This window comes from Sus scrofa, chromosome 3 (genome assembly GCF_000003025.6).
Source record: "Sus scrofa isolate TJ Tabasco breed Duroc chromosome 3, Sscrofa11.1, whole genome shotgun sequence".
In the NCBI taxonomy this organism is placed as follows: domain Eukaryota; kingdom Metazoa; phylum Chordata; class Mammalia; order Artiodactyla; family Suidae; genus Sus; species Sus scrofa.
In genome coordinates, this window is record NC_010445.4 from 127,668,682 (window position 1) to 127,812,367 (window position 143,686).

General features: G+C 47.6%; 3 long non-coding RNA genes across 6 annotated transcripts in view; all 3 read left to right on the forward strand.

The window, feature by feature from the left end:
- LOC110260061 overlaps positions 1–1,920 on the forward strand; it is a 14,583-nt gene extending 12,663 nt beyond the window's left edge. The window contains exons 4-5 of one of the 3 annotated variants that reach the window (XR_002342873.1): positions 1–1,724; positions 1,828–1,920. The exon at positions 1–1,724 is cut by the window's left edge and continues 2,813 nt beyond it. This is a non-coding gene — a long non-coding RNA (uncharacterized LOC110260061). Of the gene's footprint in view, positions 1,725–1,827 lie in introns of those variants that run through there. The other 2 variants (XR_002342875.1, XR_002342874.1) reach the window with 2 other exon arrangements.
- LOC110260062 lies at positions 10,932–82,031 on the forward strand. Of its 2 annotated transcripts, none has more exons than XR_002342876.1 (4): positions 10,932–11,513; positions 75,752–75,966; positions 77,773–77,868; positions 79,511–82,031. It is a non-coding gene; the product is annotated as an uncharacterized LOC110260062 (long non-coding RNA). The 2 variants fall into 2 exon arrangements; XR_002342877.1 differs by having other exon boundaries at positions 75,772–75,966.
- On the forward strand, positions 117,688–122,196 carry LOC102161617. The gene is made up of 2 exons (XR_002342878.1): positions 117,688–118,966; positions 121,502–122,196. It is a non-coding gene; the product is annotated as an uncharacterized LOC102161617 (long non-coding RNA).

Sequence of the window (143,686 nt, forward strand, 5' to 3'; positions counted from 1 at the left end):
CCTGGAAAATGGGAAAAAACAGCATTAGGGAATTCACAAGAGAAGTTTTCTCAGGCTTTTGCTTAAGAGTGGGAACTAGCAGGTCTGGGCTGGCCCTAACCGGACACCAGGCTCCCAGCGTCCAGCACACAGCACATTTATAGAAAGTACCAGCTTGCCGTTTTCCTGATCAGCGGGGACTGCACAGTAGGATGGAAACGTGCCCTGGAGATGTGGGCGTTGGAGCTCCTGATAAAGGGGCTGGCGGTGGAGGAAGTGCTCAGAGGGTGCTGGGCGAGCAGGAAGTGGGAGCTGTTTCTAGCGCAGAGGATGTGGCTCAAGACAAGGTATGAGAAATGAAAGTCAAGGAGGAAGTAGAAGTGGGATCCGTAGGTGCCTTGAGGACAAGGAAGTGGCTTTGTTACCAAAGGTGGAAGGAGAAATAGTCTTGTAATGTCTGCAGGGGGAGGCGATGGGACCTGCAGGTCGCCCTTTGCCTTGTGGAGAGTCTCGGCCAGCCCAGTGCTCAGAGAAGACACCCTGAAGGAGAAATGTCCCTTCTTTTGTTTGTTTTAATCTTGCAAAATTTCTTCTTCTGCTTCATCTTCTTTTGTTTTAAGGTATAGTCGAGTTACAATGTTATGCTAGTTTCTGCTGCACAGCAAAGTGACCCAGTCATACAGGTATATACATCCTTCTCCCATTATCCTCCAGCACCTTCTGTCACAAGGGATTGGATAGAGGTCCCTGTGTTGCACAGTAGGAGGACCTCATGCGTATCCATTCTACATGGAAGAGTTTGCACCTACCACCCAGAAAACGCCCCGCCCATCCCATTCCCTCCCCCTCCCCCTTGGCAACCACAAGTCTGTTCTCCATGTCTGCAAGTCTGTAGGAACTTATCTATAGAACAGAAATGTCACTTCTGAAGGCAATGGGACATGGAGTTCAGATGGGTTGTGTTGGCTGCCTTGGGCTTGACTTTTAGTTCTCTGGCCGGGTGGGCGGTCCCCAGGGATGTGCCAGGTCCCTGGGAGCCACTCCAGGGAGGCAGCTCTGGTTTCCCTTGAGGCCAAGGTGGTTCATAAAAATCCACTACGCAGGGAGCACTAACCATGCCCTAGAGTTTACAGATATTAAACAATGTCATTCTCACATTAATTCCACGAAGTGGGCAAATGCTATTACTTATATTTTACAGAGATGAGGCAGCTGGGAGTCGCCATATCTAGGTCATACGTCCCAGAGTAGAGGTGTTCTGGCAAGTTGATTGCAACCAGATCTCTGTGGCCAGAATCAGGATTCTTTCTGCCAAGCTGCTTGTTCCCATAAAGGTCTCCCTTAGAAAAATTTCTCCCCTGCGTATCAACAAGGAGCATCATCAGAGGCCATTTTCGGGTTAAAGGTCCTTCTGAAAATCAGATGAAAGCTAGGACATAAGAGCACATATGCTCTTCAATTTGGGGGATTGAGGAGTCTCTGAAGTGTATCTATATGCATCTGAATGTCTACAGACCCATTTCAGAAACTCCTGAGATAAGGAAAAGGAAAGAAGCCAGAGAAGAAAGAAGCCTCAACGGAAACAGAATTAAAAGTTGAGTTGTCAGCACAATCTCAACCTTCTGAATGTGTTGCTTTGAGTACAACAAGCTTCAATACACAGGGTTGTGTTATCTCACTGTATAAATATTCTTCTTATTCATAACGTACATGTGACAATGACAACTCCTTTGATCATTCTACAGGTATATATTTTTCCTCCCATAAGACTCAAAACATAAAATAATTTATAATAATCTATAGAAAAGCTTAAACTAGGGCATCACTTCCTCTTCCTTTCCAACTCAGGTGTTTCACGGTCAAGGTCATCATCCATTCTTCTAAGCCATTCTTCCAGGATCATCCAGAATCATTTGGCAATATAGTTACATTAATCTTATGAGGACTTCCATCTCATTGGAATATGGTACTTTGCATATGTTTTACTAAACTTATTATTTCTTTGATACCACTTTCAATCGTACTTAAAATGCTCAGGCACAGAGAATCCTGGGCTGCTGGGGATGGAAACCACAGAAGATGGGGAAACAAAAGTAAGAAGGTTTGAGCTGGATGATTTCTGAGGCAAAGAGAGGTTAAACTGATAGTTTCAAGGCTACCTGTCAAATTGCTGGCAGAGCTGAGATGAGAACCCCAGTGTCCAGACTTCTTTCAGGATTCTGTTCATTGCAACATGTCTGGACATGCATTTGTTCAATGTGTGGCCGGATGGAGTTTTTTTCTAACCCCTTTCTCCTTCCTTTTGCATCCCTGGCAGGGAGGGGATCTTTGATTACATGGGGGAAGGCCCAGAGGCTTTGTTAGCAGAGACCCCTGACTCAAGATGAAGACCATGGCCATGGTCAGAGAAAGGTGCCCTGGTCTGGGATGTATCGGTAGAACCTACTTCTGTCTCTGGGGTTGGGGCCAGAAGTAATGGGCATCCCTACCCCAAGGACACTGGAGTGCAGCTCCAGGAAGGGGTGGCATCCCAGGGGTCCAGAGGGGTCCAGAGGCATGTGGGGGAGGGAGAGAGGCCAGCGGGCCATTAAGGAAAGGTGCTCTGTGAGGTAGACCCCGGGTAGATGGAAAGGTGGTCTCGTGAGCGACGGCTCTGTGTACATTTGGATCTGTTTGAAATGGAGTGGAGAGCTTGGCGGTCAGCGTATGATGAGCACACTGGGGACCAGGTCCTGTGCGAAGGTCTCCAGGAGCAGAAGTCAGGAGCTCCACTTTCAAGTTTCTAACCTCAGAGGTGGATGTGGCGAGGCACCAGATTTAGCCCCTTAACCTTCCATGCTTTGTATTTTCTGACTTTGCCCCCTTTCAATCGGCTTGACACCTGGCTCGAGATTCAGTTCACACAACCTTGAATAACTTTTTAGAGCCTTAGTTTCCTTGCTGGCCACCTCGAGCTTCTTCCTGTCTCTAAAAAATTAGAAATAACCCACTTGGAAAGTATAACTTGAATGAAAGGAGCTGAAGAACATGGCGTCAATCAGATCCCAGCATGACCTTATCCAAGGAAAGAGTGCATCTTTCAGAAGGAGAACCAGCCATACTGGAAGCAGAGGGAAAGGACCCAGGGAGCAGACACTGATGTCTAGTCTCTCTAGGGAGAGTCCCTCGCCAGGGACCGTCATCTCCAGCACTGACGATGCCCTGTTATGGGAACAAGAACACTTGACATCAGGATACATTCAAGCCAGGACACGTTCAATTCCCCCTGCTCTGGCTCTGGGCTCACCAAGCAAACTTCTGGTTATAATTTGGCTTCCCATGTAATTTGCCTGCAAGGAGCAGATGTTTGGCCAGAGGAAGTAAATGCTGGTGCCCTAGGCAGTCGCCTTTTATTTGAACAATAAATTAATACATTGGCACTCTGGCTTCTGTGCTTTGGTTTCCTGTGGGTTGGTGAGCCTGAGTCAGCACGGTTCTCATACACAGCCTCTGACCCCCAGCGTTGTGTCCTTCCACTAAATCCCACAGGGCTCTTTTTCCTCCCAGCTGCTGCCTCTGCCTCTCTCCACTGACCGCGCAAGGGCCCAGAGCCAATCTGAATTCCCAGGGGATGTCTCTGAGCCATCACGCAGCCCCAAAAGCTGCATCCCATTGGAGGTTTGGGGAGGGGCTGTGCCCACCACTGGAGCCACTGAAGGCCTGTTGGAACTCAGGATGCTAATGAAGTGAATGAATGACATAATGCCCGGACTTAAGTAGAAAGATAATAGAAGGCCAAGCTTTCTCATGAGGAGGGGGGGGTCCCTATTTGAAGTCAGTGGAAGGAGCATCGGCAGGGGAACTTGGGTTCTAACTTGGCTCTTCCTCTGATTCTCTGAGGGCTCGTGGGAATGGCGATGGGATTCTTTTTCTTCTTCTTCTTCTTTTTAAAGTATAATTGACTTACAATGTTGTGCCAATTTCTGCTGCAATCAATGGGGTTCTTACTTGTAAAATGATGCGGCTGGCGTTGGAACCTCGGTATCATGGATGGGGAGGTAGACTATCACCAAGCTGCAGTTAATATCCATGCATAGATTCAGTGCAGTTCATGGAACTTGCATAGAGAATCCTAGAGCTCACTTGCGAGAGTAAAGGACCAACCATAGACAAAAGTATTCTAATGAAAAAGAATAAGATAAGGGACTAGCTCTCTAAATATGAAGACTTATTAAAAAGCTTAAATTAAAAGAATGGAGGCAAGAATAGCAAGTGAAGCAACTGAACAGACCAGAAAACCAACACATTGATCCATATGGAAAGGCTGGTTTAGGACAGAAGTAGAATTACAAATTAGTGGGGAACGTATGGATTTGCTGTTTAGAGCATTTGGTTATTCATATGGAAAGAAATGTTAAATCTTTACCTTATCATGTTCAAGGAGGTCAATTCAGATAGATTAAAAATATACAGGAAATATGGAAATATAAGAGAATAGCATCTATCACCAGGATGGGAAAGCATATGAAATAAGATATGAGAAGTAAAGGGCATAAAGGAAAGATTCATAAATTTGATATTACATTAAAATTGCTGCACAATAAAGACAAAGACGACTATATATTGGGGGAAGGTATTTGGGATAAACATTACCAGTAAAGATATGTGTTAGAAGTATAGAAATAAACAGTATGGCATCTCCTAAAAAATTAAACATAGAATTACCATGTGATCCAGGAATTCCATTTAGGGGTGTATGTCCAAAATAATTGAAAGCAAGGGCTCAAATGTATATTTGTAAACTGGTGCTCACAGTAGCATAATATTTAAAAGGTGGAAGCAACCCGAACACCCATCAATGGATAAATAGGTAAGTACAATGTGATAGGTAGGTTCCAAGGACTATTATTTAGCCTTAAAAAGGAAGGAGATGCTGACCCACACTGCAGTATGGATCAACCTTGATGACATTATACTAAATGAATTAAATCAGCCACAAAAGGACAAATATTGCATGATTTCTCTTCTAGGGGATACCTGGCGTAGTCAACTTCATGGAGACAGAAAGGATAGTGGTTGCCAGGGGCTGAGGAAAGGGAGGTAGAGCTTGGGTTTAATGGGTACAGAGTTTGGGTTTAGGAAGATGAAAAAGTTTTGGAGATGAATGGTGGTGACGGTGGTATCGCCTTGTATTTAATGGCTCTGAACTGTATACTTAAAAATCCCTAAAATGGTAAATTTTATGTGTATTTTACCACTATACAAAATGAAGTACTGATTTATATCACAGCATGGAGGAATCTTGAAATTTGCTACGTGAGGGAAGCCAGTTACAAAAGAGCATATGTTGTATGATTCCATTTATATCAAGTGCCCAGAATAGGCAAATCTAGAGGGACAGAAAAAAGGTTAGTGTTTGTCTAGGGCTGGGGGACAGGGGGAGACGGAGGGATGATGGTTAAAGTGTACAGAATTGTTTTTTTGGCTAATGAAAAATTTCTAGAATTCTAGCAGCTGATTCTAAATCGATTGTGGTGATGGATGCACAACTCTGTGGATACACTAAGGTCAATGAATTGTGTTGTGAGTGAATTGTGTAGTAGGTGAACTGTATCTCCATAGAGATGTTACCAAGAAGGTAACAAATACGAATATACAAATAGCCCTTTCCAAATAGGAAAAAGCAAACAATAAAGAGACAAATGGATAAAGAACAGAATTAGAGGGGAGGGAGTGGGATGGACTGGGAGTTTCCAGTTAGTAGGTGAAAATTACTCCATCTAGAATGGATAAGCAATGAGATCCTGCTGTATAGCACAGGGAATTATGTTCAGTCTCTTGGGATAGACCATGATGGAAGATAATACAAGAAAGAGAATGTGTATATATATATATATATGCATATGGCTGGGTCACTTTGCTGTACTGCAGAAATTGGCACAATGTTGGAAATCAAGTAAAATAAAAAAAATTTAAAAGCAAAAAAAAAAAAAAAGAATATAATTAGATGATTGATGGAGAGGGGAACAAATTTGTGAGACGAAGCTCAACCCCAGGGAAATGAAAACCAGAGCCACAATGAGACTCTTGCACATGCATAAGACTGGCAAATATTCAGGTTTTTTAGTACCTAAAACTGAGGAAGATGCGAAGCTGCAAGATGGTCCCACAGGGCCGTGTAGAAATGCAGATGCATACAGATATTTGCAGAACCAGGTAATAACACTTGGCAAATGTGGAGAGGTGCCCACTTTGACTCAGCAGTTTTACTTCTGGGGACATAACCTAGGGAACCTCTCACGCCTGCGCCTGAGGAGTTATGTGCAAAAACAACAATGCAGCATTTTTTTTTTTTTTTGGTAATAGCAAAAACTTGGAAACATCCTAAATGTTTATCCCAGATTAAGGGATAAACAAATTGTTGTATATTCAAATGGTAGAATACTATACAGCAGTTAACATATACTGTAGGTGGACCTCATATTAATATGGATGAATTTTTTAAATAAAACATGAAATGAAGAAAGCTAGTTATTGAAAGATAAACACACACTCCGTATATAATGTTTATAAACAGGAAAAATAAAAAAAATGATTCATGTCATTTATAAAACAGGCTTTCAATTATATTCACATTTTTTTTCAAATTGCCTTTTCCTTTCTAAAGTGGAGGAAATTCATCAAAATATTCAGAATGATTAAATCTCAGGCATTTCTATGGGTTTTTTAAACAGTATTTATATAATTTTCTGCATGCTTGAATACTTCATAACTCGAAAAACATTTTAAAGACACACAAACTGTCATACAATTGAAGTCACGTATATTCATTTGGAAAGTATATGTTCTCTGCATTTCATGAAGGTAGCCCAACTAAGAAGCTGGCTTGGTGAGAGGGTAAGTAAGCTATCTCGAGAGTCTAGAAGCATCCTATACAATTAGTCACCAGCCTCACTTACATGAGAACATGAGGGCACATCCTGGGCCCTACTCAGAGTAGCTTTATTCCTCGTGCGTAACATAGCATGTGGTGTAAATGACGGATTATGGGTAAACTGTCACCAAAAAACACCCGCTAGCAAATGTTGACTATATACAGAAGAATCGACTGAGGTTTAGAGAAATGAAGGTGTCTTAAAAGTCAGTGGTGGACAATGTGAGAAAAAGAGTATATATACGCATACACACACACACATATATATATATACATATGCATATATGTGTGTGTCACTTTTCTGCAGAGCAGAAATTGACAGAACACTGTAAATCAACTATAATAAAAACATTTCAAACAAGTCAGTGGGCTCTGCCTGCTAGATCACAAAGCTTAGAAGATACCAGCCTCCACCCATTGTTCCAGGTTCAAGTGTACCCCCATGGGCAACAGGACCACCTCAGCAGGGTCACTTACTCTCCTGGAAGAAACATCTTTTACTTTTAATTTTTTTTTAAGAATGAAAATGGTAGGAGTTTCCTGGTGGCCCAGTGAGTTAAGGATCTGGCATCATCACTGAGGTGGTGCAGGTTCCCTCCCTGGCCTGGAAACGTCTGCATCCTGCGATGGCCACAAAAATAAAGACTGAATCTATTTAAGGAGCACTGGGTGAGGCTCTGGTACAGATGGACCATAACTACAGTCAAGCTAATTAATGTAGCTTCTTCCCATAGCTGCCATGTTTCGTGGTGAAATCCACTCTCTTAGCAGCATTACTAACTGCAGACGAGGTCTCTAGACACATTCATCCTGCAGAAAGGCAGCGTTGTTCTCTTTGATACTATCTCCCCACTTCTTCCACCTCCCTACCCCGGTAACCAAGGTTCAGCTCTCGGCTTCTCTGTATTGGATTTTTTTAAAAAATGAAGTATGGTTGATTTACAATATGATGCTGGTTTCAGGTGTATGGCAAGTGATTTGGATACACACACACACACACACACACACACACAAACTTTTTTAAAGGTTCTTTTTCATTTTAGGCTACGAACTAACCAATATTGAGTACAGGTCTCTGTGCTATATAGTAGGTCCTTATTCTTTAAGTATTTTATATGTATTACTGTGTATGTGTTAACCCCAAACTCCCAATTTACCCTTCCTCCCTTTCTCTTTAGTAACCATACCTTTGTTTCTGTGTCTGTGAGTCTATTTCTGTTTTGTAAATCAGTTCGTTTTTGTTATGTTTTAGATTCCACATGTAAGTGGTATCAGTATTTGATTTTTTAAGATTTCACATCTAAATGAGATTATGCAGTTTTTTTCTGCGTTTGGCTTCTTGTAGCATAACGTCCTCCAAGATCATCCATGTTGTCATGACTCACAGGTAAAGGTATATATATATATACACGGCTAATGTACTTGTTCTTGGAAGATACTTCTTAGCCGTGGGTGCAACCACAAACTCTCTGATGTGTGGCTGTTGATGATTGCAATAAAGTCATGTTCATCAAAATGCCATCGGTATCCCTTTCTTTAAAAAAAAACACACACACACAAACCCCCCCCCCCAAATCTTATTACTTGTAGGCAAGTTTTAAAAGTGGGCAGGAACGCGTGCCCCTGCTAGGCTGAGCTGAGACTCTGGGCTTGAACTGCAAGTGGCAGAAAGAAGAATGACGGCTTCTGTTTTGCTGATGCGATTCTTTTCCTGCGGTGGGCAGCGGATAGCTGATGGTTACAGAAATGAGAGATAAGCTAGTTTTCTAGGGAGAGTATGTTTGTGTGACACAAGTCAAGAGAGAACAATAGCTTCCTTCTTCAAACTAAGTTATTTGATTTTTTCCTGTGTGAGCAGAGCTCAAAGCCTGCTACACTGTTGATGAGACTTTCTAGTCTATCAGAACCTATCAGGCATGGTCTCAACTGAGTGCAGAAGCACCAGAAAAGCCTGTGGCCCTTTGATGAAAGCTCCCTACTTCTGTGCAGAGGGAAGAGTGGGACAATTACTATCTTAGCAGCTGAGATACAGGCAGAAGATTTGCAAGTGTGGACAGCTTCTGAAATGTGTCTGGCCTCCAAATAATGACTTAGAATACACTCAGTCTAATGCAGGAAATCTGAAAATAGTGCCCAATCAGTTCAGTGTGAAAGAGTGTGATAATATTTTAATAATATGGACTTTCTGCAAAAATGTGCTTTCATCTGAGTAATGAGGACTAGTGAAAGGCTGAATGTGTATTTATTGAGCACGTAGTAATAACAGGATGCGAGCTGAATAATAAGGCAACATGACTGCAGACTGCCTTTTTCTTTCACTTCACTGATAGCTGAGTCTTTTTTTCATAATGTTGTCTTGCTGAACAATAAAATTGGTTCTAAATTGAAATTTGAAGGTCTGAGTGTTCAGTTCAAGCGTATTAGAAAAATTACATTGGTAGAACATTTACTTTCTCTTGAAATGCTTTTGAGAAAATCGTTTCTTTAAATTGGCCTTGCAGAGTCTCTGAAAATACCCTCAGTCCTGCAAAAGCTTTATGCAAGAATGCCACACATCTCTTCCTAGCTTGCATTCTCATCTGTGGGAGAGTGATACATTGCAGAATATGAGTATAATTCCGTGTTTAATTTTAAAATACTTTGTGTAAAATATTTCTTTCATGACTGCTGACCTCCCATTTAAAAAATAACCTATTCCCGGGAGAAAGAGTTTAGTAGGATTTTGACTCTTGATTACGCCAAAGGACATTTTTCTCCGGGGATGTCACAGGGCAGGTAGCTGTCAGGCGGTAGGCGGGGATGGACAGAATAAACAGGGGCTGGCCTCTCAACTGGAGAGGTTCCCAGTGCAGCCAGGCTGGGGCAGGGAGCCAGCCAGCCAGTCCCCAGGCCCCAGGGCCAGCACACATTTGCGGGGCCGCTTTAAATGGCAGAGTCAATGTCAAATCCACAGAGAAGTCATAACGTGGGACCAGAATGAAAAATGGGGGTTGAAAATTCAGAGCCATGCCTTTAGTTCATCCTTTGACCTGAGCAGTTAACATTCATTTCTTTCCTAAGTAGGTGATTTGAATGCAGCGCGTTGGAAGACTTTGTTTTCAGTCTCTGTGGTTCCTTTCACACAGGTTTTTTGTTTGTTTGTTTTCTTTTTCCTTTTTTTTTTTCTCCCCACTAAGGGCTTCAAGAGGCACGGCTTTGAGAAAACAGTCCTCTCTCTGGGACTCATCTCAGCCGAAGTCATCAGGAATGGCCTCCGGGACGGGACGGCAGCAGGAATTCAGTGGTAGGTCAGAGGGGACGCTGGCAGGGCTGGGGGCAGAGCTGCTGTGTCCTGGTCTGACCTGTGGCCTGACTGCGGGGGGAGGGGGGGATCTGTGACACTGCACTGAGTTGGACCTGCCTGGAGGGCCCTACCTTTGCTCCGCCGCGTCCAAACTGACAGCGAGGTAGCCTGGACCTCGCTCCACCTCCCACGTGAGCCCCGCGCCTCCCCCCAACCCCACCAACTCCTGAGCTTGGGCCCTGCGTCCCAGCTTCTGAACTGCTCTCAGGGTCCCCGAAGACCTTCTTCTTGGTCCCTTCCCGTAGCTTACTTATTCTGGATATTTTTAGGGGCTCTTGGTTCTGGAAACTGCCTTCCGTGGATGCCGTGCTTCTCATCACTGCCCTCGCGGGGGCAGCTCACCTTGCGGGGGCCGGCGGCTCCTGCGCCTGCGCAGTCCTAAACACAGGCGTCCTGTTTGGCCCCGCCCTCCACGTTTGCTCGCACAAGGTTTGGTCCACGAGTCGGTGTTTCAGTTATTACGTCTACGCAATGCTCCTCTCTCCCTCTCCATTCAGATGCTCAGCCCCGCGTTTCTATGTCGCACTGGATTTTCCCATCTAGACACCCTGCGAGCGAACCCTGAATGTCGCTCCATCCTTCCCTTTATCACACCCTCCGCTGTCCAATGCCAACCCCTAGGGGTGTTCCCTTTTCACACACCCTCACATCTGTCCCTTTTTCTCCTCACAGCTGGTCCCCCACTTCCATTCTTGCCCTCCCATCTCTCCTGACTCCTGCAGCTCTCCTGGCGTCTCCCCCAAAGAGCAGCTCTCTTCCCTGCTTGACTTCTGGACATGTCAGGAGCTAAGGGAATTAAGAGGAAGGCCATGTCGCAGGATATGGCTTTGCGTGGGTGGGCTAAAGTGGCTTTCTGGCTTGACCTCAGTTAGGCCATCCTGTGCTTGCTGCACTCGCCTGGGGCAGGTGTATACGGATGTGGCGCTGGGGCAGGTAGGGTGGCCAGGGGGGCAGGTGTACCTTGATGCATGGAGTCAACCTCAGGTGTGACCTCCAGCCCACAGCAGCAGCGGCGGAGAACTCACGTTCTTCTCAGAGAAAGGAAAGAGGGGCAGAGCTGAATCAAGCCTGCCCAGTTGTGCTTCCGAGAAGCACCTGTGCCCAGGCAGTGAGTGAAACTCCTAGAAGGAAGCATCAGGGGAGGGGGGCAGCATTCTCTGTCTTAGGAGAACAGACTCGTAAAGTGTGAGAGGTAGTTGCCTTGCCGTCTTGCTCAGATGTCTTCAAGTCCTCACGTTTGCATCCCCAACTTTATTCTGCAGAAGAAAGCAGCCAATGGTAGGTTCCTGTTACTTATCTATTTTACACGGTAGTGGGTTTGTGTTGTTCCCATCCTCCTAATTTACCTCCCTTCTCCCATCGTTTCCCCTGTGGTAACCATAAGCTGGATTTCAAAATTTGTGTGTTTTTTCCTGCTTTATAAGTAAGTTCTTTTTAAAAATCATTTTTATTAGATTACACCTGAAATCAAAGCAACAGTGTAAGTCAACTATATGCCGATAAAATTAAAAAAAAATGTAGCCTATGAAACTGCTCTGTCTGGATTAGTCAAAGTTCAATACACTTGTCCTGAGGTTTTTCCTTCTTCACCTGTGTTAAGTTGGAGACACTGACATTTTTCAAAGATTTCAAGGGCAGGTTCAACGGCCCGAGCTGTCATGGCAGGGGCCACAACCACTGCCACAGTATCAGCATAGCCACTCTGTGTGACGCTTTGGACACGCTGCCTCATTCATTCTCATGTGTCAGGCAGTCTAACCCAAACTGACGTAAGCAAGCAGGGAATTTATTGAGTCAGGTTAGTAAATAGTTACTCAGACCCAGCTCCCTCCATCCAGGCTTGAGCATCACCAGCCAGAGTTGTCTTTTTGTTGCTCTCCTTACGTGGTTCATGGTCCGTTTTTGGTCCCCAGTAGTCATGAAAGGGTTCACAGGAGTATCAACCCCATAGCCTCTCTCCTCATCTTGAGGGAAAGGGTAAGTCAGCTTTCCACGTGATCAAACACCAGCCTGGCTTTATCTGATTGTCCCTGATTGGCCTGATCTGGTCCACATGCCTGGCCATGGACCAGCCACCGTGGCCTGGGAGATGGTAGGAACCATTTAGTTATTTATTTTCTTTTATGGCCGCACTGTGTCCATGCAGTGCCCCAGCCAGGGATCAGATCTGAGCTTCAGTTGTGACCTATGTGGCAGCAGCAGCAGTGTCAGATCCTTTGAACCCGCTGTGCCAGACCAGGGATCCAGCCTACGTCCCTGGCGCTGCAGAGATGTTGCAGACCCGGCTGTACATGGTGGGAACTCCTGGAATGCACTGATTAGTTCAGCCCCCGAGCCCCAGCCACTTGGTGAGTGATTTATGAGAGGAGTGTTCCTTCAAAATGATCTGGAGGCTCTCTGTGCCGTAGGAAGAAGCGGATCTAGGAGGCAGCGGTAACCATCACCTCATGCTCCAGGCTTCTCACACGCTTGCAAACATGTGCATCATCATTAAAATGCAGATTCTCATCCAGAGGCCTTGGGTGGAGCCCAAGAGTCAGAGTTTATCCCAAGCTCTCAGGTGTTGCCCAGGTCCCTGAGCACACCGTGAGCTGAAAAGCATTGCAGGGCCCAGGATCGTATGGTTAGCAGATGATAGAGCCATACTTGAGCCCTGATCTGATTGACCCCACAGGTGAGTGCCTTCCACTGCTGCCTTCCTCTCTGTCTACACTGCCTGGTCACTCTTGGTGAAAGGTCTCTTTTCCTTGGAGTCCCATCAGCAATGTCTACTTCTTTCATGGTACTTAAGCTCTGTATCTTATTCCAGTTGTTTGGACAGGTGGTACAATGCATTGCTCACTTCCGCCCCCACCCCCCGAACTTCTCACCTGGAATCCTGTGAAGAGAGTCAGTTGGCTGGAATGTGGTTTTAGTGAGGTCAGGGTAGAATCCCTTCCCTGGATCAGGACTCAGTGCTGATGGCAGATTACTTTCCAGTCACGGAGGGACTGCCACGGTGGAAAGATCTAGTCAACCAATCGGCAACGACATTTGAGCCCCTTCTGGTGTTCAGTCTACGCCTGCTCCTCTTGGGCAGGATCCAGAAAAAGTAACAGACATGAAGACAAGGGGCCCTGCCCACTGTGGTCTCCATCAGGGGACCAGAATAACCCCCTCGAATCCGTGGTGAACAAGACAAGACAGCCTTATAATTAAATGCTTATTTGAAGGACTGGACGTGATGCTGGATTCAGAGCGGGGAGAGGTTTGGAGGAACCAGAGTCCGTTAGGAAGACTTTGTGGGGAAGGTGGGACCTCAATTAAGTTTTGAAAGACAAACGGGAGGTAGAGAGGGCTGAGGGCATTTCAGGCCAGGGAAACAAATAAGTTAAAACACTCCCTTCTTTATGTCTAAGAGACAGGCCGTCGCTGTAGCTCTGTTTGTACTGGGCACTCTGACGTCATGGTAGGTAACTTCCTTGGCTGCCAAAAGTGACTTGATATTTATTCAGGCTTGAAAATAAATTGGCCTATTACATAAGGTCTAAGGAATCTCCTTTGGACAGTGACTAGATTTGAAGGATTTGTAGGGTCAAGTTCCTTGGCAACTTTAAAAAAAATTCTATTGCTAATTCCATGAATCAAAATTAGATTGAAAACTGAACATTAATTCACTGCTTTACTCCAGTGAAGTCTAAAAGCCTGAGAGGCAGGGGGGAAAGGACAGGAGGGAAGAGGGACCTAGAACAGATCCTTAATCCACTGATCGAGGCCAGGGATCAAACCCACATCCTCGTGGATACGAGTTGGATTCGTTTCCACTGAGCCACAGTGGAACCTCCCACAGTATTAATTTAATATGCGCTCCTGCAGACTTTTGAGGTGATTCGGGGGAACCTGTCCTCTGGGGTGGCCATGGAGGCTGGGCGCATGCTGGCTCAGAGGAAGCCCGGGCCTTGCCCTGTGGAACCCACCTGAGGGCCCCTCGATGCGGCTAGGGATGGGCTGTGTCTCAGGGGAGGGTTCCTGGGGAGAAAGGAGGAAAAAGGGGGTTGGAAGAGAAGCAGGAGCCCAAAGAATGTTGTTAGCTCTTGGGGACCCTTCAACTGATGAAGCCTAGGAAGGAGTAGCAGTAGGAGCTCTCCCAGGACCTGTGGGCCCAACGAGGAAGGTTTACCAGGCACCACACGTGGGCCAGAGGCAGTGCTGCCTACAGCCTAGGTTACTGAATAACGGTGCTCATTTCACCAACATAGGCAGTGCTTTCAAGACCACATGAAGGAGTTTCTGCCATGGCGCTGTGGGTTAAGAAGCCAAGTGCAGCAGCTTGGGTCGCTGCAGAGGCATGGGTTCCATTCTTGGCCCAGTGCAGTGGGTTAAAGGATTGGCCGTGGCCCCAGCTGTGGTTCAGATTCAGTCCCTGGCCTGAGAACTTCCATAGGCTATGGGTGCAGCCGTAAATAAATAAATACATACATACATACCACATGAAGTCACTAAGTGGTCCAGAGTCACACTACTTTCTGGTTGTTTCAGGGAATCAGTGGTTGAGAAGGACAGTTGAGTGAATTTGGAGTGTCGGATGCACACCTGTGCACGTGTGGAGAGCAGTGGAAAGAAACCTGCGTGACCAGAATGGAGGGGATAGGACCTTTTTTTTTTTCGTGTGTCTTTTTAGGGCCGCACCTGTGGCATATGGAGGTTCCCAGGCTACTTGGGGTCTAATCGGAGCTACAGCTGCTGGCCTACGCCACAGCCACAGGAACGCAGGCTCTGAGCCGAGTCTGCGACCCACACCACAGCTCATGGCAACACTGGATCCTTAACCCAGTTAGCGAGGCCAGGGATTGAATCTGAAGCCTCATGGATCCTAGACAGGTTCATTACGGCCGAGCCATGAAGGGAACTCTGGGATAGGACATTCCTATGGTGGAAGAGACCGATGCAACTGTGAGAGCCAAATAGAAGTTTGGGGATGCTCAACCCACTGAGCGAGGCCAGGGATTGAAACTGCATCCTCACAGAGACAAAGCCAGGTCCTTTACCTGCTGAGCCACAATGGGAACTCTGTGAGTTTTTAATTTTTTTTTTCATTTTAAAAAATTTTATTGACATTTAGTTGATTGACAATGTTGTGATAACTTCTGCTGTACAGCAAAGTGATTCAGAATATATATATTCTGAATATATATATTCTTTTTCATTTTTTCCCCCTATAGGTTATCACAGAGTTCCCTGTGCTATACAGCAGGTCCCCACCCACCATCCATTCGGTGTGTAATGGTGTACGCAGGCCACCCCAAACTCCTAATCCATCTCTTCCCGGAACTTTCCCCTGTGGTTACCACATGTTTGCTTTTGAAGCCTGTGATTTGTTTCTTTGTTGTAAATAAGTTCATTTGTATCATTATTTTAGTTTCTACATACAAGCGATAGCACATGATATTTGTCTATACTTCAATTAAAATGGTTTAAAAAAGATTTCTCAATCTATATAGGTGACTTTTATCTTATCTTTACAGCATGTATTTTCTGATTTTTTTCCTGTAATGACTACAGAGTACTTGTAAAATAACAATGAAAACAAATGCCAAAAAAAGAGAGTGCCACAATAAGTCCCCTTTACATCTTGGAAGTCTGGCTTTCCCCCCAGTTTTATTGAAAAATAATTGGCACACAGCACTGTATTAAATTTAAGGCATATGGCATGGTGGTTTGATTTCCATATACTGAGAAATGATTGCCACAAAAGATTCAGCTAATATCCACCTTCTCATACAGAGACACTTAAAAGGAAAGAAAGGAGAAAAGGCAAAAGGAAAAAGAAATTTCTCCTTGTGACGAACTCTCTTAGGATCTGCTCTCTTCATTTTTCCCGTGGGTCACACGGCAGGGTTAGCCACGGCCAGCGTGTTATCCATCACATCCCTAGAACTCATTTATCTTCTACCTGGAAGCTTGTGCCCTTTGATCACCTCCCTCCAATGCCCCCCCCTACTGGCTTTTGAAAATTCCACTTGCGGGGCTGATGCGGTTTGTGCTGCTGAGCCCAATGCAGTGTGACTCATCGCGAGATTCTGCCGGCTCACGTCCATGCGTTGCCGGACAGCTGTGGCTCGGGTGGGGATGTGGGTGGGATCTAAGACCCAAATCTTCAGTGCCTGGAGACCTGGGTTGGAATCCTGGCATCATTTCAGAGTCGGAACTCCATCATGCCAACGTGCGGGAGCAGGTGTGGTCACAGACCGGCCCTGGAGCAGGGGCTCAGGGGCCTGCGGGGTGTGGGGCCTGGGCTGCTCTGCTGTCTGCTTCCCGTGGGGCACTGGTGTGGAGGTGAGCAAAGAGTCACACCCTTTCTCCATCCACCATGTAAAGTTGGAATGGTGTGAGCAAGCTAACGATCCTCATTGCAATAGGAAATGTGTGTAAACACAGAACTAACAGGGGACCCCAGAGGAGCCGGCAGGGGGGGAGATGACAGGTGAGTCTCAGGCACAAAGTCTCAGGCACAACTGGGTACCCAGCTCCCACCTGGAGTGACGAATCCCTGAGAAGGAAACAACTCCTCGAGTCCTCTACTCCGACAATGTGCTTGCGTGTCACCGTGAAAATGCTTTCACTCTCTCCATTGGAAATTAGGATTTTCAAGCAAGACACTAAAAAGCAATAAGCAAATAAATATTGCAGCCCTGAGGCTGGGATCCCTGGGAAATTACACAGAGACCAGGCCGAAAATGCAAGGTATTTTCCTGTGGTGTAACCCAGCACTTAATTTTCAGGCTGATTATAAAATTATTACTCCATGTTATTTAACACCTGGAAAATTGACTTTCTCTAACTTGTTAACAGAGGGTAGACAGCGCAGTGGGGCTGGGGATGAGACTCAGGCACAGGTCTTAAATGGAATTAAAACTGCCTGCTTTGATCAACAAGGATGGCGACAAGGAAAACCAGCCAGCAGAAAAGGCCTAGGGAATCCAGCAAGACCCTAAATGCAGAACAGTGGGTAAAAAAGGACAGATATTTCCAGCAGGTACAAGCCAGGAGGATAAATTCCAGGTAGGCTGCACCTGTTTTTCTTATCTAACCTTGCAAGAATGCTATCACTGGTTTCCTGTTCAGCCACACCCCCAGATCAGGAGGGAGATTTGTTCCTGTGGGAAGATTCTGTTTGCAGCCCCTTCTCCACCTCCCCTACCAAGGCCCTGGCTTTTCGCTTTATTTCATGAGATGGATTTACACGCTCTGGGGGGGGAAGGACACTGAATCTGGATATGCCAGTGTGCTTGTTTTCAGTTGTTTATTTAATGCCCTTAAATACATAAGTGAGACCCTAGACCGTTTCCAACACCACTTGCTGCAAGGACTGTACATACACACGCGCGCGCACGCACACACGCACATGTACACATATTCCATAAAGGTAGGAAAGGAAGGCTCCAGAACTTTCGGCTGAGCACGGGGCTGTAAGGCGGGCTCAGGATCCCCCATCTCAGCCTACTCCCTGCCTCCGGGCTGGGAGTCCAGCTGCAACAGCAGCTCAGCTACAGGCTCCAGGCGATCAGCCCGGGTGGGAACAGCAGCTCGGCAGAGCCGGGCGCAGCGGGCGGGACCGCCGCGTTTTAGGGAGAATGGGGAGGGTAGAGAGAGGGGAGGACGCGCAGGTGCCTCGCAGATGCTGCAGGCACCGGGCGTGGGTGCAGCCGGCAGACCGGTGCCGCAGCCGCTCTGCCCCTCCCCGATCGCCCGCATACCCGGCATCCGCCGCTCAGGCCTCCGGCGCCCCCGCGCCCCCAACCCTGGGCCCCGGCGCGCGCCCCTCCCCCGCCGCCCCCTGGCAGGAGCGAGGCGGAGCGCCCCCGCCTGCCCGCAGGTGACTCCAGGGACAACCGGGGCTAAGCGTCCTACGGGTCCGGAGACCGCCCTAGACGGGCCCTGTGGGACTGAGTTCTCAGAAACATCGCCCGCCGCGGGGACTGATTCCCCTCTGGAGGGACCTGGGAGGCCAGCGTCTCCACGGTGGTGGTGGTGGTGGTGGGCGAGGCTGCGGCTGGGCCTGGCCCGGCGTCCTGCCACCCCTCCAGGTACCCAGCTGCCCAGATGCTCAGCGGCCGCAGCACGGGCGCGCCCTCTACCATAGTCGGTAGAGATTCTACTGAAGCCCGTGAAGCATCTCCTGTAATACAAGTTTTCAAGGGTCCGCATCGCCGCGCTCTCCCGCGCGGTCACCCTGCCCATCTCGACACGGGCAACGAAATAGCCCACGATCAAGGTTGCAGCCTCGGTTGACAGCGTTCAGCGGGTTTGCGAACTGCGCCGTTTAGACGTCCTGGGGGGAGCGGACGCCCCCTCCCCACCCCGGGCGCGCTAGAGGGCAGGTTCTGGAAGATCATAGAATCTCAAAGCTCTGCTACCTTAGCGACAAAACCAGCTTTCCCTGCAGGCCCCCTCCTCTTGCTTTTGTTGTGAGCGAGGATGCGGACCGGCGGGTGGCAGGTGGGCGCTGTGCCGGTGCCTGCGGAAAGCCTGGGGCGAGGTGGGGCGAGGGGAGACGGGGCTTTGCCTGAAGGCTACAGACTCGCCTGCCCTGGGAGCCTTTGAAGGGCTTTGGGGGAGCAGGGCGGTTGAGTTTCAGAAACCAGATTGCTTTCATTTTCTTGGTTGCCTTCATCAAGATACCTCATTCTTTGACATTTCCTGCCCAGAAGGCTTTGAACCATAGTCTTTTTTGCTGAGTGTCCGTGGTGCTCTGGGAAGGCATGCTTTTAAAGTCCCTTCTGTTGCCTAGTACTGTGCCATGGATGGAAAGGTGGAAAGGGTGGCCCTGGCTTACCCTTGGCCAGAGAGTCAGTGATACGGGGACGGGTGTCTCAGGTCTAGAGTGACATTTGATGTGTCACGATTCCATCCCTATGCCATGGTCCTGGGCAGGAAGAGCCTGGCCTAGTTATAAAGAACTCAGGGAAGCCGTCCCTGGGGGCCTCCTGGCCCCGCTTCCGTTGCCTGAATGCTTGTTAGTGAGTTGCCCTCTGACTTTCAGCTCTGAGCCCCATCTTGGTGACTAAGTGTCTCACCGCTGTGGCCTTGGTGGAGAGGGCCTTCCACCGGGCTCTGTTAATCATGCTGTATTTAGTATCTGGGTCAAGATGGAAAAACACTTTTCCTGTTGAAAGGTCTCTTATGCGTCATTTGTGAAGACATGCTTTTCAGTGTTCAGTGAGCATGATGAACTGGTGCTGATGCTGGGCAGATCTGGGGGAAGTTGTCAACCCTGCTCCATGACTTTCCAGGGACACATGTGCTCTGATTGGGTCATCCCCTCCAGGTCTGTCCTAGTCACCAGTCTTTGTGTATTTCCAACCCTGAGGGGTGGCAGGGCTGGGCTTGCTCCCTGCCTGGTGTCTTTCCCCAGGTCTGTGTGAATGTGCCTTCACTGAGGAGTTGGGTCCATGCTTTGCTCCCTCTGGGGATGGCTTCCAGCCTTGGAATGTGGTGGAGGCAAAGCAAATGCAGCCATGCCCAGGACCCAGCCGGTGGCTCCTTTTTCCTATGCTTTGGCCAGATGACAGGTGGCATCTGCTGGCAGGATGCCTGGGGCTGCTTCCAGAGGGACTTCTGTAAGGTGATGCTGGGCGTCTGGGGCCTCACTCCCAAATGGCTTTAAAAGTGACGTAAGAGCAGTTGACTTGCATGCTCTCCGTGAAGGAAGCAGCCTTTTCTCCCCTGCTCTAGCCCCCGATGCTCGATGCTCGCTATGAAGACTCATTACCATCCTGGACACCTTGAAGCTGAGCACTGCGGAGCGCCATATTGAATGGAGGAAAGATGGAATACACTTGGGTGTGACTGACTGATGTGTGGGGACGTTGGATGCTGCTGCCTTAGAAAGGGTTGAGGCTTTGGAGAGGTGGTTTGAATTTTGTGTAATGACTGTTACGCTCCCCCAAATCTTCTTCCTTTACTTTGAAACTCTTTTGCCTTCTGCTAGGCATCCAGTTTTATGGTTCCACTTTTTGAATATCTGTGTTCAAGAGTGTACACTCAGAAAAGAAAAGGGAGTTCTTACTTTGGTGTAGTGGGTTAAGATCCCATGTTGTTTCCACAGTGGCTTGGGTCGATGCATAGGCTCAGGTTTGATCCCTGACCCAGCCCAGCAGGTTAAGGATCTGGCGTTGCCGCAGTTGTGGTGTATGTCGAAGCTACGGCTTGGCTTTCATCCTTGGCCCAGGAACTTCCATGTGCCCTAGGTGTAGGCAAAAAAAAAAAAAAAAAAAAGTACACTCAAGAGCTAGACAGTCTGGGTTGGAATTCAGACCTTGCCAATTATGGGTTGTGTGACTTAACTGTCTTTGTCCTTTAGTTTCTTCATTTGTTAACTGGAGGTAATAGTATCAACTTCTTTGTAGGGTTGTTGTGAGGATTAAAGGAGTTAATGTAAGTGAAGCATTGGGAATGGAGTCTGGGAGACTGAACGCTACATTAGTGAGGGCTTAGCTGTTATTTCATGCTTGTGTTATTTGGCTGAGCCATTTCTCTTAATCCAGCTCTTGGTGTGTGACTTGGAATTTCCTTGTTTAAAGAGAGAGAGAGTATGAGAGAGGGAGAAATAAAATTGACCTATTTCCCTATTAGACCAAATGGAAATCATTAGCTAAGGTACCTTCCTGGGTTCTCAGCTACTTAGTGGATTCAGATTGAAACAACTGGGTTAACTTCTTGTGAGTTTCTAGGTCTTTAGACAATTTGGAATGGCGAGGCTTGAGTAAAGTTCTGGAGTGAACTGGATTTGAACATAAGTAACCCAAACTGCTAACTCTGGCCAGGGCTTCATAGACGGGGACCTCCTGCAGGAGGTGCTGGGATGGGCAGAATCAGTGCCAGTTCAAAGTTTACAGAAACTGCCGTTTCAGAAGATTATTGGTTAGAACACTCCTGGGTCTTAGAAGAATAAGAAGAATGAGAAAGTGTGGTGGTTATGTCAGTTGGGTGACTCAGTTCTAGTATCTGAAAGTAGCAAACCTTGTTGAAGAGAAATCTGTGGACTACCCAAATGGAGCCAAGGGCTGGGCCAAGGTTTGCTATCTGTTTATGACCAGCGTGAGTGCTGGGCAGCAAGTCAGACTGGGACACGTCTAGCAGCATGTGCCTGGGAGCCCCAGTGGCTGCACCTGTTCTCTCTCGGAATGCCCCTCCCTGGATGGGTGCATCCTGCTTGGAGCGCCATTCCTACCACTGTGCTCTGAAATCCTCTCTTCTCCGGGAAGCGCTTTCTGGCAATAATTCCAATTTAAGAACTCTGGGAAGTGGGCCTGGGAATCTGTGTTTGTAGTGCCCAGGAGAGCCTCGAAGGAGCAGTGCTGACTCAGGGCGTGTGATGGAAACTCCTGGTTTGCCCCTCATACACAATGAGCCGTAACTTAGAGCAGTTGTGCTACGGTCTCAGTCTTGGTAAGACAAAAGGTTTGAGTTGTTTTTTTTAGAAATGGAAACAGGCTTTTGCCCTTAGTCATTCATACCCTTGCCAAATTGCTTTCCTTAGCAATCATTCACATTTCCTAGAAAATCTTACACATGTGGGTGTCTCTCAAATACATCTTCCTCCATGGGGCCTGTGCAGCGACCAAATGATGACCTGGTGTGTCCTCACTAATGCCATGTCAGCTGGTAATCTCGGAAAGATGCCCGGTGGAAGTTTCACAGTCTTAAGAAGGGTATTAATTATGAAACAGAAGAGAAAGTTTTAAATAATGGCTGCTATTTCTTTTTTTCTTTTTTTCTTGGAGTTGATTTACAGTGTTGTGTTAATTTCAGGTGCACAGCAATATGGTTCAGTTATGCATATATTTATGCATGTATGTATATTCTTTTTCAGATTCTTTTCTATTACAGGTTATTACAAGATACTGAATAGTTTTATTCAAGATACTGAATACTTTTATTTTTATTTATTTATTTATTTTTGTCTCTTTCGTCTTTTTAGGGCTGTTCCCGCGGCACATGGAGATTCCCAGGCTAGGGGTCTAATCGGAGCTGTAGCCACCAACCTACACCAGAGCCACAGCAACGCCAGATCTGAGCCAGGTCTGTGACCTACACCACGGCTCACAGCAATGCTGGATCCTTAACCCACTGAGCGAGGCCAGGGATCGAACCCGCAACCTCATGGTTCCTAGTCGGATTCATTAACTACTGAGCCCCAACGGGACCTCCTGTTTAGCTCTTTTATATATAGTAGTGTGTATCTGTTAATGGCTCCTATTTATTGTGCAACAGCTACACACAGGCACTTGCTAAGGGCTGAACTCCCCTATCTGCAATCTTTATAGGTAGAGAGTCTACCTGCCTCAGATGGATAAGGACAACCAAGCTTAGAGAGGACGTGTTCACCCTGTGGTGGACTTGTGAGTAAGAGGAAACACGGCTGGCACAGCATTAGTGAACTACGCTCTCCCCTGGGCGGGGGGCGGGGGCAGGTGTGTACTGATTCTCTGGTGTCTCTCGTCGTCTTGAGTTCCTCTTTGTGGCTGGCGCTTTGAACCTGCCTGGTCTGGGGATGAGGGTGTGGCCGTGGGCCATGGGGGCACTCAAGCTGTCAGCATCTTGATTCTGGTGAGGTCAAGTGATATTTGCGTTTTCAGTTTCCGCGCGCATCTCCCACTTTGGAGCGCTCCGAGGAGGCGTCCGTGGCAGGGTAGGGAACCCAATTCTTGGCAGAACTTAGGGTATGAATGAGACATTAAGAAGAGTATAGCTCAGAGCCAGTTTTATTCTGTGCCACCCCGAGATTAAGTAAAGGTTCCAGAGGTTGGAGAAGGGCAGAGAGGATCTGAGAACGTGCCCAGGGCTCTGTCTTTACCCACATGTCCCTCTCCAGGGCTGAGTCCTCCATTGGAGGGGGCGGTGGGGGTTCCAGATGTGCTTGAGAACTCCCAGAGGAGAGAGTTGTCACCTTGTCACCCCTAAAGTCCCTTAGGTAGGGCCTGGGAAAGTATCTTAACCCAGAGTCTCCCTGGTCCCATCAGGTGAAACAGTTCTGTTGTGTGTTTAGGTGGACAGGCATGAAGCAGCCTCCTCACGGGCCCCCCCCCCTTGTGCCTGGAGGATGAACAATAGCCCAGAAAGGTGACTTTATGGCCAGAAAAGCCTGGGGGCCACTGCACCTGAAGAGGTGCTTACTTTTTATGCAGTCCTCTAAGCAGTCACTGAAGGTATGTGGGCAAGGTGACCTAGTCCCATTCTGTCCCGGGACTCATTGGAGACATTTCTTCTGGGTGGCTGCCTAGGAATTCTAGATATTTGCCTTGGTCCTTGGGTCTCCAGTATTCTTTGTTTGGTCTTAAAATAGGCACATGCTTTATCATGCGCTGACCGACTAATGTGAAGAAATCCCCCATGTCAATGATTAAAAAGGGAGCCCCGGAAAGATCACAGTTCGCTTGACCCCGGTGACAGCCATTAAGTCTGCAGCCTTCCTCATGGGACATCTGTCCTTGGAGATAAGTTCTGTGCTTTTAAAAGAACCATGGATCCGGTGAGATCAAAACAGAGAGTCTTGGGTACATATGTTATGCCCCAAACAAAGACTATCTAAATCGGAAAATGTATGACATCTAATATTTCATATTTTTACTAAAGATCTGACTATAGAATAATGTATTTAGCTCCAGTGAATGACTGAACAAAGAAGGAAAGAGAAATAGTTACGGCTGTATATGGAGGGCCTCCTTCGATGCCTGTCTTGCAGATGATAATCCATGGTTTAATGATACGGAAAGTGACTTTGCGGAAATCACGGAGCTTTTCCTCAGGATGGTGACAGCCGTCTGCTCTGCCCCCCCAGGCCGTGTTAGGAGCCCAGCTTCACGCTCCTTTGGTACCTTCAGCTTACCTCCCCCAAGGCATGTCCCGTCCTTTGCTGTGATTTCTGTTAACGTGTCCTCTTTCCACACAGGATGTCACCTCCTTTAAGAGCGCAGTTGTATCATTTATTATTTCATGCCAGTGCCTGATGGCTGTTGAATGGCAGGAAGGATGGATGGGTGGATGGGTGATGGGCGAGGATCAGAGATGATGAGCAGGGTTGGGTATCATGAATCGGGAGAGCAGGACGTTTCTCATTGATCAGGTAGAAAGACTCCGTAGAGCACAAGTGTGGCTCCCGGTGAGAACCCCAATTTCATGCAAGTTTTAGTGAAGAGGAAGCCCCTTCATCATGTACACCACTCACTTGTCCACGACGCCTAAGGCATATTTGTCGAGTGACGGATGTGATCAATGAAATGATTTAAGAAGTCAGGGTTGGTTGATATAAAAGAGACAATTGTCAGAAGGGTGTCTCGTTTGAAACTCTGTTAGGCTTGTTTCAAAAATCATCATGGTCAGTGTATTATATGTTATATAATGATTGTTTACAAGATTATATGCATTATGTATATTTCCCAATATATTATAGCAGGGGCTCTCAAACTTAGCTATACATTAAGATCACCTGGGAAGCTTGAAAAAAATCCTGATTCTCAGGCATTGTCTCGACTCCCTGGGGGTGGAGTCAGGCATCCAGCGCTTTCAAATCTCCCCAGCTGATTCCCTTCCCATGTGCATCATGCCCTCTTACTGAGTCTACAACACAGCCGGGAACACAAATCTATAAATTGCAAGAAGAAGATGGCCCCAGTAGAGCAAGAACTTTACAGCTTAAAAATGGATACTTTGAAAAGGTACCTTCAATGAATAGTCATTTAAAGACTCAAACACACCAAATATAGAGTGAAAATGCTTTACAGGTCAATGTTATCATTTCAAATTCATTGTTAATTAAAAACCCATTGTTTTATCCCCAGCGTAGTTGGATTGCATGCCCCCCATTGCACTTTCGCTGTGCTTGGAAGGGTGAAGGCGTTGCTGGCACAGTGTAGATGTGGGCGTGTGGGGACCTGAGGTTCCTGGCCCACCTGCCACTTGCTTTGGAAGCCACTGTCTCAAATGCCACAGGTGCTGCGGGCCAAATCTGTTAATACGACTCCCACCCCTGGGGATAAAATTCATTCCCAGCTAAAAGGGAGTCATAAATCCTGGCCCTACCTTCCAACCAGAGGTCTGATTTCGCCAGGGTGATAAATTGCTCCTATCAAAGCAGACACCCCGGCCCCCAGGGAAATAATGGGTTCCAGCAGTACCAAGTGGGACAAGCTAAGTACTTGCGAACAGGAGACTAGTGGTGAAAAATCAAGTCTTGGGAAATGAGTGACTCTGAGCGCGTGCGTGTGTGTGTGTGTGCGCGCGCGCGTGCGTCTACGCTGGAACTTCTTTCAGCCTCGCTTAAATTGTAAGAGGTACAGAGAGCAGATGAAAAGGATACTGTGGTGAACTTGAAAAAAAAAATCCATCGTAAAAATGTCTCCGGGGTCGCATTTGCTGGAGGGGGTGGAGTTGGGAGGGGGCTGGGCTGGGCTGGGCTGCTGGGCGGGAAGGTGCGTGGGGTTATCTTTCCGAGAGAGTCTCGCTGGCAGGATTCCCGGGTGGGGAAGCCGGCTGTCAGGGAGCGTGATTTACTGCAGGCTGAGATTCTCTTCCTGCCAGACCCGCCCTAATTCCTTGCAATTCTCACATTACTGGGGGTGAAGTCAGAGGCCCCTGGTGAAAATGCAAATGTTATCTAGACAGGAAGACTCATTAAACCTTTACCAGCTAGTAACCCATTATCTTAAATCATGTTCCCCAAATAGCCACCTGGCCTCTTCAGATGGCCTAGAAAGAAATGGAAAGATGGAATATTAAGTCACTTCTCTTTTCTTGATTTCCTAACACGTTGTCTTGTGCAGACCTTCAGCCTTTTCATACCAAGACAATAGCCTCTTCCCCAGTCAGCGTGTTTCCAGGTCCCAGGGCTATTTCTTGGATCTGGAGATCTGTCTCTGGGCTGCATCCTCCAGGCTCTGGCACAATGCCCTAGGAAGCCTTTCTGAATTCCCACCACCCCATCCAGGGGATTGACCGCTGCTTTCATAGCCCTTTGTCGTTGGTCTTCCAACGCTTATGGGAGCAGAGTATCATCTGGGAGCATGTGACTGGTTCATTCAGACATGTACTCGACAAGTATTTGTGGAGTTCCTGTTCTGTGCCAGATGCTATGCCATGTGCCGGGGGTCGAGGAAGAGACACCCCAGACGAGTCTGGTGCCCGGTGAGCCCCGATCAGTGTGCTTTGCGGCCGATTCCAATATGCTTTTCGAGGCTGCAGGGAAGCCTGGGTGGGGCTGGTTCCCTGTGCGGCGGCGGCGGGGGGGGGGGGGGGGGGGTGGGGGGTGGGGGGGGTGGGGAGAAAGAGCCAGCTCTCCATGCTCCGCCCTGCTTGCTTCATCAGTAGTGAGAGGGTGGCGGCAGCTCACACTTCAACGTTCTCCCAATTCGGGGGGTCTGTGAACTATCGAAATCGAACACAGGAATGCTTTTTCAAAATGTGATTCCTTCTGTCTCATAATTCCCAAAAATGCTTTCCTTGGAGAAAGTTTATCTGTACAGAGAATCAGAAAGAAAATAACGTTGCCATAATTCTGCCCCTTGGGGATGATAAGCTTAACATTGTCCTTTGCTGAGGAGGCTTTTACTCTGCATATATTCCTCTGACGAGGTCAAGAGCAGCTTCTATTTTGTTTCCCCGTGAATTCCCACCGGTGTGGTTTTTCCTATCAGTCTGTCTTCCCCTTGAACTTGATTTCTACGGTTACTATTACGCCTGCTGCCATCACGATTGTCTTCTCTTCTTACTAAGTAGCGCTGACACTAAGTATTTACAGCCTCTCGGACCCTGTGCTGATTGTGTTATGTACCCTAGGCGCTCTGAGGCCCAGTGACCGGATGAAGTAGGTACTGATATTTCCGTTTTACAGATGAGGAAGTTGAGGCTGCTAGTGCGTGTACCACATGCTGAAGACTGAGCCTGGTAAGTGGGCATCCTGACCGTAGGCCCCAGATGTCACAGGTTCCGGCTGACAGGTCACTGCTCCGTCTTTTCCGTGTCTGAGCACCAGGCGATCAGATCAATCCCCCATTTAGATGGTTTCCACTTTCCCAGTGTTACCAGCAAGACCCTGATAAAAATCCTTTTTGCTAAAAATTTGCACAGGATCTGCTTTTTCTTTTTTTCTTTTTTTTTGATGGCTGCATCCACAGCGTATGGAAGTCCCCAGGCCAGGAATTGAATCCAAGCCGCAGCTGGGACCTATGCCACAGCCATGGCAACACCAGATCCTTAACCCACTGTGACAGGTGGGGGATTGAACCTCCGCATCGACCCAAGCCACGGCAGCCAGGTTCTTAACCCATTGTGCCACAGTGGGAACTCCTGCTCTTACTTTCTTTAGATAGATCCTTAGCTGTAGAATTGCAAAGCGAAAGACCAGGCTAATTCTTGAATATATATGATGCCACGCTGCTGGTCTGTCCACAACTAGAGGTGTAACAATTCGCGCTCTGGCCAGGTTGTATGAAGTGCACCAAACCTTGGCCATGAGCAGACAGAGGGAGCTGATGGAATGCTGAAACAGAGGTGAAAAGATCAGACACATCTGCAGAGAGAGACACCTGAGTTTGGAGGGAAGCAACTTACCCAAACCAGCAGACTCCCAGTTTTCCTGGTACCAGGGACTTAACTTACAGCAGGTAAAAGGACCACCTTACAGGTTATGGGTTTTATCCAGCTGGACCATCTAAAGTCACTGATATTCAACAAATGCTGACTTTTCCTTTGCCTTGGATTAAAAAAAAGTGCTGCCTTCATTGTCTTTTTCTGCTCTATCCAAGGCTGTTGCTTATGCCAACTTTTCCCGCATAGAAATGCCGGATGAAAATCCCAGTGCCATCAAATGAGACCTTTATTCCCCCACCTGCGCATTATGACCCTAATAAACACGTTATCAGCTCATGAAAATGATGGCAAACAGGTGACTGAGGGATTTGATAAGTCAGCAGCAAAGATTAACAGTTCTTTTCAGAGAAAGCGGTGAGAGGTTCCCCTATTTAAAACAATTGTGGCATGTGAATTTACAGCACTTAAATCATTATCGGCAATTAGTTCTTGTCAAAAAGGTTGCAGCTGGCTTCAATTACAGGTAAGATTTTTTATAATTTGAATTTAGTAGTGCGTCTGATGAGTAGGACTTGGATGAACCTTCTCAGGGAGATTCAGGATTTAAGAAAAACGTCGAGGCATTTCAAAATTCAAAAATTCAGTGTTTTCAGCAACACTTTGTTTCGGACATCTATTATTAAGCTTTCAGAAGAAAATTCCATGGACGTCATCCTTCAGCTGCTTTCCTTCCTAACAGAAACATTATTGATTAAAAATTGCTTTTAGGAGTTCCCGTCGTGGCGCAGTGGTTAACGAATCCGACTAGGAACCATGAGGTCGCGGGTTCGGTCCCTGCCCTTGCTCAGTGGGTTAATGATCCGGCGTTGCCGTGAGCTGTGGTGTAGGTTGCAGACGCGGCTCGGATCCCGAGTTGCTGTGGCTCTGGCGTAGGCAGGTGGCTACAGCTCCGATTCAACCCCTAGCCTGGGAACCTCCATATGCCGTGGAAGAGGCCCGAGAGATAGCAACAACAACGACAAAAAGACAAAAAAAAAAAAAAAAAAAAAAAAAAAATTGCTTTTACATTACCAAGGCACTGCAAGTACATGATGGGAACAATTCTGAGCGACGCAAAGAATGCAAAATAAAACTAAGTATCTCCTCCTCCTCCATTCCCCTTGCCCCAGAGATGAGCACTTTTGCTTTTAATTCTTTTGGAAATGATCGCCATAACTTCATCGGCAATTATTCTTTCCCTTCATATCTTGATCAATCAACTTCGGAGAGTTGATGTTGACTCTTAACCCGGAAAGATACAGGATTTAATGCCTTTCTTTACATATTCCTTCATCTTTCACATCTTGACTTTTGTTGATTATGTATCTTTGAAGTTTTTCTGTAGCTTCAAGACTTTAATGTGCTAACCTATTTCTTGATCCATTAACTGCAGATTTTCACCTTTTTATTAGGTGGGTAGTGGTGTATCTCACTGTTGTTTTTGCATTTCCCTGATGACATATGATGTGTAGCATCTTTTCCTGTAGATGGACAGCTATTTCTGTCTGCATATTTTCTTTCATGAAGTGTCTGTTCAGGTCTTTTGCCTGATCTTTTCTTTTTTTTAATTGAGCAGTTTATTTTCTTATTGTTGAGTTTTAAGTGTTCTTTGTATATTTTGGGTAACAGTTCGTTCTCAGATGGGTCTTTTGCAAATATTTTCTCCCAGTCTGTGGTTTGTCTTCTCATTCTCTTGGCTGTGTCTTTCATAGAAGAGAAGTTTTTAATTTCAATGAAGTCCAACTTATTTTTTCTTTCATGGATGGTACCTTTGGTGTTGCACAGTCATCAACACCAGATGTTATCTGTTGATTCTTCATTAAGAAATGTGAAGAAAATAAATGCCTTTATAACTGCCAACTTTCTCTCCTTTTTTTTGTCCAGCTGTGTCAATATATTTTTATATTGTCTGAGTTGAACATATTTATATGTTTTACTGCTATAACTGTAATTAAGTTTTCTGTGCTTCTAAGAATCCATTCTAAAAATAAAAACAGCATTTATAGTATTATGATTATTTAATTTTGTTTTTAACTGCAAAACAAATTCAGGAAAAGTTATTTCCGTATTACTAAACTGGTGCTTTTTGAAGGATGATTTTCCAAGTGTCAAGATTCAATCTAATTTTCTTTTCCTTCACTCCAACTGTTCCTCAGAGTTAGGGCACCTGTAGGTTTGCTTCATATTTGGAGCATGCATGTTGTGTACAGCTATCTTCCTCTTTCTCTCACACCTCTGGTATTTCTTTTATTTGTCGTTGTTGATAGCAGGGGCATGTATCCATCATGTCTTTTAAACCTTTCAGGTCATCATATAATGTGTGTATCTGGATTTGTTTCTGTCTTGAAGCACGTTTTCACAAGCCATCTTATGTTCTCTTTTAATTGGTCCATTGCTTTCTAGACATACTGCACAGCTGTCAACACAACTCTGTCTTTCTTTCCTTTGGTCTCCTCCTTAGTTCACTGTGAGATAAATTTTATTGCATTTTTTTTCCTTGAGTTCCTCTTTTCATTTTGTCCGAGGGTAGCCTCTCTCTGCCCCCTTTTCTTCATCTATAAATGTGGGATGAAAATAATGTCACTGGGTCAATGTGAAGATTCAAGGAGTGAAATATGCAAAGTTCAAAAGAAGAGTACCTTGCAAGTATTTACTACTTTGTGATTTTTTTCTTTTTTCAGAAAGGGAAGTAAAACTCTCTGAGTCCTAAAACTCTTAAAATAGCTTTATTTTCAACCACCCCATTTGGTTAATAGTTTGGAATATAATTTTAGGTTCAAAATAACTTTCCCTTGAAATTTTCAATGTCTTGCTTCTTTGCCTCCAACTTGACATTCTATTGATAAGTCTAAGATCAATTTAGTTCTTGTCCTTTGTAGGTAATCTATTTTTTTAAATCCTTCTAGAGGCATCAAGTGTTCTTATTTTACCTGGATTCTGAAATGCTAACAAAGTATACTAGATATTTTTTTTAAGTTCTCTTTTGCTCCTCCTGCTTGGCACTTGGTGTGCCCTTCCTATTTGAAAATCAAATTTCTCTTTAGAGAATATTTTTCTGTTTTGTTTCTTTATTTTCTCTTCTCTGTTGTCTTTGGTATCTGCTTCTGGAAAGCTGTTTGCCGTTAGAATTAATTTTTTTTTTTCTCTTCCAATAATTCTCTGTTCACTGGAGTCAGTTGTCCGTTTCTTTCTCTTGAATATTTTATTTTGTCCTTCTCCAGTATCTGGTGATTTGGGGTTGAATCTTCATGAATGAAGGACTGTGTGGGTGAGCAAAAGGTAGTTGATGTGGTTTCCTTTGCAAATGCATTGGTCCGTAAAGCAGAACCACCTCCCTCTTGACCTGGAAAGCGGCCTGCAGGCTGTATGCACATGGGCAGCTCTAATGACAAGTAGGCTTCCTCTGAGGTATTAACGCAGAGAGCAAGCAGGCTTTGGGCTTTCCACAACTGGCACTTCCCTCCTTGGAGTTAAAAAAAAAATCAATAAAATAAGGGTGGTTATTTTGTGGTCTTATGGTGTAAAACTGTATATTAACTGCATTTTTGTCTTCTCTCATTGTGGAAGGGAAAAGGCACATTACCAGGGACGAACTTGTGAGAAAGGGTTAGATAGAGAATTTGTTGATCAGCACAAAGGTTTACAGAGTTGAAGCCTCATGGCGCCGTTCACGACCACCCATGGTTTATCCATCTTTTTGCTGTTGTTGACGCTGGTGGCACAAAGACCTCTCCCATGGGCCCCTCTGCTCATCCCTCCTCGCATCACTTACCGAATTCTCGTAGCTGAGTCAATGAATCTCTTCCTAGGGGGTCTCCACCTTTGGGGGTCTCCTTAGTATCCTGATACACCTGTAATCTCTCCCCATGTCGGCCCTCCCCTCTGTGCCGATAAAGCCCAGGTCTCTCTCTGCAGTTCCGCTTGGGGGTTCCCGGGATGCTCACACCCATGATTTCGAAGTTGAGGTGGGCATTCTTCCTGCTCTTTTCTTCCCAGATCTCCATTTCACTTAGTGGTCCCCTGTCTGTCTGGTCGCCCAAGATTGAAAGTGGGAACCATCATATGGGGGGGGGGCCTTTCTTTCATCTACATCTCGGTAATTACACAATCCTGTCTTTCTTAGCCGGCTTGGGCTGCTGCACCACAAATCATAGCCTGGGTGGCTTGAATGACAGAGGTTTATTTCTCACAGTTCTGAAGGATGGAAGTCTGAGCTTGGTTTGCCAATATGGTCAAGTGAAGGCCTTCTTGCTGTGTCCTCACATGGTGGAGAGAGATCATGTCTCATGTCCCTTGTTATAAAGGCACTAATTCCATGATGAGGGCTCCCCTCTCATGGCCCAATCACCTTCCAAAAGCCTCATCTCCTGATACCATCACTCTAGGGACTAGGCTTCGACACACAGGTTTTAGGGGGACGCAAACATTCAATCCCTAGCATTGTCCTGTAATCTCTAGCATCTCCCCCAGGCTGTGATGGAATTTTAAATTTTCTATCTTGATGTGTGTGTGTGTGTGTGTGTGTGTGTGTGTGTGTGTGTGTGTGTTTGGGGGGTACATTTCAGAAGCCTCCACTTAATTTTCCCCACTGCGATCACTCTTTCCTCCTATTCCATGAAACCAGCATAGTAGTTCTTTCACTCTCCAAGGGTTGTTTGAATTACACATCTGGGGGCTGGGAAAATAACCAGAGTTGTGTCTATGGACTCGGGGGAGGCTCTCTGACTCAGACCTTGACAGGTCTTCCTTTATAAATGGACCCACAAGCCTTTGTTTAGCAAAGGGGTTCAGGACTCTGCCTCAGGACCCCTGTTATCAGTGTCATCTGAGATGTGACACCCCACAGTCCTCAAAGTGTCTGGGCATTCCTGGCCCTCCAGGGTGTGGTTACCTGTGTGTGTGGTGTGGTTTCTTTGGGAAAGAACTGGGAGTCATTCATTTGTGCACCTGCTATGATGCTGTGGGTCCTTCTTCCCGGGGACGCACCTGTCCTTCAGTCAGTGGGTTCTGGACTTGAAAACTGGTTGGAGTCCAGACATCTGGTCCAGGCCTGAGATGTGGGTTTTTGGTGGGTAATTCCTTGATCATCTTTTCTTGATAAACATTTTTTGAGTATACAGATTGAGCAATACTCTTTTGGCCACTCATTTATCTCCCCCCCCGCCCCCCCCCCATGCTGTGTCTATCGCCACTCCAGCCATGGGCCCCATTATTATTGTGCCCACATTGCTGCTAATTAAATACCACGCTAGTTTCTGTTATTTCAAGATTCCGTTAGGGAGGCCAGGTCTGTAACAACAGGATGGCCACTTTTGAGCTGTTCAGCAATGCGTTTCTCTTATCGGCTGACAAACGGGGTATTTCCTGGGCTCTCTTGATGAGCACGGTTGGTTGGTTTTCCAACCTCATGTGTCATATCTGCCCCATATCTGGATATAGATATAGATATAAATATTGATAGAAGTATAAATATCAATAGAGGTTTATACATCTGCCTTGTCCTTGCCCAGCGGCCTCATCTGTGTGGAAATAACTTCTGAGCATTTGAGATTTCTCGTCTCTGTTCTGACAGATTCTCTCTCTGATGCATTTAGGTGTCTTTATGTGGCTTTCTTTATGGACACAGTGGATGCAATCATACTTTGCATCAATTTAGTGAGCACAGGTCATTATTTATAAAGTGTGCCGAACCCGCAAAGCATAAATGCACCAAATGTGAATTTAGATTCAAACACATTTTGCTCAATCTGAGGGCTATGTGCTAGTGTGCTGGTCCAGCCCTGCAAGTTGAACTTTTACCAACTGCATTTATTTCCTCCTGCTGAGAAAAAAATCTCATGAAGGAAAACACACACTTTAGATCCTTTACCCAGGAAATCTCAGAGAAGCAAGCAGGCATAGTCCTGTCTCTCTTTCGAATGCAAAAGCCAAGGCCTATAGCAATTAATCTTTTGTTTACTTGAAACTTTCACATTCAAATGTTTCTTGTTCACATCCAAACTCCCTGCTCTTTTGTGCATTGGGTTAAGGATCTGGCACTGCCATGAGCTGTGGCATAGGTCACAGATGTGGGCTCAGATCCCCCCTGCATTGCTGTGGCTCTGGCATAGGCCGGTGGCTACAGCTCCGATTGGATCCCTAACCTGGGAACCTCCATATGCCGCAGGTGTGGCCCTACAAAGACAAAAGACAAAATAAATAAATACATAAGTAAATCTCCCTCTGTCCCTTCCTCCATGCTGTCCTTCTCCCTCTGTTTTTTTGGATCAGGGCTCAGTAGCAGTGGGCTGTTAGCTCACACATGTTGAGCCATTGGCTTTATAGCTCCATCGAGACGTCTTTCCCCTCGGAGTTCCCTTGTCGTTCAGCAGAAATGAACCCTCCTGGTATCCTTGAGGATGTGGGTTCAATCCCTGGCCTTGCTCAGAGCTGCGGTATAGGATGCAGACATGGCTCGGATCTGGTGTTAACTATACTATTTCTGATGTGGCCTAATGCCAGCCTACTGTTTATCCTAATGCTCCATTCATCCCCCTATATTATTCTCGCAGCATCAATCTCCAGCTCACATCCTGGCTGAGCCGCCTGACCACAGGTCAAGGCCCTCTGCCGTCTGGCTTTCCCCATCATTTACACGTCCCAGCATTGATTCCTTTGTGCATTCATTCATTCACTCGTTCGCTTGATTGACAATCATTTATTGAGCAGCTGCTCTCATGCAAGGCCTTCCTCTAAATGCGGGACATCCTATTTTATTGAGGGAGGGACTGGGGAGGTTTAGATGAGCAATAAAATAAATCGCTGCGTAACTTATAAATAATCATGGTTTATCCTACGCGAAATTTAATTTTCTTGCCATAACTTCAGCAGAATAACTAACTATATTGTTGTCCTTAAGATTTCCACAAACTTGGGATTCTGTTATCAAGGAAGAGCTAAGTGGTTAAAATACAAATGCATTATTTTCCAAGTCTACACAATTTGAATATATTTTTGTTAAAGTATAAATTTAAAAGGCTTAAAATTCAAGATATTAAAGTTCATTTTTACATATGTTTTCTGAGTTGTTTTTCTTCCAAATTAGTTAAAATTATCTGTTCAAAAGCAAAGCCTAGATTATAATGAATAATTTCGACAACTGACATCAACATTATTTTCATATAACTGAAATCTTTCATTGCTTTTTGAAGAATAAATGAAAATCTCATGGTTTTTCATAGCAGTAAAAGTCTTCACAATTCCAGCATTCAATATTCATTTGGTTGCCTAATGTAGAGTCAGTATCCTGTTTTATAAATGTACTGTCTATATCTACATATATACAGCTTGAAGGGTATTATGAGTATTTTAATATTACAAAATATGCCTCAGTCACCAAGTACAATCATTGCAAGTACCCCACTGAGTGTGGAAACTTCTGGAACCGTGAATTGAAACCTGAGGAGAAACAACGAAGTTCTATTTGGATCTTTTGGGACCTGCGGTTGGCAGGCCTTTGAAAGGAAGGGTGAGGCAAGAACAGCCGTCCTTCTATTCTCTCCTCTATTTCTGCTGCTCCATCTTTTCCTTCACTTCAAAGCAATATCAGACCAGCCCTCAGACCTTCCTTTTATCTCAAAGACGTGGGGCCAGAGCGATGGGAAAGCATTGCTCTGGGGTCTGAACGGGGTTACCATGAGAACAGATGCTTAAGGATGCTGTCTGTGTGTACCTCCTATTGCTGCTGTAACACATTACCCCGCCTGGGGACTTACAGCCACAGAAATGTATTCTCGGTTCTGGGGGGCAGACGGCTGAAACCTGCATCACCGGGCTGAAGGTTCTGGGAGTGAATCTCTTTTCTTGTGTCTCCCAGGTTCTGGGCGCTGTTGGCATTTCTGGGCTTGTGGGACATGTCCTTCTAGCCTCTGTGTCCATGGTCACATGCTGTCCCCTCCTTCCATGTGTGTCCAATCTCACTCTGCCTCTCACGGGGACACTGATTGCATGAAAGACCCAGGCTGACAATCCAGGGTAATCCCCCCATCCCCTGACCTTCGCTGCATCACAGCTGTAAGATCCTATGTAGGGGAACAGGGCTGCAGGGATGTGGATTTGGGGGGGTCCTTATTCAGGGGACCATGGATGGGCTACACCATGTCCGTGCAGAGTGCCTGAACTTGAAGGACCTGGGGCTCTTGCGCTCTTTCTTAACCTAAATTTTCCTGGTATTGTGATGTGTTGGATTGTAGAGCCTGGGGCCTCAGCAGGGTCTCTCCCCACTTGCTGTCTTCCGTCTTTGGCACAGAGCCTGGTCATAGTGACAGCTGGGTCCGTGTTAGTTCTTCCGGTTGGTTTGGGACCACATCACGTCAGCTGGTCCGAGCTGTTGCTTAAGGGTCTTAGGGCCGGGGCTTTTCCAGATGTCTCTTTTTGAGCTGCCTCTTGGGCACACAGGTGACATGGCTCTGCCTCCTTGAATGCCTCTGCTAACCAGCAAAGGTCATGCACCACTTCCAGGAGTCTCTGCGGGCACGTGGCCAGGAGTGCGGGGAGGTGGTCGGGGGCCGGCTGCCCTGCCACACCCCACCTGGGGGCCACCAGGCGCTCGCCCGTTTCTTCTGCAGGCACCTGGAGTGTCTGCTTGTGGTGGTGTCTGCACACTCCCTCCCCCACGCCCCCCCACCCGCCCTCAGCCCCCGCCACTCCCTTCCCTCCTGACCAGGCAGGAGAAATTTTTGTCTTGTCCCAAACGACTTCTATGTCTACTCTACACTACGATCTCTTCCATAAAGTTCAAAAATGTATTTTCATTTTCAAAACTCAAGAATTAGCTCTTTTCTTTCCCTCTGCAACACGGAGGCAACATTCTCCCCGGAAGGCCGTGGCTGCGTCCACATCTGGCTGCTTCCTTGGGGGGAGGGTCCTGAGAAATATCAGAGAAAACCACTTCCGGGAAACTGGGGGATTGATGGAGAGAAGTTTGATGGAGAGAAGCTGTACCCTTCCCCCACTGTGTCCTTGAGCTTGGCTCCTGAGCCCAGGTGGCCTGGTCTCTCTCTTTCCAGGCTCAGAGCCCTCTTTCCACCCCTCCCACCCCTTTGCTCAAGTCAATCAAACCAGGGCATCTGGGCTGTGATCTGCTGTTGCTCCTGCCTGCGAGGCCCATCTTCTGTCTACCTGCTTCCCGTCCCCACAAAGAACCAGCTCTAACTTCTTTGTTTCTGGAAAAGAACGTTTAGTCGGGACTTCCCACTGGGGCTCAGCAGTCACGAACCCAACTAGGATCCATGAGGACGCAGGTTCAATCCCTGACTTTGCTCAGGAATTAGCTCTTTTCTTTCCCCTGGTGGGGGATCCAGAGTTGCCGTGAGCATAGGTCACAGATGCGGCTTGGATCCCCCCACGTTGCTGTGGCTGTGGCTAGAAGTTGTAGCTCCAATTCAACCCCTCACCTGGGAACTTCTTTATGCCATGTGGCCCTAAAAAGCAAAAAAAATAAAAATAAAAAAAAGATTTAGTCCTTCTTTCCTTTGAGGCACCACCATGCCTCAGCCCACCGTGGCGACCCCAAGCTGGAAATGCAACAGAAACACCCCTTGAGAAAAGTTGGGTTGTCCTCTTTCAGTAGGACTGGAATCCTGGCTTCTCTGGTCTCCATTCTGTTGGCTGCAACCTGTACCCTTCCAGCCTGGACAGTCCATTCCCTGGGGGGCAGGAGTTGCCATTGTCGCCCACACCTGCAGTACAGAAGCTTGGCTGTGGTGCCTGGAGGGGGGGACTTTCCCTGCTCTCAGCAGATGTCACATGCCCAATTTAACCAATTCCTATCCAAGCCCTACCTCACACCAGGTGCCCTGCAGGAAACAGAGGTTCAAAGATGCTAGAGCAGATCCCCACCCCCTGGAAGCTCCTGGGGTGTGTTTCTCAGACTCGAGAAGTACAGTGATTCCTTTTAAAGGACAAAAACCCCTCAGTCACCCGGTATTGTTCTGAACAAGTTCTGTTTGTACAAACACAACTGGGATGTGGCTGTTTGTGCTTGTAGCACCTGCATTTCTATAAAACAGTTTTTCAGATTAGGTGTGACCCAGACCGAAGTCTAGGGTCACTAAAGTTCAAGTGTGCCTGATGGTTCTTGGCTGTGACACACATGGGTCCTGATGCTGGAGGCCCGGCTGGGCCCTGGTGAGTCTGGCCACCATCCCTGCCCGGCGTGGGGGGACCTGCCCTTCTGCTGGAGGCCTTTGTTGGAATTGCTGTGAAATGTTGGCTCACACAGCGCTCGATGGTATCATTCGACGGTTCCCTCAGCTCAGCTCCATTACCTGCGTAGCACGTCGCCTCCCTTCTTCTCATCAGCCTGCATCCACCCATATGCAAGCGGGGCTCCAATCCAACCTCGCCGTAAACGCAGGGGCGGCACCCGGGGAGGCGGGACGGCCTGGTTAGTAGGAGATTCACCCGGTGACCCAGGCTAGGCAAAGAGCAGCAGCTTTTTCTTCTTTAAAAAAATTTTTTTTTTATTAGAGTTTACAGCTGGATCTCAATGTCGTGCCATTTTCTGCTGTACAGCAAAGGGACCCAGTCTTACATCTGTACCTTCCCTTTCTTATAGTATCCTCCTTCACGGTCTAGCCCAAGAGACTGGGTACAGCATCTGCTTTTAAGATGATGATCACAACGAACACAGAAACTTTAATTTTTTCAAGGGAAAGCCGCAGACTGTCGAGAATACATCCAGCATCAGAGTCTGTGAACTGTCCCTCTAGCAATCCCAGCTCACATTTTCCAGGTCGCCCCCTTTCAAAAGTGCTACTTCCTCGTCTGCCAGTCTGCTTCCCACACTTCTTTTGGTTTGAAGAACTATGGCCCCAGACTTAGGTTCTGGCCACCGAGCTCGAGCCGCCTGTCTTGGGCCTTCGCTTGCCGCCTCGCCTCCCGTCCTCCTGAAATGCTTCTGCCCCCTGATGCCCGTGGAGGTTTTCTCCTCCTTGGGGAGACCAGCTCAGGTTACACTTCTTGCAGGAGGCGCTCTCTGCTGTGGATCTGGTTCTTTTCCATCACGGCACTGACCTTGAATGGCTGGCCACCTGTGACCCCCCATCTCCTGCTCTGAATCCCGCCTTCACCCCACGGGAGCCGGCAGAGCGTCTGCACCTGCCAGCTACTCAGCGCACCTTTGGAAGTCAGCTGGAATTTGGGGTCACTCTTCAGGATCATGGATCAACCACGGAGCCGGTTATTGCTGCTGTGAGAACAGCTGCTGCTGCTGCTGTGTCCCTAGAGTGAGTTTCGTGTAACTCTGCAACATTGATGCGCTGAGGAAGACAAGGAAAGGTCCTGAAGAGACTCAGAGCTGGCGCAAGCTGTGTGTGTGTGTGTGTGTGTGTGTGAGCGTGTGTGAGGAGGAGGCACATCTTGAACCATGTCCTAGAGGTCAGCCTACCTGCAAGTGACAGTGAGGACCACGCGAGGCACGCTTTGCACTGAAAAAGGTACCCCCCCACCCCCCTTCCCCATTTTGTCTGGTGCTTCCTCCGAAGGATGAGTGGTGACCAAAAGGGCAGTGGGGGGCTCTTGAGGAGCCTTGCCATCTGGCAGTGCTGGAAATGGAGTGTATGAAATGGTTTCTGCCGAGAGTTCCTCGGGGATGTGGGCACCCCAACCACACCCTCAGGGCATCGCCAGCCCCGGGGTGCTTCTGAGCCACTCTATTCCCAAATGGTGCGATTATATCTCAGACTGTTCATAACCCTCCAGGGTTTTTTTTTTCTTTCTCTCTCTCTTTATTCTTTTTTCCCCTGGTACAAATAAATTATTTAATGCAATGGCTTTGATCATTAGCCGCTGCCAGTGTGCAGGGGCCACCTTGGCTGTTCTGGGGAAGCCCCAGCCCTTCTCAGTCGGCTGTGCAGCCCCGCCCTTCAGCAGGGACGTTTCATTTTTTACCATCATGCATCCTGCTGAGGACAGTAGGTCCCTGGGAGCCGCTCAGAACCCAGAGCTCTGCAGGCTGCGTGGAATTCCCACAGGAAGCCCTTCCTCTGAGAACGTGGCTCTGGTCTAGGCGGAGCAGACACACCAGAGCCTCTGAGATGCCCCGTCAAGGGGGGGCGCTGCCCGGGGAAGGGGGGCTGCTCCTGCCCGCCTGGGAATCTCTGAAACTATACTTACACTGTCGGGTGAAAGGAATTCGGGGGTCACTTGGGATCTGTACACATTAGTATTTATGTCATATTAATGAGGTGCTAATTGCTCTTGCAATCTTTATCATGCAAATGGATCCAGTCCTATTTGCTTGGTCCTGTACCCAGCGTAATACCTGCTAGCCTTTCCATTACGGTCAAAGCAATTATCAGCAAGCCTGGTCACAGGTAACGTCTTTCACATCAGCTCACCACAGCATACCAAGCGTCTTTTGGGGGGAGTAAGATGGTCCTGACACTGTGAGAGTCTTTTTAAAGCCGTCCTCTCTCTCGAGGAGGCGGGGCACTGCAAAGGATGCTGCAGGGACATCCACGCGGAGGATGTGCAAGGAGGGATGAGCCAGCCGGCCCTGCGCCAGCACCCCTGGTGGTCCCAGGAGGCTGGGAGCTCGCTAAGGCCATCGGAGCGTCTTCTCGAGGCTTTCTGTGTGGATGGAGTGCCCAGGGAGTGGCCACACTGGGGCCTGAGGCGAAAGTAAGAATAGATGCTGGCACATACTTAGTGAAACTTCCTGCCATGTTCTGAATCATGCAGAAAAAGTAAATAGAAGCTTGCCATAAAAAAACCGTGACCTCATAGAGTCCCCATTGCCCCATCTGTTTGCACCTCACTGCCAACCCTCTGGGAGCTGACCGAGGGGCACGCAGGCCATTGTAGAGGGGGATGGGGGCATGGGAACCGAGGCAGCTCAGAAATCACGCTCTTTCAGAAACCGTAGACGCTAGCAAACCAACCGTCTGTCTTTATGTACAGTTTTTGATATTTTGTTCATTATAGATTTTTCCATTAACTTTTATTTTTCTGTTTATTTATTTATTTTTTTGTCTTTTTGCCATTTCTTGGGCTGTTCCTGCAGCACATGGAGGTTCCCAGGCTAGGGGTTGAATCGGAGCTGTAGCCCCCACCGGCCTATGCCAGAGTCACAGCAACGGGGGACCCGAGCCGCGTTTGCAACCTACACCACAGCTCATGGCAACGCCAGATCCTTAACCCACTGAGCAAGGCCAGGGATTGAACCTGCAACCTCATGGTTCCTAGTCAGATTCGTTAACCACTGCACTACAACGGGAACTCCAACTTTTATTTTTTTGAATTATTGCATTTAAAATCATTTGTCTTGGAACTTCCTGTTGTGGCACAGCAGAAACAAAACTGATTAGTATCCATGAGGATGCGGGTTCGATCCCTGGCCTTGCTCAGTGGATGGGGGATCTGGCGTAGCTGTGAGCTGTGGTGTAGGTCACAGAAACAGCTCAGATCCTGTGTTGCTGTGGCTGTGCTGTAGGCCAGCAGCTGCAGCTTTGATTCGACCCCTAGCCTCGGAATTTCCATATGCGGCAGGTGCGGCCCTAAAAAGCAAAAAAAAAAAAATTACCTTGACGACCAAATTTGGGCTCCTCCTTACATGGTCCCTCGCTTGCCTCACCCCCATCCTGGCCCCGAGTTGAAAGGGCGTCAGTGCTGACACAGTGGCACCAATGACAGCCCGGGCCTTCCTAGAGGAGTTCAGGATTCTGGGTCTTTCTAGGACTTCCCAACTTCTTCTACGTTTGGGGAAAATCCCACCATATTTTTCCTCTCTCAGAAGCACAGGCAGGGCATTCAGCTGCATGTTTAGGGAGGGGTTTCAATTCCCGTTGATAGAGGTGGGGTGTTATGAGTAGTAAACATAATTCTCCAGGTAAAACTGAGTCCCCTGAACGTGTGCAGTGTTGAAGAGGAACTGGGGATTTGGATTGCGTTTGGGGTTTTCATTTGGCTCGTCTACTTTCTAGCTTTAGTCTTTGGGGCTCTGTTTTCTTATCAGTAAATGAAAATAATGCCCATGGATGGGGTGGTGGGGAGATTCAGTCAAGCAGCCTGGGCAAAGACTCTGGCACACACCACGCTCGGCAGATTTCTAGTTTCCCTCTTCATCCCAAAGAGAGACCCATGTCCGCAAATGAATTCTTCGTTTGTTTGTTTGTTTTGTTTTTTCATGGCTGCACCTGTGGCACATGGAAGTTCCCGCTGCCCCAGCAAATGGTTATTCGGTCTTGTATTTATTCAGCCACACAGTCAGGGGATTCTGGTGGCAGACATTCACTGGGATTTCATGCTTGGGCGGGACTTCTGCGCAGCGCCTCACCCTGGCAGTGCCCACGAGAACGCGGCGCTCCCTAGGGATGCAGGCCTGTGTCTGTTCTTTCCCACGTAGCATCTTCCTCTAGTCTCCTTTCCTGTTCAAGCTCCTTCGGGAGACCCGTGCTTGTCACAGAGCTTTTTCCAGGCTCCGTGATGGCTTGTAGGGGGGCCCAGTGCCCTGGGGGGAGGGGCATACATGTGAGAGAGGACCTGTCGCCCTGTCGGCTGGTCCTTGGTGTGCGCAGGTCGCTGTGTTCCTGGCAGTCCGGGGAAAGCTGTGTTAAGGTTTGGGGCCGTGGGTCTTGCTGCTTACTTTAAAACTGAATCCCGTGCTGTCGGATTCCGCTTGGGGGCAGACCACACAGGCTGGAGGTCCCAAGCCCCATGTGCCATCCCCTCTACCTCTGCCACCTTCCATCTAGGAGAGGCCCCCGGGCCCAGTGCCAGCCAAAGGGACGAAGGAAGCAGCATTTGCTTAGGGTTCCTGAAAACTTCTGCTGCAGGGTGACTTCCTTTTTCTTTCCGATGGAACAAACACAGATGTGACGGGTGGGGCCGTTCTCACCAGATGGAGACCATGACGGGGGCCACTCAACAGAAAAGTGAGCCCCTTATTTGTTTAAGCCGCTGTGGTTAGGATTTCTGTCACTTTCAGCCCAAATCCTCTCTTTCTGGTACACCCCCGACTCCTGCGATCCAGGGGGTACCCAGGAACGTCTGCAGGACTCATAAGGATCAGATCAGTCTAGGGCACAGCTGGTCACCCCTGTGACTGGATGAAGCCGTGTTCCTGGCCTTCTCTAGCCTTTGATGAGCCACCCTGGAGGTCGTCTGGAGTCCTGGACGGTCCACCTCACCTTTCAGCCAGACCTGCCCAGCCCTTTGCCTGGGCTCCGACTGGACCCCCTGCTCCTGGAAGTACACTGTGACCTCTCGTTTGGGCAAAGACACAGTTCCCAGAGAGTAACTACTTGAGAAGGAGGCGAGGTCAGCTTGGTGGACACCGCAGTTAAAGGCCAAAACATGGCCTTGTTTCAAGAAATTCTTAACCACCTATCACAATCCATTTCAAGTTTGTTGATGAGAGGATGAATGGTAACTTTAGTAAAACTGGCGGGAAAAGGCGTCGCTGAGACAGAAGTCATGCACTGTAGTTTTTGAGGAAGGTGCCTTCCTGATGGATTAAGGGCATCAGAGGGAAGGGATGTCTCATCCTGCCTACATTTCCCCCAGGGAGGCAGGGCAGGGGTCCTGGGTCTGCTCCTTCCGAGCCCCTTCCTCTTTGATTCCATGGCAGCACTGGACACCAGGGGCTCTCTGGCCTTCCTTGTCCCTCTTTCCAGCTGGGTCCTGCCCTTCACCACCTGTTGGCTACCACGCCGATCACTGAAGCTGCCACCAGATGCGTACAGAGCTGTCATGGGCTTGGTTCCCCAGACAGCCCTGTACGTTTAAACCCAAAGGCGGGAGTAGAATTCAGGTGCTGAACAGACTTGGATGGGCTGGGGCGCTGATGAGTGCTGGCGGGTGATGGAAGAGTGACATTTTTATCAGACAGTAAAATGCATAACCCTCTTCCAAAGTTCTGGTTATATATAAGGGTGACATATGTTTATCTGGAATAGCTCCTGATGAATCTGCTTTTTAAAAAGCTCCAGACAAAAACAGTCTTCTGTAGGTTGTGACAACTGTGGGGATGCTAATTTTGTAGTGAGAGCCATAAATTGATTGACAGGAGGCAAAGCAACCATGAGGTAGAAGATGATTGGCTCAAAGACTGATGTTGGCCACCAATAAGAGAAGACGTGGATGGCCAAGGTGCTGAGGGTGTTCCAAGCAGATACAAGGAAAACAAGCTTAGGGAAGGATTCCAACCTGAGGTCCTGTGGCTTCATCAAGGGCTCTGATGGGGCTTTGGGTGAGCAGAGGCTCAGGGAGCTGACCCAGCTGCACTGTCTAGGGGAGAGCCTTGTTGAAGGGATGCTGGGGAAGGAGGTGTTTCCTGAGTGGAGGCAGCGACACCTATATGTCTCAGGCACAAAGAACCATGATGCTGTGGCCTCCGGGGAGCGCAAACAAAACAGAACAGAACAAAACAAAACCAAAACCCCCCCCCAAAAAAAACCAAATCAACAACTAGGAGAAGGGCAGAACAAGAAGAGCTCAATCTACAGATTTTTCTTTTCTTTTTGGCTTTTTAGAGCCACATCTGTGGCATATGGAAGTTCCTAGGCTAGAGGATGAATTGGAGCTGCAGCTGCCAGCCTACACCACAGCACCAGCAATGCCAGATCCGAGTCACATCTGCAACCTACACCACTCATAGCTCACAGCAATGCCAGATCCTTAACCCACTGAGCGCGGCCAGGGATCGAACCCCTGTCCTCATGGATACTAGTTGGGTTCATTACTGCTGAGCCACTGTGGGAACTCTTGGATTGTTTTATTTCATCTTTATCCCTGGAGTTTGCCTGCCTTTCAGTAATTGGCTACTTAAACTCAACATGGAGACTCAACTGACTGCACCATTGGGGGTGGGGTCTTTTCTTTCTGCTTGTCTCCAGGTGAAGCCTGATGCTTCGCACTTGCTGGCCACCAGGGAGTGTTTGCTGCTTGAGTGGGAAAATTCACCCTGGTGGACTGGAATAAGAGGGTTGGGGTCCAAGAGGGGAGAAGCCCTTCTTCCCCTCTTGGGGGTGCTGGAGGCGCTGGCTTCTGGTTTGAGAAGTTTCTGCCTGCCCCAGCCCCACCACCCATAGACTCAACCTTCTTGTGTCAAACTGGTGGGAGTCAAGACATTTCTCTTTCTGGGCCAAACACATGCCTCTGGGGCAGCTGCCCTAATCAATGATTACAGCAATGAAGACACCGGGAAACCTTTTCTTCGTGTCCTTTATGAACTGTCTTGCTTAGGAAGATTTGGACAGCATTCCAAGTGTGGTCCTGAATAGACTTGAATTTTTATGTGATCTGCTTTTTTTTTTTTAACCACACCTTAAAAAAAATTTTTTTTTGGCCACGCCTGCTGTTCTGGGGCCAGGGATCAAACCCGAGCCGTGCCGCAGCAGTGACCTGAGTTGCAGCAGTGACAACACCAGGTCCTTAACCCACTAAACCACCAGGAACTCCTGCTTGGTCTCCTTTTTAAAATGGGCCTCATTTGTAAACTCAAATGGACAGTTCCCCACCTGCAGCCCCCACGGTGTAAGCCTCCATCACAGCGTCAATACACAGGATTCACTTAACTGTCCTTTTTACTTGGTGCCCCCACCCTCACCCCCCTAAGATGGGGACATCTTTTTGATGCCCACAGAGCACCTGGAGCAGTCAACACTTAGGCATTTTGCTGAAAATGACTCCAATGCTAAAGATTCCATCAAAGTATATCTTTTCATATCTGGTGTGAAGATGCTTCAGTTGCTCAGCTATTCCAAACAAATTCACCTTGGGAGTTCCCGTTGTGGCTCTGTGGTAACGAACCTGACCAGGATCCATGAGGATGCAGGTTCACTCCTTGGCCTTGCTCAGTGGGTTAAGGATCCGGTGTTGCCGTCAGCTGTGGTGTATGTCGCAGACGCAGCTTGGATCCTGCGTTCCTGTGGCTGCGGTGTAGGGTGGCAGCTGTAGCTCTGATTCAACCCCTGGCCCGGGAACATCCATATGCCTCAGGTGCATCCCTAAAAAGACAAAAAAAAAAAGGACAAAAAAATTCACCTTTTGTAGCCAATAAAAAAAGTTGCTATCAAAAAAAAAAAAAAAAGAAAGAAATTCATCTTGACTTCGACTGTCTCTGAGTTTAGGGTAAACTTCATTTTTGACCTGAAGTATATAGGAACCACCCTTTGCGTTCATGTTGCCCAAATAAGCAGGTATTGTTCTTTCCAGGTACAGTGTAGCTTGTGCATGATACTCTGTGAAGCACTCAGAAAGTTAGATGTGTGTATAATTATAATTCCACAGTTCACGTTGGCGGCCCGCACCCCCACCCCCACCACGTGTGCATGTGTGTGTGTGCGTGTGTGTGTGTGTTGCCTATAGACTACGCTGGCCTCATGGGGCATGACACGTATCACAGGGTGGCTCTCTGCCAAGGGGTCCCCAAGTCTCTCCTGCTGCTCTGGGTTGCCGATGTCGTAAGAAGTAAGATTATGTACAGGAATTTGCCAAATCCTGGAAGCCGGATACGGAAAGAGAAAAGAGAAGCCCGTATTTTTGTTGAGCAATGTCTTGAGGTAATTAAAATATTTTTAACATGATAGAAAGTTGGGTTGGAGTGTAAATTTAACAACATTAAACCCATTAGCACTTAGTGACCGCCTTCTCTGATGGATGAAAAGAAAAATCAGGAATTTTATCGGCTCCTCCAAATCTGATAAAGAAAAAAAACCTCACACAGACAGAGATATAGATAGATAAACAGAGAAATAGATAGGTTCAGTGTATGTTTAAAAAAACTTTTTTTTTCTTTTTAGGGCCGCGCCTACAGCATATGGAAGTTTCCAGGCTCTGGGTGGAATCAGAGCTGCCGCGGCTGGCCTTTGCACAGCCATAGCAGTGCCAGATCCAAGCTGCCTCTGTGACCTACACCACAGCTTGTGGCAACACTAGATTCTTAACCCACTGATCGTGGCTGGGATCGAACCCACCTCCTCATGAACACTATGTTGGGTTCTTTAACCCACCGAGCAAATAGGAACTCCCAATACAGTGTGTATTTAATTGCGTTTTATTGTGTGTCAGGCTCTGATGCCTTAATCAAAGCATCACAGTATCTTCATACCCCCCTGTGCAGTAGACACTAGTACCGTTGTTCTTTTACATCTAAGTACCCAGGCACCGGAAGGTGACAAAACCTGTGAAGGCACACAGTCTCCAGGAAAGCCAGAATCCAAGCCATGTTTGACGACCTGAAGTCAACGGTCCTCTCAGGCGCCACGTGGGCACCGTGTTGTTTGCACTTCTCGTCTCAGCTTCCCGTCTCTGCAGTGAGTCCAGGAGGATGTGCTCGGGGGAGAGGCGGGGACGTGGGTGAGGACAGACAGGCCCCCTCTCCCTGGTGGCAGCACCAGGAGGAGGTCCTGGCACTTGGCAGCAGAGCCAGGCGCGGGCTGCCCGCTTTCCTCAGCCTAGTGATTGAATGTGACCACATGTTGGCAGGGCAGGAGGTTTCAGAGGAGGTTTGAAAAACTGAAGCACAGGCTAGAATCATGTTTAATCAGGATATTGCAAGTTAGAACTTGGTCAAGGTTAAGGGGCCCTTCATACTTCCCATGAAGTTATGAAAGGTTACAGCCTGATTAGTTTTCAAGTAAAATAACATTTTGGAGTCAGGATACAGGGTCTTTGGCAACAGATACATCAGGGTGGGTAAAAGGAAAAAATTGAGGTCGGAAAGGAATTAAGACCAGCTGACTGCTTGTTTCAGATAACTGAAGAAGGCTGCTAGAAATCCTTTTCTTATGCAGCCACGCGTTGCTTGCTTTCACGGGCTAAATAATTCACGCTGTATTTGTGACCTAAACCCACCTTGAGAACAGCAGGACTTTGGTCTGCTGCTTGGTTTATTGACGAGATTGGATTTCCTCTTTCTGGAAGATTAACTCATTGTTTTGAGCAGGTAGTGTCACATAAGAAATGCTGTTGCCATGGAGGTGATTACAGATGCTTGAAGACAAGGTGGCAGTTGAAAGAGGCCAACCGAATGTGGGGCACAGCCTGGCGTGATGCGAAGATGCCTGTGAAATTGCAGATGTGGGTCATGGAAACCGGAAGCTCCCTTGTCCACTCATGAGGGACTTTCCACTCTGGGGGCATAATTTATAGCACCTTTACAGCTGCCTGGTAAAGCTGACATTTCAAAATGATGTCTGTGCTTCAACAGGGCAGCCAAAACTAAGGCAGGAGGGCTGCCGGGCAAAAATATGGTGGCCCTGATTTCCTGCTTACTTTTTGAAAAACTAGAAGTTTCCACAAAGAGGAATGACAGGGAAACAAACCTCCCTTCCTCCCTTCCTTCCTTCCTTCCTTCCTTCCTCGATTCATGGAAGCACTATTGAGAATTTAGTCTGTGCCTGGTTCCCGGCTAGGGATGCTCACACCCCCCTAAGGAAGAGGCTGGTAGTGGAGACAGATACCTGCGCATGTGGTGATTTGTCCAGGGCGGTGCAAATGGCAGGCACATGGATGGGGGCCCTAGAATAAAAGGACCAGGGCCCCCAGAGGGTCCCCCCGAGGAGTCGTTGAGCTGAGTTTTGCAGACCCCACAGTGACCGGACGGGTTGCAAGGGCTCTCCCAGGCCATGCCATGTCTCTGACTTGCGTATCTTCGGCTCAATCTCTTCCTTTTCTGAGATTTTCTTTCTTTTTCTTCTACTTTTCTAAGGGCTGCATTGGGGGCATATGGAAGTTCCGGGGCCAGGAATTGAATCTGAGCCGCAGCTGTGACCTACGCCACAATCTTGGCAACGCCAGATCCTTCAACCCACTGCACTGGGCCAAGGATTGAACCTGCACCTCCCCAGGGACCTGAGCCGCAGCAGGTGGATTCTTAACCACGGCAGGAACTCCACTTTTCTGAGATTTTCTGTTTTGCTTGGGCTCAGTCCCGTAGCGTTTGGGATGCAGTTATTCTCAAAAGTTCCCATTTTGCCTCCCCAGGTGGATTCACGGCCTTGGTAGGGCCCAGGGGCGGAGAGTGGGCAGAGACAGCGCTCAGGGACAGAGCCGCTGCACGTGTGAGGATCTTCACTTTTAACGATAAAGAGCAGCTCTGTCAGGACCACCTCCGCCAGGAGACGCGCGTCAAACACTGTAAAACTCAGTTGTTAGTGTTTATTAGACAGAGGACCCCTTTTGTTTCAGGTTCAACGAGGTGGCCCTTCCTTTGCAATGATTCAGGGAGAAAGCGGTCAGAATTATAGACGGAAAGAGTTACAGTAACACAACCAAGGTAGAAGGGGTGTCTTTCCGAGTCTTCAGGGAGCCGAAACACTATTTAACCACGGCTTATTTCTTTCCTGTAACAATTATTTGCAAGTGAGGGCCCGGGATGTGGTGAAATGATGTCTTCTCTGATGCCTTTCGATGCCCCCCCCAATGCTGTTTATACATTTCTTTCTTTTTTTTTTTTTTTTTTTTTTTTTTGTCTTTTTGCCATTTCTAGGGCCACTCCCGCGGCATATGGAGATTCCCAGGCTAGGGGTTGAATCGGAGCTGTAGCCACCGGCCTACGCCAGAGCCACAGCGACGCGGGATCCGAGCCGCGTCTGCAACCTACACCACAGCTCACGGCAACGCCGGATCATTAACCCACTGAGCAAGGGCAGGAACCGAACCCGCAACCTCATGGTTCCTAGTCGGATTCGTTAACCACTGCGCCACGACGGGAACTCCTGTTTATACATTTCAATTGCTCTGTGAAAGAAGAATAGGATTGCCGGGCGAAGTTTAACCTCAGCCCAGCGTGATGGATTTCTAATCGGCACATTCTGGGTTCATACAATTTTACCTTAGGTCACAGTAACAGGTTTTGCTCTGCAAAATGTGAAACCTGCTTGGGGAAGGGGAGGGGGTGGCGGCAACATTTCAGAGGATGGGTGAGGATGGTCAATAGAAAACAGAATGCAAGGAAGCTCCATTGCTTTTGCAGGGTACAGGCTGAGTACATGTATTAAATTGGGAGGCTCGGAGCATCTGAACGCTCAGCTGCCAGCTTTTTGCACTGTGTCTCCATCTAAGGAGTAGCTGAGTCAGAGCCTGGGCCCTGGGAGATGCAGGACTTTCTCGACACCCTTCAGTGGGTGTGCTGAGCCCAGAAGGGCGGGCTGCTCACTCTTGTTGGGTGCATCGTGCTGGCTGCCCGAAGCCAGCTGCCCTGGCTCACTGCTTGGTGATGGCTGTGCTGCGGAGGAGATACCCAACTCTCTCCCTCCCAGGAACGTCTCCAGGATGCTTTCCTCATTCACCTTACAAGGCTCTGCCACCATCACGAGACAACGGCACCGAGACGGGGGTGCGAGAGCTATAGACGGCTCTCGCCTTTAGCTTTGCATTGACCATGGGTCAGGAGGATTCGGGTCTTTTTCAATTAATTAGTGAACGAATCAATTAATTTTTTGATGTGAAGAACCAGGAGTAAAAAATGTACAAGTGAATAGAAGAGTATGTTGCCAGGCAGTCCTCCTCCTTCTAAAACAAACCATGGTTACCTTGATTTCAGATTTTTAGGCTGCTTTTATTGTGGGGGTGTCTGGCCTGGAAGAAAGATGTCTCAAACTACCTGACCTTGAAATCTCAGACAAGGACAATTCCCTGCCGGTTGGTTCTAAAGTTCTGAAGGAAGCCTTCAAGTCGCCAGCCCAAACGTTGCATATACCACTGTCACCTCTTTTTCAGCAGCACCTGTTTGCGGGTACAGATTATTTTTGCCGTGCAGAAATGCTTGGCCCCCTGCAGCCAGGCTTCACTTTTCTGGCTTATTTTTAAAGGGGAGAAACATGGACGTGCCCAGCGGGCAGTCACCTTGGGATCCTCTGGCTCCTCTCTCACTCGCGCGCCTCTTGCTAAATGCTTTCCTGTTTGCAGAAGCACGCTGGTGTGGCGAAAGAGTTTCATAAGAGCCCTGGCCTAGTTCTCTTACTGTTCTTCCCATATTTTATTGTCTGCTTTTGCAGATAAGAGATGCCTGGGTAATTTGGGCTGACACTACATCAGGAAGAGTCAAAGCACTAAGTCCAGAGAAAGGTTCTTTTTAGAAAGGTACATTTTGGCCTTTCTAATCTAGGCACATCTGGTCCTCTTTACCTGAGCGTTTAGTTCACAGGGACACCGTTCAGAGCCAGGGGACCGTGCTTGCTCATTTGCCTGGGCAGGACTGGTTCACACCGTCTCTGTTCTCAGGAATGTCCTGCTTTGGAAGTTCCCGTTGTGGCTCAGCAGGTTAAGAACCCGACGTAATGTCCATGAGGATGCGGGTTCGATTCCCTAGCCTTGCTCAGTGGGTTAAGAATCTGGCATTGCCTCAAGCTGCAGCACAGGCCGCAGATGCGGCTTGGATCTGACTTTGCTGCGAGTGTGGCGTAGGCTGGCAGTTGCAGCTTCGATTCAACCCCTAGCCCGGGAGCTTCCATATGCTGCAGGTGCAGCCGTAAAAATGAATGTTCTGCTTTGGACATAACCTGGGCACCACACTTAGTTTGTATACCCCGGTGCACCTCTGGTTCACGGATGTCTGAAACACTCTGGGTTTCTTCTGGTTTCTGAAGGGTGCTTTCACTCTGCCTCTTCCAAGATGCAGCTTTACAGCTCATCCTGTGTAGGAAAACAATCCTTTTGATTAAAAGTCAGTCATGGTATCACGCCCAAGGTTTTGTGGATCCCTGGCTCCTTTAGAAGAACAGACAAAATGTGTCAAATTGGACCTGATGCCCTTTGCCTGGTTTTCCAGGGCAAACTTAGAGTAGAAACATGTGCTTCCCCAATTTCTCAGGCTCCTGAAAGCTGATGCGGGGGTGGGGGCGGGGTGGGGTAAAAGCGACAGTCAGGCTGAGTGTGCACCCGACCAAAGGCTGCGTGGCACTTCCCTTGCCAAGAATGTTGCTGTGTGTCCCCCGCGCTCTGGTAGCACTGGTGCTCCAGCCTGCCGTCTGCTGCAGTTCTATAATGTCATTTCCCCAGATTCCTCCAGGAACGTTTCATCACAAAGGCCTGCTCTCGAAATGCCCCAGGGAGTTGTTCTGTCTCGATTTTCCCCTGCGCTTTTTATTGCTGGCGCTTAATGAACTTTTCTTGGCTGTTTCAACTGTCAGCGTTTAAAGTCCACTGGTGAATGCTGGTTGGCTTTCTCTGCGCTCAACTGGACTGTTCAGTGGCAATTATAGTTCTTAATCACCATGAGACATTTGAGGGAAAGGTGACCCTTCCAAAAGTCTGTCACTGAGGCAGCAGGAAGCGAGTTCTGGCAGAAGGGACCAGGGGGAGGAAAAGAAGGTTCGTCCCATTCTCCCAAGGCAGAACGCGGCACGCCCGGGACAGGCCTGGGGAAATAAAGCCAGAAGGAAAAAAAGAGAAGCCACACTGATTTCTCCCTTTGCTGGTGTTATTTATGCGACATAATTGGCATTTGATCCATTCACTCCTGGGTAAAGAAATCATTAATGGAATGCCTACTTCAGACCAGGCAGTGCCTAGGTTTTATGGCAGAGACATCCAGATAAGCATTGAATGATTCTAACTTCAAGGAACTCTGGGACTAGCGGGATGCGCAGCAGTCAAAGGACTTTTAGGGAAGAGTCTCTGAAAGGGGAGCTGGACCCAAAGGCCCGGAAGCTGGTGGTCCAGCAGGGAGCCAGCCAGACCGGGATGAGGGCCGGCAGAAGGTGCTCTTCCCGGGTGACATTCCAGGGACTCAGAAAGAGTTCAGAATGGCCAGAGGAACGTTCTGATGGGACCCTATGAAGGATCCATTCAGTCGCCCACTCATTCATTCATTCATTTATTCCAGTCGTTCATGGGGAGCCTGCTCCCTGCTAAGTATGTGGAGCCCATGTTTATGAAAATGAGAAAGTCAGGAGAGCCTAAGGGCCTCGTGTGCTGACAAAGTGCAGACATTACCCGGAGAGCCAGGGAGCGAGCGCCTTGGGGGCGCTGACCTGGCAGAAGGCTTTGATTAGCCGTGTGTGTTGGCTCTTGTGTGGGAGAAGTGGGAGGGGTGGGGAATCCAGGCTGAAGGCAGAGCGGATGGATGGGGGAGCAATAGTAAGTGAATGGTGGTGGGAGAGGGAAGGGAGTCCACCAGTGATGATGCTTTTATTGTCTATCAGGTCTGTTTCTCGGCTGGAAAGTGAAGGGCAAGTCTAGGATGACCATCCTGGGTAACTGCTGCCTGGGGGGGCCCTTTACCCGGCTCAGGGAGCTAAGAGAAAAGTTGCGGAAAGATGATGACTTCAGTTTTAGATGGGGCTGTCAAGTTTGTGGTGCTTGTCACTCTCGGAATGGGGAGAGGGTCAGAGGGGTGTCCACAAGCCCTTTGGCTGTACAGGGCCACCCATTAGGAAACAGATGAGCCTGGGAGACAGACTACGGGGTTATCAGCTTACAGATTATGATGAGGTCACAAGTGTGGGTGAAACCACATCGTAAGACAATAAAAACGAGTAATAACTAGAATTTACTATATAAAATAACTCACTCTGTGCTAAGTGTCCTGGGAAGCGCCAACCTATTTCATCTTCAGTAGAATCCTACAAGATACCATTTTTAACCATCCTCATTGACAGAGGAAGAATTTGAGGCAGAGAGCAGTTAAGTAGCTTGTGTAAGGTTGCACAGCATGTTAGTAAAATGTGGGGGACAGGTTGCAGTTTGGGGCAATTAGAGGAGAAACTTACATGCGAAGAGGTGCCCCCGGAAGGCTGAGGAGGAAGTGCAGGGGAGGAAGAAACACAGGGGGTTGTGCAAGCCTTTGGGGCAGGGTCACTCTCCCTTCACCCCGACTCTCTTGGCTTCCTGGTCTGCCGGCTGCCCCAGTAACTGCTGAAGGCTGATGCCCTCCTTGCGGGCATGGAGGCTAGAACTCCAAATACTCCCGTGTTAAGAGAGCACAGGATGTGCGTTCAGTGGTGTGCAGCCAGGCGGTGAAACTCCCTCCTCAGTCCCTCAGTAAAGGGAGGGAGCCCTGGACCTGGCTCTGTGAGCCGTCGAGGCTCCCAAGGCTTCAGCCCCAAATGACCTCCCATCCCGGCCCGTGGAAACCCCACTTCCCCCTTGCAGGCTCATTGCAGAGGGCAGCTTCTCCAGGAAGCCCTCCAGATTCTCCCAATCCAGGCTCCTCTGGCCTCCACACTCCCCTGGTGCTTTGCAGGAGCAAATAACTCCTCACAAATTCCTTTCCACCTTCGTTGGTGTTGCTGTCTTTTAAGTCCTGAAGGGCATAAACTATTCCTTCTTTATTTGTGTGTCTTGCATGTAGTAGGCATTTAATAAGTGCTGGTATTAGTAGGTGCTCAATAAATGGATCTGAATGGAGGGAGAAAAGGTCCTGGAAATTTTTTCTTAAAATCCTTCCTTAAAGCTCCCTTTTCTGGACGATTTTGCAACCAGGCTACCCTTGCAGAGCAACCTTCTGATGTCTCTTTGTTTCCTTTCTCTGTATTCCCAGGGTTCTTGGTTGTTTTCTCATTTGTACCTTCCCTGGCCTGAAATACATTAGAATTAGCTGTGTCTCTGTGTGTCTGGGACTGCCCCCAGCAGACGCCAAGTACTGGGGGCTGGGTTCTTATTCTCCTGAAAGTGCAAAGTCAGAGGCAGGCAGGTGCGGTGGAATTCCAGCCCCTCCGAAGCCCCCCTCCGGTCCTCCCTGGCCCATCTCCCCCACCGCACACCCCATCCCCGAGCCAATCAGCTGCACCCTCGCCTCCCCTCTTAATGGGGGGAGCAGGTGGCCCGGCCCTGTTCAGTGTCCCATCTGCGCTTCTTCTTGGTCTTCCCAGACCCAAGCTCACACATGATGTAATGACGATATGGGCTTCAGCTTTGATCAAAGCTGAACACTGCAGCTGAGACCTGAATTGGCTGAGAGCAAAGGCTTACTTCAGCCAGTTGGGCCAGAGTCTATAAATAGGCGGTGCCAAGAGCCTTCGCCACAGCTACAAGTCAGACCCTCTATGCCATTCCTCAAAGTGCGATACACCACGGTGGGGTGGGGAGTGGGGGGTGAGGAACAGGTGCATTGCAGAGGGAGGATGATGGCGAAGGGCTCCTGGTGGCCGAGAGGGAGCACTGGCGTTTGCCCTGGTGATTTTCTGCCAGGTCCCTCCCACTCTCTTGCTAAACTGTGCAGGATGAGGTGGGGAAGGAGCAAGCGCAAAGGAGAGCAGGAGCGTTGGATCACTTGTTTCCAATGTAAACATTACAAGCCAGCTTATTAGGGTAATATTTTCGGTGGAAATACGTATTTCCACTGGACACAATGCAAGAATTTTTTGCTCATGGAATTTTCACTCAACAATAGGAGAAAAAAATTGTTTTCATACAGGCAGTTTTGGCTCCAAATATGGATTTGACAAGTGTTTCCCCAAATGCCACCCGGACTGAAGTATGCAGCTGCTATGGAAATTTCAGAACTCTCCAAAGAACCCCGAATGCATTAAAAAAAAAACCCCACTAAATCACATATCTAAACTGTGCTTTCTATTGTTAATAACTGTTGAGTATGATAATTAGAGAAACCTCAGAGATCTCACGGAAGAAAACTTCAGCATTCATCTGGCTGCTGGGCTTTTCTGCACTTTCATTTAGCATCACGGCGAAATGAGGGCAGTCTCTCTGGTCAGTTTCACATCCTAGTCTTGGTCAGTTTTACTTTCTGGGCCGAAGACATTGGCGTTTGGGTTTTCAGAACAGAAGGGCGATCTTGAAGAGGAAACTCACGTATCTTTGTAGTATTTTTCATGTTGTCTCACCCCTGGCCCCTGAATCCTAGGGCAAAAGGCATCCAAGAATCTCTCCCTTGGTCTCATGTGATTCTGGTCAGTTTAATCTAGTTGCCACACAGCATGCCATCAGCATCAAAGACAGGCTGGAGTTCCCTGGTGGCTCAGTGGGTTAAGGATCTGGCATTGTCACTACCAAGGGGTTCCCTGGCCTGGGAAGTTCCGCAGGGCACTGGTGCAGACAGAAAAAAAAAAAAAAAAAAAAAAAAAAAAAATCAGGGAGTTCCCGTCGTGGCGCAGTGGTTAGCGAATCCGACTAGGAACCATGAGGTTGCGGGTTTGTTCCCTGCCCTTGCTCAGTGGGTTAAGGATCCGGCGTTGCCGTGAGCTGTGGTGTAGGTCGCAGACGCGGCTCGGATTCTGCGTTGCTGTGGCTCTGGCGTAGGCCGGTGGCTACAGCTCCGATTCGACCCCTAGCCTGAGAACCACCATATGCCGCGTGAGCGGCCCAAAGAAATGGCAAAAAGACAAAAAAAAAAAAAAAAAAAAAGAAAGGTCATGTCTTCTATTCCACATCTCAGCATCTTCAACTCAGCCCATGCTGGCCATGACCACAGGGCTGGATGTGATTGGTTGGCTCTGAGAAGAAGACATGGATGTGACTTCCTCTTACGCGCTTGCTGGGGACTTCTTTCCACGGGGCCTTGAAATTCTGTCAGAAATGACTCAGCTCTCTCATGCTTTTTTTTTCCCCACTCTGGCTTGATATTCGTTTTCTCTCTCAGTTCCTTTTGGTTGATCTTATTTTCTTCAAAATGTAAAACTGCCCTGCTCCACTTTGAATTCATTTACATGCTGAGGATTTTTGTGTGTGTGTATGTGTCTTTTTAGGGCTGCACCTGAAGTATTTGGAGGTTCCCAGGCTAGGGTGCAATCGGAGTTGCAGCCACCAGCCTCTGCCACAGCCACAGCAACGCAGGATCCGAGCTGAGTCTGTGATCTACACCTCGGCTCATGCAACGCTGGGTCCTTAACCCACTGAGTGAGGCCAGGGGTCAAACCTGCGTCCTCATGGATGCTAGTGCCACTGAGCCACGAGGGGAACTTCCATGCTGGGGATTCTTTTTCGGCCACTCTGTGATGATGGCATTCAGCAGGGAGAGCTCTGCCGAGTTCTTGGGGTCCCTTCTGAGGTGCATTGGCAAATTCAGTTCACACACATTAACAATCTCTATACAAAGCTCCTCAATATTCCCATTAACTGAAGAGTAGGACTCGGGGAAGGTGACGTGGGCATCACGTGGAAACACTTGCTTTCTGGGCTGTGGCTGTGTACGCCTCACAGACAGGTCCGTAGCAGGGTCGGGTCGCAGAGTGAGGATAATATTTCTTTATTGAATTTTACTAGCGTGTAGTTGATTTCTAATGTTGTGTCAGTTTCCGCTGTACAGAGCGACACGGTCACTCTTTTTCTCATATCATCTTCCATCATGTTCTTCCCCAAGAGACTGGATAGGGTTCCCTGTGTTGTACAGTAAGACCTCATTGCTTATCCATTGGAAGCAATGGACCTACCAGCCCCAAACTCCCAGTCCATCCTGCTCCCTCCCCTTCCCCCTTGGCAACCACACGTCTGTTCTCTGTGTCTGTGGGTCTTTTTCTGTTTTGTAGATAGGTTCATTTGTGCCATATTTCAGAGTCCACTTATTTTCATTGTAAAGGAACTTTTCTTTCTTGGTTTTCAGTGTTACACCTGTAGAATGTGGATTCAATTTCCCTTTTTTTCTGGTCACTGGAACTGGCCTCTTTTTTTTTTTTTTTTGAGCATTTAAAAAAAATTGTTACTTTGCCAATACAGTTTTTTTTTTCTGCTGTATAGCATGGTGACCCAGTTACAGTACATGTGTACATTCTTTTTTCTCACATTATCATGCTCCATCATAAGTGACGAGCCATAGCTCCCAGCGCTACACAGCAGGATCTCATTGCCTGTCCATTCCAAAGGCAATAGTTTGTATCCATTAACCCCAAGCTCCCCATCCACCCCACTCCCTCTCCCTCCCCCTTAGCAACCACAAGTCTATTCTCCAAGTCGATGGTTTTCTTTTCTGTGGAAAGGTTCATTTGTGCCGTATATTGGATTCTGGATATACGTGATATCATATGATATTTGTCTTTCTCTTTCTGACTTACTTCACTCAGGGTGAGAGTCTCTAGGAACTGGCATCTTTATTGGGATCTTCGTCGGGCAGAACTGCACAAACCAGACTCAGCTTTCTTTTGATGGTTGAAGTTAGTGGCTGGAAAGTTCACTTGGGTTGGGAGGAGAGGTGGCAAAATCTGCAGCTCAGAAAAAATGTTCTTGGAGTTCCCGTTGTGGCTCAGTGGGTTAAGAACCTGACATGGTCTCCTTGAGAAGGCAGGTTCCATCTCTGGCCTTGCTCAGTGGGGATCGAACCTGCATCCTCAGGGTTCCTAGTTGGAGTCATTACTGCTCAGCCACAACAGGATCTCCCAAGAATAATTTTTAAATAAAATATTTTCTAACTTGGAACAAGAAGTTTTTATCAGAAGTTAAGTAGATAACTAAGGGGTCTCACCGATAGGGCTTCAAGTGCTCCTTTTAGAGAAAATCCCTAATGACGTCCAGGCCAGACCACGTTTGAAGGGCTCCTGCTCTGCTTGGTCTCCAAGCTGTTTCGGATGGACAAGAAGCCTGGACGCCTGGAAAAAGCACCTTCCTAGGCAATGGATTCCTTTTTCTGCTTCCTGTTTCAGTGAGTTTGCACCTGCGTCTGCCTTAGTGAAGTGGAAAACCCGTTTAGCTTCTTCCTTTAGTGAAAGATCAGTAAACGTAATGAGTTATTCCTAAAGCTCTTTATTAAGTTGTGTAGTTGATGTTTTTCCTGTTATTGCTGAAATAATCATAGTCCCTTTAGCCTTTCTTCCTGGGTCTTAAACGCCTCTCTTCTAGTCACTTCCGTGGATGGAAATTACCCTGTGGGGAATGTCACAGCTCTGAGGTCTGCCCCCCTGAGCCAGGTCGGGGGCCTGTTTGTTTGGTTACCCTGAGGGACAAGGACGGTCACTCAGGAAGAGTGTGGAGTGGCAGAGAAGGTGGCTTTGATCCAACCATCCTTTCCTCTTGGATACGTTCGGTGAGCACTTCCTAAGTGCCTGGCACTGTAACGCAGCTTCAAGTCTCCTGGGCTGCCCGTGGTACACAAGCACACGTTGGGATTGTGGTTGGTCCAGGAGAATTACAGTGATAGCCCATTGAGAATTTAAATGTAACTTAATGAGAATTTAAATATCAGCATTTCATTAGAATTTAAATATAGCTAACAACAAGCATTATAGGTTTTTTTTTTTTTTTTTTTTAATGCTTTTTAGGGCCGCACCCGAGGCATATGGAGGTTCCCAGGCTAGGGGTCTAATCAGAGCTGTAACTGCCGGCCTATGCCAGAGCCACAGCAACGCCAGATCCGAGCCATGTCTTCAACCTACACCACAGCTCATGGCAATGCCATGATCCTTAACCCACTGAGCGAGGCCAGGGATGGAACCCGCAACCTCATGGTTCCTAGTGGGATTCGTTTCTGCTGCGCCACGACGGGAACTCCTGCATTATTGATTTTAAGGGCAATGAAGATGATGGCAGAGAATAATGGGCCTGGGATGTCCTTTCAAGCCCAGGTTCAATCTCACTCTTCCTGGCCTTTGTCCCTGACCCCTCCCATCTGGAGGCACTGGGGTGAGCATCACTCCTCTGACCTCTGATTGTAGCCCGTGTTCTTACTACGTCGGCATTTTACCCCCACTGCCTGGCCGTGGGCCCCTCGGCGAACCTAAGTTCTTTGAGGGTCGAGGCCACTTATCTCTCCATCTCCTCCCTCCCGGTGGCCACTGGGGCACAGTAAACTTGAGGAGCTGGAGGACCTGGAAACCAAGTCCCTAAGCTTGAGCTCAGGGGCCGCTGATTATTAGTGTGTGGTCCTGGTCAGGCGGCTCCAACACCTTGGGGTGTGATTCCCTCCTTCATGCCGTGGAGACGGTGGCCAATTCCTTCCCGTTGACCTTGTGGTGACCCAGCGAGGCCAGGGCCTTTGGCATTTCTCCAGCCCTGAACACCTGCCAGTGGTGTTTCCAGCGCACTTTAGGGGCCGATCAAGGAGGGCCTGTGTGCGGGGGGTGGCTGGTTGACCTGTGGTTCTTTCTTGTCGGTTTCAGACCACTAACAGCTGTGGGAAAGATGAGGCTGTCGGAAGAAGAGACAAGGCAGACGAAGGTGGATGAAGAGGAGGGTTGAGAGGCGTGGCGGCATGGTGCTGGCCAAAGGAAGTCCTGGCATGTGGCCCCACGGGGAGCCTAGAGCCTGTGGCCCCACTGGACACATCCTTGGGCTGGGGACAGGGAGCTGGCTGGCATGTCAGGGCCAGCAGGAGGGTGCGGGTAAAAGAGCCAGGACCCAGGAGGCTCTCCAGGACCACCCGCGGGCTGTGTGTGGTTCATGATGCTGGAAGGGTGGTGGACGGCCAGCCTGGCAGGACAGCTTCAGAGACGGGGGTCCTTCATAGCAAAGACTGGCTCAGACACAAGTTGGGGGCTCAAATCCACTCCAAATCAAAGACAGTATTTTGGGGAGCCCAAGGGCACAGGAACTTACTGGTCTCTGCTGCCTTTCCAGCTGACACTTCCCATCATGGAGAAGAGGGCTGGGATTAAAAGTGAAAGATGGAAACTCTCCAAAAAAGAAGAGGGGAGTAAGAGGAAATGGTCAAACAAGCACAATCAGACAGGGACAGTGGCCTCAGAACAATGGGTGATGAGTGGAGGGCGGCCTGAGGGCTTCTATTGTGGGGAATTCACTGAGAGGGGGTTTCCCTTTACTTCCTCCAGGCCGGCTTCAGACCTCATTGTCCAAACGGATTCCCGCACACTCCCCACCCCTCAACCCTTTCACCCACTTTAGGGCTGCACCTGCTGCTTATGGAAGTTCCCAGGCTAGGGGTCATATCAGAGCTGCAGCTGCTGGCCTACGTCACAGCCTCAGCAACAAGGGATCCGAGGCGCATCTTTGACCTAAGCCGCAGCTCAGGGTAGCGCCAGATTCTTAACCCATTGAGTGAGGCCAGGGATCAGGCCTGCATCCTCATGGATACTAGTTGGGTTCTTAACCCGCTGAGCCACGAAGGGAACTCCCAGACTGAGACTTAGTGCCCGGACCCCCCCACCCCCGCTCCGGGCACGCTGGGGGTGTGAAGAAGATGCTGTCCAGCCCTGAGACCAGCCTGAAGCCTCTATGTTGTTTCATCGAAAAGGGTCTTTGGGGTCATTTCTTTTTGAACTGTTAGGGCTTAGTTCCTTCTGGACCTCGCCCCAGGATTTTCCTTCTCCCTCTCAATCGCCGTCCCTGGGGCGGGGTGTTGGGGGTTAAGATGAGTGAGTAACCGAGCCAGGGCTGGTCCCCTTGGGAAGGAAGGACAGCAGATACCCGGGTCAACTCCACGGTCATCGGTCATCTTGTTTCTCTCCATCTCCTCCAAGTAGATGACTTCTGAGCCAAAAGACAGAGCAGCAGACCTGTTGGGAAGGAAGGGTGAGGTCAGCTGTCCAACCAAGAGGTATGTGACGGAAATCCTGCAAGTCCCTTTGCCATCGTGGAATTTTCTTAGCTGCCTCCTAAAGAGAGGCTGCCCATTCCCGAAGAGGCTGATTATCAAGGGACCTGCAGGCAGCAGGGCCTCTTACCTCCAGGGCAGGTGAGGAAAGAGACAGGGCGCTGGCAGGACGAAGGGCACTGGGTGAAACTATGATTTACAGCTGCTGGGTGGCACCCAACCGGGCACTGGGGTGGAGGGAACAGGAGAGGGCAGGCGTGCTTTAATGAGTTGTTGCTTTCTCTAAATGGTGCCCGAGAACCATGCTGAGCGTGGCAGATGAAGGGAGAAGCTTGTGTTTAGAGTGAATCCACCGTCATTAAAGGGAGAGCAGGCACCGCTGTGGGACTGAGGTTGCCTCTCTCTACAAAAGCCTTGCTGCTCAGGGTGCTGCCCACCTGGCCCACTGGCGCCGGGGGTCTTGGTGCTGAGCTTGGTGATGCTGTAGGTGGAGAGACATTTCCTCCTCTTTCTGTGCACACCTGGCCGGAGAGATGACTGTGGGGTTGGGATGAGGCGCCAAGTCTCTGAGTCCCCTCTGTGGACTGCTTTCCCCGAGTTGCGCCAAGGGCCCTGGTGGCGACGTGAGCCTGTATTCTTGCCTGGTGGCTGCTGCACGGGGAGCCCACGTCAGGAATGGGAGGGAGGGGGGCTCAGATACAGGGCGGGAGGGGGGGGCGCCCGGAATTCTCTGGGTCCAGATGCACAAATGCACCTGCTGAGCTTTTTGCTCGAAGGGCAGGCAAGAGGGCTTCGCTTTTAGGAGTCTTGACCCTTGCCCCCTGCATCCCGTGCCCCCACCTCTGCGTGGCCCCTTTCTACCCAAGTCCGAGTGAAGCTTCTCCTGGGTGCGCTGGCCTCAGAGCCCTTTCTGGGCCTAAATAAGTTCTTTCTCCAGGTGCACAGGACCTTGGCTGTCACTGTCTTCCAGCTCTGCTATGTGCAGGTTGGAGCTGCCCACCTTTTGCAGCCAGGACTTCAGGAAACCACCCAAGGGGCTTCCCTGAAGCTGGGGCCCCTGCCCCGTCCGCAGAAGAGGAACGAGAAGCTCAGGACTGGGGAACGACTTTCCCAAGAAACATAGGTGAAAACCCCTCTAGGGTCCACAGGAGCGTTAAATCCCTGTATTCAGAGCCCAAGGACTTTTGTGAGCTAGCCTGGAAATATTTTTTCCAATGGACATTATAGTCTTAAAAAAAATACGAACTAGCAAATGCACTTATATATTTATTTACGGGCATCCCTGTAATTTCCTGGGCCAGGGATTAGATCTGAGCCGCAGTGGTGGCAACATAGCTGGATCCAGGACCGGGATCGAACCTGCTTCCTAGAGCTGCAAAGGTCTCGTTGCACCACAGCAACTCCCAAATGCACTTTTAGAATGAGGCTTTCGCAAAAAAATGTTGTTGACCACTAAAAATTAAAAAAATTAATTTTGGACAGGGAAAGTGACACGACTGCGTTACAGACTCCTTTTCCACTTCTTAGCGCGTTTCCCCTCCGGGCATCCCTATTTTCCATCGTGGCCATCACAGCGCTGATTGAATTTCACCTATTGCTTTTTCCCCTGAGTTTTGAATTCCAGCTCAATTCCGCACTCCTGGGGATCATTGTGACTCAGTGAGGGTGGCTCCCCAAGAGCCTGCTCCTGAATGAATGGGCTGTGAGTCACCCAGGTCCCCAGGACAGGTCTGTGCGACGGCTGGAAGTGCCTCTCATGGGAAGTTTTATTTCTCGTGTCATGCGAAGGTCTAAAAAGGAAAAGGAAAAGTGAGATGTGAAGTCACAGGAAGGGGAAAAATCAAAGTGTCTTGGCAGCGTATCTTCACACATATGAGGCTACCGGCAGTTTAAGCATCACCTGCTGGAAAGGACGGTCGTACAAGAAGCTTGGGATCCTGGAGGGGATGGTCCCCTCTCATTGTCCCTCCCTCCTGCACAGCCCACCTGAGAGCTCCTGATTCTCTCTCCCCTTCTTCCTGTTCTGGCTTTTCTTCTTCATTCCCACACATGGGGACCCAGGCTATATCACAGGAGGACGAGTGAGCTGTGGATGCTGGGCTTACCCCGCCCCGGGTTCCATCCTCAGAAGTTAGGGTGACGCTTCATATGCCACGTTTGCCTGGATCTTTTCTCCTCTCACCCGAGATATGCATTATCTAGTCGCAGAAACATTGCCTTTTCAAAAATTATAGTTTGGGAGTTTCAGTTGTGGCTCAGTGGGTTAAGAACCTGATGTATCTGTGAGGGTTTGACTCCTGGCCTCGCTCAGTGGGTGAAAGGTCCGACATTGCCGTGAGCTGTGGTATAGTTGGCTGATGTGGCTCAGATCTGGCGTGGCTGTGGCTGTGGTGTAGGCCAGTAGCTGCAGCTCTGATTTGCCCTCTAGCCCAGGAACTTCCATATGCTACAGGTGTGGCCCTAAAAAACAAACAAAAAAAAGAGCCCTGGATGTGGAGCCCTGTGTGGGATTGCACACCCAGGTGGCGTTTCTGGAGCATCTCTCTCGACATTATTTTGAGATGAGCCTTATTTTCTTGGGGAGAAGAGCTGCTTCCTGACATGGGAAGAGCTGCTTCTGGTGGCTTCTACCTCTTCATCATTGAAGAGTGATGGATCCGGACCTGGCCGTGATTCTGGCCTTGTGGCGTTAACAGCTACGTCAGACCCCCAAGTACACAGAAGGTAAGAGGGGTCCCTGGTCACTTTGGGGGAACATGGGGAAGGAGGGGCCCAAGGAGAGCTTTCCTCTTAGGGAGGTGGCAGTTCAGCAACTGTCATGGGGCAAAGGGAAGTGACCAAAGGCAGTGGGTCATCTCCTTCGATCCCAGCAGCCTCAGGAGCCTGGCCCCCGGAGCCCATCCTGCCCATAAAAAGGTAGAGCTCGGATCTCTGCTCTCCAGCCCGTCCCTCTGTCATCAAAGGGTGGAGCTGAGCCTCCTCCTGGGTCTGGCTGAGTCTGTTGGAAAGGACTCTGGGGCCAGCTTCCTCCTGTGTGCCAAGCACGGGGCGGTGGGGGGAGGAGAGAGATCTGGGGGCAGGTGGTGTGAGTAAGGGCGTAACTGGCTTGTCTATTTTGAGACAGGCTGCTGATCGCCACCCTGCAGAGCCTGGGACTCTCACACGGAGCTGGTGCCCATGCAGATCCACCAGCCTCCTGGCGCCACACGCTTTCTGCTCTCTTCTCGAAACAGTTAAGCGGGATCCACGTGGGGTTCCAGAATCACCCACCGAACAGGTGTTGTAATCCGCGGGCTATGCGAAGTCTCCCTCGAATTTCGCAGCACAGAACAAAAAAGAATAAAGTGTAGAAGTTAATGAAGCTACTCTGACACCCATTTTAAGACCTTGAGCTGTAGGCTTCGATGAAGCTAAATTTAGAGATGGAAAGTTAGACCCAAACTACCTGTTTATGAAGTCACCGCTTCACGGTGAACTGTTGCTGCATTTTGGGTTAGTCTCTGGACTGTTGACACGGATCATTTTCCTGAGCAAAACCGTAAGGTTTCTATTTCATGGAGCGTCTTGCTTTGATGGACTTTTCTCCATGCTCTGTTTCAAAAGCTGTGTTTCCTTTCCTCCTAGTTCTTTACTAAATATATATTTCTGGGCTTTTGCACTTTTCCTTCATGGAAACCACTTGATCTTACCCTGGTTCTTTCTGCGTTTTCAGGTCTAGCAAAATTACTGGCTGCCAATTACTCTTTTATTAAAGGACACACTGAGGCTTATTTTAAAAGCATTTCTCCTCAACAATAGAGGCTCCGGGATGGTCAGACCTAAACAAGGAACCCGCCCGCTCTGAAGGCGAATGGCGTCCTTTTTTCCAAAGCATCACTAACCCTGGCGAAGAGGCAGGGATGCAGAAAACACTCATTAAATAGTGTGCCCTGAAAATGGCCACCCAGCTCTCGATCAGAAGGCAAGTCGTAAAAGTGGGTGTGTTTCTCTCTAGGGAGCCAATTGTTAAATTTTGAAACTTGTAACTGCAGCCCAAGTATCTGAGGAGGACAAACAGAGAGCCCATCATTCATTAATTTATTGGTTCTATTGAAAAGGTCTGTCTGTCATGGAGGTGCTATGTAGGTGAAACCGGAGATGGGATGCTTACACTGCTGTACCTGCAATTCCACGGCATCGCGGGACAGTCAGTCTTTAAGAGAGTCCTGTAGGGTCAGACAGCACCTGAATTTGCTCATTGGCCTTGGCTGAGTTATTCAGCTTTGAATGCCCTGCCCTCAGGCTGTTTATACCCAGCCGGAGATGCAGAGAACAGCCAATGATGCAAATGCAAGGTGCAAAGACACCCCGGGAGGTGATGGGCAGGGCTGAATGCTGCCCAGAGGTGAGATGAGATGGAAGGGGAACATTTTTGGTTGGATTTGGGGATAGTGAAGCCCTTGACCTTTTTTGATCACACTTGGATTTGGTAGAACACAAACTTTCAGGTCATATTTAGAAAAGAGTGTTTTGGATAGAAGCAGAATTAAATGAGATAATTTAAGCAAAGCTCTGATGCATTCAAAGCACGCACGTCCCAGGAACTACAGCTCTTATTTTCTGTAAGAAGGTGAGTTCTGGTTGATATATCAGATCTCATGCCCTTGGGACTCTTGACATTCTGGATGGGGGGATTCCTGGTTGTGGGGCTGTCATCTGCCTGGTAGGATGTCTAGAAGCCTCTCTGGCTTCTACCAGGTGCCGGCCTATCCTCCGCCCCCAGGAGGGACAGCAGAAACTGACATTATCAAATGTTGCCTGGAAGCAGAAGGCCAAACTGTCCCCGGTTTAAATAAAATATGTTTTGGAAATGAATCTGATAGGCTCATGTGTCTTCTTACTTTTATAAGCAAACAGCTGTAAGGGTTTGGCCTCCTAGAAATGGCTATGATGTCACAAGGAACAGTCTCAGGAAGGGGAAAAAAATCATCAACTTAGGATTCGAAGATCTTCACTGCCACCAAATATGCAGCGCCTGCGAGAGATAAAATGAAACCATGGAGAGGCTGAACCTAAATGTTTGCTAATTCCTTAGGAATCCGGAAAGCAGACAGTTTATGTCAGGAGGCAGAGACAAGCCTTGCTCCCTGGGAAAGTCACAATCGCCACCTCCGGGCAGAATCTGCCCGTTGACCCCTCCCCCAGCTCCACTTTGGGGCTTATGCTTTGCAACAAACTTTTGTGAATATGTATGAAGTGACTTAATGCCTTTTGGTGCTAAAAAAAAAAAAAAGAAAAAAAAGAAAAATCTAAATGAACATCACTTCTAGGGTGGCGCCCTATCTCCCGAAGCATATAATCTCCTCCTGGGGGTTGGCAAGGTTTGCAAAATCATCTCACCCAGAGCCACACACCACTGCAGTATTTATCTTTGACACCCTGTGCTATTGAAGTTCTTCATGCCTGAGCGCTGACTTCAGCAAACAAATTTAACAACCTAGTTAAAACCGAATAGTTTTATAGAGATGCTGTGACTTCTTTTTTTAAGTTCCAGCAGGGCAGATTTAGAGAGGCAGACAATGCAAGGCCTGTGGTTGCTCATCTCCTATATATCACTGCAGAACACGAGTGCATAACGCCGACCCCAGAGGCAGCCCAGGACGGCGGGGCTTCTGGAATCCAGAGCTCCTTTGGGCTCTGTGCGCCACTGCTCCTTGGGGCTGGAACAGAGGGCGTTTCCATTCCCCTCGAGATTGCAGCGTTGCAGGACGTGGGCTTAATGAATTTTTACCCTAAATGAACCATAACAGGGATTGTGCTAATCGGTTCTGATGATCCTGTGAGGAAAGGAAAAGCCTCCCAACAGGATGGGATGGATTTTGTTTTCCCAGAGAAGCCCTTCGAAGAGGCGTTTTAGGCTGCATTTGGGCGTCTTAGGCTGAACAAGACCTCCGAGTCCTTGGTTGAGGAATCCCAACCTTTGCCTTATCTTGAATTAGTTGGCTATTTTATTTTAATTTTATGTATGTATGTGTGTGCTTGTATGTATGTATTAGTTTATTACGAGGAATTGGCCCTGCAATTACAGAATCCGGGGATCTGCCCTCTGCAGGCTGGGTACCCTGGGAGCTGGTAGAGTAGTTCAATCTGAGTCTGAAGGTCTGCGAACTAGGAGTCCCAGGGGAGGAGAGCAAAGTCCCAGCACTGCAATGGGGCAGGAAGGGCTCACGTCTCAGGTCCTCCAGACCCTCACACGGTTGAACGAAGCTCCTGCCGACACTGGGGAGGGCAGGCTGCTTGACTGAGTCAGTTCAAATGCTGATTTCATCTGGAAGCACCCTCCCAGGCACACCCAGAGATAATCTTCAGCTAATATCTGGGCACCCGGCGAACCAGTCAAGTTGACACAAACGGAGCCATCACAATGGGTCTTTGGGGAAAGCTGTTCTCATTCTAGGATTGCTGGGATTTCCATCATGGAAGGATGAACGGAAACTTAGGGAGCCTCAAATGCAACTAGCTCGTGGGACAGAAGCGGAAACTGAGGCTCGGGGTGATGACGCGACTTAGAGGCTCACACTAAGTAGGGGCGGAGAGGGGCCAGGACCTCAGTCTGGGAACCCCAAGTTTGTACACACCACACTAGGCCCTTGGGTTGACCCCTGGGTCTTCCCTCACCCCCCCAAAAAAAGGTAAAATGCAAAATGGAGCAGGAGCGCTGGGCGGGCTAGCAGGCCGGGGGGGGGGGGCCCAGCCCAGCTGGTCAGGCCGTTTCAGTTGTGACCAATGGTCGGTAGTCCCCTGAGGCCTGTGACTGAGCTGTGAGGTGACAATGTTGCCTTCTTGGTGCCCCACTGAGCTACCCGTACCCCCCCCCACCCCTTTCTCCTTCAGTCTTTGCCTCCTGGTTTCCCAGGTTCATGTCTTAGGAATTAGGTGAGTTACCTCTCCCAGGGACGTTTGCTGGGAAACCCTTTCCTCCTTGGATTGCCTCCTCGACTTGAGCAGAAGCCTCCCGAGGGCCTGCAAAGCCCTGGAGCGTGGTTCTCTGCACCAAGGCCCTCTGCAAGGTCAAGGTCAAGGAGGCCTCAGACCCTGCAGACCTCACACACTTCCCCTGAACCTAATCCACCTGCTAGGAATGTGGGAAGGTCTGTGGCCAGAGCTCCTGGCCTCAGAGGGAGGGGGTCTTCCTGTTTCCAGATGGTTCTGGAAGACGGTGCCCCCTGGGAGCTTCTCAAATGACCCGGAAGCAGCTCCCTGTGCCCCAAACCAGGCATGCCCTCTAGGATCAGAAGCTCCGTGCTGCTTTTGCCTCAGCTTGGTGGTTGGAGGGCAAGTGCAGAAGATGCTGGCAACATCCCCAAGCACCGTGCCTTCGACTTTGAAGATAAACGTGTTTTTTCAGATAGAAGGTTTGTCGCAGACCTGCCCTGACCAAGTCTATGGGCACCATTTTTCCAACAGCGTTTGCTCTCTTCATGTCTCTGTGTCACATTTTGGTAATTCTCACAACGTTTCAAGCTTTTTGTCTTTTGTTTTGTTTTGATTTTGGCCGCACCCAGGGCATATGTAAGTTTCCAGGCCAGGGATCAAACCTGCGCCACAGCAGTGACCAGAGCCACAGCAGTGACAATGCTGGACCTTGAACCCACCGAGCCACCAGGGAAGTCCTTAAATGTTTTCATTACTGTCATGTTTTTAGGGTGATCTGGGATCAGGGATCTCTGATGTTACTGCTATGACTCGCTGGAGGTCGAGATGATGCACTTTTTAACAAGAATGTTTTTCTTCTTTGTTTAAAGTTTTATTGAATTGCAGTTGACTTACAATGTTGTGATAATACTGCTGTACAATGAAGAAATTCAGTTATACACATATCCATTTCTTTTCATGTTTTTAATTAAGGTATGCACTTTTTTTTTTCAGGCATAAAGCCATTGCACACTTAATAGACTACCTTAAAGTGTGAACATGACTTTTTTTCATAAGTTGTTTTATTTTTTCAATAGCTGTTTTCACAACGTATATCTCCTTCAGTCATCAAGCATATTAATTTTTTTTTTTGTCTTTTGTCTTTTTAGGGCCACACCTGCAGCACATGGAAGTTCCCAGCCTAGGGGTCTAATCGGAGCTACAGCTGCTGGCCTACACCACAACCACAGCAATGCCAGATCTGAGCTGAGTCTGAAACCTACACCACAGCTCACGGCAACACCGGATCCTTAACCCACTGAGTGAGGCCAGGGATTGAACCGGCAACCTAATGGTTCCTAGTCGGATTCCTTTCCACTGTGCCACGATAGGAACTCCATGAATATTAATATTTCTATCTCACTAGATAAGGTTCTGAGAAGGAATATAATTTTTTTATGCCCTGGGACACCCAACAATTCGTGTGACTCCCCTTTATTGCAATGTTCTCTTCATTGCCGTGGTCTGGAACGGAATCCCCTCCTGAGGTCTGCCTGTATAATGATGTTTCAAAGAGAGCATTAGTTGTGCATCTCCAGATTTAGGATTATTTCAAGGAAGAGCCCTCTGCCTTGCCAATGTGAATTTCTTGCACAGAGGTTTCCTGTTGGTCAGTTTCTTTCCTTCTGGGGCTATTCAATACTTTCAAGTAAATTTTTAAAAAACAGAAAAAAAATTACTGAGCATGGAATAGAGGCTACCTGTTGTGGAGATTCAAAGGAAGGTGTGACATTGTCCTGGCTTCTTGGGGCTTCTAATCTAAAAGGAAAGAAAAGCTGAAGCCTGGCTAAGTCAACTGTCAATTAAGAAGCCGCAATCTAAATAGTGACTTCCCCCAGAGGGGTCAAAGAGCCCGGGTGTAAAAGCGTTCTGAGTGGTTTGTGAGAACCGTGGCGTGGTGTCTGTCCAGGTTTCCAGGTCTTTGAATTGGCTGGTTAGTGGAATATCCTTATAGGTGGAATCTAAAATATGGCACCAGTAAAGCTCTCTACACAGTAGAAACAGACTCACAGACATGGAGAACAGACTCATGGTTGCCAAGGGGGAGGGGGAGGGAGTGGAATGGACGGGGAGTTTGGGGTTAGTAGCCGCAAACTATTACATTTAGCCTGGATAAGCCATGAGATCCTACTGCACAGCGCAGGGAACGAGATCCGGTCTCCTGGGATAGCCATGATGGAAAGGAATATAAAAAAGAATGTGCAAGTTTGTATAACTGAGTCACCTTGCTGTACTGCAGAAAGTGGCACAACACTGTAAATCAACTGTACTTTAATAGAAAATAAAAAGAAAGGAAGAGGTATTCTGCAGTTGTGCTTCCAGTGGAGGGAATGTGCTTTTCCTTATTTTTTTTTAATTTGTTCAGTATTGGTTTCCAACTTAGAATTTCAAACTGTTTTAACCTTCAACCAGTCTTGGCTAGTTGTGACACTTTACACCTGTGGCATGCGGAAGTTTCCGGGCCAGGAATCGAACCCACCCCACTGCAGTGACTATGCTAGACCCTTAACTGCTAAGCCTCTAGGGAACACCCAGATGTGTGCTTTTTTTTTTTTTTTTTTTTTTTAAATACTGAGGGCCCACAGTGGGTCACATTTCTTGTCCCTTTGGGTTGGGACCAAGGGCTTGATGAGGGGCTGACCTCTCAACTAAGAGAAGCTGCTCTAGGTCCAGGCTGCCTCTTCCTAGCTCTGCCTGACTCCCAGGCTGCAGAGACTACACTGCAGGTATCACGGGACCTCTGAGCAGGGCCTCTGAGCTTCCTCCACCTTGGGCTCTGAAGGGAATTGGAATATCGTCCCCTATTTGCAAGCCTGGAAGACAAAACCAAACATGTGCTGCATTTTCTAGAAAGAAAATCCAGCATTTTCCTGTGCTTTCACCTCTTCCAGATACCTGGAGGGAGAGAGCGATGACAGGTGCGTGCAGGCTACTGAGGGTCCAGGACCCCTCACCTCACCATCACCACCTGCATCCAGACAACCTTGCAGTAGATCCTATTTCCTGAACCTTCTGTGTACTCTTTGCTCATCCCATGCCTTTCCCTTGGAATTCACATTGGTTGAGCTGTCCCACCCCATCCAGCCCGTCCTCATTCATTAAACATCTTCTGTGCAGGCCTGGCTTCTCTGTCCACACCTGCCATTGACTAGCTGTGTGCCCCTGGGCTGCTACTTAACCTCTCACAGCCTCGGTTTTCCCACCTGCACAAAGGGAATTTACAAGTGATCCCCGAGGCAGGTGAGAAAGTGTCAGGCACCTAGGAAATGACAGCAACTGCTCTTTTGCTTGTTCACGGCCATGAACACAGCAGACAGAGCCTGGCCTCTCCGCCAAGTGGGACTCCAGCCCAGTGACCAGGTTCCAGGCCACATCCTCAAACCCCCAACCACATTCAGTTTCATGTTCTACCTGGCCCCCAGGAGAGAGAATTAAAAAAAAAAAATGAATTAGAAAAAAAATCTGAGTGAAGTACTATTTATAGCTTCTCAGCTGCTTCAACTGTTTCTGCCCCTTTTGAAGGGGCCGGGTTGGGGATGCTTGTCAGCTGACTCTGTGGCCGTTGTCACTGTCCACATAGTCACACAGCTGTTTGTACCATGCCTCTCTCTCCTCCTAGAGCGCCAGCTACTCACAGCAGAATAAAGGAAGGAAGGGAGGGAATAAATGAATAATTCTGTGTTTGTGATACGTGACCCAAGATTTCCAAAGTAATTAATACCCCCAGCTGTCCTCTCCTTTTCTAGTTAGGGTCGATAATTCTCTATTGGGCAGCTGTTTATTTCTTTTTGTTTAAACCTTCTCAGAACTGAAGCTGTTGTTCTAAGCTGTTGAGAGGAAGGTGCTGGGGTATGGATCCTGGCTGGAATTTGAGACCCTAAGGAGATCAACTTATGTCTTTTTCTGACGGCTCAGTTCCTATTTGCAGTGACTTCCCTTTCACTACCAGCCAGGATGGAATTGAAATGATGGACCAAGGAGGGAATAACTCATTTCTTTCTGCTGCTGTGTCTTACTTCCTTGTCCTCTGGTCTCCTATCCAGTTCCTATAATGAGCTTTCTTTTCAAAGACATTTCTCACAATTAGGTGCTTGTATCTGCCGCTCCCCATCATATCTGTTTGGATAGATGTAGGACAGATACAAATGCTAAAAATTGTCTGAATTCCCTTTAGACAGAAACCCAAGAAAGATGGTTAACTAATGACATTTGACTTGTTTCCATTATTGGACAGCTATCCAGTTTTGAGCTCTGTATTTCTCTAAAAGTCTAGATCTTTTGGATATTAAAGAAAACATGAGGAGTTCCTGTAGGGGTGTAGTGGGTTAAGAATTTGACTGCAGCAGCTCAGGTCGCTGTGGAGGTGGGGGTTCGATCCCTTGTCCTGAGCAGAGGGTTAAGGGTCCAGCGTTGAGCAGCTGTGATGTAGGTCACAGCGGTGGTGTAGATTGCAGCTGCAGCTTGAATTCAATCCCTGGACCAGGAACTTCCACACGCCCTGGGAGCAGCCATGAAATTAAAAAAGAAAAAAGAAAAGCTTGAGTGAACTAGCTCAACCAGTTCCACCCAATCCTTTTTTTTTTTTTTTTTTTTTTTTGGCCATTAGGAAAACACATAAACAATGAAACTAGAACACACCCTCACACCATGCATGAAAATAAACTCAAAAAGGCTTAAAGACTTAAATATAAGACAAGACACCATCAAACTCCTGGAAGAGAACATAGGCAAAACATTCTCTGACATCAACATCATGAAAATTTTCTCAAGTCAGTCTCCCAAAGCAACAGAAATAAAAGCAAAAATAAACCAATGGGACCTAATCAAACTGACAAGCTTTTGCACAGCAAAAGAAACCAAAAAGAAAACAAAAAGACAACTTACAGAATGGGAGAAAATAGTTTCAAATGATGCAGCTGACAAGGGCTTAATCTCTAGAATATACAAGCAACTTAAACAACTCAACAGCAAAAAAGCCAACAACCCAATGGAAAAATGGGCAAAAGACCTGAATAGACATTTCGCCAAGGAAGATATACAGATGGCCAACAAGCACATGAAAAAATTCCCAGCATCCCTGATTATTAGAGGAATGCAGATCGAAACGACCATGAGATACCACCTCACACCAGTCAGAATGGCCATCATTATTAAGTCCATAAGTAACAGGCGCTGGAGGGGTTGTGGAGAAAAGGGAACCCTCCTGCACTGTTGGTGGGAATGTAAGCTGGTACAGCCACTTTGGAGAACAGTATGGAGGTACCTTAGAAATCTATAGATAGAACTACCATATGATCCAGCAATCCCACTCCTGGGCATATAACCAGACAAAACTTTCCTTAAGAAAGACACACTCACCGCATGTTCATGGCAGCTATATTCACAATAGCCAAGATATGGAAACAACCCAAATGTCCATCAACAGATGATTGGATTAGGAAGAGGTGGTATATATACACAATGGAATACTACTCAGCCATAAAAAAGAACAACATAATGCCATTTGCAGCAACATGGATGGAACTAGAGACTCTCATACTGAGTGAAATAAGTCAGAAAGAGAAAGACAAATATCATATGATATCACTCATATCTGGTATCTAACATACAGCACAAGTGAACCTTTCCACAGAAAAGAGAATCATGGACTTGGAGAATAGACTTGCGGTTGCCCAGGTGGAGGGGGAGGGAGTGGAGAGATTGGGAGCTTGGTATTAACGGAAGCAAACTATTGCTCTTGGAATGGATTTACAATGAGATCCTGCTGTGTAGCACTGACAACTATGTCTAGATACTTTGCAGCATGACAATGGGAGAAAAAATTAGGTATAAATGTCTGTGTAACAAAGAGGACTTTGATCCCAACCTGGACCCTAAATCTGTATGAAATGGCTGATAGTGTGAATAAGAATTTCTTGCTTTAGGCCCTTCCTTCTGGTGAGGTCTGTACTCGAAGTTCCTCTGCTAATGTATGTTTGTAGGTGGGCAGAGCTGCTGGAGAGCCTTGACCAAGAGCCCTCCCACCTTGGGGCCCTTTCAATAACCACCAGGTCTATGGGGAAGTGCAACTCACGGGCTTGTAGAAGTGAAAACTGCAGTGGGAGCCCCTAACCCCAGGGTCTATTTTGGGGCTTCTGATTTTGGACACTCACCTGTCTGAAGGGCTGACTCCTAGTAGACTTACTCAAGACCTTCCTTTATGGAACTCAAGAACCTTGGTTTGTAGCCTCATTTAATTTGTCTGTGTAAGATCTCATCATCAGAAGCAAAGACAACTTCAACTATGCTTTTCCATAACTTGCATTTGGCCCCACGTTCTGTGGTCATTGGCAGAACCACTGGCTTTATTGCCAGCATGTTTCCTGGGTCTGAAGACCTGGGACCAGGAGTGTCTGCTTTGGTGAGGTTGGACCCCTGGCTCACATCTTACTTGTGTCACCAAAAAGATAAGTTGAAACACAATTACTACTGTCCTCTCTCCCTCATCCTCGAGAATGGGTAGAAGCTGAACCTGAAGCAGCTAAAAGGCTGTCAAAAGTATTTGACTTCTGTTTTTTTTCCATTCTGGTTTTTTGATGGTCCATTCTGAGGTTCGCTTAGAACACAGTATAGAATTTTATCAGGAAAAAAACAAAACAAAATAGTGCAACTCGTATAACCTCCTTCAATCCCTTCAGATACAATTTTAGAAATACCACTTTTATATTTCCAATTAATTTATTACAAGTACATATGCCCCTGTACTCCTTTCTTTTGAGGGTACCCTCCAAAATGTAGGTAAACGTGAGGATGGGGCATTACTTCGTCCAAAAAAGGTCAGTCAATTCTGCTTCTCAACGTCAGCCCTGGAAGGAACAGGAAGTTGCTCTTCTCCAGTATTGCAGCTGTTCCTGCCTTCCACTTGGTGTCACTGTTGCAGATCAGCCTTGTGCTGCCTTGTGGATGCTCGTCCACTACACATTGATATCGGATGTTCTCCATCACTGCACAGGCTGGGATGCTGTCCATGGGTGGCCCCCTAGGGCACAGCTCTTCTAGTTCACACAGACAGGCTTAGCCAGGTTTTCTCTGGAGCAGCATGCAGTGCCTGGGCACCCTGCTCTGAGAAGTTATCAGTAAAAGCTGTGGGAGTTCCCTCTGTGGCTCAGGGGCAACAAACTGGACTAGTACCCATGAGGATGTGGGTTCAATCCCTGGCCTTTCTCAGTGGGTTAAGGATCCAATGTTGCCATGAGCTGTGGTGTAGGTCGCAGATTGGCTTGGATCTGGTATTGCTGTGGCTGTGGTGTAGGCCTGCAGCTGCAGCTCCAATTCAATCCTTAGCCTGGAAACTTCCATATGCCTCATGTGTCGCCCTAAAAAAAAAAAAAGTGAAAGCTACGCTGGTCTGTACCCTCTGCCCCTCACCTCAACCTTTCAAGTCCTGTTTTGAGCCCAATCCAACAAAGAGACTCCCAGTGACTCTCTGCTGAATTTCTCTCTGGGACACTTGATATCTTTTCTTATTGACTTGGGATCAAGGACACTACTGTTTTTCTTGATAGGTCCTTGATTTTGAATGTCTGGCTCTGTGTTTTATTTTTTTCAACAGGCCCTGGGCTTCTTTTGCAGATATCTCAACCCCATCTTTAATGGCCAGTTCATCACACTAAGGGGAAGGAGATGTTTGATTTTGTCTGAATGCAAAAAGTTCAGTAGATCCTAGAGGAAGCCTCCAGAGACTTGTTACAGAGCAAAGAAGAGGTTCTAAGGTGGATGGGAATCTTCACCCCCACAGAGAAGGATGTGTGTCCATGAGGAAAGGTGGTGGGTAGAAATAATTTTTGACATTTATTTACAAAAAAGTTAAAACTGCATAAATAATATTTGAATATAACATTTCTAATGTGTGGGCTACAGACGCTTTAATCTCTCTACAAACTCTGGTCAATATCAGAAAGTCTCACGAGTGATTTGCTGGTAAATTGACCCTATCTCTCAAGTTTGCAAATTGGTTTCTAAAATTTAAGTAATTTTGGAGTTCCCATCTTGGTTCAGTGGTTAATGAACCTGACTAGAGTCCATGAGGATGTGGGTTCTATCCCTGGCTTCATTCAGTGGGTTAAGGATCCGACGACATTGCCGTGAGCTGTGGTGTAGGTTGCAGACTCAGCTCAGGTCCTGTGTTGCTGTGGCTGTGTCGTAGGCCAGCAGATGCAGCTCTGAGCCCTGATTGGACCCCTAGCCCAGGAACCTCAATATGCCACAGGTGTGGCCCAAAAAAAGACAGAAAGACCAAAAAAAAAAAAAAAAAAAAAAGAGGGCATATTCCTTTACAAATAACTTTTGGAATTTCTAGTATTACCTGTGTTAAAAAATAATTTTTTTTTCTTTTTTTTTTTTGCTATTTCTTTGGGCCGCTCCTGCGGCATATGGAGGTTCCCAGGCTAGGGGTCGAATCGGAGCTGTAGCTGCCAGCCTACGCCAGAGCGACAGCAATGCAGGATCCGAGCCGCGTCTGCAACCTACACCACAGCTCACGGCAATGCCGGATCGTTAACCCACTGAGCAAGGGCAGGGACTGAACCCGCAACCTCATGGTTCCTAGTCGGATTCGTTAACCACTGCGCCACGACGGGAACTCCAAGAATAATTTTTAAAAAATAGTTATAAAAGCCTGACTCTTAGACAAACACAAATGAATGTCTATCAGAGATTTTTATTTAACTTATTAATTGATGAAGGAACCAATAAGATGTCACAACCTATTCAAAAGGGAATTCAAGGTGCACACACACAGAGGCAACCAGGAAAACTGAAGTAAATTTACAAATTGATGCAAAATTGATCAAAATCTATAGAACAATAATCAATTGCCTCACCACTAAACACAATTTGAATTTCTATGGAAAAGAATCATTTGAAATTCTATCAGTTTCCTACAATTATTTCTATTTCTACACCTATTACAAAATAGCTTGAAGATTATAAAAGGTGCAGAGAAATTGAAAGGTGAACTAGGCACACAATAATATTCTTTTTTTTTTGGTATATTTCAAATAATAATTGGTTCCTAGTTGGATTCGTTAACCACTGCACCACTACGGGGACTCCCCCATTATTAATTTTAAAGATGATGATCAAATTATTCATATTTTTGTCTCAAAAATGCTCTTTGTCCCTTCAATCAAAATGAGTTGATTTTAGTGTTTATAGCTCTTAATGCATGTTTCTGTCACTGAAAAATAAAACAAGGACAACAGCAAAAGCTCTTCATTGCTCTTCTAGACACAGGCCTTATTTTTCAAGGAGAAAATTCTAGAACAGTCAATTTCTATTATTGGTGGGAAAATGCACTGAAGTGTTCTATGAAAATGGGCCACGACTAAGGTTCATGCGTTCTTGAACTTGGCCTATTTTCCTTCGCTAATCATTTCACTGACAGGCTGTTTTTAAGACAATTATTATTATATTTCTCCCCCAGGAAGATAAAAAGCCTTCCTATGATGCATGTTAATTATAGAATACTTAAAATCATTAGAAAAGTCAGGTGAGATAAATTTAGAAGTCATTAAAAATTTGTAGACTAGTTTGACTTTAGAGGACCTTCCTAATTAAAATCTTTCTTTTTAGCCTTAAAAATACTGGCCGAATCAAAGCAAACAAGTGAACTTGAAAATGGACCACAAAGAAAGATGAACACATTGCCCTGGATGAACACATCCTTCGGTGAGTTGATAAGATGTGCTCTTGCCTGAGGTCTCCACAGGATGCTACCCGTGGAGGAAAGTGATAGTCCTTCCTGAAGGGACCACTCAGCATCATCTTATATAACATGTGAACAGGGCTGTAATGCAGTGGAAGCTTATAAATGATCTTGCTGTATAAAGTAGCCTTGTTTGCCTGCACTGGACACTAAGCTATGCAGAGTTTGTGTTAGGAAAGCAGCCCTGACACCAAACATTTGATCTGTCAATTTAGTCTTGGATTTTGGGAATTTTCTCCACATCCACTTCACGAGAAAGGCCATTGCGTCACTACCAAGTGTTGAGTACATTTTGAAAGGCACTTGAACCTTACAAGTCTCCCCTCTGCAGATCTGTGCGTGAATGACACAAACTGGAGAGCCTAAGAAGGGTGAGCCAAGGCAGATGCTTTACAGTTGAACTTAAAAGGCAATTCTGAGGATCACTTAAAAAACCAAAACTAAATATAGAACAACCATATCACCCAGCAATCCCACTTCTGGGCATATATCTGGACAAAACTATAATTAATAGAGATCCATGCACCCTGATGTTCATTGCAGTACTATTCACAATAGCCAAGACACAGAAGCAACCAAAATGTCTATTGACAGATGAATGGATTAAGAAGATGTGGTACATGTATACAATGGAATACTACTCAGCCACAAAAAAGAACAAAATAATACCATTTGAAGCAACCTGGATGCATCTAGAGGTTCTAATACTAAATGATGTAAGTCAGAAAGAGAAGGACAAACACCATATGATATCATTTATATGTGGAATCTAAAATGTGGTTCAAACGAACCAATCTACAAAACAGAAACAGACTCATGGACACAGAGAACAGACTTGTGGTGGCCTAGGGAAAGTGGGAGGAAGTGGGATGGACTAGGAGTTTCGGTTAGTAGATGCAAACTCTTACATTTAGAACAGAGAAGCAATGCGGTCCTACTGTATAGCACAGGGAACTAAATCCAATTTCTTGGGATAACCATCATAGGAGATAATATAAGAAAAGGAATGTGTGTGTGTGTGTGTGTGTGTGTGTGTGTGTATGACTGGGACTCTTTGCTGTACAGCAGACATTGGCACAACATTGTAAATCAACTATACTTTAATAAAGAATAAAAATAAAAAATTTAGGAGTTCCTGTCATGGCTCAGCAGAAACAAATCTGACTAGCCTCCATGAGGACACAGGTTCGATCCCCAGCCTTTCTCAGTGGGTTGAGGATCTGGTGTTCTCATGAGCTGTGGCGTAGGTCTCAACAGATGCAGCTCAGTCTGGTGTTCCTGTGGCTATGGTGTAGGCCAGTGGCTGCAGCTCTGATTCAACCCCTCGTCTGGGAACTTCCGTCTGCTGCAGGAGTGGTACTAAAAAGACGAAATTTAAAAAAGAATTAAAAAAACTTTTCTTAGGAGTTCCCTAGTGGCCTAGCAGTTAAGAATTTGGCATTGTCACGGCTGTGGCTGGTGTTTGATCCCTGGCCCAGGAACTTCTGCATGCTGCAGGTGTGGCCCCCCATTTTTTCCCCCGGATTTTATTATAAAGGTTATTGTTACTATATTTGGACTTTATTGACTTATTGTTGTCTCCACCTGCATGTCTTTCTTCTCTAGGACCTGCTCACTCCACTGGGATGGTTTGAAGGCAGATTTGGCCTCCCTACTGGCCTGTGGGCTCTTGGAAGGGAGGGCATTTGTCTTGTTCGCAGGTGAGCAATTTGGAGCCTTGCTTGGGATCAGGCGTGGATGAACTTCCCAGTAACTCTGAGGCCAAAGGGAAATTTCGTGTTTCAGCACCAGATCAAGTTCAGTCTGCAACCTGAGAAGACATGCAGGCGTCATCCTCTCTCCCTGTGTTTTGGTGAAACATGCTAATAATATTGCTCCTATGTTTGGACAATGTCCCAAGTCACCAGTACGGCAAAGACACTGCCATCTGAGAATAGACCAAAGGGATAATGGAAGTTAAGAGCGAACAGGTGATGTCAAGAACAGAATTGCTGAACAGAACAGAGTGAAACCATTAAACACCGTTAGGATCCCAAGCCAGGCAGTCACCCTGACACGTGGACGAGATCCCTGATGTGCTGCCTGCAGCCAGCCATCTGTGCCCTCGGTCAGGCTCACTCCCTCAAGCCCGGAACCTGAAGGAATGACATACAGAGACACCTGGGATGTCCTGAAAAGATCATTTAGTTTGCAGTCCGAGCACTGCAGAACCAAACTTTCACCCTCCTAGTCATGCAAACTTGAACCCTTGCCAAACCAAATTTCCAATGAGAGGCATTCGAGCCCTCAGACCAGCCCTGGCAACCTGGATGACTCATAGCCCATTCACTGGGGAGCAGGCAATTCATGAGCTACCCTTGCTGTGCTCATTGCATCTCAGGTTTGGGCACAGGGACCTGCTGTCACCGCCCTGGGCAAGGAGAACACCTTTTCATGCTTTTCTCTCCCATCACAGTGTCCTCTGCCAGGAGGGTCTGGTCCTGCATCTGAGCTGCTTTCCCAGGCGTTGCAGCTGTCACCTTGTGTCCTTACTTCCTTGACACGCTTCCGCTCGGCTTCCTGGAGACCCCGCAGCTGCTGGATGGAAGCAGGAGGCACAGGAAATGACTGAGAATGTCTCTCACCCAAGTCCCAGTGGGACACCTCGTGGAAAACTTTTGTGGGTATCAAACAGCTTCCTTTTTTGAAGGAGAAAGCCGCCTGCCCCGTGCCCTCCAGTGCCTGCCAAGGCCAGACTCCTGTCCATCCACGTCCCAGGTAAGAGATCTGAAGGAGGTGTCATTGCCAGCAGGGACAAGTGACACCAGTGCATTTCTGTAGCTGGCAAAGTACAGGGGGACAAAGCCAAAGAGTTTAATTGGAATGGTCCTTAATTAAAAAAAAAAAATTAAAACGGAACATAACACAACTGTCATGTTTGCAAAAACTGGGTCTGAGGTCCCCGTGGGAATAATGAACAGAGGCAGGAAGGCAGGGAGGGGAGGCTGGGACAGCGTGTGGCGGCCTCACCATTGCAGGTCTCCTCGGTCATTTATAAAAGGCAAGTGCTGCCTTGCCCCCCGGGGGGGCCTAAGCACCAAGCTTCAGTTGTGATTTATGGGAAAGAGACTGGCTATAAATCAAACCCCTTTGTTTTGAGGAGTAGTTTCAGTGCAAGCAGATGCATTTACATGCAAAAGAGAATGAGGGCAAAATCACACTCTCTGGTAATCTACGAATATCAAACTTAAACAAAATTTCCCCTCTTTGACAAAGTGCCCTGCATGGAGAACTTTGGGGCCAAGGATCAGGTCACAGGGGGATGGCTTGATGAGCCCCAGGTATGGGGCTTCAGCACTGGAAAACAGGGCATCTGATCTTTCTTTCTGGGGCTGTCCTGACACCCAGGGCTCTTAGAGCATCCTCGTTAGGGACAGACCTTGGGCTGTCATTACTGTCACCACCATTGTGGCCCATTGTCATTGCTGCTCCGGGCACTCACTGCGTGTGGAAGCAGTGAAGGTCAAGGCTGTAGGCTGATTCTCATCAGCCCCATGTATTGGGGATGAGAAAGAGAATCTTCCTCAAGAAGACACAACTGGCTCTTGGCGTTTCGAGTATACTTTTGCTCTAGTGCGTGGGGACCTTTGATGCTGTCTCCTGTCTTCATGGTTCATAAGTATCTCACACCTCGTTTCCGGCCAGAGGTGCTCCCTGAGGGCAGGGCTCAGGCTTTGAGTCTCTTGCATTTCTCAAAAATGCCTCGTGTTAGGAAATCAGAGATGCTGGGGGTGCTCCTATTGGCTTGAGTCAAGTATCTATGGAAACGGGGGGAGAGCCATCGCATGACTCATCCAAACCCTGGGGTTGTCAAAGCCCCATTTCAGCTCCGAAATCAAGCTTTCTTTTCTCCTCAAGCCTTTTATAAATATCACTAGAGAAAAAAAAGGACAACTATGATATCACCTCTTTTTGATTCTCCTGTCCTCCTGCTGGTATTGAGATGATCAAGAGCACAGAAAAGTGGCCAAAAACAGGCAGAAGGAAAGAGACGCAAAGGACTAGGGGACCCACAGAGGAGACGCTGGCGCTGCCCCGACTGGCGCCTTCCAAGCACCTGCCCTGTTTCTTCCGAAACTGTCACTACGTCCACGTGTCACAGTGGCTTCTTTTTGGTGTGGTACTCGCTTCCCCCCCCGGGGGGGGGGCAAACTCCTTCGTCCCCATTTGCATATGTTTCACATTGAGGTTTCAGGTTGACTTTGAAGTTCATTCTTTCAAGGACAGTAGGGAATTCCTAATAGCTCAGTGCCAGTAAAGTTGATGACAAAGCACTTCAGCTGCACGCCAGGGCTCCCGATCTGGACCTTTTGGGACATTTTTAGCCTTTTGTCTAAAAGAAAAATCTTTTGATGGAGTACAATTACTCTGTTTTTCATACAATTTTGGAGCATCAAAGGCATCGCTTAGAGGGTGATCTGGCCCAAAGGTGACCTACCGAATATCAGTATTTTCTAGATTGTCATAATGGCTGGCCGGGAGAACCAGCCCATGTATTAGCAGTGAGTGGCCTCAGGGGATTCCAGCTAAGCCAGGGACCCTGAAGTTCCATCCCAGAGGGGAGCCGAGGCCGCATCGGGTAAAGGGGAAGCCAGAAACTTTCTGGAACTTCTTGTCTGTTCCTTCAGCAACCACTTACAGAGCGCACTGCACTTGCTGGGATACAGTGGTGAGGGCTTGAGCCTCTCAGGGAGGAGCCGTGGCTATGCACCCGTCCAGGGCCATGGACGGAGACAAAGGGCTGGAGGAAGCGGATGTGCCCTCAGGACACCTGCCCTACTTTTGAGGGATGCTCTCTAGGCCAAGGGTGTTTCAGCAGACTGATGCCAGGTTTCGTAAGGAGACTATCTGGGTAAGCTGAATATTCCAAAGCACAAATAGGATACAAGATTGAACCCTCTTAATCTTAAAACATTGGCTGTTGGCACATGAGAGGAGGTACGGGACTGTGAATTGCTCAAAAGCATAACCTCTGGCATCTTTTCTGCATACCTAACAATTAGTGCTGACTCCTGGATCAGAACAGGGGCTCCGTTTGTGTTTGTGGAAGAATTAGTTAGCTTCTTAAATGTTTATTCCTTCATCTTTTCACACGGAGCGATTAGGAGCAGCAGGAGAAGATGTGTTGTAACCACTAATTCAGTGGCATCTTGGAGATAAGGATGAGATTTTTTTTTTTCTTTCTAGGGATGCACCTGGGGCATATGGAAGTTCAGGCTAGGGGCTGAATTGGAGCTGCAGCTGCCGGCCTACTCCACAGCCACATAATGCCAGATCTGAGCTGTGTCTTTGACCTATACCACAGCTCACAGCAACGCTGGATCCTAAACCCACTGAGCGAGGCCAGGGATCGAACCTGCATCCTCATGGATACTAGCCGGGTTCTTAACCCACTGAGCCACAATGGGAACTCCAAGGATGAGATTTTTAATCTCTAAAAAGTGTCCTCTGCTTGTAACAGGCACTTTCTCTCTACATAAATCAGGATGGTTCTCAGGGGATGAATGCTTTTGTTATCTATTGCCTCCCTAACCCAGTGGAAGAAAGAGGGGGTTTTATGTCTGAGAGTGAGAATTTTTAAATAGGAGAAGTTTGTACGCTGTGGCTTCTCTTTGTGCCAAACTCAGATGTAGGCTTTTTGGCTTCTTACCTTCCCACATGGAGAAACCACAAGCAGGGAAATGAGGAATTAACCCTTCCTGGACAGGCACCCTGAGAAGGTGCTTGGCTCTCAAAAGAACTGAACTGAATCCCCACATCTGAAAAATAATCAGAGGTCCCTTCTAGACCTCTTACCGCGGGCTCATTGCTCTTAGCTTTCTACAAGCATGAACTCATGCCATCTTCCCCAAAGATTTAGCACGATAAAATCGTGATATCTTCATTTTTACAGATGGGGAATCTGAGCTATGAGAAGGTTACCAACTTGCTCAGGGTCACCGACTGGTACATGCCAGGGCTGGGCTTTGAGTCTTGGCAGTGTGGCTGCTGGATAACGTACAGACCATCCGCCTCTGATCTGGACGAGGCAAAATACTCGGAAATTCAGGAGCCTGGGAGTTCCCATTGTGGTGAAGAGCAAACAAATATGACTAGTATCCATGAGGATGCTGGTTCGATCCCTGGCCTTGCTCAGTGGGTTAAGGATCTGGCATTGTGGTGAGCTGTGGTGTAGGTCGCAGACACGGCTCAGATCCCACATTGCTGTGGCTGTGGTGCAGGCCGGCAGCCGTGGCTCTGATTCCACCCCTAGCCTGGGTACCTCCAAAGGCAGAGGGTGTGGCCCTAAAAAGAAAAAAAAAAAAAAAGAAAGGAGGAGCCATTACACTATAATGATGCTAATATGTTTTGTGCTCAAAAGCAACATAGAAATAGGTGCCGCTTTGTTTTTCAGTTTGAAACAACTTTCAATGTTGTTTTAAGAGAAATAGCAGAATACTTCCTGTTTTTTTTTCCCCCACAGTTACTGAGATAGGAGTTTTGAGACCCAGGATTTTTATGAGCATTTTAAAGCTCCAAAAATAAGAATCCTTAAGAACTAACCATGAAATGAAAAACATTGCCAGTAAGAATATGTTCCTTTCATATTGATTAGTATAGATGGTATTTATATTTTGGATAGCTCTTACAGGCATATGATACAACATGCAAAACTATAAATAAAATCCCATGAAAAGCAAGTCTCTCCTTTCTGATTCCCACTCACCAAATTCCCTTTCCCAGAAGCAACCACAGTTAGGGCTTGTGTGACCTTCTAGAGAGAAACTATGGGTATATAAGCCCATGCGTCTCCAGAGTTTATTTTTGGGAGGGAGTGGGACACAAATGGTAACTTACCATGTATAAATAGTTCAGTACTTTGCTATTTTTACTCGAGACTGTAAGCTGGAGTTCAGTATGCACTTGGTCCAAAGTGGTATGTTAAATTTCATCAAACTAGCCATTAATTATGAGTGCATTGATTTCCCTGCTTAAAGTCCGTATCTTTTTTTTTTTTTTAGTCTTTTTGGGACCTCGCCCACCACATATGGAGGTTCCCAGGCTAGGGGTCAAATCGGAGCTGTAGCTGCGGGCCACAGCAATGCCAGATCTAAGCCATATTTTCAGCCTACACCATAGCTCACCACCATGCCGGATCCCCAACCCACTGAATAAGGCCAGGGATTGAACCTGCAACCTCATGGTTTCTAGTTAGATTCGTTAACCACTGAGCCATGACGGGTACTCCTATTTGTGTCTTTTTCTTAACTGAATTGGAAGGTACTAGTTTTTCTCTATCACACATGTTGGTAACTTTTGGGTTGACACACATACAAACCGAGTTTACAGAAACTCATGCTTGGTTGACCTCCTTTTTATAGATGTTCCATCTCGGTAGCCTGTTGAGGAATCATCCACCTTTTCCTATATATTAGAATATTTATTAAAAATGGATGTTGAGGGAGTTCCTGTCATGGCACAGCAGAACCAAATCCGACTAGTATCCATGAGGATGCAGGTTCAACCCCCGGCTTCACTTGGTGGGTCAGGGATCCGGAGTTGCCCTGAGCTGTGGAGTCAGATGCATCTCAGATCCGGCGTTGCTGTGGCTGTGGCATAGGCCTGCAGCTGCAGCTCCCATTCGACCTCTAGCCTGGGGACCTCCATGTGTCCCAGGTGCAGTGCTAAAAAAGCAAAGAGAAAAAAAAAAGGCTGTTGACTATATAAAATGCTTTTTAAAATTAATCCTATATGGAGATGATCATTTGGTATTTTTTCTTTTGACATATTCCTTTGATGGCTTGTAATAATCAATAAACTTTGATCATTCTTGCATTTTGAAATTAGCATTGGTGGTTACATAGTGTTCTTTTAGCATTTTGTTAAATACTTTGCATTGATATTCATACATGAGATTTTTTTTTCAGTATCCTCTTTGTTGTTCTAAATCAATGTTATGCTAGCTTGAAGGAAAAAGAATGAGAGCCTCCTTCATTTTCCTGTGGTCTAGAATAGTTCGAAAGAACACTAGAGTTACCCTGTTTCCTGAGGGTTTGGTAAACTTCTATTATCAAGTCATCTAAGCTCACTGCTTTTGAGGGTGTTAGCACTTTAACAATTTTTTTTTTTTCTATTTCCTCTGGAGTATTTTATCTACTTAGAATTCTTAATTGTTTATGTGAATTTTAGTGATTTGTATTTCCTAGAAAATAGCATTTCAACTCAGATTCTTAGAGCCATAGTAGGAGCCACATACAAAAGTGGCTTTGTATGATTCCTAAATTCCCTCCCCCTTATCTTTTTTTTTTTTTTTTTTTTTGGTCTTTTTTCCTTTTCTAGGGCCGCTTCCCATGGCATATGGAGGTTCCCAGGCTAGGGGTCGAATCAGAGCTGTAGCCAACGGCCTACGCCAGAGCCACAGCAACGCGTGGGATCCGAGCTGTGTCTACAACCTACACCACAGCTCATGGCAATGCCAGATCCTTAATCCACTGAGCAAGGCTAGGGATCGAACCCGAAACTGCATGGTTCCTAGTCGGATTCGTTAACTACTGCTCCACGACAGGAACTCCCCCTTATCATTTCTTTCAGTGTTTACTTATATTTCCTTATTTATTAAAATCAGGCTAATTAACAGGTGTCATTTATTTTGGTAAGCTCTTGGACTTATCATTAATTTCAGTTTTCTATTTAATCAGTTTTACATTTTATGCTTACCAATTCCTTCTCTCTTTTATTCTTGGCTTAATCCATGTTCTATCATCTTTTATTGGATGATCTTTCAACATATTTTTGTCTTCTCTGTTTATTAAGGTATATAAAAATTCTATGCGTTTTCCTCTGAGTCCTGCTTTAGATGTAGACCAGAGGTTCTGCTTTATAGCTTTTAAAATTGTAGGTGTTTTCTAGTTATAATAAAATTCCAGTTTTGATTTCTTCTTTGACAATGAATTAAATGTGTTGAAGTTTCTAAGTGATAAGGATTTGGGTTTTTTTGCTGTGTTTAAGTTTCAGTGTTAATTTCTAGTTTGTTCATTATGATCAGATCATTTAGTTTCATTATTTCTACTTTGGGGAATTTCTTCATTTTTTTGTGTGGCCTAATTATTTGGGTATGTGCATACATATTTCTTTCAATAATTTCTGGAGTTTGCGTTTTTGTGCTAGTGTTCTTTATATTGCTTTATAGAATACACTTACTCCTCTATTTCTTTAATGTATCTATGACCTTGTCCATTTTTTCTTGGTCGTGCCTTTTCAGTCTGCATATTGAAACCCTTTATTTCTGGGACGATTTCTTAGCACATCTATTTACATATATGTATTTAACCCTGTTCCATCTTGGGGACACCAATTAGGCATATGTTGGATCTCTTGATTTCTCTCATTTATCTTTTGTTTTCTTCCTGTCCCTTCCAACTCTTTGGTTATTTCCATCTTATTTGGACTGTGCTTCTCAGGCTTTTGATTGCTATGTCTTGTGCTAGGTTTTTGGTAGCTTCTTTACTTTGCAGAGCTGCCGTCAATGTGGCTGTCATTTCTGAGACTTTGTCTCCCTTACATGTTTTCTGAGCTCTTTCAACTTGTTTTATCTCTTATTTTTGGAAAACCATGGATTCCCCAAACTCTTGTATCTGCTTTGAGACAATGTGTTTTTTTTTGTCTTTTTTTTTTTTTGTCAAGGTGGTTGCTTTTCAGATTTTTAAAATATATGTTGATATGCTATAGATCAAAAATTTAAGCTTCTCCTTAGTAACTTTTTTCTGATCAGTGTTGATTTTTTATTTGTTTTACTGAATCTTTACTTCCTTTTCATGCAGTATTTTTAAAAATGAATCTGGGTGCTGGACATTTTTTGGTCATTAGTTATGTTTGAGAGAGGCGAACTGTTTCTGGCCCAGCTAATTTCAAAGGGACACAATGGAGGGCAGGACCATGGACACTTAGCAGGAGTTCTTCCCAGGACCCAGGGCCTTGTGTTTAAGAGCATCCTTTCAAGCCTGTATTTTCAAAATCCTCTGACATGTTCAGAGGCAACCCTTCCCTGAATAATGCTGAGTTTCTCTTCTGCTTCCTGCCTCACTGACAGACTGCTTCCTGCAGATATGGTGGGCCTGACTGATTTCCCATCCAGCCCAGCACATCCTGCTTTCCTTTTGTACCAAACGCAGTCCATGGGAACGTCCTACTTCCCACCTCTGCCTGCTGTCCTCAAGAAAGGGGTCAATTTGACCCTGAGACTTGCCACTTTCTTTGGGACTTTTACTCTATCAGCCTCTTCTAAAATTTGTAGCCATGAAATCCTCTCTCCTGTTTGACCATCAGTGCCTCTCATTTCCATTCCTTAGGTAGCCTGGTTTGGGGTCACCTATGCCTCTGAGTTTCGTTAAAAGTTTCGAGTTGATTTTGCAAGAAGGTTGAAATATCTTCCTTACACTTCTGTATTAAAATGGGAGGTCTCCATAATGTTTTAAAAATATTTGTGTTTTAAATACAGAGAAATTCAAATTTTGGAAAGCATTTTGTACCGCAACAAGTGTATTATTTTAGGATTCCCTCTTGGCAGATATTTCCTAGCAATTCAAGAAAATTTTTAAATACACAGTGTTCTATGACTTGTAAATTTAATTTAGATGATCAAATAAATGTTTTGAAATGAAGAAGTAATGATGTGATTTCTGAATTCTTATACGCACATAGTTATAGTTTATGTTCTATAAGAATACAATTTTTCTGGAATTTACATGAAAATATCTTAAACTTTTTCAATTTCTAAAAAAAATGATGCCACAGGCTGAATCCTCAAAATGCTTTCTATTGTAAAACATATACATTTATATGAAAAAAAATCATAATTTTCCTCTGCGTGGTTCAAGTGTTAAGACCCGTTCTCATCACTCTTTTGTACCATCGAGTGGTGCTAAATCCATCACCTTCTTAATAATAAAATTCCCAGGAATATTCTCTATGTTTAGTTAATAAAGCTAGGTCTTTGGGTATATTGACATGATTATTACATCAAAATTAAAATCAGCATAATTAGCAAGTACAACAGTTTAACATAATTACATACACTGCAGGGCGAGGCTAAGGATCAGCAGCGGTTTAAGTATCAGCAGCATTGGTAATGCTTTGACAGGAATAGCATCCTATGTGGAAGTGAACTCATGCCCTTTTGTAACAAACGGCTTGGGAGCATCTTATCCTTGTCTAACAGAGAAGTTATGCAACCGTCCTTCAATGTCATTTCATCCTTTGTTCTTTGGTAAGTAAACGTTTGCTTAGTTTATTTACCTCACATCAGCATATCTGATTTCTCCACGTCATATTTGATTTGGGTTTACTGCATTAATCTCGGCCCTTGGATGAAAAATCGTTTCTATAATTTGTTTAGCTGTGGAACCTGGAGGAGGAAATTCACATCACATGAACCCAACACATTTGTTGTCTCTCACCTTTACACTTCCGCTCATTATGGAGGTAGAAACGTAATAGACCTTCCGGGGGAGCAGGTGACTTTTAGTGACTCTTGATTGAATTTCAGAGGCCAGACAGTATACCGAATCGTTTGCATTTAGAGCAACGTAATTGCCAAATTCCTTCAGCAAAGGGGAAAAAGAGAGAGAGAGAGAGGTCATATGTTACTGATTCCCAACTCCCTGGGGAGGGCTTACTGTTATTCAATGCTGTATTTTTTTAAAAACAGACTTTCTGCTTAAAAATAAATATTTACTTGTGTTTCAGAACTACGGTGTCACTATGAATGCAAATATTTGGTGACTCTCCATGATTTCATCTTTAGTAAGTGTTTTTTGTTTTTGTTTTTGTTTTTTTGGTCTTTTTAGGGCCACACTGGTGGCATATGGAAGTTCCCAGCCCAGGGGTTGAATCAGAACTGCAGGTCTTGGCCTACATCACAGCTACAGCAATGCGGGATGCTTAACCCACTGAGCGGGACCAGGGATTGAACTTGCCAGGTAAAAGCCATTTTAAGGGTGAGAGTAGGTATAAAAACAGAGAGGTCAGTCCTGCTTCTTATGCACAGGTGGCTCATACACAGAAAGGGGCGGGGGCTGAGACTCATCTTAGCTTTCTTTCTTTCTCCTTTCTTTCTTTCTTTGTTTTAAGCAGTGCCCCAGGCATGTGGAAGTTCCCCAAGCCAGGGATTGAACCTTCACCACAGCAGTGACAACTCAACTCTCTGCACCATGAGCGAGTTCCATGAGCCGCTCTTACAATCATGATTATCACAGTCACAACCAAGATCTAGGAGACTAGCATGCTAATTTTTTTTGTCTTTTGTCTTTTTAGGGCTGCACCCGAGGCATATGGAATTTCCCAGGGTAGGGGTCCAATCGGAGCTGAAGTGGCTGGTCTTCGCCACAGCCACAGCAACATAGGATCTGAGCCACATCTGTGACCCACACCACAGCTCATGGCAACACCAGATCCTTAACCCACTGAGTGAGGCCAGGGGTCGAACCCATGTTCTCATGAATGCTAGTTGGGTTAGTTAACTGCTGAGCCATGAAGGGAACTCCAGCACGCTATTATTAGTTAACTGCCTGGCACCTTCTCCATGATACCTTTTCTCCTAGATATTTTGGCTCTGTAATCCTTTGATTGCCTCTTTATATGACAAAAATTTTTTTTTAATTATTTTCGGTTGGGTGAGTAGAAAGGGAATCCAGTCTTTCCCCTGGCGTGGCTGAGAGATGCTTGGTTTGGAGTATTGGCTCTTCAGGGAGCTCTCTTTCAGCTGCGGGGTGCTGGGCAGTGACTACAGCTTGGGGTGGCTTCCCCAGAGCTGCTTCGTGGGACAACCTGGGAGAACGGCCGCCTTCACACCTCTAGCCTGGGTGAATACACTAGGACCTTAGCAGCTGGTCCAGCTCCACTGGGTCCTGGTCCCCAAGTTCGGGCTCATCGTTGGCACTCAGCTTGGCTGTGTTGGTGGTTTAGACTGGGTGGGATAGTCTCAAGCATGGAGCCGGGCCAGCAGGACAGACACTTGCCATTCAGGTCCTATCCAATGGTCAGACATGGGGCCTGGATGCACCGCTGGGGCCAGTGTGTTGCAGTGGGCTAGACTGTGTGGCCATGGGTTTGCAACCTGAAGCCCCTGTCCAGCCCCATGGCCATCCCCAGGGGGGAGAGGGGGACCTTGGGGCTGGGGCTGAGCTCATGCTTCCAGGATGGGCTGGAAGTCGTTTCCTCCCCACATCTGGAATGAGAGCACACGGGGCCTCAGAAGAGCACCTGTGTGATGGGCCTTCACGCTGAGGCTGCAAAAGCAGACGGCGTCAGCTTGGAGAGCCATCCTTGTCTGTCATGGCCCTCCCTGGAAGCGAAGATGGATGTGGGAGTTTTTTCTTTCCTGAGCACCTAACATGGAAGAGTTCTGAGATGTATAAACGTGTAGCTGAGTTTCGGTCTCATGGTAACTGCTCAGTGACTGGCAGCTATTATGGTTATTAGTAAATCACCATCTGCTTTAATGCTTTTCCCGAGAGTTTTATAGGACTTAGCTCCCTAGAGCCTGCTCGTGCTGGGGAGAACTCACCCGGCTGAGGACCAGCGCCAACCAGGGCTCTCCCGGCTGGGTCGTTGCAGCCCTTTGCTGGAACACCCTGAGCGGAGGTGTGGCTCCTGCCTGGTGAACGGCATGTGAATTAGCCCTCAGTGTCACGAGCTGCAGAGTGTTGACTGAGTGGGTCCTCTGGGGAGCACTGTGCCAGGTCCTGTGGAAGATACAGGACACAGGATCCTGCCCCCAGGTCATCCCAGATTCAAGTGAATATTCAGTGCATCATTAATGTAGATGTGTTGACTGCAAGACAGAGATTCTCTTCTGAAGCTTAAGCCAGGGAATTTATTGATTCATGCAATTGAAACGTTTTGGCTTGGACCACTTGGCTCATGTGAGTAGAACTGGAGAAATGGGTCAACAGAACCATTGGGATGTAGCATCTCCCAGTGTGTGGCTTTGTTCTCCATGCAGTGGGTCCAGGTGACTGGAGCCTTATGGCCCCAGATAGGACAAAGCAGAGAAAAAAACATTTCAGTGTCCTGGTCTTCCTCCATATCCTGGAGACGGATGTCCTGCTTCTCACCGGCCTGTATGGGGTCACATTGTCCCTCGACCCAGTTGCTGTGCCAGAGTGACAGAATGGCCTGATGGCCCCAGCCTGAGCGCTCTCTCCACTCTGGGACTCGGGCTGCTTGCCTGTCTAACCCTCGCCATCTGGCCTGGGAGTGGTTGTGTGTTTGTGTGGCAGGGGGACCTTAGAAGAAAGCCTGGTCCTTCCCCAAAGTGGAGGCTGGGGTGTTAAGAAGGCAAATACTGTAAATACACAACAAAGCAATGATGGATCTGCCAGTGTAGAGTTATAATACTCTGGCCGGCCCTGCAGCATTCTACGTAAATGCTGAATCTGGTTACAGTGCTTAGCAAGTGATCAATACATGCCTCCTGATTCGATCTGCTGCCAGATCCGAGTTCCGGGAACAAACACTGCTATAACATTATCACCAAGCAGACTGAAGAGCGCATACAGATGTTTCTTAAGTATGTGTTGGATGACTTTGCTGCAGGGTTTTGCACAGGGGAAATAGCACATCAAGACCGATTGCTTTAACTCAGCTAACTGGGGGCATGTGATTTGGGGGGGGGGGGTCAGAGCTATGTTCTTCTGAACATACAATGCTGTCATTTTCTCCTGCATTTATAAGTTTTCAAAAGCAATGTGAGTGGAGCCATGAGCTTGTGGCCCCCGTGACAAGCAGCCAACTCTACGAATGTTCCTCAAACGTATTTATTTGTGTTGTGATGGGAGGGCTTATTTTCCTTGAATTTTTAGACTTATCTCACATGGCAGTGCTTCCTTGGAGGCCATGACAGGTGGATTTCAACCTCTGTCCCCTGGAACAAACAATCTTTACATGTCGCTGCCTTACACACACCTTCACCCTCCCGCACCACATGGATGGGAGCCAAGAGGCAGATGGTCTGAAGTTGGTGCCAGCTTGGGGCTCCCATCCTGGTCCGCTGCCTTGATCTTTCTCACCTGTGGGGCATGTGTCTGTTATCTGGACTCTACCCATCCCCAGTGAGGCAGGAACCCTGTTACCCTGATGCTGGGTGGCCTGCACAGAGCTCCCGCATAGCAAGTGTTCGAGAAAATACGCATTCACGGAAAGAAGGAGTAGGGCTATCTTGAGGAATATTGCCTTTCAAAGGCAGGGGTGCATAGGAGTTGTCTTGGGAAAAATTCTATTGGAAAGAAGGCAGAACATGTAAGTTAATGCTACACTGGCTACACTGTAAACACAGAAATTCTTTTTTTTTTTTTTGGTCTTTTTTCTTTTAAGACCTCACTCGAGGCAGATGGAGGTTCCTAGGCTAGGGGTCCAATTGGAGCTGTAGCTGCCAGCCTACACCAGAGCCACAGCCACGCTGGATCCGAGCCGCGTCTGCAACCTACACCACAGCTCATGGCAACACTGGATCCTTAACCCACTGAGCGAGGCCAAGGATCGAACCCACAACCTCATGGTTCCTAGTAGGATTCGTTAACCACTGCGCCATGACGGGAACTCCACATAAAGTCCTCTTTATCAAGCGTTTATCACTTGGCGCCAAGCCAGGCTGTAGGAGGCACAGGGAGTGTAGAATTCGACATTTGCCTGGTTGAGGGGCTCAGGATATATTTGAGACAGCATTAGAGAAAAATGCAAAGCAGCACATCCTCCACCCACAGAAGTGACATGGGTGAGTCCTTTCTATCCTTTAAGGAGCAGGAGGTTTGTGGAGTCAGGGGCAGGACCTGAGGCTTGAAGGTGATCTGTCAGTCAGGGTTTTTCCAGGGCAATGACGGGATGTCTAATCAAAGCAGGCTTGGAACGAAAGAAAGGACAGGGAGAGGGCTTTAATAGCCCAAACGATGGAAATGACCTGGGGGTTCAAGCCTGGAGAGCCTGGGGCTGGCAAGGCGTCTGGAGACTCCTTTGCTTTGCATCCTGCTCTGGTTTCCTCTGAATCTTCTGCTTCAGGCCATCATAGCTCCATACTTATACCTGCACAGGTCTGGCTTAAAGTCAGGCCCTCTTTCCAGAAGGCTCCAGCAAACGTCCAGGTTTACTTCTCAGCCTCTCCCATCATCTCTGCACCAATTGAGGTGCTGTGTCTGAGGCTGGACCACATGCTTGCTTCTGGAGCTGGGCAGGTCAGAAATTCCACCTGTCAGCCACGCGCATGAGGTGACTACAGATGCAGGAGTAGATGAGTGGATGGGGAAATCCACGGCATAATCGATTATGGATTTGGGGAGAGCCAAGGACAGTGCACAGAGAGGAAGCTGTCTCTGGCTCCTGTGGTTGTGACCCCTCTTACCTGCAGCCCCAAAGGAAGCCCATACCTGAGCTCAGAGATGCAGAGATGCACTGCCCTGTGTGGTACCCACGTGCACAGTCTGGGCTGCTTATGACAGAACCAGATCCACTTTTATTACTGAGCAGGTGCAGCCTCCAATTAAAGCTGAGGCTTCTGGACCTTCCTTGCCCCTGAATACCTGAGGCCAGGAGTGGGCTCCGCCCATTAGAGGGGACAAGTGGGGCTATCAACAAACTGGGCTCTGTTTAAACTCTGAAGGGGACACAAAGCCTGGTCCTGGTCCTTCCCTACTTTGTTTGGATTGGCTTGTCCTTCCAAGTGTTTGAACCCCGGGCTCTGAGGTTGGGAGGATGAGGCTCAAGGGAGAGTTCAAAATGTGTGTTGCTTTGAGGGGCTCGTGGGCCCTTCACTGCCATCAGTTTTCTGGTCCCTGTTGCACAGTGTCACCTGTGACACCTGACACTTACCTTGAAGATCTGACTCTTCACAGCTGGGGCTCAGGATCTAAGCTGCGCTCTGCAGGTGGGATAACCCTGCCCTGTTCTTCAGGCTACTTCGAGGAGGCGGGCAGGATCAGCCCTTGGCAGGCCCTGGTCTTGTTGTGAACTTGTACAGCTGCCGCTGTTCGAGGTGCTGATCTCATAGACATGGGCTCACTTCATCTGTTACTGCAGTAACATCGTGAGAGAAAAGAAACGATATGGCAGTGGCTTGGAGGAGAGAGAGAGAGAGATAGAGAGAGAGAGTGTGTGTGTGTGTGGGGGGGTGTTGAGTGCTCTATTGTAACAGATTTCCTCCCGTGTTTTGAAACGTGTGATGGCTTTGATTTCACAAGTTCAATCATCTTAGCATACCCCGTCACAGGCTGGCAATCACATCCTTGGCAATTGGTATTCCCTAGGGATTAATGTTTGGTGCCAGCTTTAACATGAGAGCCATAATTAGAATATTCATTATGCTAATAACCTTACAGCACCCATCTTATGTATATTTATGTATGAGAAGATATGGTAATTCTATGTAACTTACTCTGGGAGCAGGTAGGCTCCTGCATCATGCAAAATATTCTTGGATCAACTGAGACTGGACAGGGAGGAAATGAACATCAGCCAACGACCTGCTCTGCCCGAAGACCTGTGTCAGCTCTTGTGAATCCCTGATTTGGCAGAACCCTCACAATCGTGTTCTGAAATACGCATTACTGTTCTCTCTATTTTAAGAGTGAAGAAAACAGAGGTTCGGAGCAGGAAGTGACTGACTCCGTGTCACCAGGGTTCATTGGTGCTTAAGCCAGAGGTAGAGCCCAAGGTGCCTCCAAGGAAACGTGAATCAAGACGCCACTTCCTTATCCAGCTAAGAGGAGCTGGGAAAAATCACGCTCTTTTCACCTTTCTTGTGAATATTTTCTTTCTTTTCTTTTTAGAGCCACACCTGTGGCATGTGGAAGTTCCCAGGCTAGTTCCCAGGCTAGTTCCCAAATCAGAGTTGCAGCCAAGCCCTATGCCACAGCCGTAGCAACACCAGATCCAAGTCACATCTGAGACCTATGCCGAAGCTTGGGGCAACACTGGATCTTAACCCACTGAGGGAGGCCAGGGATCGAACCAGCATTCTCAAAGAGACAGCACTGGGTCTTTAACCCACCGCGCCATGATGGCAACCTCTCAGCAGTGGTTTTTGCAGAGTAGTTGGAGAGATCTCACCAAGAGAGGGGGTGAGGCAGATGGAACTATTTAAATAAATGTCCTTTAATATGTCCTTTATTAAAGGAATGGGAATGTGTCAACTAGTACAAACCAGAAGCGGGGCTCAGAGGATGGCTACATTCTAGGTTTGGGACATTTTAAAGTGATTTCCAGGAGCCATGCAGTCTTCCAGTCCCTGTGACTCTAGGGCGAGTGGGGGCAGGGAAGAGATGGAGGGACTGGGAGGGGATGCATGGAGGCGTTGGTCACTCACCTTTCGGGTCCACCCTGAGCACAGGCCCTCAGTCACCTCTCAGTTCTATCAGGGGAGCTGGGGGTGGCCTGGAGCAGCAGAGGGCCCTAGGGAGCCCCTGGGGGTCCTGCAGTCTCCTGCTCTGACCTCGGGAGATTACTTGGCAGGTCTGGGCTTCTTTTCCCTGAAATGCGGATTATGTTGGAAGAACCCGCCGGCCAGCTGATGGTATTTATTGAGTGCCTGCCATGGGTTGGTGAGGGTCCTGGGGTGAGTGAAGGCTGGGTGGTTGAGTGGTTCTGGATCCCCCACTCACAGAACCCACTGCTCCTAGGTTCCTGGTTCCTCCTAAGCGACTGGTTGGTGGTGGTTGGTTGGTGGTTGGTGGTGGGGCCATGAAAGGCAAGAGAAGGCCTGATTCCGGTGACGGGCTTGTAGGGAAGAGGGCAGGCAGGAGGGTCGCTCAATAGGATTTTTGGACCACGTTATATTTGAGCTGCCTATTGGATGTCAGAGTCGGTTGTAACTAATGGGAAGCTGCTTAATTACAAGTGCATTTCCCCCCAAGATCTTACACTGTATCCCCTTGCCTTTCATGGCCCCACCACCAACCAGTCGCTTAGGAGGAACCTAGGAGCCTAGGAGTAGTGGGTTCTGTGAGTGGGGGATCCAGAACCACTCAGCCACCCAGCCTTCACTCACCCCAGGACCCTCACCAACCCATGGCAGGCACTCAATAAATACCATATATTTAAACAGCCTATTGGACGTCAGAGTCAGTTGTAACTAATGGGAAGCTGCTTAATTACAAGTGCGTTTCCCCCCAAGATCTTACACTGTATCCCACTTTGTTTATGGAAGTCTTAATTTTGTTGGACTTTTTGCCAGCTGAACGCTGCTTCACCCCCCCACCCCCCCTTTACCACCCTCCTCTTTTGATTTCCTTTCTTTCCTTTCTGTTGATTTTGAGGGAAAATAATAAACCCTATCTATTTCTACTGTCCTCAGATGTGGTATTTCTTTTTAATTTAATTTTTCTTTTTAGGGCTGCACCTGCAGCATATGGAAATTTCCAGGCTAGGGGTCGAATCAGAGCTGTAGCTGCCAGTCTACACCACAGCCACAGCAACACAGGATCCAAGCTGCATCTTAGACCTACATCTTGTGGCAATACCAGATCCTTAATCCACTGAGCAGGGCCAGGGATGGAACCTGCAGCTTCATAGATACCAGTTGGGTTCTTTGTTTTGTTTTGTTTTGTTTGTCTTTCTGCCTTTTCTAGGGCCACTCCCAAGGCATATAGAGGTTCCCAGGCTAGGGGTCTAATCAGAGCCGCAGCAACGCAGGATCCGAGCTGTGTCTGCAATCTACACCACAGCTCATGGCAACGCCAGATCCTTAACACACTGAGCAAGGCCAGGGATCGAACCCACAACCTCATGCCAGTTGGGTTCTTAACCTGCTGAGTCACAAAGGGAACTCCAGATATGGAATTTCTAGATGGTAAAAGCCTGCGATGCATGCATTTATCATAACTTTCCTGACCTCCACGCTCTGCACTGGGCCAGCAGGAGAGGCTGAAAGGGGTAAATACAGAGCATCCAGAAGGACTCGAGGGATGTGCTGGACAGGATGGCAAACAGGTCACTGAGATATTTGGTTGCAGATAAAGGATCTGAGCAACAGAAGTTGCAAAACATAAAGAGTGGAGAGTACCCAGGGCAGGGTCGGTATAGAGGGTGCTGGGAGAGTTGTACAAGTGTCTTTGAGGTGCTCTTTGAAGATTGGGGGTCCATGACACAGAGGGGAGAGGGGGCAGCTGGGGCTGGGATGGAAAACCTGCAGGTGCCTGGCTAAGGGATTTGGAGTTTGAGAGGCCGGAGCCGGTCCAAGTTTAACATGACCTAATGACACCCTCAGGTTGGAAGTTATCTTACCTGTTGAGTCCACAGTAGCCCTGTGTCTTGGATGAAATTAATTCACTGCTCTCCTCCTGTGTTCTGTGAGACAAAAATTTCCAGAACCATCTGCACCTGCAAACTGCTCCATCCTGGGGCCATGGTGCCCCAGCTGCTAACCCTTCACCATGGGAACAAGGATTGCTCTCTGGACCCCCCTCTATGCTGACACTCACTTTCAGCTCTAGAAGGAATGAAATGTAAAAACTACCATTGGGATAAAATTGTTCATGGCTTTCTGTGGCCCAAAAGTGGGGGTTCTGTCTGCCAGCATTTCAAAATAAATATTCTGTTTATTCCATTTTTCACAAGGTCAGACTCCACCCAGGTGGTGATATGCCAATGTTGGTGTTAAGGATGTATTTTAGGGCTGCCCCTGTGGCATATGGAGGTTCCGAGGCAAAGGGGAGGATTTGGAGCTGCAGCTGCCAGCCTACATCACGGCCACAGCAACGCCAGATCCAAGCCTCATCTGTGACCTACACCGCAGCTCGCCAGACCCTTAACCCACTGAGCGAGGCCAGGGGTCGAACTTGTGTCCTCACAGAGACTAGTCGGGTTTGTTTATCACTGAGCCACAACTGGACCTCCTAAGGATATTTTAAATCCGTGTTGTGGCATCTGTGAGTGCGTGCGAGTGTGAGTGTCTGTGTGTGTCAAGTTGACTACTCTGGCAGCCATAGCTTCCCTCCTCTGAAAGAACTCATGTCAAAGTCACGGTAAAATGCTTGTCAAGCCGATTCACAGGCAAAGAAAAAGACCACTTTTGCCATGAGAGTTTTTTCAGACAGTTTAAAACCAGAGGCTTCCAGACGTGGTTGAAAGCTATGCTGGGCAGGAAATATAAACCTTCCTCGCAAACCTCTTCTGAAGGGTATGTCAACCATAAATATTTAGCATTATTAAATGCAGGTATTTATTACAAACACGGGGCTTTATTTTAAAGGATTTCCAGACTTACTGCGCTTCATGTCAACAAATGTTAGCAGGTACGGCTTCACGTCTCGGAGAAAAGGTTTCGTGGCGGGCAGTCAGTGAGATCTGCACACCTACACGCTGCAGATGGTTTCGTTTTATAAGAGATGAAACTGCATTTGGTGGAACTGATTAAATATAAAAACACCGCCATCTGCCATTTATTCTAATATAAAATGGTTTGGGCAGATGCTGACATCTTTGGAGATGATTGACTCATCCCTGACAAGGGAAGATGCTAGAGGCTTCCAGCTGCCCTCTGCTCAGGCAATCCCAGTTCCCAGAGCAACTGCCAGGCCCGGCGCTTGCATGAGGATGTAGCAGGTGAGCAGCCAACGCTGTAATAACGAGAAGCCGGGAATTTCTAAGCACATCGGCAGTCCTTTCCCCGCTCCCTGCCTCCCTTGACTTCTGGCCCCTATTTATCCGGAAGAATATTCTAAACACACACCACATTCTATTTCGTGCCTGTTACCAGACTAGAAGAGTCTGTTCTCATTTTAGTGTTAAAACCTTTCAAATGCTTGCTGCATATGCCACTGCTGGGTATGGATTTATTTTCCCTAAGGAGACTGGAGGGTTTCATTAAAAAAAATATATTGTTTACAAAGAAACCACGACACATGTTCCAGACTGACTTAGAAACAGCCGCATCCATACTGAGAAACATCTATAGTGTTCTAACTGCCCTTCGCAAGGGGGTAACCAGTTTCATCTTGGTGTAGGAATATTTGCGTAACAATTTCTTTTACAGTCGAGATGTTTTTGGAAAGAAAACTTAGACATCAAGACGTTTGTTTGGTGCTATGTTTAGAAAATATCTTTCTATGTATGGAGCGATTGTTAGCTGTGAACTCATTTTTTTTTTTTTTTTTACATGATAGAAATAAATTCAAAGGTGAAGCTGGGTTTTCTCATCTTGGTTGTTACATTTTAATTTTTAAATTTTTTTTTTGTCTTTTCTAGGACTGCACCTGCGGCATAGGGAGGTTCTCAGGCTGGGGGTCCAATCAGAGCTGTAGCCGCCGGCCTACACCACAGCCACAGCAACTTGGGATCCGAGCCGCGTCTGCGACCCATACCACAGCTCACAGCAATGCTGGTTCCTTAACCCACTGAGTGAGGCCAGGGATCGAACCCACAATCTCACTGTTCCTAGTCGGATTCGTTAACCACTGAGCCACGACGGGAACTCCGGTTGTTACATTTAAAAATATTTGAATTCTTTGTGATGTGTTAGGCAAAGTGATTTAAGACTCTTCCCTCCCTCCCTTCTTCCTTCCTTCCTTCCCTTTGTCGCCTCACCTGCGGCACATGGAAGTTCATCCTTCAGTCAATACCTACTCTGATTTTCTTTCTTTTTATGGCTGCACTCATGCATGGCACATGGAAGTTCCTGGACCAGGGATCAAATCTGAGCCACATCTGACACTGACGCCACAGCTGCAGCGATGCTGGTCCTTAACCCACCGAACCACAGCGGGAGCTCCCATGAAAGATCATTTCTTGATATTAGTTTCAATTAAATGCAGCCCACCTATATCCCAATGCATTTGTGCTGGATCCCACTCACCCCCGTGTCTATATCATGCCTCTTGGTGCAGATACGTTTCTGTTTTGTGCTCACAGAAAATTCTATTTTGAATTAGGTGCTTGTCTGCTTAGTTACTATGTCCTGTTGTCTATTTCTTCTAACCGTGGTCTAGTTTGGATGTCAAAGTAATAGGAATTAAAGTTCATCCATTTCTCTGGCAGTATTTTAAGTGAGACATATCGTAAGTGTTCCTGGACACTTCACCTCTCGGTCACTTTCTCAGCATCTCTCCTCTGCTTCCTCTCTTCAAACTCCAGCCTTCCAACCCCTTCTCGCATCCTGCTGGCATCTTTCCTCTTCCCACTTTGACTGAAGGTCTTCTCCACATTGTTGATTGTCTTACGTCTTTCTTATTCCTCCGGAGGATGGGAATCCCAGGAGTCGCCTTTGCAGAGCCATGGGGAGCTCTGACCCGGTGGTTCTCTTTCTCTTTCACTAGAGCCATCTCTGCCCCTTTTTGTCACCTGCCCGCACACTCCTTCTTAAACTTTCTCCTTCTCTCTCCATATGACAATGCATCCTTTTCTTCCCTTTTTCTCCTTCTCCCGTCTTGCCCTCTCTGGCCTTGCTGGCCCCTCTCTCCCTTCCTAGAGGACCTACCTTATGAGAGCTAGAAACGCTGGGAAGAATAAGATGCTGTTATGGTTAGAATTGTGCTCCCTCATCCATGTGCTCAAGTCCTGACCTCCAGTACCTCCAACTCTGACCATCTAGGAGAGTCTTTACTGAGGGAATTAAGGTGACGTGAGGTCACTAGGGAAGACTGGTCCAGCCTGACTGGTGTCCTTATAAGAGACTCACCTGGAGGGAAGATGACCCCAGGAACAAAGGACCACCTACAAGCCAAGGAGAGAGGCAGGAACAACAGTCTTCTTCCCTCCCAGCCCTCAGAAGGAACCAACCCTGCCAACACCTTGACCTTGGACTGGCAGCCTCCAGAACGGAGCGACAATGCGGTCCTGTGTTTCTGCCCCCAGCTTGCGGTGTTCTGTGAGAGCAGCCCTGGTGAACTAACACAGAGACCTTCCCTGATCTCATGGTCCTGCTGGAGGGGACGGAAAGATGCAGTCACGGTGGTTCCCACTGGGGTGTCGTGGAAACGAATCTGACTAGTATCCATGAGGATGCGGGTTCAATCCCTGGCCTCCCTCACTGGGTCGGGATCTGGCATTGCCATGAGCTGTGGTGTAGGTCACAGACGTGGCTTCGATCCTGTTGCTGTGGCTGTGGTGTAGGCCGGCAGCTTTAGGTCTAATTTGACTCCTAGCCTGGGAACTTCCATATGCCACGAGTGTGGCCCTAAAAAAGAAAAAAAAAAAAAATGCAGTCACAAGAGGGTGACAGGTGCTGTAAAAAGGCAGTGGAAAGACAAAGTCAGCGTTTGGAGGAAAGGGATCTGAATGGGCTGGGAAGGCTTCTTGGAGGAGGGGGCATGCATGTTGCAACTTAAATGATGCGAAAGTTTTCAGCAGGTATTTAGCAGAAAGTATTCTGGGGAGGACTTGTGTAAACAAGAGGGTGCAGGGGACTGTGGTCCCCTTGGATTTGAAACAGGAGAGGAACATGGGTCCTGCTCTCTTACCGCCTCACTGAGAGGTTTAAAGCAAAAACATGATGTTTTTGTATAAACCTCACAGCTCTGTGCTTGGCTGAGTTCAGCTGGACAGCTCTCTCTGGTTCTCTCTGTTCTGCCAGCAGGTGGTGACCAGAACTGGAATTTGTCTGAACTCTTGACTGGGCGGGGGTCCCAGAGGGCTTCTCCCCTCATGTCTAACATCCAGCCCCGATGGCTGGGACATCTGCAGAAGCCTGGATCTTTCCTCGCTGCTTTTCCTCATGCTGGCATGGGCTTCCTCACAGCATGGTGGTCTCGGGTGCTCAGATGCTTCCACCACATTCTATTGGTGATTCCAGCCTGGGCAAGATTCAAAGCCAGAGGGGCTGTCAGAAGGTGTGCATATTGGAGGTGTGGTTAAGTATACTGGAGGTGTGGTTAATTGTATTGGAGGTGTGGTTAAGTATACTGGAGATGTGGTTAATTGTATTGGAGGTGTGGTTAAGTATACTGGAGGTGTGGTTAAGTATACTGGAGGTGTGGTTAATTGTATTGGAGGTGTGGTTAAGTATACTGGAGATGTGGTTAAGTATACTGGAGGTGTGGTTAATTGTACTGGAGGTGTGTTAATTATACTGGAGGTGTGGTTAATTGTATTGGAGGTGTGTTAATTGCTGAGTAGTTTCCATGAGCATTTCCCAGATCCAACTATTGCTTTGTGTTGAGCCCACCTGCCTTGTGGTTAGTGAGGTGACTCTATTAAGATCCATGTCAAGACCTTGAATTAGCAACTGGCACTGCAAAATGGATTTTGTTTACCTGACAAAACTGAACCAAAGGAGAGTCAAATTTGTAACTAGGTCCCCTTCGCTAGAACCATGGTGGCTGAGTGCAGATGTCACGGTCCAGAGCTCCACTGGACAGCCCACTGGGGCCAAGGTTGGCAGGCCACAGAGGTCAGAAACAGTTTTCTGGCTGGTTTGATAGCTACAAGGGGATTGGAGGAATTAAGGGCGTCTTTTGTAAAGCCGTGAAGCCTTCCTATGACGAATGAGGGCCCCTTAGCCTGACTATTCCTCCTTCTTATCGGGAGTACCTGGGCACTGTCTGACTCTGTGACCCACGAGTCAGGATGGGGAGGCATTCAGGGAAATCCCCTTTGAAGCCAAAGCAGCTAAAATATAAGTCAAGGTAAAAATTAAACCGGCTGCTAATTCCTTTTCTGTGAAGTATCTTTCAATCCTCGTTAAAAGGATTAATTCTTCAAAGCAAGGAGTCTTGTTTGCTAAATTCTTGCGAGAGGCATGAACAGAGACAGGACAGCTGGATTGTCAGTTGCAGGCAGAAGCCCAGCGTGGTCTGAACTCCCACTGGGCAGCATCATCCCTGGGGTGACCCCCACCCCCACCCCACCCCATGTGTGGCTCCCAGCTCTTCCTCCTCAGGCTGGCATCGCTGCGTCCCCAAACTCTCGAGTGACTTGGCCAAATTTGCACCATTTTGCTGTGATATCCGTCCTCTTTCTTTCTTTCCTTTCTCCTGTGAGCAGATTGTTCCTGCCATATGCTCATTTAATTCTAATTGTGGTGCATGAACATCTTGTACTGTAAGTGGCCGAGTCCCTGGAGGCTCTGTGAAGCTGAATGCCATGTGACCCGTGACGCCGTGTCAAAGTGACATTCATTGGGCAGGTCCCGAAAAACGTGGATCTCCCATTCCTGACTAAACAGAGCAGAGGTCTAGAAAATTTTTTGTCCTTTTGTTAGGAAGCCCATACTGTTCAATTTCTCCCAAACTGCTTACACATCTGTTAGGGGGGAAAAATCTCTCTGTAAAGTGTTTCTAGAGGCAGTTTTTCTGAGTACTGGACCCTAAAGTTTGAGCCTGCCAAATGAACACTAAAAGGAGTGTCCAGAAATAGGGGACGTAAAAATCAGGAGAGAACTGATGATAAGCTGATGATTCTCACTAGTAGGTCTTCTTGGGTAATTCCAAGGCATGCTTGCTTTCGGACATGCAGCTCCTCAACGGAAATCTCAGCTTCTCTCTGCTAGTGACACTCTACCTGGCATTGCGGGTGAAGGGAGAGGAAGGGGGGGCAATGATATCCTGCCCTGTGATGCTGAGGTCCTGCCTCAGAGCTGGACAGGGGAACAATTTCAGTTTGAGGTAGCATCGCTCTTCCTGCGAAACTGATGCCTCCTTGTTCGTGGTTTAGCCAGTGGTCAGTCAACCTTCTCCTCTCAGTGCCCATCCTTTTTAGGAATGACTCTTACTCATTTCTGAAAAAATTCTGCCAGCTAGATCTGAGTCACCCTCCTGTGGGTTGTGCGTATATGTACGTTTCTCCCACTGGCACGTAGAAGAGATCAACAAGGGTAGTTTTTTTTTTAACGTTCTCCCATTCTATGGACACTTTAATGCCTTTGTAGTTCTCAATCAGTTCACTCTTTAGTTGTCCAATTTTCAAACCCTGCGTTCACCTTGAAGTTCTTCTAATCCTTTGGATGATTTTTGTTGCCTTTCTTCTAGTTTTCTAACCTCTTTCTGTAGAGAGATTCACCAGATCAGTAGCAGGTATTTCAGGGGAAATTAATTCATTTCCCGTTTCACTAAGATTTAATCTGATCTTGTTTTTTTCCCCCAAACTATGTCACTGTATCAAGTTTGACAGGATATTTTTTTTGTCTACTTTATGATTATATTTTAGAGTTTGGTTTGCTCTTTAGGCAGGCAAAAGCATATTGAACTTTCAAAAGATCACCTACACTAACTCCTTGAAGTCTCTCTTGTTGTGAAGCACAGCTGTCCTTCAATCCAGCCACAGTGGGGGCATTTACACCGTGGTAATTGGCAGATGCTACAAATCATGGCTTTTTATTATGACAAGCCAGTTTGCCTTTGCATCACCTAGTTATGACAGCTAGTTTTGGTACCCATGGGCTCATAAGCTTATAGTTAATTCAGATAAGCTTATAGTTAATGAACGATTGGTGTTCTGTGCAATTACAATAAGTGTTCATACTGAAAGGGAATTTTGAACAATTATGGGATAAAAACAAAGATTTTTTTAAGCAAAAGTCTTACAGTCTTTAAAAATGGTAATGTGCATTGTGAATACTCAAGCGAGAGGGAGAAATTCAATGAGGCATTTCCCTGATTATTTAACCAAAGGACTCTCTCCTCTAGAATGCCAACCTGTTATGATGTCATTGGCCCCTGAGAGATCCTGGTTTAGATTCTTCTGAAAGTATTACAGTAGCATTATCTCTGTGGGTCTATGAAAGCCTGCCATAGATGGGGTTCCACCTGACCTTAGAAAGCTCTGAAACTTCATTATTCCTCACTCAGTCTGCATTCTTCTCTCCTTATCTTTGCTAGTTCTTATTCAGTGTCCCATTCCTAACACAGCATAGTCACTTAGTCATATATATACATACATTCTTTTTCTCATTCTTCCATCATGTTCTGTCCCGAGAGCCTGGATCAAGTTCCCTGTGCTGTACAGTAGAACCTCACTGCTCATGCACTCTAAAGGTCATAGTTTGCATCTACCAATCCCAAACTCCCTGTCCATCCCCAAAACATTCTTGTCCATGATGCCCAGTCCTTGGGATGCAAGGAAATTTCTTTTTCTAAAGCCTAAATGTTTGCTATGTATCTTCTTCCTCAAGTTCTGTCTTCTCTAAACTCATGATTAGTTAGATATTGCTGTAGGAACACACTCCCTCAATAATTGTCCTTACATGTTGGGTGACACCCCCCTTGATTGTCAGTTATGACTATGTGTGACGGGTACAGAAGTCCTCAGCTAAATACAACAAGATCATGTGGGCTTTGATCTTGCAATTGTGATTCAGTGCCTGCTAACTCTGCTTAAATTCCATCAAAGATTGATGGTCATATCAATGCTTTGTAAAGCAATTGTTCGTATGTTGTTAGGTTTGATTTTGTTGGTCCACAAAAAAATGATATGAATTGTGAGGGACGATTAACAAAAAGCAAGAAGAGATTTTAATATGGAATTAAGAATTAGAAGGCAATTGTTAACTTCCGAATAAATACACATATGTTTCTTTCTCAAGATGTTATTTTTACGTTTCCTGAGGTTGGTACCCTGACAATGGGCAGGTCTGTCTTACTGAGATTTTTTTTTTTTTTGTCTTTTTGCCTTTCCTAGGGCCGATCCCGCGGGATATGGAGGTTCCCAGGCTAGGGGTTGAATTGGAGCTGTAGCCACTGGCCTACGCCAGAGCCACAGCAACTTGGGATCTTAGCCGCGTCTGCAACCTACACCACAGCTCACGGCAACGCCGGATCCTTAACCCACTGAGCAAGGCCAGGGATCGAAACTGAAACCTCATGGTTCCTAGTCAGATTCGTTAACCACTGTGCCGTGACAGGAACTCCAGTCTTACTGAGATTTTTACTAAGGGGGTGGGGGCCTGAGACCCTTTGTGGATGGTCTAAACAAATCCCAAGTGATAGATGCCTATGAGGTCCAGAGCTGTCGAGAGGCAGGACCTCTCGAATAAATATTCATGGACGGCGTCACAGTTCAGTCTGGCAATAGATACCTTATTTTATTTTATTATTTAATTTAATTTATTTTATTTTGGGCCTCACATGGAGCATATGGTCGTTCCAAGGCTAGGAGTCATATCAGAGCTGCAGCTGCTGGCCTACGCCACAGCCATAGCAACTTGGGGTATGAACCTGTCTGCAGCCTATACCACAGCTCATGGCAATGCCAGAATCTTAACCCACTGAGTGGGTCCAGGGATTGAACCTGCATCCTCTGGATAATAGTCAGGTTTGTCACGGCTGAGCCACAACGGGGACTCCCATCTGGCAATAGATAACTGAAAATGGGCTTAGATCTGATGATTTTACTCTTAGGCGCTGAGGTTCAGGAAATAACACACAAGGATATTTCCTGCAGCACCATTTATAAATTTAAAACAGTGGGAAACTTTTGTGTCTATTTGTGGAGGATTTGTAAAGCCCATTATGATAGATGTATAAAATAAATGCTATACCACATGATGATGTTACTCTACATTTAGTGACACAGGAAATATGCCTTATATATTAAGTGAAAAAAACAGTTGCTCATGAAAGAGTGTGTTAGTAAACTCATTTTACTAACTCTTGGGACTAGTTATCTCATTTTGGTGGGTAAAATTTACATGTGTATATGTGCAAACTCAGAAATATACATGGATATGCATGCATAGAAAAATATAGTTTTTTAAAATTTAATTTATTTTATAAACCTAATTTTATTGGACTACAATTGATGTACAATATTGTCTTAGTTTCAGGTACGGCAAAGTGAATCAGTCATACCTATACATATGTTATCACACACTTTTGAATAGATTTTCCTGTGCTGCACAGGAAGTTCTTGCTAATCATTTATTTTATACAGTCGTGTGTATATATTATTTCCGCCTCCCAATTCTTCCCTCCCCCACAATGGTTTCACCTATGGTAACGCTATGATTAGTTTTGAAATCTGTGAGTTTGTTTCTATTTTTTAAATAACTTCTTTTGTATCAGTTTTTATTAGTATAGAAGTTTATGTATCCAGGTGATAATGATCAACTTTGAAGGAAAGAAATATGGGTGAACTTTCTTCCTTGGGTTTTCTGTGATCTGCTTTTTTTTTTTTTTAACACTATGAATTTCTTATTTTATTATAAAGTCTGTTGGATTTGTCTGTCAGGCCTGAGTGTACTTCCAAGGCCCTGAAGTCTCTCCCGCGATTGGGAGCCTCTTTTCTCACTGCTGGCCCAGTGTGTTCCTTTGTCTGTCTTGTCTCGAAGGAATTGATGGGTGACCTCAGAATCAATGTGTTTTTACAGGTAGGCTATGTCATATGTACGGTGATGTGCAGAACAGGTGAAATCAGGTAACTCGAAGGGCCAACACCAACCTGCAAATCATCGGGTGTGGAGTCTGGAAACTGGTGGTATCATCTCTAGTCAAACTGTTGGGAATCGGATTTCAGAGACTCCTTGGTTTTGAACTTTAGCTTGGAAAGCAGTCAGGGATGCTTTAGAAGAGTGGGGAGGTGGTCTTTTCCTGCCCAGGAGAAACGGGGGTCCTTTCTGTTCTCTTCTGCACCTTCACTTTGTCACTCTGTCCTTGTCACAGCGCCGTTGGGGCATCCTCTCTTTGTGCCAGGCAGCAGCTTTTACCTGTGGCTTTGCCCAGTGTCCTGATGAATAACACACGGTCTGCAGGTGTTCCGGGGATGCTGCTTTTTCTAAGCAACACCCCTGTGTTCCTTTCCACTCTTAAAGGCTTTGCCTCAGTAGGTAAATAATACACAACAGAGCTGGGTGTTTGGTCACATTGAATAAGTGGGCAGTGAAAACAAGCGTGAAATGCTATTGCCCTGGAGGAAAGACTCTTCTTGCCCTGGCCAAGACACTCTTCTGGCCAGAATCTGGCATGCAGATCACTTAACATCAGCCTCCCTGCCCCCATGTCTCTTCCTGGTCCTCCCCCTTCTAAAGCTCATTTTGTCCATCAATCCTATGTCTCCAGTGTCAAATAATTGATACAAACGCCTCTTCTCATTTAGAGGGCATTTGTGGCAAGGAAAATGATTTCTCTGAAGAAAATTAGGCCTTAACATTTTTGCCAAGGTATTAGCTACGGAAAAGACAAAGCAATTTTTGGCAATTGCAAATGTAGCTTATTGGTTTTATATCACTACGTGGTCTATTCCATTGCGTGGAGCTCCCTAAAGAAGTCTTATCCACAGATGATGGATAGATGCAGGGAGTGAAACTGAACCGCATGTAAACACCTAAGAAATTTGCGTTGCAGGTATAATGCCTTTTGCTGCCTGCTTGTCTGCACAAAGGCTAAGGCATCATGCATAGAAATTGGGAATAGATGTTAAAACAGACACAACAAGCCTCTGTCTCTATTTTTCCCACTCTCTCAACTCTGTGCCCTGCCGCAGGATGCTATCCAGGTCCCTGCCTTAGTTTCCTTGTCTGCATCTGCATCTTGTGACTGCTGAAAGGTTAAGGGAATTGCCATACACAGTGTGTAGGAGAGTACCCGACATGCAGTGAGCACACACTAATGTGTGCCAATCCGATCATTATTCTCATCCCATCAGCAGCCCAGATCCAAATTGGGTTCTATGCCCTAAGGTGATGCTCGGCCAAATGATGTTTGTGTCCCCATGGTGCTTCCGTCACCACCACCCGCCTCCAGGACAGGAGGGTGCAGGGTCTGGGAACCTGCAAATGCAACTGTGGGACAACATACCAATTGGACATTCAGGTTCTTGGAGTCTGCAAGCTATACAATCTGCCCTCAGCAGAGCCCACTCAGAGTTGTCCGGATAAACCCGAATCAGATGGTTTCTGACAATACACAGGGAGGGGGGCCCTGGCAGAAATTGTATGTATTTTGACCGTATTATACAAATCCTCCAAAATTTTAAGACTTTGACCTTTTATGTCAATCTCATTGTATACAGTGTCAGCTCAGTATTACACCGATCACAATGATGCATTTTGACAGTAGCATCTGTCACCCATTCCTTGACCTCTGTTTCTTTGATGTCACTGATGCTGTGAGATCCTGCTCCTTCATGTGCATTTCCCCAAACTCCACAGGTTCTCTGAGTAAATGGTACTTTAGATGGAGAAGACAGGACCTCTGGTCTCAGCTACAGCTTCTAATCACAGACCCACAGCCTATCTGCCAACTACGGGATGGCATTACCGTCATCAAAAACGTTTTGAGTGTCCCTCCGCCCTAAGTCCTTGGGAGGCAAAAATACACACGATTTATAATGAGACTTGGCGATGGTTTCAGTAAAGGTGAGAATTACAATAAAACCTGTAGCTGGAGCTCGTTTCTAAGAGAACATGAAGCTGCCTCTTTCAAACCACATTTACCCCAGTGTTGCTAACAGGTCCATCTAAGGATATGCGTTAGTTTCATTTGTAGTAAGATGATGCTTAGGGCCTTTCTTGTGCAACTAGGACCCGCAAGGAGAAAATAAAACAGGGTACGTGGTCCCACAGCCTAAGAGAGTGTCAGAAGTTGGGGTCAGACACCTCCACCACCCATCCCACAAGGCCACCCACCACCCTCATCCGAGGCTGTATGGGAAGGGGAGGGGAGAGCAGGGTGGGTCTGGTGGGTGGTCTTCCGGGGAGCTCAGAGTCTGGGGTGGTGGTGAGATCCTTTCCTCCTGCCCATGGTGGAGGGTGGGCTCTTTGTCCTTGGAGTCAAGGGCAAGTCTCCAAGGGAACCACCAGGTCCATGGAGGAGTCCATGGATGGGGAGCAGGCAGCTCATTCCTGGGCAGATCTTGCTGAGCTCTGTCTCTTTCCTTCATCCATCCCTCGGCCCATCCTGGTGCTGCTGTGAAAGAGGAATGGGATCCACATGGGTTCTCTGACATTAGAAGATGTGTTTGATCAATGAGACTGTTGCCTTGATGGATGCAGAGATTTCTGAGGGCAGGAGGCAGGCTGGGACCAGAGACTACGGTGCCTTGGAGAAAGATGGGATTGACTTCTGCCCATTCCGGCTTTCCAAGGCCATTAGCGGCCACAGACGAGAGGATGCCAGGGTTCTAGTGGTTTTCTATGGGGTGGGAGGTGGGGGGGCTGTGGAAGTTACTGGAACCCAGGGACCAGTGGTTCGGGGCCCTGAGAGGAAGCATGGGTTCCCTTCCTCAGGAGGCCAGAGTAGAGCTGACCAGCATCCTGACAAGACCACCCCAGCCAACCATGGGGCGGGTGTCCTCTGGCAGGGGGTGCGGCAGCAGACCGGAGACCTCCTCATGGTTGTACTTGTCCGAGTGCTGTGCCCGGGTCCCCCGGCCCCTGAGCTGCCCTTTGCCTGGATAGAACCTCCATGTGCATCCATTGCCAGTGCGCTGGCTTCGTTCAGGCTGCTGCTGACTCATCTCCTCATAGACACCTTCCTCGGCCACCTTATCTGTGTGACGCGGGGAGAGCTCCTAGCCCTCTCTGTTCCCTTGCTTGTTCCCTGGGGATGGACAAACCATCTAACAGGATTGAGAGGATTAAGTCCCATGATGCACAAGAAGGGAAAGAACCAATATTTGGATGTATGTGGAAAGAACAACCAAACAAGGAAGAAAAGCCAGGGAGCCAGTTTCTCCAGCCAGTGCCGCTCACAGCTTCACTCAGCGGATGCTGAGGAATCCTGGTGGAGCGGGTGTGTGTGTGTGTGTGTGTGTGTGTGTGTGTGTGTGTGTGTGCATGTGTGTGTGCCTGCGTGTCATTTTGGAGAAGACGGGAGGGGGTAGGTGTACATAATATACGAGCTGGAAAATCCTTTTGTGTATTTCAGCTCCTCAGTACAAGACAATCACCTGAAATGATAATCATTACAGCACTTAGATCTACTTGAGATTTTGCAAGGCCCTTTCAAAGACATAATACAGATACTTAAGAGCATAGAAGCAAAGCCCTGAAAAGATCATTCCGGGCAGTGCTCAGTCAGATGGAGACCTTCCAGAATAAAGTTGACTGTAAATGAATCTCTGCTTCCAAATGTAATTCTGCAGATGCACTTTGATTTCACAGCCATTGATCAATAATTCATTTGGCTTGTGACTGCCGATGACATGATTTAATATGTCCAGCTAAATTATGTTCCCATAGGAACACTCATGCATACCAAAGGAAAAAATTACAATTACCACAGTGCCGGCAACTGAAGCAAGGCAGCATGCATGCCTAGGCGTGCATTTTGAAATCAAAAAGGGTCTGGGGATTGAATCAACAGAGGACCTAAAGCAGACAGCTCTCCATGAGCCCAGGACTAGAGACCTCTGCCTGGGGCCAGCCCTGGTTTGGAGCACCCAGCCTTGATTTAGGAACATCCACCCCCAAGGTCAGAACCAGAGCAGCCAAGGTGAAGCACACCCAGGAAAATGAACCTGGCGTGGGAGTAATTCCAAGTACCTACTTGGACCTCCTAAGAAACTCGTGCCTCATCTTTATCGTTGGTGGGGCTCTGCCTACTTCTCCAGAATCGTCTTTTGGCCTCCCCTTGTTTCGCATGAGACACTTGGGGTGGACTGAGAGAAGGAGCAGAGCAGGTGGGTGATGGTGGGTGTGTTACTTGACAAAAAGATACTGCAAGGCTTAGTTTCTAACAGCGACAACAGAAGGGATACACAATCCAGGACGTTCTGTGTGAGACCAAATTAAACACTGAAAAGAGCCAGAATGATCACACCCCTGCTTTGTTCTCACTGGGGTTAAACATTTGGCACCGTCTCTGCTGCCTTTTCCCTCGTGTTGGGGTTTCCTTCTTTCCTTGTCTGCCGCCACTGTCTTTGCAGGTAGCAGGATCCATGGCATAAAACAAGCAGCCAAAAGGATCACTGGGCTTGGCCTTGGGTTGCCTGGGGTCACAGGGTAACTCATGGCTCACTGGCTGTGTGATCTTGACAAGCTACTTGACCTCTCTGTGCGTGCTTCAGTTTTCATGTCTATTAAATAGACGTAGGAGACACAATCATACCACTTTAATCCTATCGTGGTTGTGATGATTAAATACATTCTAATGCAGTTATAGTATTAGTGCAGTGCTTGCTCTGGGCTAATGATACGATAAATGGTAATAGTGCATAGTCTTTATTAGCAGCAGTATTACTATCATTACAAGCAGTTTCCTAATTGGTCAATTTACCTCCAACTTTTCTATCCCAAATACTGTTTATGCGGCTGCCAAAGTACAATTCTAGAAGACCTACTGATGGCAAAAAACCTAATTCCTCTGAAAGAAGGATCAGGATTTTTAGAATAACACACCGAATATCCATTACCTGACCCTGCTTCTCTTTATACTTCTCTCTAGCCGTGCTGGCCTGTTTCCAGTTTCTTAAAAGTTCTGCACGGGTCACCCTGTGGGTTCAGGTTCCCCCTTCCTTCTGCCCACCCACCCACGCACCTGTCCTCCTGCCCCATCGCCCACCCAACAAATATTTATTGGCTGTGTACTCTGTGTCAGGTGCTGTGCCGGCGTTGAGGCTGCAATGATGAACAAGTCAAGAAAGAGCTCAAGAAATACTTGGGATAATGACAACCATTCTGAAGAAAGGCAACAGCTCGGAAGGGGGCGGGGTTCCTTGACACAGAGGCGGTCAGGGAGCCCCTGTGGGTAAAGGCCTTTGACCTGAGAGCTGGGGAGGCCCCTATGGAGGCCCCTACCTGGAGCGAGAACGTTCCAGGCAGGGGTGACGACTCCTGCACAGGTTTTGCAGGAAGCCAACTGTGGCAACAAACAACCCTGGAAGCTCAGTGGCTTAACACGATGTGTGGATGTGTGGTGTCTTTCTCACTTCAGAACCCAGTGTGGGTGGGGGGCGTTGCACCACCCGGCCGCTCAGATGATGTCACCCCACAGCCTTCAGGGGGCTCAATACCTTGTGCCTCAGCTGTCAGATGGGGGAGGAGTGACAGCAGGATGACTGGGGTGGGGGGACAGTTATCTGGCGGTGAACGAACTGCAGGGCGGTTTCAAAGTGTAGCCTCTCTGTGCGACTGGGGAGAAAAAAAGTGGAGAAAAAGTCTGGGCGTGGAGATACAGTCTGGTCTCTGTCCCAGGCCTGAGGGCGGGAAGACCTTGGCCTGTTTGAGGCTGGGTCTGCCCGTTCAGCGTGGAGGAGGGGAGGGGGCAGGACCGGGGGCAGAGGGTGGGCTGGAGCGGGGCCTGCGGGCTCCTTTTAGGCATTTGGTTTCCCTTTTAATCTCAAATGGGAGCCTTTGGAGAGACTTTTGTGCTAGAGGTCCGACTTGAGCAAATTTAAAACCTGCAGAGAACTTGCGGATGCAGAGACAGAACTGAGGGAGAGTGATCAGTTCCTCCTGCTGCCTTTGGGGATCTACTGCTCCTGCTGCTGTTGCCAATCACTCCAGTTTCAAGGCTCACACCAGCACTCGCTCTGCTACAGCCTTGGAGGTCAGCTGCCCAGAATCTGTGTGTCAGCGGGGCTGCGCTCCCCAGAGAGGGGCTTCTGGGAGAATCCGTTTTGGGGGGTGGTGGAATCCGTTCAGGAGGGCGTGGAATCTGCTTCCGACTTTTCCAGCCTCAGAGGGCAGCTGCACCCTTGGCCTGGGCCCCTCCCTCCATCTTTAGAGAAGAGGGCTCCACCGTCTGGCTCCATCTCTGGGGCCAATCCAGCCGCCTCCTTCTTCTACAAACCCTTAGGAAGGGCTGGCTCCCCCAGGTTATCCCAGATAACCTTTCCGTCTTAGAAGCTTCACTTAATCACAGCGGCAAAGTCCCTTTGTCCATGCATGGAGCATACGCAGCGGTCCTAGGGATTAGGACTTGGACGTCTCAGGTGGCACCGTTCAAGCAGCTGCAGGTATGAGGATGGTGACAAAACAGCCAGTGGGAAGACTGAGGTCTTGGTCCTAGACTAAGAGAGGTGCGATGGGCTGCATGGATTTGAAGGCGGTTGGGGGGCAGGCTCCACAGGTGGTGAGGGCCTGGGAGATGAGGACAAGGCACAAAAGGGAGGCCCAAGTTTCTTGTGCCAGTGTAAGTGACAAAATAACGACCAGAATCATTCAAAGACTCTCTATTCAGTACCCAGTGATGAGTAAAAATTCTAAAATTGTCTGTCGTTTGTAAGGTTTATGACAAGGAAAGAACTCCTAATTATAAACTGGTTATCACTGGGTATTACACACTGATTTTGTCTGAATCATTAATTAGCAAATGAATCAACAGCTGCTGATAGCTCATAAACAAGCTATTCTCATTTATTTTTTTAAAAGCATCATGCAGGCAAAGGCAGACCCAGAGAGGTGAAGACAGAGAAATATTCTTTGAAATGATTTTTATGCTTCAGGACCTATTTTAAAAATGATGTTTGTGAACCATTGACTTTCACGCAATAAACTAAAGCAAAGGTTGAGCTCTGATATGTTAAACACTTTAATTTAAAAATCGATGTGGAATAAACAGTCCCACAGTTGCCAACGTCTCAGAGACACTAGAGATTTTCATTGCTCTTCAGTGACCATGGGCCTCAGCTTGGACTTGGTTTCCCCCTTCTCTCCTTTTCGCTTCTGTGCTGCTGCTCTGTTGCTGCGTGATGGGCCAGCCCACCGGGCAGTGACTAAAGATGATATCCATCTTATTACGGCTTGTGACCACATGGGCCGGGATTTCCGGCCAAGCCGCTGAGGACTCTGCTTATTTCAGTGTAGACTGGGATGGCTCAGGGGCGTTGCCTCTGGGGGCTGGTCTGGCTGGACCCTTCCAGTTGGCTTCACTCGCATGTTTGGCGCCTTGGCAGGGAGGGGTGCATGGCTGGTCTCAAGAGGCACCCCCTCCATGTCCTCCAATCGGTTCCCTAGCCGACTAGTTCAGGCTTGTTCCATGGCTGCTCAGGGCAACAAGGGGACAAGACAGGGGATTCCGGTTTGTTCAAAGGCTAGTCTTGAAATGGGGTGGGGTTGCTAGATTTAGCAAATAGAAAGGTAAGATGCCCAGTACATTCGGAATTTCACAGGAACAATAGTAATTGTTGAGATGGTAGGTCTCAAATATTGCCTGGGGCATATTTATCCCCAAATAACTGTTGTTTATCCAAAATTTGAGCTGAACTGGGAGTTCTGCCCTTTTCCTAACAGCCCTAGCCTGGAATCACTTCCACTGTCCCCTATTTGTCAAAGCAGTCACAGGCCAGGCCAGACCGGGGTGGGGGCCGACGGGACCTCTCCGTCTGTGAGAAACCTGGCAATGCGCGTGTGTCCTTCCATTTGTCATCTCCAGCACTGAGGTCCTCCTGGGCTTGGCTCGTCCTTTGGGACCTAGGAATCACGAGCATAGACTCTCCAGGCCTTTCTCAAATGGGCCAAGGAGTTGGTGACATCATCTGCCTGAAATCCCAACCACCTTGGCCCAGCAGGCGGCAGGGCGCACGGGGGAGGGATTAGAGGGTCCTGGGTGAGGATCCGGTGTGCCTGAGGCAAGGGCCTGTCCCCAGGGTCACGTGGTCGAAGTCAGGACCAATGAGATGACGGATCGACATGACACAAAACACCGGAAGACGGGATGAGTCCTCCTCCACCAGTAGAGCTCCTGCTTCTCTGATTTCAGCCAGGAGAAGAGACACGAAACAGGGAGACAACGTAGTGGCTGTGAACTCCGTGAGTTGGGCCAAAGGCTTGATGACTTAATTGGCTTTCCCCGTAGGATTTCATGTCCATGAAGTTCTGGCTCCTTTCAGTGCAGAAAACGGTGTCTTCTAGTCAGTTCAGCACCAGCGTGAACGCTGGATCCTTAACCTGCTGAGTGAGGCCAGGGATGGAACCTGCATCCTCATGGATACTAGTTGGATTCGTAACCCGCTGAGCCACAACGGGACCTCCATCCCCACCCCAAACTTCTTCACGTGTCCTAAATTGCCATCAACATTGCAGCTTGTTAACATTTCAAGGGATGTTCATCCAGCACTAAGTGAGAATAGTAAAGACCATTTCTGTGCACGAAAGTGCATTTCCACGCGGCGGCTTTGGTCCCAACTGCAAGCTCACGTAGCCACCCCAGCCTGAACTCTGCTCACTCCTGCCCTTCCCAGAGCTCAGTTCTTTGCATTCGCAAGTGGAAACGTGGGGAGGGGACGGTCAGACCTGTTGGTCATCTGAACAAGTGCTGAGTTCAATACAGGCAAAACGTTTGACAAAATGCACTTTGAAAAATAAAAACAAATTTTAAGGCTTGTTACAGCGGATGCATTCACTTCCATGAAAGGCCCTTTGTGTAATAACAGTGTCCCTTTTAAGAAATGAAATGGTTTTGTTGTTGGTAATCAGAATTAATAGAATTTTTAAAAGGAGTGTGAGCTCAAATGAAGCTGATGAATCACAGTGGCCTTTCACATTTGCAATATTCCTGAGATAATTATTAATTAACACACCAGGAACGATTTTAATGTAACATGATGGTACAGATTTAAACACCCAAATGGAAAACGTTCTTATTAAGGTTTCTCATCCTTTCTCAAAATTAAAATGCTAAACTAATTAAAACCAAAGGTACTTTCAAAACAGTTTGCCTCCAAACAGATTTCTAATATATGCCACGCCAAGTATGAGCCTAGAGCTATTTTTCTGGGGTAGAATAAGAAATCTATTAAAAATGGAATTTCTTGGAGTTCCCTGGTGGCTCAGCAGGTTGAGGATTCAGCCTTGCCACTGGTGTTGCTTGGGTCACTGCCATGGCTTGGGTTCAGTCCCTGGCCCAGGAATTCCTGCATGCTGTGGGCGCAGCCCCCCCCCCCGCCCAAAATGGAATTTCTAGTAGATGAAATTCCTTGCTCTGACCTAGAAAGCTCTACAAGATCTGGCCTCCACCTATATTTTCTCGTTCATCTCATATTTAGTTGTTTTTATTTGTACCTCAGCCATTTTCGCCCTTTTCTTTTTTTTGAACATGCCAAGCTTGTTTTTGCCCCAAAGATTTTGTATTTTCAGTTCTTTCCCCAAATCCGCTCACAGCGCGTTCCTTCTCGCCATTCTGGTTCGAACAGTGCTATCGGATATGACTCTAGTCTAGCCCGTTACGCTGTGTTATCTGTTAGGGGACATGTCTCACCCTCTACAGTCACTGAATGTTTATTTCCTTCTTGAGCATCTGTCTCTCTCAACTGGAGCTCAAGCTCCATGAAAGCCGGGCCCTCTTCTGCCTTGTTCAAATCCAAATCCTCGGACAAAGCGTGATCCACCCCTGTGGACTGCAGGCAGACACTGGTGCCGTCCATACATGACAACAGGAAGTGACTCTCGGACCGCTGGCTAGGAAGAGGGCATTGGTTTTTAAAGAAGTTGCCCTTGTCTCATTGTGAGACCTTGAAGAAACTGAGATAACAGTGTGTGGGCAGGAAGTGGGAAACATATGTATTAATATGCTCAGCTAATCTCTGAATCAAAGAGAAAGAAGAAACGACCATGACATTGACCTGAAAAGGCTGAGAGCAGTCAGGGCACCTGAGTATCCATGTTAAGAAATGGAGGCTGTTGTTTTTTGATGCTTTTTTTTTTTTTTTTCTTTTCCGATCTGCCTCTCTCTTCTTTTTTAAAGGCTTGATTTTTTTTTTTTCTTTCTTTCTAGGTTTGGGGGCGTTCACGTAGTGCTTCGCAGATGTTTATTTGGGAGTCTCCATGTCTCCTTTTCTTCTTCTTCCTCAGAGCTCGTGTTGATGCATCTTCATCTTTCAATTGTGAATAAATGACTTCACTGCCATAGGACAAGACTGGGCTCTGCTGCCCTGTCTCTCCCGTCTTTGGTATAAACCTCACTCCAGCCTTTTCCGTCACCTCCACGCTGTCTCACGTTCTGACTTGGCAGCATCTGGTACCCAGGAATTTATCTGAACACGTGTTAATGTATATTACTCCGTGGAAACTTGCTGATGTTCTGGAGGGACGTTCTTCAGGAAAACTCTTGTCTTACAGGTTTTGGTGGAATGAGCATCTTTGGCCATATTATGGGATTATGGGAGTGCCTGTTATCTTTTCTTTCTAACCTACTCTCCCTTACATATTCCAAAGCTGTCCCTTTGCAAGGCCTGGACCAGCAAGCCTCGGAGGTGAGCATCACCACGTTAGAAATGGACCTGACCTATTTTTTTTTTCTAATTTTTTTTTGTCTTTTTGCCTTTTCTAGGGCTGCTCCCACGGCATATGGAGGTTCCCAGGCTAGGGGTCGAATCAGAGCTATTGCTGCCAGCCTACACCAGAGCCACAGCAACACGGGATCTGAGCCGCATCTGCGAGCTACACTACAGCTCACGGCAACGCCGGATCCTTGACCCATTGAGCAAGGCCAGGGATCGAACCTGCAACTTCATGGTTCCTAGTCAGATTCATTAACCACTGCGCCACGATGGGAACTCCTGGACCCAACCTGTGGAAAGGATCACTAGGGTACCTGGTAAGAATGAGTATAAATAAAACAGCTACAGGAGAAGGAAAACCTCTCATAGCACTTACTCCCTTCTCATCGGTCTATAAGATTAAGAGTGAGAATTCTCGTCTTCCTTTAGTATGGCTTTAAAGCAATTTAAATGCATTTAAATCAAAGACAATCTGGAGTTCCCATCGTGGTGCGAACAAATCCAACTAGGATCCATGAGGATGCGGGTTTGACCCCTGACCTCAGTCAGTGGGTTAAGGATCCGGCATTGCCGTGAGCTGTGGTGTAGGCGGCAGCTACAGCTCCGATTGGACCCCTAGCCTGGGAACCTCTATATGCCATGGGTGCGGCGCTAAAAAGCAAAAAGCAAAAAAAAAAAAAAAAAAAAAAGTCAAAGACAATCTATGTATCTGTCTTTGTGCATATCCTATGGGTAATAATGCCAGAAACAGGCAATTTGACACACATGTAGTGACTCTCTCCTTGTGCCAGGCCTTGGCATTGATCCCAGCCCCAGGGGACGTCCCTCTGGTCAGGAACACGTTTGTCACTTCATTATTCCTGAAATGTTATTTATTTATTTAATCTTTTTAGCTGCCCCTGTGGCATGTGGAAATTCCCAGGCCAGGGATCGAACCTGCACCACAGCAGTGACAATGCCTGCTCCTTAATCTGCTGAGCCACCAGGGAACTCCTTTGAGATGGGTTTTAAGCTTAGTTGGGGATTCTTTCCACTCCCTCATTTACTGAGTTATTTAGCAGAGCTAACCGGAAGTCGACGTTGTGCAGATTCTTTAGCTACACTCGGGGGGCCGAGCAACGTCTTTAGGAGGCTGATGTGAGCTGATGTGAACTGGCCTCTGTCTGTTGGGAGCCTGACAGCTAACGTTGCTGCTTTACGTTGCAGGATGCTCTTCGGCTCACAGAGCAGGCCGACCACCCCTCTGTCTTTCCGGAGAGCGGGCATGGCCGTTGAGGTGGCAACGTGGGTGATACATGTAGGGATAACTGCTGTTTCTGCTTTTTTACTTGTGGGGCTCTTTCGTGGTGGCCCTGGGTAACAGCCCTGCGACACTGACCACTGACCACACTCCCGACAGATAACCATCTCCAGGCCGCTCTGCCTGGAGCTAAAACGGTGAGCGCTGAACTCATTTGGGTTCTGCGGTCTTAGGTGGGTAACTGCTTCTGTACACTCTGCTCCTCTTTGAAACAGTCTTCCCCTGTTGGGACTGCAAATTAATTACCTCCCGAGACGGAGTTCTGCTCCTTTGACAAACCACTTAGGGTTCGAGAGGCTGTCAGAAAACTTCTCTTTTTACCCCTGGCTTGTTTGTAACCTCTTTCACTCTCGTGTTGAATGCATGACCCAGTTTTCTTTCCTTTAAATTGGTAGCAAAGGGGAATAGGAACAAAAGAGCATTTTGAATCATTTTCGGAGGAAATTCAGGACTGCTTGAAACTTCCTGTTGGTTTAGCCCATGGGAACTTTCGTCTTCTGGTGGTTTACACTGGATTTTCCAAATAACTTCCAGGGCTTTAATATTTACTTCCTTATTCAGTAAGTGACATCACTTTACCCAAAATAGTTGTATGAAAGGACAGCACACAGAAACGGGTATGTGTTCTGTTACCAGTAAAGCATCCTTTCTCAGGGAGAATCCTTGTCTGATAAATATATTTTTTTGTGGGGGAGGGAGAGGCCCAGGTGTGGCATATGGAAGTTTCCAGGCTAGGGGTCGAATCGGAGCTGAAGATGCTGGTCTATACCACAGCCACAGCATCTCGGGATCTGAGCCACGGCTGTGACCTACAGCATGGCTCATGGCAATGCCAGATCCTTAGCCCACTCAGCGAGGCCAGGGATTGAACCCACATCCTCATGGATACAAGTTGGGTTCATTTCCTCTGAGCCACAGCAGGAACTCCAAATACATTATTCTATTATAGTAATTCATATATCCCTTCCCATTCTCAACAGTAACAACAACAACAACAACAATAATAATAACTACATTAAGGGTTTAGCAGTTTGCATTTATGTCTTAGACACTTTTAGTTTCTTTTTATTTTGAAGCAAGTACCCAAAATACAGCAAACCACATAGCGCCTCCTCCAGGCCAGCCTGGCTTAGAGCACTTTACTGCCATTAGTTCCTCAATCCTCTCGAAACCGTGTGAAGTAGAGTTTATTCCCTCCCATTGGACAGGTGAGCAAACTGAGGCTGGAGAGCTTAAATGACTTGCCCAAGTCACAGGGCTGGTGCAGCGCTGGAACAAGATGTCACTCCTCTGTCTACACTGCAAGCCCGTGAGAGTAACCAGAGAGCTCTTCGAAGGATCCCCTGTGGATTGTCTATCACCTAATGATCTCTGAGCACCTAGCTGACGGCGGATCCCCTCGAGAACCGTGGAGCGTCTGCGCAGCGCAGGCAGGGTCTGGAGGCAGAGGCTGGAGAGTCCACTGGGGGCCCGCAGCATGCAGGCCAGGGTATCTACGTGTGTTCAAGATCTCTCCCCCGTACGGGTACTGGGCTCGGCCCTCCTCATTTATGAGACTAGAATTAATGGGGCAGTGAGGGTTCCCCCACCATGAGCTGGGGGGTGTGTGCAGAAGAGGAAATGTCCCCTGGGAAAGAACGCTGGGCAAGGGTCTCCCCACTCCCTGAACGGTATCCTCTAAACATCAGGCTCTGCTGATCACTGATTCTGGAAGAACCATCCCCCCGCCCTCCCGCTGCCGCCTCCAGAGCTCTGCCAGGACCCCAGGTGCCAGGTCCTGAGCTGGGTGCAGGGGACGCGCCCTAACCAGGGGAAGGGCTTGGTTTTAAGGGCTGGAGATGGGATTTTCCTTTCCTTTCTAACCGCCCCTCCCCAAACACTAGAATAAGGCCTTACCACTGGGGAATGTATAACGTTTCTATTCTGTAAAACATTATGAATTTAAAGGTCACAGTGGATGTCCTTGGCTGTGTAAACCACAGCAATGGCCTTGGGACAGACCTGTTTGGGGTGCACCATTGGGCGGCCCTGGTGACAGCAAGGTGGTGGTGGGGGGGGGCACCTGCGCAGCTGGGCCGCCTTCTCTGGGGAAGGCCTTCTGTTTGCACAAATGTTCCCGGTCTGAGGTTCAGGGTCTGTGGCTCGCTCTGCTCTTGCTGCTTCATTTACGGACCAGCCGGATCCCAGGATACCTGACGGCCCGCCCGTCTGCTAACCAAGAGCCTCAGCTGTCTGGGGCACTATGACCACTGTGTGGCCGTGACCAAGAGGCTTTGCCCTGTCGCTTGGCGTGACCTCCTCTGGCTCCCCCTTTGTTTACTTGGGGGCCTTGTACCCACCTCCTTTGGAGCAGGGGCCCATGGTCCAGTGCAGAATGGCCGTTCCTGGCTTTTCTGCATCCCCTGCTGGAACAAGGGGAGCCACTGCAACCATCCCGGGCGGTGAGTACCTGCGTCACGCGCTTTACCTAATGATTTCATGGAATCCCTCGACAGCCCTGAGGAATACAGAACTATCCTCATTGTTCCAAAGGGGAAATCAGGGTTGAGAGAGGTTAAGTCACCAAGATCAGATCACACAGCCAGTAGTTAGGTGACGGGGTGAGGGGTCACAGAAGCCCACACCTGGCAACGGCACAGGACACCATCCTGGTCCCTTTGTGGGCTCTCCCAGGGCCACCCCCTGTGGTTGGCGGCCAGAGCCAGGACCGGCACACTCCAGACGGCCTCCAGCACCCTGGGGAGCAGGTGCATGCAAATGAGCTCTGGGACATTGCAGATCGCTTTTTGGGATTGAAGGCAAGCTCCAGGGGGGCGGAAGTACACTTCTCTACCTGGCAGCTCTGGGGTTCTCTCGTAACTCTGTGCCTGAGTTCTTGGCTGGCCAGTGTGGGACAGCAGAGCCACCAGCAGCAGTCCCAGGGCTGTAGTAGGTGCTCAGGAAACACCTCTTCCACAAACGAGTTAATGAAGAGCAAAACTGGTGGCTGCTGGCTTCTCTCCCAGGCCCAGTGAAAGCCCTGGTAATGTGGAGGTGGCCAGGGAGGGGTCCCTGCTGGGAGTACAGCCAAAGAGGACACCGCCTCTGGCCACTGGACACAGCCGCTCCTGGCTCCCTGTCACCTCGCTCACCTGCCGGTGTGACCAGTGTTTAGCCCAAGCATCTATTTTCAAAACAAGGAGCCCTTGAGGAAATGATGCAGAGAGAAGGGACAGAGTGTCAGCAGTGGGGACACGGGGGTGTATTTCGTCCTTAAAGGCCAGTCCCTGAATGGGAAGAACGGCCGAGGTCTGGTCCACCTTCAACAAACAGGTGCTTTGTTCCCTTGGGTGCTGCAGAGGTGACCCGCAGGGGTAGCTTTATGCTGTCAGAGATGCTGGTGACAGCCGCGGGAGCGCTCTCTCTGGGAGTAGAGTCCGCCCACACAATGTCAGGAGCCCGGTGGACCCCCGGACCCGTCTGTCTTTAGAAACTCGGTGTTGGAGAGCAGACATGAGGGCTCCGCTGGAAGCTGCGTGAAAATAACAACGGTGGAACAGCCACGACTGCCATTGTCATCTTTGTAAGTTTTCATCATTTAGTGACATGATGGTCTCCAGCCTGAAAAATGATCACAGGACTTTCTACCATCTCTTTTTATCCCTTAGACCGAACTTAAGTTTCTTGGAAAAAAAAAATTCTACACCCTGAACCAGAACATCCGTGAGATTCCCCCAGAGGTCTCGTCTGTGGGAGGAGGGGACAAGCGAGGCGGGGACGGGTCCCCTCCCTCACTTCCCATGAGGGTCCGCGAAGAGCTGCATGTCTTACCTGGATTTCTTCAAGCTCTTCCACAAACCTGCGTGGGACCCCTGCTAAAATGGTCACAGGACACGGCCATCCCTGCTCCTGCTGCCTCCGAGACGTGGAAGATGTAGATTCTTAGCAAGGATGAGACCTGGGCTCAGAGATGCTGACTGCCCCCACCCCCAGCTGGCCACGGAGCCAGGCCAGGACTCAGACATGGGACTTCCCAGAGCTCCACCCCACAGCCATGTCTGTGCTTGTCCTCATGAGGTCGTTAGCCCTCTGCAACAAGAAGCAATGGCACAGCAGAGCCCCTGACCCTGGCTGTTGTCTGGGCGCTGGTCTGTGGATAGATCAGAAGTGGCTGGGCTGGGGGCCGGGGCCGGGGGTGCTTGCAGGTGGGAGCAGGGCCGTGACCCTTGCAGGGATGTTTGCTGTCCCCTTGGCCTGACTCCTCGCCTGGAGTCTCTCTGTGGTCAGCTGGGGTCCTGAGATCTGGCCAGTGCCCGGGCTTGTGGGAAGGGTGGGGAGAACAGCTAGACTGTGTGACACACCTGAGTTTTCCTCCCAGCTGTTGGCGTCACCACAGGGCTGCTGTTAGCAACTGCGAAACACGCTCACACCGCTTGCCCGCCCACGCCACCACGGCTCTATGCTATGTGTTGCTGCTCACTGTCGGGGTTGAGCCACTCAGTTGTATTTATTTTTATTTAAAAAAGGACACCAGCATTCTTTATATCTGGGACTCAACCAACCTGGCCCAGTGTTGAGTGCCGAAATATTCCATCTCCCTTCGGTGCCCAGAATTATTTTTGTTTTCTTCGATACACAACCTAGATACAGCTACAACAAGGAAATCAGTTGATTTTAGAAACCCAAACTCCTTTCCTGTTTATCAGTGTCGATAAAAAAAAAAAAAAATTCCACTGTTGATGATCACGGCACCAGTTAATCTCTGTGGGTGGCGTTTGATTCATTTTCTCTTTCATCTGCTGCGTGCTCCTAACATTTACCAAAGGACACAGTCAGCCTATCTTCAAGCCAAGATTAGCCAATGAATGTTATTAGGATTTATTAGGATCGATGCTAATCCCTGACATAGGAGGGAGCTGGCAGTGGAAGGCACGTGAACTTGGCGTCTGCTCTGCTGGTCACTTAGGAGCTAATGGCCATGCATGGAGCACCTGCTGGAGCTCCCCGAGCCCCGCCGGCTTCACCGTGAAGAAGGGAGTGAAGGCAGGATGCTCGGTGGTGGAGAGGACATGCTGAGGTCTAGGAGAATTCTGTACCTGTCTGCCCTCTGCCTCCTGTCCAACCAGGGGGCTTTGCTGCTGCAAAGGGCAGTTGGAAGGAGCTGGAAAGAGGTTGAATACAAGGGGAATATGCCCTGAACCTTTGTAGGCACCCAGGGCAAACGTACAATCCAGGGCCCATCTAAGAGAGACCTTCCTGTGTAAATGATACATTTAGCCCGCAGATTGTTGGCTGAAATAATTTCTCTCCTCCTCCCTTGGATGACAAGGTTCAAGTCTGCCAGATGTTTTTTTTTTTCTTTTTAGGGCCGCACTTGTGGCATATGGAAGTTTCCCGGCTAGGGTTTGAATTGGAGCTGCAGCTGCTGGCCTGTGCCACAGCCAGAGCAACGCCAGAACCAAGCTGCATATGCGACTTACACTGCAACTAGTGGCAATGCTGGATCCTTAATCCACTGAACATGGCCAGGGACCGAACCTGCATCCACAGGGGTACTAGTCAGGTTCTTAATCCACGGAACCCACACTGGGAACTCCGGGTTCAAGTTTGGAATTCTGACCCCGTGAGGCTCCATGGGAAAGTACCTTCTAGCCCCTGCCCCCTCCTCTCAGCATGCGTCCCCTCCAGTGGCATCTCCCTGGACCTCACGCTGTCCCCTCCTTGCCTCCCAGGAGTGTGGACTCTGCAGCCCATGCATCCCAGCTCCTCTGTCACCATCCACAGGGCGGACCTTGGTTTCCCTGGACTCAGGGATGGACGTCCTGCAGCAGGTTTCCCTGGGGAAGACCTTAGCATCCTGGTCTGGAAACTGGGGATAATGACAACATTTACACCAGAGGACTGCTGAACAGATTAAATGAAATAAAGTCAACTTCATGATAAGCACACAGTGAATGTCAGATGTCATTTTGAGTGACTCAAAAGCAACCCACCCCCTGTGTTCTGAGAGTTCTTAAAATATTTGGTAACTGTTACCATGTATGGAGTGTCTTCCAAACCTCCAGATGCTCCCTGACTTAACGCTTTGGCTTTTTACAGGGGGGCCTGGGGCTCTGGGGCAACCAGGGGGAAGAGGTTTTGAGCTGGAAGTCATGCCCAGGTCAGCCGGATGTCCAAGCCCACGTTCTTTCCCCTCCGTGGGTTTGAAGAACGTTTTCATCCTTCCCTTTCTCCCAGGAACACCGCCCCTTCTTTCCATCACAGAGCTTCTAGAGCTGACCTTTGACATGCAAAGAGGAAAAGACAGATGTTTGCCACAGTGAGTGGGTTCCACCAGGTAAGAGCAGAGGCTGGATGCAGCCAACAAGCCAGGTTCTGGCAGGTGTTACCATGCAGCAGCCTTTCCCAGGTGGGAGAGGCAAGAAGGGAAACCTGACAAACAGAATCTGGCTTTGTTTGAAGGTGTGAAGAGGATGGCTCAGCTCTGGGAGATGTTTCCTCAAGTGCAGGACTGGGCAGGGGCTTGGGAGAGAAGGTGCGTAGCTTTCCTGATGCAGGAGGATGCAGACGTGTCTTCCCTCTGAGATCACAGGTCCTGGCGTGTTGGATGGTCCCTGGCACGTGTGAGTGGCGGTGAGAAAGGGGGCCTCGTGGGAGCCCGACTGACATCCTCCGGCTGGCGTGGTTGAGGCCCAGCATCCGCGCCCCACTGTGTGTCCTGCTGCTAATCAGTGGAAGCACAACATTGTCGCCGCTTTTTCTCTTTGAGTTGATGCGAAAATGACGCCGTGCACCGCCTTGGATGTGTGGTCATCTTGAGCGAGGTTGTGGGTTCCTTTAGGGAGTCCCTGCTGGGTCCATCCACTGCTCAGAGGTGGCAGCCACTGAGGGGAACGTCAGGACCCTGGGGACAGTTGTTGGCAGTATGATGCTCCTTTATAACTACGGTCTGGGCTGGGCTGGGCTGAGCTTGGCCATGGTCTTCAAAAGGTAGAAGGCACCTCCCCTACCTCTTTTCTCAGCCTCAAGGAACTTGCTTGGCTGGCGGCTGTAATAATATCTGGTCCTTCACCTTTCTTTTTTTTTTTTTAAACTTCATCAGGATTGTTTGTTTAAATCACCTATTCAGTAGCTTACAGTGATTTATGCTCTTACTAAACTGAGATAACCAACAGATACTTTCTAGGCAGCTGGGGATGGGGCTTCCAGGGCTGGGAGATAGGACAACAGAATCTGGGGCGATTTTCAGGTATTGCTTTTCAGAGGAGGTGTGGAAGGTCGTTAGCAGAGTAGGCAGCACTGCAGAGCCCAGTGAAATGCAGAGGAAATTCCTTGTTTCCATTCTCAAACTTCCCTTTGGTTTTTGTGGATTTTAGCTGTGGGAACAGCTGGGTTCATCTCCAGAAAATTCCTTGTAAATGCTGATCTTTTGTCAAGAAGTGCACTTAAAAAAAATTAAAAATATGTTCTTTGGTATAGAAGGGAAATATTTTGAGAACAGATCTGGACTGGGACTTCCTGTTGTGGCTCGGTGGAAACGAATCTGACTAGTATCCATGAGGATGCAGGTTTGCTCTCTGGCCCTGCTCAGTGGGTTAAGGATCCAGTGTTGCCATGAGCTGCAGTGCTCGGATCCCATATTGCTGTGGCTGTGGTGTAGGCCGGCAGCTACAGCTCTGATTTGACTCCTAGCCTGGGAACTTCCATATGCCGCTGGTACAGCTCTTAAAAGCAAGAAAAAACAAACAAACAAACAAAAAAACCCAAACAGATTTGGATTTGAATTTTCGTCTGGAACTTAAGTGACGGTGGGACCCTGGATAAGTGAATTTCTGGGCTTCAATTTCCTCACCTATAAAAGGCGGAGGGTATTACTAAAGGACCCCTCAAGGGGTTATAAGGATCAGAGGTAATACACATGGAGAAAAGCAGTGAGGGCAGTTTCAAGTATTTTAACTTCTTTGAGTCAGGGCCACTGGTGGGTCAGTGGAGAGTGAAGATAGTCGCAAGACAGTGAAAGCCCAGGCTCTCCCCCAGTGCCAGCTTATTTTTATTATTATTATTTTTGGCTGCACCCCAGGCACATGGAAGTTCCCAGGCCGGGGATCAAACCCATGCCACCACAGTGACCTGAGCCACAGCAGTGACAAGGACGGGTTCCTAACCCTCTGAGCCACCAGGGACCTCTATGTTTTTACTTTAGAAGGAAGAATGAAGGGCGAGTTTGTCAGCTGATGGGTCAGATCATCTCCCAATGGCAAGACACAAGACAGAAGCCCTGCAGGGCCCTGCACTGGGGGCTGGGTCTTGGTTCAAAGGGGGATGAGCCTGAGGACTCTGAAGTGGACCGTGTCTCAGGGACGAGCTTGCCTGCTGAGTGGGTTTGATCACTTAGAAGCTCAGGAGGATAAATTCATGTCTCCTTCCTGCATTTTCCACCTCACCCCGGGGAATCACAGGTAAAACACACCTGCTTGTTCTAAGCTGCTTGCTTCACCGCAGGCGCATCCTGTGCAGTGAGACCGTGGGGCTGGGGGCACAGCGCTGTGGATGATATTCTTGGCTCTTCCCAAAGCATTGCGTCCGCCTCTGGGTTTGCGTCTCCTCACCTGTGGGTGAGAGTGTGGAAGGGGCACTGCCTCAGTTCCCTCCTACTCCAAGGTTTACTGCCTTCTACCCCAGACCAACTCCCCCTTCCCTGACACCCAGCTGTGAAGTCTTGCTGCCAAAATGCATCCATTCTATTCCTTGTTACTAAGGAGCTGCTAAAGTAAAGGAAATTAGCATCACTACACATACATTTGAAAAACATATGTAAATCAGAGGGAATTGGGAGGGAAAAATTCATTAATCTTTCCTGATAATAAAGGGTGCCTGGCTTCCAAGGGCAAGGTTTGATGGATGTGAAATTTCTGGTTACCTGTAGGCTGAAAATAAGGACACTGGCTTTAGAGTTGGAGGTAAGGCTCTTATCGTGAGAAAGCCTGTGGACCTTGAAATAGTTAGTTGAGATTTTTAACAAGTGAAATTCCAAGTAAGATTCCCTCGTGTCTGCTCTTGGCTTTCAGGGCTTTCCTAGCACGTTCAAGTACACTAACTTATTGCATTCCTCTGACCTCATGGGGCTGGTAGACTGGGGGTCTTCTGCCCACTTTACAGAAGGCGGTTCCCTTGAGTTAAAAAGTCTTTCCTATTTCCCTCCGCACTTGTCTTCCGTGGTTGACACGGTGTCCAGAATACGCAAAGAACTTCTAAAATGCATGTTAGTGAGGGAGAGAATGACTTAATGATGAGACGAATGAATGAGAGACTGAAACACACGCACAATTAAGCGACGTAGCCAAGAGGCTTTGGTGTCAGTGCCAAGATTTTCACGAAAGGGACAAACATTTTGTCCTCTTCAGGAATCAAACCTCAGAATGGCCCATGGTCTTATAGAAACAATGAATAGTTAAACAGAACAGTTACATTGCTTTGTCATGGTATTATTTCATTTTTGCCCTAATCATGCTGTAACAAAATAGTTTTAAAATCTCAGTGGCTTGTCACAAACACTGATGTTTGCAGCCATGGTCTGTGGGTTGGCTGAGGTTCTGCTGATCTTATTAGCTTGGCCGGGCCTGGTCCCAGGCTCAAGTCAGGCTCAGGCTTGCTCCATGGATCTTACTCTGGGGTGCAGGTTAAAGGGCAAGGGGTTACCTGAGCTGTGTTCCTCTCATGCTGCATCACTGGAGCAAAAACCAACTAAGCACAGACATCTAAAACCTTTGCTCCCATTGTGTTTGCACATGTCCCAAGGGCAGAACAAGTAGCTGGCCAATCCTATGGTCAGTAAGGCTGGAAAGGGTGCTCTATGCCAAGAAGAAAGGGGAGTGACTCTTGTCTAAATCATGATTCGATGTATAACCGCCCATCCGAAGGTAAGGAATTTAATTATAGCTCCTCTCTATCAGCTTTGTAGATCTCCAGTTCTTGCATCAAACATTCAGGGGATCTTGGTCCTTCACAAGGGGAAACTCTAGTGTACCCTGATCAGAATTCAAGGCCAAGCAGAGGCCGTGATTTGAGCTGTAGATTTAGCTGTTTGGTATTCGCACATCCCTAAAGATCTTGGAAAGTAGAATGTTTTCTAACAGTAAAGACAAGAGATGCTAACACGATCAACTGTACATAACATCCATGAAATTGCACTGAATAATGTAATGTGTTATGCTGTCATTAACATATTGTGAACACCTAATTTGAAAGGTTAATGAAATTGACAAACACGTGAATGCTACTAATATCATCAATACGACTTAGTGGCAAATCTCATCTTCATTTCTGGAATCATCTAAAACTACTTTCCCCCTAAATTAAAGAGTCTGCCTCATATGTTTTGTTTTGAGTGCAGGTTATAAAGTATTTCATACTGCATGTCTCTGTATAAACAATGTGTGATATAATAAGATACCCATTATTTGAAATTGCCATTTTGAAGTTTTTCTGAGAAGAGTTACCCTTGCTGCAGGTGGATATTTTTTACTTGGACAGATGAAAGAGAGCATCAGGACCAAGGACAACTGCCATGGGGAAAAATTCCTCAACAGCAGATTGTGTTCCTGCAGAAGGACCCTCCCATCTGGGCTAAAGGTTTTCGTCTTAAAACTGGGGAGAATGCTATGAAGAGACTATTTCCTTTCTCTCCAGGTTTCTGAGTAAGCTTTCAGCTGAACCGATTGGTTTTAACAGTTGCATATCAATAGGCTTATGAATGTCCATAAGACTTGCACGCAGATGGGGCCCAGTTTATTTTCATTTCCTATATGACAGCCTTTGAAGAATGGATATCATCTGTATTAAGATTTTCAAAAGGAAGAAATTTAAAATATATTCTGTTCCTGAGTGTCCAGGTTACCTCTACATCAGTGATACAAATACAAATATGAATACCGATACTTTAAGATCAACGAGAGTAATCAGTAGCAATGATTGTACTTATAAAGTCCTTTACATTACGCCAAGGACTTCATGTACACAATCAGGTTGGTCCTTTGAGAAACCCAGTGGCATTATTGACAAAACATTGTCACTGGAGAGGTTTTATATGATTTGGCCCAAGTATAATGGTCAAAAAGTGACAAGACTGTGACTTGATAATTCTGTGGTTTTTTTCGTTGAGCTTCACAGGTTTAAGTGGTCATTGTAACACATTTGAAAATATGGAGACTTAAGGAAAAAATAATGACCACTCTTCTGGAATCCAACCAATCAAAAATAACACGTTATCTCTTTTCTCTCTCCCTCTCTCTCTCTCTCTCTCTCTCTGTGTGTGTGTGTGTGTGTGTGTGTGTGTGTACTCTCTTTGTCCTAGGTTTGTCAAATGGTTGGATTGAAAACTGACCCCAATCCTGAGCCTCATGGAGTCACAGAGTCTGGAGATCAAGGAGACAAGATGTAGGAATTGTCTTTGCAAACTGCCAGGAAAATGATCTTCCAACTTCTGTTTGAAATCCTCAGGCGATGTGACTTACTGCCAGTGTTCAGGCTGTCCCTCTGATGGTCCCCAGGTGGCTCTGAAGAGGCACTGCGGGTGGGGAGGGTATTGTGGGGGGGGGGGAAGGTTCTGTGAAGGTGAATATTCCCTACCTATTCCTCAGGCTCGCAAAGTCCACTTCACAACCAGATTTCAAGTCATGAGCCCCTTCTGAGCCTCTGCTTCTTCATCTAGCATGTGGTCGCACGAACACTAGATTAATGAACATGTGGACAGGACCTTGAAAGGGACGCGGCCACAGTGCCTCCTCAGTAAGTGCTGGTTGTTTAGGTTGTGGGTCTCAAGGTCAGTATCATTGTCACGATCCCCTTTCACCCCCTGCCCGGCTCCTCTGCTGTGGGCCCGGTTCACTGGTTCTCGCTGGTCGACAAACGGACTCACACATCTTATCCCAGTTCCCGCGTTTTTCTCCGCAGAGGAAGCCCCTTCTTCCCCGGCTGTGACCCACATTTACCCCCCTGCCCTCGCCAAGAACTCTCATCACTTGCAGAAACTCAGCTCCAACCCATGTTGGTTTAAGATAATAATATTTGGGAATTCCCTTCATGGCTCAGCAGTTAACAAATGTGATGAGTATCCGTGAGGACATGGGTTCGATCCCTGGCCTTGCTCAGTGGGTTAAGGATCTGGTGTTGCTGTGAGCTGTGGTGTAGGTTGCAGATGCAGCTTGGATCCCCAGCTGTGGCTGCGGTGTAGGCCGGCAACTGCAGCTCCAAATCAACCCCTAGCCTGGGAAATTCCATATGCCATGGGTGTGGCCCTAAAAAGCAAAATAAATAAATAAATAAATAAAATTTATCTGAATATCAAAATAATAAGTGGCCACTGTAGAAAATTTGAAAATATGGAGAGTTAAGGAAAAAATAATAGCTGGGAGCCCCATGATGGGGATGCGAGTATGGGTCCAGCCTCTTAGAACTCTGTGCTTTAGGAATATTTACTTAAGCTCTGTGTGCCTCGGGTTCTGGAAAGTCTGTTTTGAACACGTGATAAGACCAGATACGGCAATTGCATGGGGGGTGACAGGCAGGCGTGTTCAGGACGCTGGGCATCACCTTCTTTGGACACATCTCCCCACCTGGACCTCACTGCAGCCTGGGAGGCAGGGATCATCAGAGGTGAAAACACAGGGCTTTGGGGGGAAAGCGACAGGCTCAAGGCTACCCAGCTACTTAGGGACTGAGGTCAACTTTGAATCTAGGACTTCAGACTTTCAATCCCATGTGTTATTCACTGTAAATTTGTGAAAGTATTGCTGCCTTACCTAGCAGGCTCTCAGACATCCCCAAAGTAAGTCCATTAAATAAAATGAAAGAGGAGCTCCCGTCGTGGCGCAGTGGCTAATGAATCCGACTAGGAACCAGGAGGTTTCGGGTTTGATCCCTGGCCTTGCTCAGTGGGTTAAGGATCTGGCGTTGCCGTGAGCTGTGGTGTAGGTTGCAGACGTGGCTCAGATCCCGCGTTGCTGTGGCTCTGGTGTAGGCCGGCGGCTACAGCTCCAACTCGACCCCTAGCCTGGGAACCGCCATATGCTGTAGGAGCAGCCCTAAAGAGACAAAAGACAAAAATCTATGAATCAATCAAGAGAATGTGGGAGATCCCCCTGCGGTGCAGCAGAAACAAATCCAACCAGTATTCATGAAGATATGGGTCTGATCCCTAGCCCCACTCAGTGGGTCAGGGATCTGGCATTGCCATGAGCTGTGCTGTAGGTCGAAGACATGGTTCGCAGATGCAGCTCTAGATGGACCCCTAGCCTGGGAACTTCCATATGCAATGGGTATGGCCCTAAAAAGCAAAACAAACAAAAAACCTGATAGAATGATTTTTATTAATTTATTTAGTTTAATATATTCTGGTCTTTATTTGTATCATATGTTGTGTTTTGGCGGTAAGGTGGTCTGGAAACATCAGTACTTTTACTACAAAGGGAAAAGATAGGTGGAGAGCGAGAAGTTGCTTTCTCAGTATGGGGCACCGAAGGAAACTTGGAAGTTGTTTGTTTTGGGGACCCTTGAGACCCCAGGTGTTTTGCACAGGCGTTCAGAAACCTAAAAGGCAGAGTTGCCTCTTCTGCCATGTTAATGCTGTTTCAGGATGCTAGAATCTGTGCACGAAGAAAGTGCAATGCATACGTGTGGAGAAGTGCTTTACTCTGTACCAGGTGTTTCTGCAGCCCTATGTATTAGCTGATGTAAGACGTGTGTGTGTGTGTGTGTGTGTGTGTGTGTGTGTGTGTGGCTTTCCGACTCCAGCCAACCCTGGCTCTACCTTTCAGCCCAGTGGGGCTGTCTCCCTCCCCAGATCTGGTATCACAGCGCCTCTTCCACTTCTGAAATCACATCAGGTACGACTCTATTTCAAAGACTGAGGCTCTGACTTGAAAAGGAGCCAGCGCTCATAGCGTCATTCCTGACAGATTTCTTAATTAATCTGCTCAGATTGTCAATAATGTAATTCACTGTTGATTTAGAAACTAGTTATATGAGCACTGCTAGCGCCGTTGTGGGAAAACATCTGAATAATTCAGCTAATAGATGGGAAACTCACCCAGATTGCTGGGGCAGGGGGAGGGATCCACTCATTTGAATGAGATGAGCTCAAGCAGGGTGATTCCGGCAAATTCCAGGGAGCGGGGAGAGGTTGTTATATTCCTGGGGGCAGCAGCTGCCTGGTTTCATTATTGTCATTTTTGATTTTTGGAAAAAAAGACTGTGCGCCTCACACTCTCACAGGCAGAGGTCATTAACGTGCTCTTGAAAAAGACGGTGGACTTTCAGGGCAAAGTGTGTGATCTTGCCGATCACCAACGCTGACCTACACGTGTGGTTAGAGGGTTTTCTTCTTGAGAGGCAATATTATTTTCGAACAATCCTTACTCAGATATATGAGTTTGTGAATAAGTATCATCAAAAAGAGACGTCTTTTTTTCTGGGGAGATTCCCAGTTATTTTCAGGCGTTTCCCAGAATTCGATGGGTCTATCTTGAGATTAAGGTGATTCCTCTTTCGACACCCAAACCGGAGGCTCTGCTGAAAATGAAGTGTACAGATTGGTGAGTCTAATTATGTGAAAAGTCTTACATAAACATAAACCCAGTCACTTTTAGTTATTCACTCAACATTTCGTTTTTATGGAAGAGAATAAAATTATACGGAGTTGAGCTGTTATGCTACGTTTTTCGCTATGACGGCTAGAGTTTTAACAACCTTTCAGTGCAGATGAGTTAGTGTTTAAATGTGTTAATAAGAGTCATGGTGCTTTTGATGCTAATTCAGTTGCATTTCTCTGCAGTCTCGCACTTTTCTTCTGTATCTCTCTCTCTCCCTTCCCCTAACACACACGCGCACGCGCACACACACACACGCGTGCGCGCACTCGCCTCTCTGTCACAGCTCTTCCAGGTTTCTATCCTGAGCCCTTCAAGAGGAAGGAAAGACCACATAGTGTCCAGTTCTGAGACTTTGACACTGGCTGACTTCCATCCGGTGAGATTCACCTGCTTGGGACCTGTTGCCTTATGTTGGGATAAAGTTGGGTTTTATCTTCCATCCTAAACTGCATTGGGAACCTTAGGAACAGAAATGCCTCTGGGATGCTTAGTAAACAGAACCTCAGCAAACAGTCCTTGGATGAATTGATGGAAGAACAGCAGGAGTGCTGCCTTCAGATAAACTATGAGTTTCTGATGACCCTTTGTTTCTGCCCTGCAGAGGAGGAGGGCGGCACTGGCACTGGTTTGGATGGGTTTGGCTTCTTATCACAGAGCACTCTGACTCACCATGGCGTGGCGTGAGTGAGCTAAGAGATGTTTCTCTCTTGTCCCAAAGGAGTGGGTGCCTGCAGCTGAGGGTTGGGCTGGCTGCTCCACGTCCACCAGGGACCCAGGCTCCTTCTCTCTTTTTTTTCCACTACCCCAGCTGGTGGTTTGCTTAAATTTCATGCTGACCTCATGGTCAAGTTATCAGTGGGCGTTGGGGAGATCACATCCGTATTTCAGAGGGCAGAGAAGAGGAAGAGGATGAAAGGCAGCCCCTCCCTCCCTTCCACTTCTATTAAGCTGCCTTTCTGGAAGCTCTTCCACCCCCCCTAAATCACACTACATCTTGCTCATTCTTGGTGGGAGCTCAGAGGACCACGCCTGGATGCAGAGGGGCTGGTACACGTTGTCCTTTGAGATGGGACGTAAGCAATACTGAGGTTCTGTTACAGGGGAGAAGGGGGACTGGATACTTGATGACAGCCTAGAGCTAAATCCTGAGACCTAACCAATTCCCACAAGGAGTGGATGATTTAGAGCAAGCAGTTATCACAGCTCTAAGGAAACCACAGGTGAATGCTTCCTATTTTTGCTGTGTCTGAGTATTTCTTTTTTCTTTTCTTTTTTCTTTTCTTTTCTTTTCTTTTCTTTTCTTTTCTTTTCTTTTCTTTTCTTCTCTTCTCTTTTTTCTTTTCTCGTCTCTTCTTTTCTTTTCTCTTCTTTTCTTTTTTAATGGCTGCACTTGCAGCAGATGGAAGTTTCTGGACTAGGGGTTGAATTGGAGCTATAGTATCCAGCCTGTGCCACAGCAATGTCAGATCTGAGTCTTATCTGTAACCTACACTGCAGCCTGCAGCAATGCTGGTTCCTTAACTCACTGAGCGAGGGGTAGTTATGTCCCTTGCACCTGCATAGTGGGCATAAGGGTGTGCCACCAACCACGCGCCTTCCTCACTCTGCGTTCAGAGAGGCCACCCTGGGAACTTGAAATTTGCTGTTATTCAGTGGGAATATTTATACCAGGGAGTCTGGCAGATATTGTAAATTAAGTTTTTTCCTTTCAATACATTCTAGATGACTCCCCACCTTTTAGAGAAAAAGGACTCAGAAGAACCCAAGTGCATACCTTCCTCGTAGGGTTCATCTCTGGTAACTTACCTGTGTCTGCCTTTCCTTTCCTTCTGCAAGCATCTTGATGCTTCTGTTGAACAGAACTTAGCCCAGAGGTGGGGCTCCTTCTGCACTTGTGAAATAACGGACTTGTGAATGAGTAAGTAAAAGAGGCCCCCCTTTCCCGCCTTTGTGTCTATTCTGCCTTTAGATGAACCCCTCACACCCCCCACTAGTGGGCAAAACCCTGAGACAGCAATCCCCCTGCCCTACTGTCAGCCTCAGGAGCAGTCCCATGACTGAAGTGACATTTTATAAATATGCAAACAGCTTGATGCTGCAACATCTACATCAGTGAGAAACTCCTTGAAAAGGGCCACTTAAGAAAGACACTACTTTTCAAACTACTTGACCGTCAACTGAGCCAAGGAAAACGAATCCAGGGAGCTAGGATGGACACATCAAAAGCATTCTGCAGAACAGTTTGAAGGGAGAGCCAAAGGCCCAGATCACCTTGGGGAAGGTTTTCTTTGTAACTGATCTCAACGAGGGCAGTAGGGCACAAGGACATCAGATTTGTTGGGAAAAAATAGCGTTTTCTTTCTCTTGGGGAATAGTTACACAAAGCCACGAAAGTGCCCCTTCCTCCCCTCCCCCCACATCCTCCTTGCCAAGTAAGACTTTGTGCATCAAAGGTTCTTTGAGCCCCCTGTCCACCTCACATGTCACCTCACTTTTCCATTTGAGGGCAAATGCTCAGAATGTTGATATGAGGGGTTAGAAAGAGTCCCCCCTGCCCCTCTGCTTAGTTGTGGGACCTCAGTTCCACTGCGCCTCCCTCTCTGGGGCTTATCCACTCCCCAGGCTTGCTTTGGGAATTTTTCTAGATCCCAAGAGTTTGGAGACCCATGTTCTCTGGCCACCTTGGTGGCCTGGCCCTATACAGATCTCAGCTACCCCCGTCTCAAGGCAGCCAGTCTCCTCAGCTTCTAGCCCTTTCCCTGGGAAAGATTGTTACTCCCAGGCTAAGACCTTCCGAAGTACCTCCTGGGATCAGAGATGATCTTATTGGCACGTGCTGGGCTCACCTGCATGCCGAGAGTTTTAGGAACAATGCAGAACAAATGATTGCAGTGCACTCCAGAGAGTGACTGGGGTGGTGGCAAGCTTCTCAAAGGGGACGACGCCTGGGAATGTCCCTGTCCTGTGCCACTGCCACCCTGTGCATCCCACTGTCCTTTTGGTCCAGCAACAGAACCGGCCCTCAGCAAATGTTCACTGGATAACCGCTTTCCTGAAGCATCCCCTCATTGTCAATTTTGCTCCTTCCGTCATTCAACGAGTTTTTTTTTTTTTTTTGCCTTTTAGGGATGCACTAGTGGCATGGGATGTTCCCAGGCAGGGGGTCAAATTGGAGCTACAGCTGCCAGCCTATGCCACAGCCACAGCAACATGGGATCCGGGCTGAGTCTGTGACCTACACCATAGCTCATGGCAACGCCAGATCCTTAACCCAATGAATGAGGCCAGGGATCGAACCTACAACCTCATGGTTCTTAGTCTGATTCGTTTCTGCTGTGCCACAATGGGAACTCTCAATGAGTCTTTCATTCAACTTTCATCCTCTGCCATCTATGTATCAGGTGCTGTGCTAAGTCCTGAAAGTACAGAGACCTCTTAGCTCCAAGCCTGCCTCACAGAGCCTCATTCCAACAGGGAGATGGGACACGGACACTCATTCTGCAATGAGGGGGGAGCTACCGTGGAGACCTGGCAAGGCACCTGGGATAGCTGGCCCCAGCTGGAGGCAGCGGGTGGGGTGTACAGGAGGGGCCAGGGAAGACCCCCAGGAGAGTCAGAGACCAGGGGGCCAGGGAAGACCCCCAGGAGAGCCAGAGACCAGGGGCTGGCGGCAAATAGCTCCCGAAAGTCCACAGCCAGCAGTCTTTTCAGGACAGACAGATGATGTTGCCTCTCTCTGCATCAGTGTTCCACCAAAGCTTCTTGCTCTGGCTTTTGGATGGCACTTGGACCTGGGGGACGATCAGGGCTCTTAGGTTTGACCACTTGACCCTCTCCCCTTCTTTCTCCTCTTTCTCCCTTTCTTTTGTCAGAACTTTCAAGCGGGCACAGGGATGCAGACCTATAAATCTCTGCCCTTGTCTCCTGAGTCCATGGTCCAATTTCTATAATTTGCTCAGAAGGATTCTCCTTGAAGAAATCACTTCCCAACCCAGTGGGCTTCATAATCGCCTCTTCTTCCCCAGGCAAAGAGCCCTTCAGTGCAGCTTTCGGATGCAAGCCTCTGACACAACAGTTTTCCAGGGGCTGGAGAATGCAGTTGGGCTCCTGAATTGGTTTTTAGTTCCATGTCAATCAGAAGTCATTCAAAAACCGTGCAGCCCTCGACCGGCACGCAAAGCCGGTGCCCACCGTACCCTGAATAAGTGGCCACTGCTTGACATCCCTTTGGATGAAAAGAAACATTTAGAATAGGTGGTCTTAGAATGAGTTCCTTCGAGGCTGGGTTCTTGGTGACAAGCTCACATAGAAGCATAAAGCCAAATGGGACTTGCACTTCACATTTGGTTCAAACTCTTTATTTTATTTTTTTTTCTGTTGCTGAGGCAAACTCCTGGTATTATAGATAAGGAAACTGAGGTCGGGGAGGGCAAAGAAGTTCCTAAGGTAAAGCAGCTAGTGAGCGGCAGGACTAGAACCCAGGGTTCTGTCCTTTGACTGGTCTTATTGTCACAAGGCTTCACTCGTTGGCTTCAGAGCAGTTACTTAGTTCAGATGATCAAACAGTTATGGTCACGTATATGACCAGCCTTAGACCAGGTGTCGTGGGGGTGACACCAATAAAGAATGCAGAGCCCTCGCCCTTATGTATATTAGTCTAGTGGACGACAAGCTCTTCTAGTTAACCTCGCCTTCAAGCCGAAGGGCATCGTCATTAGAGAGGAGGGAGGAGCTCCAAACGCCAACATTTTTTGAAAAATAGTATTTGAATGGGACAAACTGTAGAAGGGTTGAAGGGATGGCAGGAAGTGTCTGGTAAACAGTGTCTCTAGACATACACTTGGAAATAAATAACTCTTAGAATCACTCCTTCAACTACAATTTTTGGAGTATTCTTGCACTTATTTCTAATTGAAATAGAAGCTTGGGGTTTCTTTCCTTCCTTCTTTATTTGTTTTTCTGTTAGGGTTAGGGTTAGGGTACACGTGCACACACGCTCACTCACACATGTACGCTCACATTCTCTCTCTCTCTCGCAAGTGTGTGCACACATGGAACTGTTCTTTTAGGAAGGAGTAGCGACAGTCAACATGGAGCATTCTCTATCATAAACTCTTCTCCATCTATATTATATGTGGGACAAGTGTTGACTTTCAATTTCTACCTCTGATGGGAGTCACCGAGTACTCTGATTCTTGGTTTATTTGTTCTGTCTTCAGCAAGATGGATTGCATGTAGGGTTACCCAACCATGGTGCCTCCAATATGGGACTAGTGCATGGCACTATCTTACAGGAAAATAACAATTTGGTTTGGTCCATAGCCAGCTTCCCTCCTGCTTTGGAACATGGGCAGCACGTCTGGGGAAAACACTCGACTCATTAACTGCAGCCTTGGACAGTTGCATAATACCTGATCTATCAGCATCTGACTCCACACTTCCAGTTGGCCTCAGATATAGCTTTTAGAACTTATCATAACAACGAACCTTGCTTTACTATCTTACTTCTATGAATTTTTGAAATAGTATGCAGAGTTTTGGCTCAGTTGTTGAATGCTCGGAATGAGAAAGCTATATTTACTTTGAAACTAAAATTTCAGCTGTCCATCCTTCTGCCACTGCTGCATCTTTTACTTCTCTTTCAGAGAGATTTTCTTCAGAGATCTCTTCCAAAAGCTGGACATGTTAAGCCCCTTCTCCCACAGCAGGAAGTCCAGGGGTTCTCTGACTCCTCTGTCACGTTCTCTCCATAAACTCTGTGTTTATCAAACTTTTTGTATATTTCTAAAGGCAAGACCCACGTTTTCATCAGGTACTTACAGTGATCCATGGACCCAAGGGCTTAGAAACCTGTTTTAGAGAAATTTCAGATAAGTTTGAAATTAGAAAAGATCTGAGATGCGGTTTAGTGGATACGCTGATTTCACAGATGGGGAAACGGAGGCCCGAGATGTAATTTTTTTTTTTTTTCCCATGAGCGTCCAGGAGCAGAAGTCTGATTTTCTCTTAGCTTGTACGTCTCAGCATCTGTCCGTTCCTCTTTATCGTGTCAAAGTTAGTTCCAGGAGACTTGGTAATCTCCGTGCCTAGGGAGTTAGGACGGTAGATGTGTGTTGAATGGACCGTTTTCCTCATTTGCCTTTTTTGGTGATTTACTCTGGCAGCTGGTTGGTATCTTATCCCACAGGCCTGTCCAGAAAATCCTGTTCACACTGTTAAACCAGCCACCCGTGCAAACACTCAGTGCTGTTCTTTTTGGCCATGAAGAATTGTCAACCTCAGGCAGTACTCCACTGTGCGTGTGTGTGCATGTGCTGATGCAATGGCAAAGCAAACAGCAAATGCCCAAAATAGGGGATCAGGAGAAAAATCTCACGTTCTAACATGTGGCTTTTGAGAGCTTTTTTTTTTTTTAGAAGATGTATGTTTAGGGGACATCCTCTTAAACCCGGATGGTTGCTCTTAGAGATGAGAGTGTGGACTCGACCTTGCTTCTTGTTGTAAGATATAAGCCTGGTGAAATCCAAACACATTGGAAATTGACTAATCCCCTATAATCACAGCAAGGGATATAAACACTCCCCAGGGGTGGCTTCCACATGGGAAGGATGCTGTGAGTGGCTTGGGAGGGCTGGACTGGATCTTAAGGAGGCTAATTTTGTGCATTGCCAAGCTTGTTCTGTCATAGACTGTTTTATGGAAGCACAGCTTCAAAATTGTTAGATGGGAAGACGGGTCAAAGAGCACAAAGCCTGAAACTTGCATTTTGCCAACAAAGGAGACCGAGACCCCGCAGAGAAGACCACCTCAGTGGCAGGTCAGCGATGAAAGCCCCAGCCTGGGGCTCTCCCTTGTGTGGGGTTGTTTAGTAGCATTGGGCTGTGTCACGTGACACCGCAGAGTGAGCATCTGGAGGCCGTCCACGTTAGCCATCTACGCAGGACTGCAATGAGGCAAAGCCCCTGCAAAACTGACAAACCAATACGGCTAATAAAAGTAACGGGCAGCATGGAGGCCCACGTGCTTGGCACTTTACAAGAATTGCCCGTTTAATCTTCACAACAGTATCGTGAGGAAGGGAGTGATGTTATCACTGTCACTTGACAGATGAGGAAACTGAGATCCTGGGAGGTTAAAAAGCTTGTTCAAATGGCATCCTTAGTGAGCGTCCACACTGGAATTCTCAATCAAGAGTTTGTAAAGCTCACACTCTCCAAGATGCCCGTGGCCTTCGGCCCCCTTGTCTGTCTGTCTGCTTTGTTTTTCCCTAAGCGCACTCAAATGTCTCCGAGGTACCTGGCTCATGGAGCGGGATCTCAAGGGCTTTCGTTCTCACTGGGCAGAAACTTGAGCTGATCTGCTTTAAGCCTAGGTTCCTGGGACCTGCTGTGCGCTGGGCGGATGGGTTTATCCCAAGCGGGACAGGGTTTGACTGTCCTTCATTCCTTCCACCTGGCCACCTGCTTTCTTGGCATCGCCTTTCAGGAGAGCGTTAAATCCATGGTCCAGATTGCCTTCTAGCAATGAGGTTGTTATTCTTTACAATAATTTACATTTTATTTCCAAACGAAAGGATAGTTGGGGTCCCTTGTTCTCCTTTTCCTTTTTTTGGCTCGTGGTCAATCCGATTCAGATTTTGTTGGGACTCCTCGCTTCCTTTCATCCGTCTCTCTCCTCATGGAACTGTTACTGAGCCCCTCCCATTCCAAAGCACCCAGGGTCAGGCTCAGCACTGTGAGCTTTCCCTTCCTTTCCTTTGACTGTTAATCAGACAAGTGAAACTGTAACACATGTCTTGGTTTAGACTCAGCCACCCACATATCTGTGGTTGATTGCTCCTGTCTGTCCTTCATTATTCCCTGGCTGCGATTTTCTGCCTTAACCATGAGGGCTTCTCTCTGGGAAGAGTCAACCGTGGTTTGGCAGTTGAATGCATGCCATGTGTATTGTGTGCCAGACCCTGAAGAGGGAGAGGTGAGTACCTCACACCCCTGATCCCTTGCATTGCAGCCCAAGCCCTGCGTCTTGCATTTGTTTTGATTCCTGACTAATGAGTGGGAGGGGACTTGCTGACCTGAAATAAATAGTCTGCTAATTATTTTTTCCAGCAAAATTGCAGTTCGGGGTCTGCAACTATGGTGAGTCCTGTGCAAGTCCCCATAGAGCAAGGGAAGGAGAATGCTTTTATAGAGGGGAAAGGAAGTTGGGAGGGCTGCAGCAAACAGAGTCCATGGATTTTCATTGGCTGAGTTGTTGTCAGGAAAGAAGCGTTGTCTTTCTTCTTCCTGTTGGGTTCTACTGTCATTGCTGGTCATAAGCACTCTCTCTTCCGGTCTTCCCCCACCCCCCCTTTTAAAGTTTATTTTTTTATTTTTGTCTTTTGTCTTTTTAGGGCCGCACCTGAGGCATATGGAGGTTCCCAGGCTAGGGGTCCAATAAGAGCTGTTGCCACACACGGGATCTGAGCTGCATCTGCGACATACACCACAGCCCATGGCAACGCTGGATCCCTAACCCACTAAGCGAAGCCAAGGGATCGAATCCACATCCTCAAGGATGCTAGTCAGGTTCGTTAACCACTAAGCCATGGTGGAAACAACCCCCCCTTTTTTAAATGGCCGTATCCACGGCATATGGAAGTTCCAGGGCTAGGGGCTGGAGCTGCAGCTGCTGGCCTATACCACGGCCATAGCAACGCCGGATCTGAGCCATGTCTGCAAACTTCCCCACAGCTCACAGCAAAGCCAGATACTTAACCCCCTGAGT